Here is a 144,179-nt window from a genome sequence, read left to right on the forward strand (position 1 = left end):
TTTAACTTGAGGTTTTGGTTTCTGGGAAGACGATAAAAGAAAACTGTACATAATAGCTTATAATGGAGGAAACTGCAGGTGAAAGCACAAAAGAACCAAGCCCACAGAAGCCACAAGAACGACATTGTGGCATGAACGGAATGTGAGTCATTGTCATGGTAATGAGTGGGAGAGACTTGCCTGTTTATTCTACCTACACATGCTGGTGGAGGTTCCAGGTAAGTAAAGAGGAGACATGTTTCTTTGTCATATACAGTGTAAACGTTATAGAACATGGATCAGTTTATGGTCTGAGATATATATATATATACATATATATATATATATATATGTAATTTTTTTTTTTTTTTGCATCAGTACTTAAAAAAACAGGAATGAAAACTACAGCAATAAAACTTAGGGGCCTAAAGTTTGGGGTGGCGGGGGCGAGAAAGCATGTGCTCCTTATTTTTTTTCCTCCAATTTCCATTTTCATAGTTTATTAAGAGCTGTTACCTGAGAAACAAAAACTAGCTTATATTGACCATATTATGTGAAATCAGTTGTTGAAGAAAGAGGTCATGCTTGGATCAGTTTGGGTGGTTTTACACTTACTGTATTTTTGCCGGCCGATTTTGCTGCCCCAATAGCTTTCTATGGGGCTGCAAAATCGGCCTGCAAAAATTCAATGGTGTGCAGTGTCCCGTACGGCCTGAAAAAATATCGAGCTTTCACGATATTTTTCACGGCGCCCATTTAAATCAATAGGGCCGCAAAAACAAACCAGAAGTTTGTTTTTGCTGCACGCCGTCACTTCTGGTTTTGCGGAATGCCGTTTTTTTCTCCAATACTATTTCCATAGTATTGGGGGAAAAAACAGCCATCCGCAAACATTTTTTGCTGCCTGTTATTGCGGTACATCACAAAAAATGCGGCGATACGGCCCGCAATAACGGACCGCAAAGAATGCGGTAAGTGTAAAACCACCCTTAGCTGCAGAAGAAGACGATGGTCAAGAACTCGTTGGATCGACAATCAAGAGCTGTTAGGCGTCGGGTTCCTGTCGTTGCACAGCAGGAATCCCGAGCCTTGCATTTGGTAGTCTCCCATTCCTCTCCGGCCGCAGAGGAGGTTGCACAGCAGACTCGTCAATCCCGGTGCTCTGCTCAGACCAGCTCTGTGGGTTTGGTTGCTGCTGCCACCTCTGGTCCAGCTGTAGCAACGCATGCTGGTCAGCAGCGAGTTTCTCCAGGGACTAAGTCCTCCTTTCGGTCCACTGAGCATGCCCATGGGACGATCTTTCATTGGAGATCGGAGGCCACATGCTCAGGTCCTTATCCAGCTCAGATTGGACCATCAGGAGGGTCAGGAAGGTCCCGGAAGGACGGTGTTATAAAAGGTTCGCATGGCCGCACGGCCATGCGCTAGTATAGACTGCATTACCAGACTATGAGGAGTGAGTGTTGTATGCATGTATGAATGTCTCTGGTGAATGACTCATTAAGAAACCCCTACCCTTGGTACGCATGTGTTGTGCAGCCTAGCCTGTTAAGCGCTCAGGTGTAGGTAGAGGCAGAGTCTGAGACTGGCATCAGTGTCCACCGGTGGCTCTGCACGCCACGGTGCACGTGCTCCACACTCCACCATAGTCAGCGTCTATAGTGGCGTCCGCAGGTGCGACGCCGCGCGCGCAGAAGGTCTAGAGGGACTCTGACCCCGTGTCCTTGGGGCAGAGTTCTGTGCCCACATTCTGTGCGCTCTGTTGCCGAGCTCTGTGAGCTAAACAGGCTCCGGCATTTATGTTCTGCGGTAGTGAGGCTCTATGAGGTAACAGAGTTCGCCCTGTTCACACTGGGTGACGTTAACCCACGTGTGACCTGTATACCGCTTTATACTTCCGCCATTACTAAGCAGCTTACCACCCCTGCACGTTGGACCCCGGGCTGCTAACGCACCTTACTATTATTTGGTGCGTTCCGCCAACCCTAACAGAGCGACATGGTAATGACAATTGGTGAACTTAAAAAGGCAACGCAGGATAGAATTACCTGGCGAGCCATGATAGTGTCACGATCCCTCCGCTGACACGGGTATGTCAGCGGACGGAGGGATTCGACACACTGCCGACACACGGCTACCGCAGGCACAGTGGGGGGATTATCTTAGTTATCCCACCACTGGCACCATGTGACAAAAACCACAGCAAGCTAGTCTTGCCCTAACAATTTATCGCAGGGGGGTTATTTTGGATGCCCCACCACTGCTAACAACCTTCCAAGAAATGCGGGGATTTATGGATATCCCACTTTTCAGTTCCACTTTGGAACTCGCCGCTCTCGGGCACCCCCCTTACCCTCAGGTCAGTCAGGGAACTACACCTGGGATAATTGGTCACCGGCCAGCTGCTTCAATGAGGTCTGGCCACCCGGTACGCTGCAGCGAGGGAATTATAAACTCTCTGGCCGCAGCCACCCAATTAGCTTATAAAGTCCCTTTCCATCACAGCCAGCAGTACCCGGGGTCCAAATCACACTTCGCTGCCACCAGCTACGATTCATTTAATCATTGAGTTAATTAAGAGGGTCCGTAGCCAACCCCCAAATTAGTAGCAATTATCTTAAGGGCGCATAAGTTTGTTTCTTAGAGCATGGAGACAGAGCTAATAAGTTTATGATTTATTCCCCAAAGTCGGGCAGTGATTACATAGATGAAAAGTTGTTACAAAGTTGAGACATCAGATATGTATATTGCAAATATAAAATAACATGGATGAAAAGCAGAAATTAAAACTTACAGTTGCTCAATTGTCTTTAGGCAAGCCATGTGACAGGGGGGATGGGCAGCAGCCATACATCCCCATACATCTGGTGAGTCCTTCCAGCATGGACTCTGCAGCTTGAACTAACTGGTTTGCTCACTGGAATGCCTTATGGCCTCTGCTGTGTGACATCACAGAAGGGGCCGGCTGGAGAGGGTCTGCCCCTTACTTTTGAAGTTATGATTTAGCTACAAAGCTTATCATGACTATATCTAGCCGGGGGGACCTTGCATAAACACGTATATGGTATCATTTGCTGTAGTTCGTTGAAAACAAAACGAAACCAAACATGCAGTAGTTAGGACACTCCATTTGGGAGTAATCCATATCTCAGTTTCAGGGGGCGTTAGAATTTCACAAGAGCCACCGCAGCGAAGCCGGGTCCACGCAGATCACAGAAATGTCCGTTTCATTTTTCTGTCGCGACCGGAGCCCGCGCTAGGCTTATTTTAATATCTCTCATTTCTATGCTTGCCCCGCATGGTTCAAACACAGCCATTCTTTCATTTAGCTAATCAACATTCCTTAGTTACCCAGGAAATGGCTGGTGTCCTATTACCAATGCAGACACAGAGCTGTAGGCAGAGAGGACACACACACAGCTGCTAAGGAGGGGGGAGGCAAGGGGGGATGCTGCAGCTATGAAAGGCGGATTTTCTCATCAGTAGAGTAGCAATGGGAGATTCTAAAATGTTTGAGCAAAATCATACTTTACAGACATATCTTACGATTGACTAAGGGCTCATACTCGTTTGCGAGAAAAACAGACGAGTGCAATCCGAGAAAAAAATCGGATTGCACTCTGACCAATGTTATTCAATGGGTTACATCTCATCTGTGATTTTTTTTTTTCTCAGCTGATATCAGTCCAAGAAAAAAATCTAAGCATGCTGCGATTTGATGTGTATCTCTTCACTTGCACTGGATGCGAGAAAAAAAAAAATCACACAACACTCGGACCGTGCATATGCCATTTGTTTTTTACAGATACCTTACCATTCTGTGGCATAGAACACTGTAAATGATTGTAGAATAATCGTTCCAGGGAAAAAATGTATTGCATACGGATTGCATACACATGTTCCGTTTGAAAAATTGCATGCCACTCGCATTGTACTCGTATGACACTTGTCCGTTTTTTTCAGTCCTGATATCGGAACTTTTTTTCAGACTATGGGTATGAGCCCTTAGAGCCGTACTTTACCTGATACTTCAGTTAGCATGTAGCCTGGATTTGAGCTGTTTTTCAGTGTGAATGTTGGAGATTGCATTTACAGTAGGGTCTTAAAAAGAAAACATTTAATTTGCTCCAAAAGTAGTAAGAGAATTAGTTTATTGGACATTATTTTCATCCAGTACTCGGCTGTAAAGAAATATAAATCTTTGGTTTGTTGGAGGCATTTTAATCCCCCCTCATCTTTTTGATGAAATTTCTTATCTGTAGCCAAAACTGGCAACTGTGAAGTCCCTTCTTCACAATGTATTTGGCCCCATCCTTTCCCTGCTAAACTCTGATACACTTTTAATAAAGTTGGTGGAGGCGGTGTGAAACCGCTAAAATTTTGCAACATTCTGGGCAGTGTCTGTGTGTCTAAAATCCAATCTTGTAATATAGCTAAAGGAACAGAAAAAGCGCAATAGGGTCTTATCCGGGTTATTGCAGAAAAAGTAAATTAGAATTTACTCACCCTTTTTAGGAGAGATTAAAGCATGTAGGATCAGTAATCTGCTTGCTGCACGTCCAAAGGTCAACTCTGCGACCGCTTCAACATCTGATTTCGGAATAAATTCTTGGACTTTTGTGCGCTACCAGATAAAATCACTAATCCAGTATTTAGGAGAAAGATTAATCCATTTATTTCCCAACGCGTTTCGAAATGTATACCATTTCTTCTTCAGGGGATGACATATATCTATGTCATCCCCTGAAGAAGAAATGGTATACATTTCGAAACGCGTTGGGAAATAAATGGATTAATCTTTCTCCTAAATACTGGATTAGTGATTTTATCTGGTAGCGCACAAAAGTCCAAGAATTTATTCCGAAATCAGATAAAATCCAATCTTGGACATTTCTCAAGCAAGCAGCCAAGTTGTATCTGGATGACTGCTATCCCCCTTTCCTAGTTTACTATATGGAGATGTGGGGGTCTCTTCCCCGCCATAAAAAAAGTAATAAACGCAATCTCTGGGTGTCTCTGCATCACAAGAACAGAGCAAAGCAAACATTTTCGGTGCAGCTTGAGAATGTATGTTGCCTAGTAGTGATGGGCGAGTAGCATTGTTGCTCAGGTGTCCTCCGAGTATTTTGGCGTGCTCGGAGATTTAGTTTTCCTCGTCTCGGCTGCATGATTTGCAGTTGCTGGACAGGCTGAATACATGTGGGAATTCCCTAGCAAACAGGCATTCCTCACATGTATTCAGCCTGTTTAGCAGTCGCAAATCATGCAGCTGAGACGAAAACTAAATCTCCCAGCATGCCAAAATACTCGGAGACCACCCGAGCATCAATGCTATTCACTCATCACTATTGCCTAGCTACAATTCCCTGCTCATTATCACTTTTTCTTACAACTTACCTGCCACAAACTCCACCCCTTTAACAATTTATCTAAAGAAGTAGTGCGTCTTCTGACACCACATGTGTTGTAGTAAAAATTATTGCAGTTGGTCGGTCATGAAAAAAATTATTTTTTTCCCCGATATGCTGTATTTTTAGCTCAAAATGTGGAATATAGCCCAACCTTTATTATGTCAAATATTTTTATCTACCAAGGAAAAGTGGTCATAAACTACTGTTTTTGCAGATGTCAACTCCACATTAAGTGATCCTATCCTGGAAACTTAACCATTCAAGGTATATTAAGGGACATACTGAGAATTCTGACCCCACATCAAAGTATAAGTATTTTTTTTACCCCAGTGAGATGACATATCAGTGCCCAATATGTTGTGTTTAGCTTGTTCCACTGTTGTGTTTAGCTTGTTCCACTGTTTCTAATTTTATTATTATGCATTTATATAGCGCCATTTATTCCATGGCGCTTTAGATGTGAAAAGGGGAAATATAGACAAGTATAGTAAACATGTGTAAGACAAGGGACACACAAGTACATAAGGAGAGGGGACCCTGCCGCAAGGGCTCACAGTCTACAGGGATGGGTGAGGATACAGTAGGAGAGGGTAGAGCAGGTCGTGCAGTGGTACAGTAGACCGAGGATCATTGCAGGCTGTAGCCTTGTCGGAACAGGTGGGTCTTCAGGTTCTTGAAGGTTTCTGTTGATGGTGAGAGTCTGATGTGTTGCGGCAGAGAGTTTCAGAGTATGGGGGAAGCACAGGAGAAGTCTTGTATGCGGTTGTGGGAAGAAGAGATAAGGGGGGAGTAGAGAAGGAGATCTTGAGATGATCGAAGGTTGCGTGCGGGTAGGTACCTAGAGACCATGTCACAGATGTATGGAGGAGACAGGTTGTTGATGACTTTGTATGTCATGGTTAGGGTTTTGAATTGGAGCCTCTGGGCAATAGGAAGCCAGTGAAGGGCCTGGCATAGGGGGGAGGCTGGGGACTCATAGCTTCATTACATAGCTTTAGACTTACGCTACATGTGTCCGTAATTTTAAGGATTTAAAGCCCACAAGTTTTAATTAGCATGCATTGAATGTATCAAAATGAACAAATGGGTTGTAGCTGCTGACACTAGGAGGTAAATTCTAACGTCCCGTCATTGTCTTTGCGCTTTTCTTTATTGCACCCATTTATTTTATTTGCGCCTTTTTATATGTGCTCGTCTTACTTTTTTCCCTTGCTATGTGGGTGAAGTTTAGCACATTCCGATCATTCCACCTAATTCATCAACTGTGACTTTTTAAAAAGTCACAAAATTTGGTACAACGCCACTCTATTCTCCCCTAGTGTATTTTAGAGTACACCATTTTTTTGAGCCAGTTTGTGAAATGCGTGACTTGGCGCTAAAATGTTACAGAAAGAGTTCAAGACAAAAAAAAAGTTTTGACTTTGCACCAAATTCATCAATTGTGCACCAATTTAAATTATTGGGTGCAGTAGGAACTATTTAGGCGAGTGTAATCCATACATAATTATCATTATTAAATTGAAAAAAAAAAAATGGGGAGAATTGTAATTTATTTATTTTCAGTCTACTTCATTTCATTTTGTTTTAGGGAAAAAAAAAATGCAATGAAATCACTGTGGTAACCGGAGTCCCCCCCCCCCCCAAAAGGGAGTATTTGACTTACCAGTAATTCCGCTCAACTACTACGGGAGCTCAGCAACACTGCAGCTATCATTCTCCCGTTATACTCTGGCTCCTTCTCTTGTCCCGGTCTGAAGCCACTTGCCACTCTCCAAACATAAAGCTGGTTAATTCCTAACAGTGCTCCTGATCACGCTGGGCCACGTTCTTCGGTACAATGCCCGTTTTTAGTGCCCATAACTGACTATGGGACAGACAGTATCAGGACAAGATACACATGTTCCTGTTGAAAACCAGACTTTTTTCAATTCCCAACTGACAAAACTCACATATTTGTACATAGGTGCGTCTATTTCTGAGTGGGATTACACTATTATCGTTTCTTGCCCCCAGTTTTCTTTGTGTGAGGAGCAGGGTTTGTTGCAGTAGGGCTGAATCTTCAGGGGAAGTCCCGCTACTCCTGCTGAATCCCACTGTTCTCATTGGCCCAGAGCTCACTTGAAACATTCACTTCTCTCCTGACATTGTCGTTTTCCCTGAGTGGGTAAGCTTTGTCTTTGGTAGTTCTATGTCTCACCACACTCACTCACCCTCCCTGCAATCCAACTACGTATGTTAGTCGGTTTTCTTCACACACCACTCAGTCCTTACAGTGTGAACAGGTGTATCAGACCCCATTGTGGACATGCTACTCACTTAGCCCCAAAGGCATTGCCAGATCGCTATAATGTTGAAGCAACCGTTTCAGAAAGATCTCTTGATACATCCTCAAAACATCTTAGGTCTGACGCTCCAGCCAACCTTTACCATCCACTGCCTGTTTGTCCACTCCTATCATGGCGGCACAGTGGTCAGATACTTCAAAGTGGAAGACCTCACTGAAGAAGTGATTCCTGTCAGACTAATGCTGTATTTACACTGTAAGTTAATAATGAATGAATGTTCTTAAAACAAGTCAATTACTTGTTAGTGTGAAGTACAGTATTCAGATGTATGGGACATCTTGTTCTCAAGGACTCCATCTTTGTGCTTGCGACGCCATTTTGTTGTTTACGAGTTAAATTTTGTAACTTAACTAGGGGAAAGTTCACGGTTGTTATGAAACCAGACTGTTCCAGTTTGAACAAGATATGAGACTCTGAAGAATGTGCTATTGTTCTATTCTCTATGCTACGTAGATATGGACATATGTGTAGTTTCCTGTTTTCTTGCAATACTATTGGCTTATAAAGTAAATGTGTCACGGCGATGTTATTGGTAGCTATGTACTTTGCATAATTAAGCAAAATACTATAAAAAAAGGTGACATAATAAACGGGGTTAGCGATCTCCTTTGATCCTCCCATACAGAGACACATCTCCGTCTGGTCATTCCAGTTGCTAGCAATGCCCTGTGAATTAATTTGGAAATCACTTGGTCAACCGTGAAGAGTTAATTTAGCCCTCCCTCAATAGCTACCTCGTCAGCTGGCGCCCAACGTGGGGCCCTCGAATAGGGACGCCTCTGCCCCCGGAGGACAACAAGACAAAGGATCCTCGGACCAGACACAGGCGCTGGAAAATTGGGACTGATCATTCCCCACGACAACCACGGTAAGTTGGCAGTTATACTGTTCAGACTGACAGTTTGGTGTGGGTTTTTCCTGTGCTTGTTACTGCAAAGAGGATCTGAGGTTTGTCCTTGATGGAGGGGTGATTCTTGGGTGGAATCATATAGAGGTGCAGTCCCGTTGGGGGCCCAGTGTTCGAACCGTACCTCATAAGGGACGGACACCCCGGATTGACCAGTGATTGTGACTCTTTATAGTCAAAATATCCTGAAATCCTGATCACTGTTAGTATCAGGCGTGGTGATGTAATCGAAGATTGGGTAGGATATGTAACTCAGATATATATATATAACCAGAGGTGTCCGGAGGGATAGTCTGAGACGCCCTCCTCCTTTCACTGAGTACCGCGTTGAATTTTGGGCATTCCAGAGGGGGATAGACCCTGTGGAACAGACTGTAATGGCCGCTCCAGTACTGTGCACAACTGAAGTAAGGATATTTAGCTCTAAAGGAGAGAATTATGTTTCCGTGGAAGAAAAAGAAGAGTTTGGAATTGTGTGAAGGATCGGATACGGTTAGTCTTATGATTCAAAGACGAGGAAAGAAATCTGTCAGGAATGCAGAAAAAATATTTTTGATTCTGGGATTTCCTAAGGGCCGGAGGCTACAGCCTACGCTATGGGACGAAGGTGTTAAGAAGAACAAAGGGAGGTTGATTGATGATGGTTTGCTTAAAGATGCTGACGAATTCCGTGGCTTGGCACATGAAGTGTGTGATGAAAATTATGTGGAAGTTGAAGAGAAAGTGAATTCTTATTGTTTCTGTTATTGCTATGTGGAAAAAGGAAAATTGTCCACCACTGTGACAAAGACTGGATGTTTTGTGGTGCAGGAAAGAATTGAGAAAGTGATTGAAGAAGAAGGAACTGAGATTGAGACTAATGTGTCAGGCAGAAAAACAGTTAAAAATGATGATCTGAAACAAGAGGTCTCCCTGCTAGATGATAAGGTCCCTCCCCAGGAAATCAAGCCTCTCCTCCCGACTGTAAGCTCTGTGCTTAACCCCAGGGCACCAATATATCCTGGACTGCCAAAACTCAGTGAGCCCCCACCCTATGATCCTGCCGGGTGGATTTGTGCCGTATGCGGAGTTACTAATCCTCAGTGGAGAGAGGTCTGTTACAATTGTGGAGCAAGGAGACCCGGAGTCGCAGCCCCCACCTTTCCCTTGATAAACGCTGACGGTATCTATTATCAGCCACCGCCGCCAGCCTCAGTCCCTGCTATGCCTAATATTGCTAGTGGTTATGAGTATCCACCCCCTCCTACTTTAGTCACTCTGTCAGAGACAGGATACACAGAGGAGTTAGAAGATTTCCATGAAATGTATTCCAATATTATTCCTGGACCCCACCGTCATGATGTGCTCTTTAGGATAGGGACAGGGGATCTCATGAAGCAGCACGTTGGGGCCATAGTAAATGCCGCGAATAATCAACTCCGCCATGCTGGAGGACTGGCCGCAAAAATTTCACAGAAAGGTGGACCCATGATACAGGAAGAATCTGATTTGTATATACAAACGTATGGCCAGCTATCCAAAAACTAGAAAGCAGTCAAACAGTCCCATAAAAAATTCTTTTTATTAGTACAAAAAAGTTAAAAGCAATTAGAATGGGAGCAAAAATATTGTGCACAGCAAGTGGTCACACACTAAAGGGCATATAGGCCAGAACCTCCACATCCACATAAGAAATAGTCAAACCCACGAACTTAGGTATAGGTGAGTATTTACGAGATAAATAAAGTGTCAGTGTGCACACAACACATGGGAATATATATGTGAGTATACTGTTTGTAAACAATTAAAGAGCAAGTGCCCATATATAATATTCAAGAAATTATTATACATAAACTTAAACTCACATAAATACCCACACCTTTTTCACAGCTAATGATCATCAGCCCATACAGATATATAAAGCACCATCATTGATATGGTGCATAGATCATTATACAGTGTGTACTGCAGTGGCTAAAGACTAAATTCAATGTTGCACCACATAAATGTATGTGGCGCAGGAAGCATCCACAATGGCACAGGCTCACTAGAGTGCCAGAGCTATATCAAAATAAATTCAGCACCATATACCAAATTCAACATTACCTTAATTACAGGAGATGTGGGAGGAACCAGACCCTCCGCCTTCTCCGACGCGCGTTTCGGAGCTACAGACTCCTTCCTCAGGGGGCGTGAAGAGGGGAAGAAAGCGCCGTCTCTAAATATCATCCTAACCGGAAATGGCCATGTACCGCCTCACCGCCCACTCTGAGTGAAGGCGCTACACCTCATCCAGACGCTGGCACAGGACACACGTGGGGCCCCACGTGACCTGATGTCAGACGGCCGGAGGAGTGACGTCACACCAGGCAGGAGAGAAGCGGCACCTGCGCAGTATAACAAAAATCAAGTGCAGCCATTACAGCTATGGGCAAAGATAAGGGCAGCAAAAAGCCCCACAAGGCAAATAAAGGAGGACAAAGATCGTAACGGACTTGCAAATGAGGGTATACAGCACATATCAATAGCTCAGGAAATTAAAACAAAGAACAAGTTCCGTAACACTAATCAAGCACAGCCATTACAGCTATGGGCAAAGATAAGGGCAGTAAAAAGCCCCACAAGGCAAATAAAGGAGGACAAAGATCGTAACGACTTACAAATGAGGACATACAGCCACTATCAATCTCTCAAAAAATTAAGACAAATAATGAACAAGTTCCATACATATAGAAATATTTCCATGTATAGTGCAGACGATCTAGACTAGATATATAAATACATTTCAACTCACAACGAGAGACTACTGTGTAAACAGTGCCAAACATATATACACATATATATATATATATATATATATATGGCACTTCATATTTCGTATTAAGACTCACAAAGAGGAGATCCTATATCGATAATACCATAACATTACAGACAAATTGCGGTGACATACATATACAAAGGCATACAAGATGCATAAATAAGTTGCCTGGCATGTTTAAGTATATACACTATATAAATATTGCCAATGGTCTCTCTTGTTTTCAGGAATACTGCTGGATGCGGGAAATCTTGCTGTCCGGTAGGAGATAAAGTTATCTTGCATATTTCAGCTTGAATCTTCCACGACACTCTGCGCTCATACTCCAAATCCCAATGACAGACTCCATCACGCAAAAAATGGTAATCTGCCAAACTAAAAACAAGATTAAAAACATATAAGTGCAAACACAATGATGCCCACAATACCTCAGCAGACAGGAATCAGAGAAAGGGAACAAAGGACATGTTCTCATTAGGCCGTCTGGATGGATCGTCTTAAGTGTCCATATCCATCTTGTTTCCAGTTGGGCCAGGCGTCTGGACAGCCCACCCCCCTAATATTAATGTTAAGGGTGTCGATCCCCCGTACTCTAAGTAACGAGCCATTACATTGATGAAACTCCCTAAAATGGCGCGGCAGGGTCTTGAGGGTGGAGGTGTCCGAGCAAGCAGAGGCCGCCTGAATCCCCAACACATGCTCTCTGATACGTAGTTTTAACTGTCTCGTTGTTAGGCCCACAATTAGTCCACACGAGCATGTAGCATAATATATTACGTATCTCGAGACGCATGTAATTCGTTGTTTAATTGGATATGATCTAGACCCATCAGAATTTTAAAAGGTCGTACTCCGTTCAATGTTGGGGCAGGCGACACATCTGCCGCACGGTACACAATCACCCCTGCCGGGAATCTCATCAAGGAAAGTAGGCATAGGATGGCAAACATAATGACTTTGGGTGAGCTGATCCCGCAGATTCCTGGCCCGTCTGAAAGTGATGGATGGACTATCTGGTAGAAACTTTTGAATAACAGGATCCACCTTCAATATCGGCCATGCCCTATAAATTGCCGATCGCATTTTTCCATGTTGTAGGTGGTATGATGCAATGAATCTTACCACATTACTATCCTTAGATTTCGGGTTCGAATTTTTATATAAAAGATTGTCCCGAAAGATTGTCCCGTCTGACATCAGGTTATGTGGGGCCCCACGTGTGTCCTGTGCCAGCGTCTGGATGAGGTGTAGCGCCTTCACTCAGAGTGGGCGGTACATGGCCATTTCTGGTTAGGATATTTAGAGATGGCGCTTTCTTCCCCTCTTCACGCCCCCTGAGGAAGGAGTCTGTGGCTTCGAAACGCTCGTCGGGGAAGGCTGAGGGTCCGGTTCCTCCCACATGTCCTGTAATTGAGGTAATGTTGAATTTGGTATATGGTGCTGAATTTATTTTGATATAGCTCTGGCACTCTAGTGAGCCTGTGCCTGTGTCATTGTGGATGCTTCCTGTGCCACATACATCTATGTGGTGCAACATTGAATTTAGTCTTTAGCCACTGCAGTACACACTGTATAATGATCTATGCACCATATCAATGATGTTGCTTTATATATCTGTATGGGCTGATGATCATTGGCTGTGAAAAAGGTATGGGTATTTATGTGAGTTTAAGTTTATGTATAATAATTTCTTGAATATTATATATGGGCACTTGCTCTTTAATTGTTAACAAACAGTATACTCGCATATATATTCCCATGTGCTGTGTGCACACTGACACTTTATCTCGTAAATACTCACCTAAGTTCGTGGGTTTGACTATTTCTTATGTGGATGTGGAGGTTCTGGCCTATATGCCCTTTAGTGTGTGACCACTTCCTGTGCACAATATTTTTGTTCCAATTCTAATTGCTTTTAACTTTTTTGTACTAATAAAAATAATTTTTTATGGGACTGTTTGACTGCTTTCTAGTTTTTGTATAGCTGGCCATACGTTTGTATATATGAATCAGATTCTTCCTGCAGTTGTGTCCGGTGACTGTCCTCTTATGATACACATGGTGAATAGATATTTGGCATCTGCCCTATTATTGTTATAATTATTCTCTATCCACATGTGTTATGCTTACTACTATTTTTTCAAACGTTTGGCCAGGTAGAAACAGGACAGGTCGCAGCAACCAGAGCAGGACAGCTGCCGTGTCAATATGTAATACATGCAGTGGGACCACGATATGACCCTACCAATATTACTAGGTCACAACAATTGCTTACTGAGGCTGTTCAGAACGCAATCCTGTATGCCTCTTCTGTCCCCCCCGGTACGATGCCTCAACGTACAGTGGCCATACCATTAATCTCTGCCGGTAACTTTCAATATTCCAGGAAGAATGCCGCCATGGTCATAGTATCAGCAATATAGCGGTGTATACAGGAAAACCCCATAAAATTGGAGGAGGTCCGATTTGTCCTTGACAGCCGCCTAACGGCCCATCAGGCAATACAATCTCTAACTGTAACAGAGCCTCCGGCCCCGCTTCCGCAGCAGATGCCTCTTGTGCCCGTACTACCGCCACCTCCACCTGCCCCCGAGTCAGGAATATCCGAATTTGAAGAGAATAATGTGGCAACCACTCCTGACAGGCCAAAGTATACTCCCTTTACCCCATCCCAAATAGACACCCTTTGCAATCAATTATCCGATCCAGAGACTTCCCCCATGGCTTTCTACAGGCAAATGGCAGCAAATCGAGAGATTTATTCCACTCCCCGAAGAGATCTATTACACATACTTCGAGTAAAAGCTGGGGAGGGGTATTTTCCAATTATTGAGGGTGGCATAATGTATAATGTGAATCTGGATGGGGGAACCTATGAGAGTGGTGCTGATTTCTGCAATGCTTTAAAGGTTTGGGCACTAGATAGACTAGCGGACCAAGCTACCTCTCACAGATGTCACACAGGACAAGGGGGAGACTGCCGAGAAGTTCTATGGGCGTCTTATGGCAATATTTAAAGATCTGGGATTCTCACTGTATAATAAAGCCCATACACACCTTTTTGTGGCAGCTTTGATGTCCGGCCTTAAACCCGAATTGCAAGAGGCGATAACGTCTGTTAGACCTGACGTTGAGAGTTCCACTCCAGACGATGCATTAAAAGTAGTTAAAAGTTTTCAGAAGAATCTAGCTCGCTCTGCATCAGCAGGGAAACCGATACCTGTCATAACCTGAAGCCTGGTGATTTGGTAGTCGTGAAAAGCCATGTCAAAGCACGGACTAGAACCCTTGTATGACGGTCCCTATCAAGTCCTCCTCATCACCCCTACATCAGTGAAACTAGAAGGAAGACCAACTTGGATCCACGCATCGCACTGCAAGCTGGTTAAACAAACCAATAGCAAATGTTTGTTTTTTTTTTGCATTTTCCATATTATTATTGGTTGATGTTGAAGTTAAAGTTAGAAGACATTCAAAGACTCAGAGATCAATATCATAAAGACAATGATTGTAATAAGGACAGTTGGTGGTCAGACACCTCCTTTCTCAATCCAGCCAATTGGTTTAAGGGAATTGGGGGCTGGATAGCTGGGATCTTGCAAAGTTTGTTACATATTGCTGCCTGTATCCTTGTTGTATATGTGATACTAAAACTTGTTCTTTGGTGCATTTCTGTATGTATTAGGAAATTCTGCACTAGGACAGCTAACGATACCAAAGGCGTCGTTGCCCCTGCTCTTCTCTACACCGATCTCAAAAGGCTACTTGATGATGTTGAAGCCAAGCGCATGGCTACCTTCAAAAGATCACCACTGTCATCAAAAATTGTTATTTGTAAATTGTAGCATACAGGGGGGGGATGGGTGCACCGCAACAGCCATGACTGATAACACGGCATCAGTCATGTGAAGACCAGTACTCCTCGAGCTTATGGCTCGGGATAACACCTCTGATGCTGCATATTAATTACCAAAATTTATCTAGGGGGGATTGTGAAGTACAGTATTCAGATGTACGGGACATCTTATTCTCAAAGACTCCATTTTTGTGCTTGCAACGCCATTTTGTTGTTTACGAGTTAAATTTTGTAACTTAACTAGGGGAAAGTTCACGGTTGTTATGAAACCAGACTGTTCCAGTTTGAACAAGATATGAGTTATGAGACTCTGAAGAATGTGCTATTGTTCTATTGTCTATGCTATGTAGATATGGACATATATGTAGTTTCTGGTTTTCTTGCAATACTATTGGCTTATAAAGTAAATGTGTCACGACGATGTTATTGGTAGCTATGTACTTTGCACAATTAAGCAAAATACTATAAAAAAGGTGACATAATAAACGGGGTTAGCGATCTCATTTGATCCTCCCATACAGAGACACATCTCCATCTGGTCATTCCAGTTGCTAGCAACGCCCTGTGGATTAATTTGGAAATCACTTGGTCAACTGTGAAGGGTTAATTTAGCCCTCCCTCAATAGCTACCTCGTCAATAGAATCATAGAATGTTAGAGTTGGCTGTGACATGACCCATGGGTCATCGTGTCCAAACCCCTGCTCAATGCAAGATTCACTAATCCATCTCAGACAGATATCTGTCCAGCCTCTGTTTGAAGACTTCCATTGAAAGAGAACTCACCACTGCTCGTCGCAGCCTGTTCCACTCATTGATCACCCTCACTGTCAAAAAGATTTTTCTGATATCTAAAATACTCCCTTTCAGTTTCATCCCATTGCTTCTTGTGTTTCCATGTGCAAGTGAGAATAAGGATGATTCCTCTACATTGTGACATCCCTTCAGATATTTGTAGACCGCTATTAAGTCTGTGCTTAGCCTTTTTGCAAGCAAAACATTCCCGGATCCTTTAATCATTCCTTATAGCACATAGTTTGCAGTCCACACACCATCCTTGTAGCTCTTCTATGAACTTGCTGAAATTGAACTTGTTCATTGAGTGAAATCTTTTGTGAAGCGCAAAAATAGGGATTTTTGTGTACTCACCGTAAAATCCTTTTCTCCAAGCCAATCATTGGGGGACACAGACAGTGGGGTGTTATGCTACTTGCCACTAGGAGGACACTAAGTAAACACAGAAAAAAGTTAACTCCTCCCCTGCAGCATACACCCTCTTGCTGGCTGGGAATTCCCCAGTTCGCTGAAAAAAGCAGTAGGAGCATTAAACGAACAACAATAATCATAACTGTCAAAACCTAAAAATGCTACAGTGAGCCAATAGGCCAAACAGGGTGGGTGCTGTGTTCCCCAATGATTGACTCGGAGAAAAGGATTTTACGGTGAGTACACAAAAATCGCTATTACTCCTACGCCTCATTGGGAGACACAGACAGTGGGACGTCCTAAAGCAGTCCCTGGGTGGGGAACGTACAATTGCTAATACCCCATACTCAACACTGTCGTACTGCCGATTGCAGGATACGTCTGCCAAGAGCTGCATCCGCAAAGGCCTGGGAATGAATTTGGTAATGTTTTGTAAAGGTATGCAGGATGGACTAAGTCACAGCGTTGAAGACCTGTTCAGCCGACGCCTGGTGCCGAATGGCCCAAGAGGTACCAACTGAGCCGATAGAATGCGCCTTAATCCCTGCTGGGACAGGTGTGTCCCAGACACTTTAGAATTCCTGAATAGCCAAGCAAATCCACCTGGCTAGCATGTTTTTTTATGCGGCTAGACCCTTCTTATGCCCTTGTGGAAGTATGAACAGGGCATCTGACTTGTGGAAGGGAGCCGTCCGCGAGATGTACCATCTCAGAGCCATGACCACATCCAGGGTGTGGAAGGCCCTCTCAATGCAATGGAGTGGAGCCGGACAGAAGGAAGGCCAAACAATTTCTTCATTGAGATGAAAAGAAGACCTGACTTTGGGCAGGAAAGGCAGGGACATCCTGAGAGCTGCCTGGTCCTGATGAAAATTCAGGAACGGAGGACAGCAGGTCAGGGCTGCCAATTCAGAATCTTGTGTAATTGCCGCTAGAAAGGCCACCTTCCAAGAAAGAATAGCTAGTGGTACATCCTGCAGTAGTTTGAAAAGAGCCTCCTATAAGGCTCCGAGAACCAAGTTAAAGTCCCATGATTCTAATGGCCCTTAATATATAGAGGCATCACCTGGGAGACTCTCTGAATGAATGTCATCATCTGAAGTTCGGTGGCAATTTTGCATTGGAATAGCACTGACAAGGCTGAAATCTGGCCCTTGAGCAAGCTAAGTGTGAGACCTGACGTTAATCTGGATTGTAGGAATTCCAATATGGAAAGAATAGAAAACAACAGTGGGGATCGACCATGGTCCTTGCACGAGAAGAAGGTTCTCCAGGTGCGGTGATCAATGCGCATGGACACGGGCTTCCTAACATTAATCATGGTGGAGATCACATCGAGAGAAAAAACAGCCTGTGCTAAAAACCATGATTCAATGGCCACGCAGTCAAAGACAGGGCCCCGAAGTTCTGGTGGTAAATCGGGCGCTGTGAGAGTAGATCCATGCGATCTGGAAGTCGCCAGGGAACGTCGGCAACTAGTTGTACTAGTTCTGCGTACCATGGCCGGCTCGACCAATCTGGCGCGACTAGGATCACTGGTATTCCCTCTGCCCTAATTTTCTTGATGACCCTCGGGAGCGAGGGAAGAATGCACGGTAACCATAACCGGTGCCATGGCAGAACTAGGGTGTCCACTCGGATGGCGCATGGATCGCGCGATCAGGTAATGAATCGAGGAAACCTGTTTAGTCTTTAGGCCATATGATCCACATCCGGAGTCCCCCAGCGATGGCAGATCTGCTGAAAAAAAGTTACGGACCACTCATGAGGCAATGCTTTGGCGACTGAGAAAAACCACTGCCCAATTGTCCACACCCGGGGTGTAGATTGCTGAGATAAGCGAATGGTTGGTCTCGGCCCAATGGAGGATGTGACTTCATGCATGGCCATCCTGCTTCGGGAATCCCCCTGACGGTTGATATACGCCACAGCTGTGGCGTTGTCAGATTGGATCCTGATGGGGTGACCTGCGAGGAGATGGTGGAAACTCAGTAGAGCTAAATTGATCGCTCGAATGTCCAAGATGTTGATGGGGAGACGTGACTCTCGAATTAACCAATGACCCTGTGCCGTGCGGTGACGAAGAAAAAACCGCACACCAGCATAGGAGACTGGCATCGATGGTCACCACAGACCATCGTACTGGGAGAAAGAACTTCCCTTAACTCAGGGAGAATTTCAGTGTCCCCCGCTTGGGGGCTCGTCTGACCCGCAGGGACAGAAGGAACCGGCGGTCCAGGGAGAACGGGTTTTTGTTCCAAGTTAACAGCAATGCATGTTGTAAAGGGCGGAAATGGAACTGTGCGAATGGGAACGCTCCCATCGCTGCCACCAAGTTTCTGAGAACTATCATGCTGAAAATGTATGGAGAAACCAGTTGGGAAAGAGTCCGCGCTGCCTGTTGTAAGGCTCGGGCCTTTTCTGGAGTGAGAATGACCAACCCGCGGGAAGAGTCCAAGATCAATTCCAAAAAGGAAATCTGCTGGACCGGTGTTGGGGAAGACTTTTCAAAGTTTATCTTCCGACCCAGGCGAGAAAGTATATTTACTGTGATATCCACGGATTTCTCGCAGGCTGGAAGGGATGGACCATTAATCAGCAGGTAGTCAAGATACGGCAGTACCACCATTCCCCGAGCGTGGGGAATGGCCATGACAGCCGCCATGGCATTGGTATAGACCCTGGGGGCAGTGGCGAGACCGAAGAGCAAGGCAACGAGCTAGAAGTGTTCTTGAATTGCAAAACACAGGAACTGCTGGATGATAGGGACTCTCCCCTTTGCATGGAGGCGACACCAATCGGAGGAATTCCATTCGGAATCGCCGTACTTTGACAAACTGATTTAACAGCTTGAGGTCCAGTATGGACTGCATCGTTCCTTCCTTCTTTGGAACCACAAAGAAAGGTTTGAATAAAAAAACGCTGAACCATTCGTCTTGAGGGACCGGAAGGATGACTCCAACCCTTTGCGGTGCATGAATGACCTGAAGGAAGGCTGTGACTGAATGACAGCAGACGGCCGCCTACTTTATTGGTGTCTGCCGGATACCACAACAAGTCATTGAGTAGAGGATCTATGGGATCTGCTTCCTTAGATCCAGATGCTGTCGGCCTGGGTTTCCAAGAGCGATTAGGTCTGTGAGAGACCTGGGAAACTCTGTCTCCACACGGGGACCGACCTGATCTGGAAGAGAAGGTTGTGGAGGACCAGCTGGAGCTGTTGTGAAAAAAGTCGAAAAGCGAGTCGGCTGTTGATTCCGAAAATGGCCGGGCAGCCCCTTGTTGGGGAAGAAACTTACTCTTCCCCCCCGGAAGTGTCAGAAATGAGCTGGTCTAGTTTCTTGTCCAAACAGGCGACCAGTTTGATATGGCAGAGAAGTTGGAATCTGCCCGCCAGTCGCGTAGCCATAGGGCTCTTCTGATGGAGACTGCATTAGCGGTTGCCTTAGCAGCGCAATTAGTGGCATCTAAAGAGGCATCTACTGCAAAATCTCCTGCGTGAATTATCTGCTTGGTGACACTGGTTGTCTCTAGAGGAGGATTGCTACCTTGGAAGGCAGTAATTAAGACTTCTGCCCAAGTGGCCATTGCCTTAGCAACTCAAGTCGCTGCGAAAGATGGGAAAAATGCCGCTCCTCAAGCTCCAAAAACTGAACTGGCGAGATAACCAATTTGACGATCGGAGGGGTTTCTGACTGAAGATCCATCAGAAACTGATTGAAGCGTTTTAGGAGGCACAATACAGGAGGATCCACCGAGGGGGGCTGTAACCAATCCTTCATTAGATTTGGAGTAAAGGGTATTTAGCCTCGATAGGCTTTTGCCCTGTGAACGGCTTATGTGGTCAGTTCCTACGCTTCTAGACAGTGTCCTTCAACTCCGGATGGCTGGCAAATACCCCGCGTACACGTTTAGCCTTCTTAAAGGAGATAACGTGTTCCAGAGCATGAATATTCTCCTCGTCAAACGTCAGAAACTTGTTGACTGACTCTGTCAGAGAATCAAGCGATTCATGGATATTTGGGGAATTCTGAGGGACTGGCGTGTCAGACTCAAATTCAGAGACATGTTCTCTGCGAACATTAGGAGAGGGAGAGCCAGAGACAGAACTCGCCGATGCTGAATCGTGAGCATGACTAGGGGACGCGTCATGGGTCCGCTTTCTAGAGACCTGAGGATCCCTTGAACGAGCACGGCCCCTGCTGGCGGACGGTTCCTGGCCGTTGCCAAAGCCCTCCTCGGGCGGTAAAGACACGTTCTGACTTAAAGAGGATTCTCTAGGCTTGGTCAGTGGCTTCACAGTCCGTGGCAAGGACGTGGCCCACAGGTGGACTAAACGCAGGGAGCACCTTGAAGCGGCGGCGGATGGCGTTTTAGCACAAGCCAGGTCACAATCCGTGCATAGCGGATTACTCTGGGTACTGGGCAAGGCAGTCTTGCAAGAGGTACCAGCGGTAAAGAACGCAGTGCGCTTCTTATTAGCCCCCTTTTTGCTTCCTTAGACTGAGACATAGTGCCCATGAAAGGGTTACAAGCAGAGCCTGGGCTGCAGCTGTAGGGAATGTGCAGCGAAGGGGTTAAGCTTTTCTCTGAGTGCAGATGCAGCTTACCCGCGGTGCTGATGCTGTGTCCCTGGGAGGAATATCGGTGGCCCTGTAGCATCACCAGGTGTTGTCCATCCATGCACGCACCCCCGCAGCCATCACAGAGCCCGAGGAGCAGAGAAGGGGTTAAGGACATGGCCCCCGAGACTAGCAGGGCGCCTCTCATACAGAGCGAGAGGCGCCAAAGACGTGGGCGGCGCAATGTAGATTGCGGCCTAGTAGGCCGAAAAGCTGGGTACTAAATTTTTGGGCCTACCCACGGCAAGCGCCGGGTGAATAGGGGAGCAATGGGGCGCCGGTATGCCGCCGCTGAGACTCGGTCAGCGCTTCTCCCAGGGACAAGGACCCGACTCCATACCTCCAATCCGGTGCTCGCGCTGTCCAAGAGCCTGTAGGTTTCATCCCATCTCAGATCCCGAGGTAAAAAACAGCACCCAGGCGATGTAGCAGAGCCAGAGAGGTTGTTACAGGGGTATTGCTCAATCGATCCACCCTTTGGGCAGGGGGACGGAGAGCTATGGGGCTGATTCAGGGCATCCGAAAGCGCTGGTCAAGTCTTCTCCATGCGTTCGCCCTCGTATCCGTGTGGGGTACCGGGACCGTAAAGGAACAATCACCAGAAGAATCAGCCCCAGTCGTCGCAGGAAAGTGTATGGGGAGGTACACTCCGCGTGCTTGTCTGTTGGTTCGGGGAGAGCAGGCCGTAGAAATAAACAGTCGCCCCCTTCACTCCGTTAATTAAAAAATAAAAATGTACAGAAAATTCAAAAATAAAATAACGGTGGGGTCTGAAGCCAGACCCAAGTGCCTCCTACAGACACTACGCAAGAACTGGGGAACTCCCAGCCAGCGAGAGGGTGTATACTGCAGGGGAGGTGTTAACTTTTTTCTGTGTTTACTTAGTGTCCTCCTAGTGGCAAGCAGCATAACACCCCACTGTCTGTGTCCCCCAATGAGGCGTAGGAGAAATAAAAATTTCCAGCAGTGCAATGTTTTGAGTAAACAGAACTTACACCACCATGAACCACGACAGCCAATGTACACTTACTGATCTATAACAGATCCCTTAGTGGACATCATTTGCTTTGGTCTGCCTGTGGAATCATGCATTTAAATAACTATCAACTCGTAAAGGAGAACTGCTAGGTAGGGACGAGTGACCGTGTTCAGGTGCTAACCGAGTGAGTTTGGAGCACTCGAATATGTTGAGTCCCTGCACCTGTATGTCTTGCGGCTGTACGACAGCTGCAACACATGCAGTGATTGCCTAACAAACAGTTAATCCCTGTATGAATTGCGGCTGTCAAACAGCTGCGAGCCATACAGCCATGGGAACTCGAACATATTTTTCGAACACGCCAAAGTCACTCAATTAGCACCCGAGCATGCTCTGATAACACCTTATCACTACTGATCTGCAATTGTATGATGTGGCCGGTAACAGATAAGGAGAAGGCTTTCAAGTTGCCCCCCATGTTCGACAGAATTATACTGGTGATAAATGAGACCTTGAACAGAGCTCCACAAATTTTTACCTTCCATCCAGAATTTGACAGGAATTTACTAGGAATAACTTCTTAGAAAGACATTATGTATCCATTTCTACAAGAGATGCTTGAAAGACTCTTGCCTTCACAAATAGCGGACCTCCCAGTATTCTGCTCAAACACACATTACACAAGGCAGATTGGCATCTTAAGTTTTTCACAAAATACTCTGCCGTCACCAGTTCAGCACTCACATGCAGCTGAACTCTCCGATCCGAGTGACGGAGGCAATGCTGGGTATTGACGTGCCAAACTCATCCGAGTTTCTCACATGTGAGTATGAGCCCTAACATTTGCCATGCGCTGCATTGATAAGTTATTTAACCCAGCCAGCGGTGATCTTAAGGATGACTGTTTCCAAAGAATTGGTAGAGATCTCTTAAGTATTCAAAGTGGCAGTATATATCTGCAGAGTAACTCTTGATAAGTCTAGGCATTTCGGCCACTCCCTACTGAGTAAAAAGCTGATGTAGCATCAAAGAAAGCTTTTGCAATTTACCCATTATAGGTTCCCCTCATTTTAGTAAATGACTGGATGAAATCTCATAAGCAACAGACAGAAAGAGTACCCATATGCCTCAGAACCTTCTTCTCTCACTTCCTCAAACTCAGTGTGGACAAAGCTGAACTCCTCATCTTTCCTCCATCGCACAGATCTTCCGTACCTGACCTATCACAATTAACGACATCACGCTTTCCCCCTACCGGAAGGCCGCTGCCTCGGAGTAACCTTTGACTCTGCCCTGTCCTTCAAACCACACATCCAAGTGCTTTCCACCTCCAGCTCAAAAATATTTCCAGAATCTGTCCTTTCCTCAACCCTTAATGTGCATGCCCTCATCTCCTGCCTGGACTACTGCAACATCCTTTTCTGTGGCCTCCCTGCTTAACATACTCATACCTCTCCAGTCCATCCTTAACTTTGATGCCGACTAGTTCATCTCTCCTTGCTACTCCTCCACTTCTTCCCTCTGCAAATCTCTTCAGTGGCTCCCATTTCCTCAGCGTATCCAGTTCAAATTACTAATACAGACCTACAAGGCCATCTTGTAGGGGAGAGAGGACCCTGCCCTTTCGGGCTTACATTCTACAGGAAGGTGGGGAAGGAGACAGTAGGTTGGGGGGTTGCAGCAGCTCCAGTGATAGTGAGGCGGTAGCTCCAGTAGTGGTGAGGAGGCAGCAGGGGATCATTGCAGGCTGTAAGCTTTCCTGAAGAGATGTGTTTTCAGGTTCCGTCTAAAGGATCTGAGTGTGGTTGATAGTGGGACGTGTTGAGGCAAAGAATTCCAGAGGATGGGGGCTATTCGGGAGAAGTCTTGGAGGCGGTTGGGTGAGGAGCGAATAAGTGTGGACGAGAGAAGGAGGTCTTGAGGACCGGAGATTACGTGAGGGAAGGTATCGGGAGATTAGTTCAGAGACATATGGGGGAGACAGGTTATAGATGGCCTTGTAGGTCAGTATTAGTAATTTGAATTGGATACGCTGAGGGAATGGGAGCCAGTGAAGATATTTGCAGAGGTTAGAAGCGGAGGAGTAGCGAGGAGAGAGATGAATTAGTCGGGCAGCAGAGTTAAGGATGGACTGGAGAGGTGCGAGGGTGTTAAGCAGGGAGGCCACAGAAAAGGATGTTGCAATAGTCGAGGCGGGAGATGATGAGGGCATGTACAAGCATTTTAGTAGAATGAGGGTTGAGGAAGGGACGGATTCTGGAAATATTTTTGAGCTGAGGCGACAGGAGGTGGAGAGAGCTTGGATGTGCAGTTTGAAGGACAGGGCAGAGTCAAGGGTTACTCCGAGGCAGCGGACCTCCGGTACGAGGGAAAGCGTGATGTCGTCAATTGTTATAGCTAAGTCGGGTAAGGAAGATCTGTGAGATGGCGGAAGGATGATCAGTTCAGATTTGTCTACATTGAGCTTGAGGAAGCGAGAGGACAAGAAGGAGGATACGGCTGATAGACACTCTGGGATTCTGGACAGCAGAGAGGTGACGTCTGGGCCAGAGAGGTAGATCTGAGTATCATCAGCATAAAGGTGGTACTGGAGTTCATGGGACTTTGAGTTGCCCCAGGCCAAGTGTATAGATTGAGAAGAGTAGGGGTCTTAGGACAGAGCCTTGGGGGACTCCAACAGAGAGAGGGTGGGATGAGGAGGTAGTGTGGGAGTGGGAGACGCTGAATGTGTGGTTGGAAAGGCATGAGGCGATCCAGGATAGGGAGAGGTCTTTGATGCCAAAGGAGGAGAGGATCTGTAGTAGGAGGCAGTGGTCAAATGTGTCGAAAGCAGAGGACAGGTCTAGAAGGAGGAGAATAGAGTATTGTCCGTTAGCTTTGGCTGTAAGTAGGTCATTAGTAATTTTGGTCAGGGCTGTCTCAATGGAATGATGAGGGCGGAAACCAGATTGTAGATTGTCAAAGAGCAAGTTAGATGAGAGGTGGGAGGAAAGGTCACTGTGGACATGCTGTTCCAGGAGTTTAGAAGCGAATGGGAGCAGCGATATTGGGCGATAGCTGGACATGGCTGTTGGGTCAAGAGTTGGCTTTTTAAGGAAAGGCGTGATTGTGGCATGTTTGAAAGCAGAAGGGAATTGTTAGTTTACTGTAAGTGATATCTGTAATTTGTATGCAACCCCTTCTCATGTACAGCACCATGGAATCAATGGTGCTATATAAATAACTACCACATCCTTTTGGTGCTTCTACAGCCTACAGCATGGTGTATAAAAAAAACAAAACAACTCAGAGCCAGAAAAAAAGATCCTCCTTCAAATCATGCCCCTACTCGAATCTCAACCAACTGACCTTAATGTCTTTATCAGGAATGTTCATCTCAGCATGAACTACAGCCTCTACAAGGGCAGCATGTGGGGGGAGGAAATTCTGTCAAAGATGTTTGGCAAACCCAGGTACAATATTGCTGGACGTGGGACGTGGTTTCCACGGATTACAAGACCAAATTCTTTTCCATATCGCCAAAATGTCATACCCCGACAAAGGATTTTATCAAAAACGCGCGTCGGGGAGTGTTCACGCCACACCGCCATCTTCATCCAGGTATATTTATCTATTTAGCATTGTCTTATTTCATTAAGTATATGCAGTCCAGCATTTTCAGCTTAGCATATCTAGCGCTGTATTTGCCTCCCCTGATGGGCCATATGTGGCTTGGAGCTAGCTATATATTAGCTTTATTTTGAATACATTATTGTCTCCCTGTATGAGCCACATGGGCTCAGCGCGTTAGTATAGTATTACCTATAATTATTTTGCTATTTATATTTTATGGACACATTTTCACATCTTTGGGCCACATTTGAATATTTACCTGGTGTCTTTTATTCTCTTCATTTTTATTTCATATATAATTATGTTTTTGTGCCACTATAGACATATTTATATTTAGTTGGTGTTGTTCATTCACCCTTTTTGTGGCACTGTACATGAGATATATTTATACATTTTTGATCAGCGGTTTTGTAGTTGTTTTTAATCATTATATATTAACTTTGTGTGATTTATTTATCTATATATGCATTTTTTGTGACACGTACACCTTTTGCCATATTTAATAAAGGTATTTTTATTGCACTTCTTAGGGTTACATTTTTTTACTTGACCTTCCATCGATTCTCCCTCCATACCTATTGGATTTTCTTTGTTTTATCCGGATGGATTGCCATTCAATTTTTCAAGGGGTGTATATGTAATATATAATATTCAATAAATAATAACTAACAAAATAGGGATTTGTGTGTACTCACCGTAAAATCCTTTTCTCCGAGCCAATCATTGGGGGACACAGGACCATGGGTGTTATGCTGCTTGCCACTAGGAGGACACTAAGTGAACACAGAAAAAAAAAAAAAAATTAACTCCTCTGCAGTATACACCCTCTCGCTGGCTGAGATTTCCCCAGTTTGGTGAAAAAGCAGTAGGAGTATTAAACAAAGAACAATAAACTATGTCAGATCCTAAGAACGGGACAACAAGCCAATGGGCTAACAGGGTGGGTTCTGTGTCCCCCAACGATTGGCTCAGAGAAAAGGATTTTACGGTGAGTACACACAAAAATCCCTATTTCTCCTACGCCTCATTGGGGGAACACAGGAGCATGGGACGTCCTAAAGCAGTCCCTGTGTGGGAAGCAATCACAACTGCTAATACTTAATGTACCACTGGCTTACCACCGCTGTGGTACTGCCGATTGCAAAATGCGCCTGCCAAAAGCTGCATCTGCAGAGGGCTGAGTGAATTTGGTAGTGTTTTGTAAAAGTATGCAAGCTGGTCCAAGTCGCAGCCTTTCAAACCTGTTCTGCTGACGCCTGGTGCCAAATGGCCCAAAAGGCGCCCACTGATCGAGTAGAATGCACCTTAATCTCTGCTGGGACAGGTGTGCCCCTGACACGGTAGGATTCCTGAATAGCTGATTCTACTTGGCTAGTGTGGCCTTTGAGGCGGCTAGACCCTTCCTATGCTCCTCTGGAGGCACGAACAGGACATCTGACTTGCGGAAGGGAGCCATCCGCGAGATGTACTGTCTAAGAGCCCTAACCACATCCAGAGTGTGGAGGGCCTTCTCGATAAGATGGACTGGTGCCAGACAGAATGAAGGCAAATCAATCTCCTCATTGAGATGAAAAGACACGACTTTGGGCAGAAAAGATGGGGATGTCATCAAAACTGCCTTGTCCTGATAAATTCAGTAACGGAGTAGAGCAGGACAGGGCCGCCAACTCCAAAACTCGTCTGATTGATATAATCGCCACTAGGAAAACCACCTTCCAAGAAAGAAAGGTTAGTGATACGCCCTGCAGTGATTCGAAAGGAGCTTCCTGTAAGGCTCCGAGGACCAAGTTAAGATCCCATGAGTCCAACAGCCTTTTTCAGGGAGGCGCCACATGGGAAACTCCCTGAACTTCACCTGTAATCTGGTGGCAATTTTGCGTTGGAATAGAACTGACAAAGCTGAAATTTGTCCTTTGAGCGAGCTAAGCGCGAGACCTGACTCTAATCCGGATTGCAGGAATTCCAATATAGAAGGAATGGAGAACACCAGAGGGGATCGTCCATGGTCCTTGCACCACAAAAAGGTTTTCCAGGTGTGGTGATAAATGCGCATGGACACGTGCTTCCATGGTGGAGATCACCATGTGAGAGAAACCAGCTTGTGCTAAAGTTCGGGATTCAACAGCCACACAGTCAATGACAGGGCCCCGGAGTTCTGGAGGTGAATCATGCCCTGTAAGAGTAGATCCATGCGATCTGGAAGCCGCCAGGGAACGTCGGCGACAAGGTGGACTAGTTCTGTGTACCATGCCCGGCGCGGCCAATCCGGCGCGACTAGGATCACTGGTACCCCCTCTGCTCTGATTTTCTTTATGACCCTTGGAAGAGGGGAAAAAAATGTACCGGCGTCCAAACTGGTGCCACGGCAGAACTAGGGCATCTGCTCCAATGGTGCATGGATCTCACGATCGGGCAATGAACCGGGGAGCCTTATTGATTAGTCTTGAAGCCATGAGATCCACATCCGGAGTCCCCCAGTGACGGCAAATCTGCTGAAAGACATCTGATGAAGAGACCACTCTCCTGGGACGAGGCCCTGGCGCCTGAGAAAATCCGCCGCCCAATTTTCTACCCCCAGGATGTGGATCGCCGAGATGGGCGAATGGTTGGTCTCAGCCCAACGGAGGATGTGACTCACTTCGTGCATGGCCATCCTGCTGCGTGTACCCCCCTGACGGTTGACATACGCCACAGCCATGGCGTTGTCGGATTGGATCCTGATGGGGTGACCTGCGAGATGGTGGAAACTCAGTAGGGCTAGTCTGATCGCTCGTATCTCCAAGATGTTAATGGGGAGACACGACTCTCGAATGGATCAACGACCTTGTGCCATGTGGTGGCGGAAAATCGCACCCCAGCCAAGACTGGCGTCGGTGGTCACCACCAACCAACGTATTAGGAGAAAGGACTTTCTTTGATTCAGGGAGGATTTCTGTGTCCACCACTTGAGGGTCTGTCTGACCCGCAGGGACAGAAGGAACAGACGGTCTAGGGAGAACGGGTTCCTGTCCCAAACCAACAGCAGCACATGTTGCAAAGGGCACAGATGGAACTGTGCGCATGGGACAGCTTCTATCACTGCTACCATCTTACCGAGAATCCCGATGCTGAAACGTAAGGAGTGAGGAACTGGTCGGGAAAGACTTCGTGATCCCTTTTGTAAGGCTTGGGCCTTTTCTGGAGGGAGAATGACCAACCTGCGGGAGGTGTCCAAGATCATTCCCAAAAGGAAATCCTGGAGAAGACTTTTCGAAGTTTATCTTCCAACCCAGGCGAGAAAGTGTATTCCAAATTTTTCATTTTCACAAGGGTAACAAGAAAATGGACCGCACAATTTGTTGTGTAATTTGTCCTGAGTAGGATGATACTCCATACAACTCTGGCAAAAATTAAGAGACCACTGCAGTTTTATAAAAATCAGCTTCTCTACATGTCTGACAGCCATTCCATTCCAGTGTCAGTTGAATTCCAACCAGAGTGCACCGCATTCTACTTAATGTGCTTCTGATTAGGTGATCACCTGGACCAAATCTTATTTAACGAAAAGTATAAAAAAAAACCTGCTGTGGTGTTCACAATCCTCTTGCAATAGGACAAGCTGGATGGCAAAACAAGTGCTAGTAATATCCCAAAAGTAATAGAAATGAAAATAGGGATTTTTGTGTATTCACCGTAAAATCCTTTTCTCCGAGCCAATCATTGGAGGACACAGAGACAGTGGGTGTTATGCTGCTGCCACTAGGAGGACAGTAAGTAAACCAGAAAAAAAAAAAAAGTTAGCTCCTCCCCTGCAGTATACACCCTCTCGCTGGCTGGGATTTCTTCAGTTTGGTGAAAAAAGCAGTAGGAGCATAAACAGTCAACAATAACCATAACTTTGTCAAAACCTAAGAATCCTACAGTGAGCCAATAAGCTAAACAGGGTGGGTGCTGTGTCCCCCAATGATTGGCTTGGAGTAAAGAATTTTACGTTGAGTACACAAAAATCCCTATTTCTCCTGCGCCTCATTGGGGGACACAGACAGTGGGATGTCCTAAAGCAGTCCCTGGGTGGGGAGCATACATCTGCTAATACCCCCATGTACCACTGAGGTACTGCCGATTCCCAGCTGCGTCTGCCGAGAGCTGCATCCGCAGAGGCCTGAGAATGAATTAGGCAATGTTTGTAAATGTATGCAGGCTGGACCTAGTCACAGCCTTGTGAACAGGCCTGAGAATGAATTTGGTAATGTTTTGTAAAAAGTATGCAGACTGGACCAAGTCGCAGCCTTGCAGACCTGTTCTGTCGAGGCTTGATGCCGAAAGGCCGAAGAGGCGCCCACTGACCGGGTAGAGAGCACCTTAATCCTCGCTGGGACAGGCGCGTTCCTGACATAGTAGGATTCATGAATCGCCAAGCAAATCCACTTGGCTAGCGTGCTTTTGACGCGGCTAGACCCTTCCTATGCCCCTCTGGAAGCATGAACATGGCATCTGACTTATGGAAGGGAACTGTCCGCGAGATATACCGTCTCAGCGCCCTAACCACATCCAGTGTGTGGAGGGCCTTCTGAATGTGATGGGCTGGTGCCGAACAAAAAGGAAGGCAAAACAATTTCCTCGTCGAGATGGAAAGAGATGACCTTGGGCAGGAAGGACGGGGACGTCCTGAGAACTACCTTTTCCTGATGAAAATTCGGGAACGGAGAACGGCAGGACAGGGCTGCCCATTCCGAAACTTGCTTGATTGACGTAATTGCCAGTAGAAGACCTTCCAAGAGAGGACAGACAATGACACATCCTGCAGCGGTTCGAAAGGAGCCTCCTGTAAGGCCCCAAGAACCAGGTTAAGGACCCATGATCCCAATGGCCTTCTATAAGGAGGCACCACATGGGAAACTCCCAGAATGAACATCTTGACCTGAAGTTTGGTGGCAATTATGCGTTGGAAAAGTACTGACAAGGCCGAAATTTGCCCCTTGAGCGAGCTAAGCACGAAGCTTGATTTTAATTCAGACTGAAGGAATTCCAATATGGCTGGAATGAAAAAACACCAGATCAGACCATGATCCTTGCACCGCGAAAAGAAGGTTTTGCCAGGCGCGGTGATAGATGCGCATGGACACAGGCTTCCTAGCACTAATCATGGTGGAAATCACGTCATGAGAGACTTGAGCCTGTGGTAAAAAACCAGGATTCAACGGCCATGCCGTCAAAGACAGGACCCCGGAGTTCTGGTGGAAACTCGGGCCCTGCGAAAGTAGATCCATGCAATCTGGAAGTCGCCAGGAGACATCGGCGACCAGTTGTATTAGTTCTGCATACCATGCTCGGCGTGGCCACTCTGGCACGACTAGGATCACTTTTTTACTCCCTCCGCTCTGATCTTCTTGATGACCCTCGGAAGCAAGGAAAGAGATGTACGGAAACAGGAACCGGTGCCATGGCAGAACTAGGTCGTCCGCTCCGATGGCGCATGGATCGCGCGATCGGGCAATGAACAGAGGAACCTTGTTGTTTAGCCTTGAGGCCATGAAATCCACATCCGTCCCTCAACAATGGCAAATCTGCTGAAAGACTTCCGAATGAAGAGACCACTCTCCTGAGGCGAAGCCTTGGCGACTGAGAAAATCTGCGGTCCAATTTTTTTACTCGGCCCAATGGAGGATGTGACTCACTTCATGCATGGCCATCCTGCTACGGATACCTTCCTGGCGGTTAATATACGCTACAGCCGTGGCGTTGTTGGATTGGATCCTGATGGGGTGATCTGGGAGGAGATGGTGGAAATTCCGTAGAGCTAATCTGATTGCTCGTTTTTCCAAAATATTGATGGGGAGACGTGACTCTCAGGTCAACGAGCGACCCTTGTGCCGTGTGAGACAAAAGACCGCACCCCAGTTGAGAAGATTTGCGTCGGTGGTTACTACCAACCATTTTACTGGGAGAAAAGACTTCCCGTGATTCAGGGAGAACCTCCATGTCCACCACCTGAGGGCTTGCCTGACCCGCAGGGACAGAAGGATCCGACGATCCAGGGAGAACGGGTTCTTGTTCCAAGCTAACAGCAACGCATGTTGTAAGGAACAGAGGTGGAACTGTGCAAATGGAACTGCATCCATCGCTGCCACCATCTTTCCGAGAACTCCCATGCTGAAATGAACACAGTGAAAAACCGGTGGATAGAGAGTCCGCGCTGCCTGTAGTAAGGCTTGGGGCCTTTCTGGAGGGAGAATGACCAACTCGCAGGAAGTGTCCAAGATCATTCCTAAAAAAGGACATCTGCTGAGCCGGTTTTGGGAAAGACTTTTCGAAATTTATGTTCCAGCCCAGGCGAGAAAGTATTACTGATAAGTCCACTGATTCCTCGCAGGCTGGAAGGGACGCCCCTGATGAGCAGGTCGTCCGGATACGGTAACACCGCCACTCCCTGCTAGTGGAGAATGACCATGATAGCCGCCATGACCTTAGTAAAGACCCTGGGGACGTTGGCGAGTCCGACGGGCAAGGCACCGAACTGGAAGCGTTGCTCGTGAATTGCAAAAAAATGCAGGAACTGCTGGTGAGGCGGGCAGATCCGGAATGTGAAAGTAAGCGTCCTTGAAGTCGAAGGATGCTAGGAACTTTTCCTTTTTCCATGGAAGAGACAACTGACCGGAGGGATTCTATTCGGAGTCGCCATACTTTGACAAACTGATTTAACAGTTTGGGATCCAGAATGAGTTGGATCATCCCGTCCTTTTTGGGAACCACAAAAAAAGGTTTGAATAAAAACCTATGAACCTCTCGTGATGAGGGCCCGGAATGATGTCTCCGTCCCTTATCATAGCCTGAACAGCCCGAAGGAAGGCTCGTCTTTTCCTTGGGGGATAGGAAAGGAAAAAAACGAGTTGGGGGGGAGAAAATTCTATCTTGTATCCGGAGGACACCAGCTACCTGACCCACTTGTCGTGGGCAACTGTGAGGTAAGTGTGGCTGAAGGAAAGTAGGCGGCCGCCAACTTTGTCGGTGTCTACCGAAAACCGCAACAAGTCATTGGGTAGATCTATGAGATCTGGCTCCCCTAAATCCAGAAGCCCTAGACCTGGGTTTCCAAGAGCGGTTAGGTCTATATGAGACCTGGGAGCCCCTATCTCTTCACGGAGACCGACCTGATCTGGAAGAGAAGGTAGAGGAGGACCAACCAGAACTGTTGCGAGAAGATCGAAGACGCGTCTGCTGTTGGTTGCGAAACGGCCGAACAGCCCTTGTGTTGAGGAAGGATTTTACTTTTCCGTCCGGTAGTATCAGAAAAGAGCTGGTTCAGTTTCTCTCCAAAAGGACGACCCGTTTGAAAGGGGAGAAAAGACAATACTCTTTTAGATGTGGCATCTGCCCGCCAGCCGCGGAGCCATAGGGCTCCTCTGTAATGGAGGTCGCATTAGCGGCAGTTTGAACCGCGCAGTTCAGAAGCGTCTACTACAAAGTCTGCTGCGTGAATTATCTGCCTGGCGACAGTGGTCACCTCCAGAGGAAGAATGGTGCCCTGGAGGGAAGTAATTAAGGCTTCTGCCCAAGCAGCCATTGCCTTAGAGACCCAAATTGCCACGAAAGAAGGCAAGATAGTCAATTTGACGATCGGAGGGGTTTCTGACTGAGGAACCCTCAAACAGATGAGCATTTTAAAAGCAAGACGCTATACAGGCGGGTCCACCGGAGGGGACTGTAACCAATCCCTTCATTAGGTCTGTATCAATAGGGTATTTAGTCTGAGTAGACTGTTGCCCTGAGAACCATTTATGTGGCCGGTCCCTATGTTTCTGGATGGCTGGTAAACAACCTATGCGCACACACTTGGTTTTTGTTAAATGAGATAGCGTGTGCTGGAGCAGGAATATTTTCCTCATCCAACTTCAGAATCCTGTTGACTGAATCTATAAGAGAATTAAGCGACTCCTGATCAGATGTGGGATTCTGAGGGGCTGACGAATCAGATTCAAATTCAGAGTCGTGCTCGCTGTGAACCTCAGAAAAAGGCAAGAGACAGGAGGCGCGAACGTGACTGGACGCGTCATGGGTCAGCTTTCCAGAGACCTGACCCTCCCTTGAAAGATGGCCCTTGCTGGTGGTTCTGACTTAGAGTCCTCACAGAGGGAGAATATAGTCTGGGTCAGACTTCACCGACTCTGAGAGGGACGCGGCCCCCTCAGGGGTACTAAGCGCAGGAGGCCCGTCAGCAGCGCGGCGAGGCGTTGGAGCGCAGGCCAGGTCAGTCTGTGTATAACGGATTAGTCTGTCCACTGGGTAATGCAGACTTGCAAATGGTACACAGTATAAAAAGGCAGTGTGCTTAATTACCGCCTGTTTAGCCTCCTTAGATTGAGGCATAGCGCTCCTGAAAGGGTTAACAGCAGAGTGTCTGCAGCAGCAGAGAATGTGCCGGGAAGGGGTTAAGCTTTAATCTGAGAGCAGATGCAGCTTACCCACGGTCCTGTGTCCCCCGGGAGGAATAGCGGTGGTCCTGTGGTGTCACCCGGTATCCGGCTGTCCAGAGCAGGCCTAGCGCTCCTGAAGGGGTTAACGGCCGCTGATGGAAAAGGACATGGCCCCCGAGATTAGAATTGCGTGTCTCGTAAGAGGTGAGGCGCACCAAGAGGGGGCGGCGACATTAGCGCAGGCACTGCTAGTCAAATTGCGGCCTAGTAGGCCGGGGACTAAATTGTTGGCCTACCCTTGGTAGGCGTCGGGGGCGGGGAGAGGGCGGCGCTAGTGGGCAGTGCCAAATTGCGGCCTAGCAGGCCGGAAAAGCCGGGGGCTAAATTTCTGGCCTACCCGAGCGCCGAGAGTGGGGGGGGGGGACCTCGATGGGGCACCGCTGACGCCAAGTCAGCGCTTCTCCCGGGGGCAAGGACCTGACCCCATACCTCGATTCCTGAGCTCAGGTAGGTCGTGCTCCACGTTCTTCCAGCTGCAGGGTCTCATCCTCCGGGCGATGCAGCAGAGCTGGAGGTCTTAAAGGGGTACTGCTCAATCAATCCACCCTGTGGTAGGGGGATGGAGAGCTGTGGGGCTGATTCAGGGCGTCGGAAAGCGCTGCTCAAGTCCTCCATGCACTCCTGTGCTTCGTTCCTTTTGAGCTAGCCCTCGTATCCGTGGAGTACCGTAAGGGCACCATCGTCAGAGGAATCACCCCCATTCGTCGCAGGAAAGTGTACGTGAAGGGTTACTCCACGTGCTTGCCTGTTGGTGGTTCGGGGGAGAGCGGGCCGTAGAAAGTAAGTCGCCCCCTTCACTCAGTTAATTAAAAAAAAATAAAAATTTACAGAATATTCAAAAATAAGCTAAAAACCAGACCGAGGTGCCACCTACAGACACTAAGCAAAGAACTGGAAAAATCCAAGCCAGCTAGAGGGTGTATACTGCAGGGGAGGAGCTAACTTTTTTTTCTGGTTTACTTAGTGTCCTCCTAGTGGCAGCAGCATAACACCCACTGTCTGTGTCCCCCAATGAGGCGTAGGAGAAAAATAACTTTAACCATGTTAAAGGAGTTGAAAAGAAAAGTCTTGAGTGAGGAAAAGAAGGGCTCAATTCTGGCTTTACTAGCAGAGGGACAGTGAGCGTCATGTTGCCTCCATCCTTAAATTTTCTAAGACGTCAGTCCATTACAACAAGGTCAAGCACAAGACATTAGGGACAACAAAGCTACAGACCGGCAGAGGGCGAAAACTACCCTTCACTGACTGGGATGACCGTCATCTTATTCAAATATCACTCAGCAACTGCAAGATGACATCAAGTGACCTACAAAAGGAATGGCAAATGGCAGCTGGGGTGAATTGCACGGCCAGAACAGTTCATAATAGGCTCCTACAGGCAGGGCTCAAGTCATGTAAAGCTGGAAAAAAGCCCATCAATGAGAATCAAAGGAGAGCCAGGCTGAAGCTTGCCAAAGACCATAAGGACTGGACTATAGAGGACTGGAGTAAGGTAATCTTCTCTGATGAGTCTAATTTTCAGCTTTGCCCAACACCTGGTCGTCTAATGGTTAGCCAGAGACCTGGAGAGACGTTCAAGCCCCAGTGTCTTGCACCCACTGTGAAATTTGGTGGAGGATCAATGATGATCTGGGGATGCTCCAGCAAGGCTGGAATTGGGCAGGTTAATCTTTGTGAAGGACGTGTGAATCAAGCAACATCCAAGGTTATCCTGGAAAAACAGTTGATTTGGATCAGGTAATGTTCCCCAACTCTGAGGACTGGTTTTTCCAGCAGGACAATGCGCCATGCCACACAGCTAGGTCAATCAATGTGTAGATGAAGGATCACCACATCAAATCCGTCGTGGCCAGCCCAATCTCCAGACCTGAACCCCATTGAAAACCTCTGGAATGTAATCAAGAGGAAGATGGATAGTCACAGGCCATCAAACAAAAAAAGAACTGCTTAAATTGTTGTACCAGGATTGGCATAAGGTCACTCAAAAGAAGTGTGAAAGACTGGTGGCAAGCATGCCAAGACACATGAAAACTGTGATTAAAAATCATGGTTATTCCACAAAATATTGACTTCTGAACTCTTCCTGAGTTAAAACATTAGTATTGTTGTTTCTAAATGATTATGAACTTGTTTTCTTAGCATTATTTGAGGTCTGCAAGCACTGCATTTTTTGTTCTTTTGAACATTTCTCATTATCTGATAATACAAAATTTAGTGCCTGGAAATTTAAAGACATGTCAGTAGTTTATAGAATAAAAGAGCAACTTACATTTTACACAAAAATATACCTATAAAAGAGAAAAATCAGACAAACTGAAAATTTTGCAGTGGTGTCTTAATTTTTGCCAGAGCTGTATATGATCAGCAACTACAGTTTTAAATTTTGGAGGGCACTTTTGACTGGAATAGATTGCGGTCGCCAGGTCACATCTGTAGAGCCCCTAATGTTCCAAAATAGGAGAAACCCCCACCATTGACTACATTTTGGAAATTACACCCCTCAAAGAATGTGTGGGGAACATCTAAGACCCACAGGTTATTTACAGAACTTTATAAACACAGACATGAAAATTTAATTATAGCACTGGATGGTGAAGAAAACAGGATTTTTTGTTGCTTACCGTAAAATCTGTTTCTCTGAGCCTTCATTGGGGGACACAGAAACCATGGGTGTATGCTGCTGCCACTAGGAGGCTGACACTATGCAAATAAAAAAGTTAGCTCCTCCTCCGCAGTGTACACCCCACTGACAGGAAGTAGGATGCTCAGTTAGTGAGAAAGCAGTAGGAGAAGCAATCTGTAACGAGATAAAAACAGAAAACACAAATCCATACTGTAACAATATTATACAGTAAACGGTGCTGTTCAACTTGGGAGGGTGCTGTGTCCCCCAATGAAGGCTCAGAGAAACAGATTTTACGGTAAGCAACAAAAAATACTGTTTTCTCTATCGCCTTATTGGGGGACACAGAAACCATGGGACGTCCCAAAGCAGTCCTCAAGGGGAGGGAACAGCAAGTAACCCTATCAGGACGAGGGAGTCACCCTCGTCACCTGCAAGGTCACCTGCGAGGTCTTCTTTACCCCGACCGGCACTTGCCGAAGCTAGGCATGGGTTGTGAGAAACCTTATGGACCTGTGGAGGACCAATGATCGTACTGCAGAGGAGCCAGACGAAGGCCCAAAAAGTACCGCCAGGAGGACACGCACTGCCCGGGTAGTGTGCGTCGTACTGAAAAGAACGCAGTCCCTCCTGGGCCGGCAACCCTACTAATGTCGACCAGAATCCGCGAGCAGACGCTGACCTGAAGGACAGAGGACCTCTATACCTCAAGCCCGAGCTTGATAAGTACCGTTGCTGTGGCCAGGTAGCCTGATGAGAGCACGCCACGAAGGGAAAATTCGAGGCGGATGAAAGAGAGAGAATTTAGAGAGATGTAGAGTGGACCCTTGACCTACAGGAAGTGTACCACAGCTGCTATAGAGTCTGAGGCGCCCTAGGAGTGGTGGAGAGCCTGAAAGGGAAGGCTACCAACTGAAAAGGAAAATGAACCCGTACGTTGCAAAAGCAGATATCTCCAAAGCCCTGAAGAAATCAGGACCTGGATAAGAGCTTCATGGAAAAATCATGCGATTTGCAGGAGGCAAATGCTGAACGAAGAAAAATTTCCACCTGAGAAAAAGGATGGTCTCCATCCTAGATCCCGGAAAGGCACGCTGAGGAAAAAGCGCTGAAGTACAACGAGGTTCAGCCTGAGGAAGGAAAGCGCTTGTCCTTCCGGTGACCTCCCCAATAATTAAGCGATTGGAGCTACCCGGAAGAAACGGGAAGCTGGTGAGGGACTTGTTTGGAGATAATTTCGCTCGTGAGATCGAAAGCCAAATGAACCCCTAGAAGGGAACGATGAGGCGAAAACCCATGTTTCCATGCAAGTGGAATTTTTTGGACAGTGAGGACGATCAAATCTTCTGACTGGTCCCCAGCAAGAATGCTCTGATGAGCAAGCTAGGCCACGTGTCTATAGAACTTTGCTACACGAGTGGAGACTAAGACAGGACACTATAAAGCGGCGGATGGTTTCAAGGTTGACCTTGCCAACTACTGTGTGAATTTGCCGTGGAATCTCTGAGGGATGCACTTCTGGGACAGGAAGGACCGTAGTAGTGGGAGACTTGGAACCGTAGGGTTCGTAGTCGCAGAAGTAGAGATATACTAAGGCGCCCCTCTTGCTTGGAAACGGCTGAAGGCCGTTCTGTGAGAAAATGACGAGGCCTGAGAACAGGCCACTGAGAACCTGCGAAAGAGCCAAACACTGAAAACGTACTGAATAGAACCAGGGGATAATCTGGATCTCATCGCCGCGATGTAGGCTCAGGATGGCTATAAAGAGACAACTGATTGCTCCACTAAGGAGGTAGAACGGAGACTACTGGATGACGGAGATGCAAAGGGAGATAAATCCAGCACCCCGGGATGAGTGTGGATATGGACAAAAATAGTGTAGTTGGACTTAGAAAAGTGATTAGTCGAGTAAGGAAAGTTCAAGCAAAACATGGAGTATGATAATTGTAAGAAAAGTTGGCTCTAGGTAGATCAAATAGACACCAGAAGACAACTAGGCTGACGAAAGGCAGGTCAATTTGTATGACGATGTAAACGACCGAAACCATCCTGGACCCTCTGGAGCAGGGAGGGGATTACGGTGTGTAGACCTGCTAGCCTAAGTCTAAGACAAAACGCGCCTGAGGATAACAGTGAAAAGATACAATACTAGCCGAAGGAAGAAACGCGTTATCACCAGACTCATTCTTGGATCCAGGACTGGAACAGCTTTTTACCCCGGTCGATGCTTGCGCAGAGTTAGATCCCACTCCTGTGAGGTGGGATACTTTTTCCCGGTCACGGTCAGAAGACCCATGTCTGAGCTGCTGAAGGCTTTACTCGGCGTCTGTAAGAAAGAATAGGTAAGTTTCGACAGATAAGGAGCGTATGGTAGTTTTGTTGCTCGAAGTCCCCTAAAGCAGGCTAGAACTTATAAACTACTATTTGCCAAACATTAAAGATAGGCGGACTACACCGGCAGTAAAGATAGCTTCTGGCAAAAACTCCTGTGGTGCAACTCACACTTAGGGTACAGAACATGCCGCAGTAAAACTGCGACCATCAGTACCTGACCCGAGAAAGTCTGACCCACCTGAAGGTGGAGTATCCAGATATGTTGCTACCAAGATCCGCACTGTGGGACAGAGATCCGTTCTGTTTGGACATGGTAGTGGTTACGTTCAACTGTTAAACCACAGATGTTATTGACAATGAACTATGTAGCCGAGAGGTGTCTTTGACTCACCTGAAAGCGACTTGTAACCGCGGCTGTAGCCTGCTATGAGCAATAAATGCCGGCACCTCACCTCAAGTGGCTTTTAGACGGGAGCTTAGGTAAAGGCTGCAAAAGACCGTGAGGAACGTGAGAGAGGACGCTTCTGACTCACCAGAAAACGGGACAGTATAGCCGGATCGGTATAGTTGATGGCCTCGGGTACGTTTGAGTTACCAGAGAGACGGCGTGTATTGACTAAACATGTCTGATAGAGGACTATTCACGTGCTCAATAAGGGATAGAGTACTGCTGCAATAGAACACGAAGAACCTGAAGGCGAGAGTGTCTGACTCACCTGAATACGGTACAGAACACCAGTACCACTGAAGCAGTCAACCCCAGACGCGTCTCCACAGTAATACAACCGTTTGAACTACTGTACCTGGTAGGTGATGCCGCCGCGGGATCTCGGCTCCTGCTTACTCACGCCCGCCGCGTCTGAAGCCTGGATAGCGGATATAGCCTATCTGCCGGGGCAGTCTAGGCCTAGCTACCTGACGACATTAGGCAGAATAAAGGCTTATGTGTTGCGGTCTAGGCCGGAATACCTGATGGCATTAGGCCGAATAACTGCTTCTGGCTGCGGTCTAGGTCTGAAAACCTGGCGGCATTAGGCAGAATAACGGCTTCTGTGATGCGGTCTAGGTCTGGGTACCTGACGGCATTAGGCAGAATAACGGCTTCTGTGATTCAGTCTAGGTCTGGGTACCTGACGGCATAAGGCAGAATAATGGCTTCTGTATTGCGGTATAGGACTGGGTACCTGACGACATTAGGCAGAGTAACGGCTTCTGTGTTGCGGTCTAGGTCTGGATACCTGACGACATTAGGCAGAATAATGGCTTCACGCGTAGTAAGCCGTGCCACGAAGTCTGTAGTAAAGTAGATTCTGACCAGTCAATTCTTATGACTGTAGAACAGTAGGTCTGGGATCAGAAAGAGACTAAACACTACTCTCTGTTGTGCGCCACGGTTCCAACTTCTGGAACAGCGAGTTGTGGTCAGCTTCTCTATCCACTGAGCCACAGCAGACAATTGCCGGATAACACGGACTTCTATTCAGCTAGAAGTCCGGCCCAAATACTGGAGACGTGAAGAGAAAGAAGCAGCACCCTGTTCTGCTTATAGCAGTATGAATCCAGCGTCCGAAGGGGGCTGCAGAAAATTGAAGGGAGAGTGCCCGTGAGCCGTAGATATGGAGTTGCTATGACAGGACCCCAACGTCTTTATGTGAAGCAATGGCTGAGACTTGCTCTGCTGAAAATCAGGGCACCAATCCGTAATGGCCGAAAAACACAACAACCGTGTGACAAAATCAGATCTCCGACATACTGATGCACTAGAAACTGCGTGGCAGAAGATTACAATTATGCCAGTAATTTGAGTACTATTACGTCAGTGACTGTACAGCTCTAGAGTACAGTTACTTCAGAGACCGTACGGCTCCAGAAAAACCTTCAAGTTAGTGACTGTACGGCTCCAGAGACTGTACGACCGGGTCAACTGGGGGCTCCTGGACGGTGGGAGAGGACCACAGTGGAGGAATAGGAGGAGAACGAAGTGGCCTAGAGTTAGACATGAGAACAATCCCACTAAGCGCTGCCAGAAGGTTAGGGGACAGGAGAGCAGAGGAGGGGGGGGGGGGGGAATCAGTCTGCAGTGCAGCTACTTACAGCAGATGTCCTGTATGAGACTTCATGGCTGGAGAGAGAGACAGGCAGGTCCCATAGCTGGATGCGGCTCCACTGTACCACAGCCGGAAAATGGCGTCTGCCAGAATACGCAGGGCAAAACGTGCGCGCTGTGACGGCGGCCAGAGACCGGGAAGCCCACTCTCAGCTAAACGCGGGGCCCGGAGGAGCAATATGGCGGCGGCTCCAGTCCACAGTCTGAGGATAGTGGGCGGAGCCTGACGCCACACAGGAAGAAGCGAGAGCAGAAACGGGTGGGAAAAGGCCCGCCCGAAGCCGAGAGGAAGGGGGGGCGGAGTCAGCGCTTCCACTAGGCCCAAAATGAAGCCGGGACCTAGATTACAGCCGGCGGCCGCCGGAGCGGGAGACCGCGGAGGACATACAATAGTGCCAAACGGGTCCCCACAGTGGCGCCAGGGTGCTAAAAGTGGCAGAAACAAAGTGCCATGACGCCGCTTAGACAGGCTGTACGGGGCACAAAGAACAGGAAGCCTCTGTGTGCCTAAACCCCCTCTCTTCCCCAAAGGATCTGCAAGGCAGTGCTGAGGCCCCTGAAACCAGTCGGAAGGGTATGAACTGCGCCAGCCGCCCAAACTACTATCTCTTTGAATAAAGGGTTGGTTTTTATTTTTTTTTTTTCTTCTTTCTTTCTCCTTCTTATCCCGTTTTCTTCACCTCTTCAGTGACTGGGGAGAAAAGAGGGAAAGTACCTCCTCAATCACGAAAATCGGACGTCCAGAATCCATGTTGCGGGACGTCCGTGTCTCCTCGACCGACAGGCTCTGGTGGGCGAGTGGGTGGGAGACGTAGGCAGGACCAGGTATTCTCTCTCTTGTGGGATCACCTAAACACGCGCCTGTGTTAGGGATTTTGGGGTCCTGCCGTCCAGACATATGAGGATACGGGGTGGCAGTACACGCCGTACTCATAGTCTCTGTGTGGGAGTACAGTAGTGACTGTTCACACTGTATCCCTCCGGGAACCTGAAAGAAAATGACGCACATTGAGGTAGATAAGGGTCTAGTAAAAGACCCGTGTCCACCTCCTACTGACACTAAGCTAAACTGAGCATCCTACTTCCTGTCGGTGGGGTGTACACTGCGGAGGAGGAGCTAACTTTTTTATTTGCATAGTGTCAGCCTCCTAGTGGCAGCAGCATACACCCATGGTTTCTGTGTCCCCCAATAAGGCGATAGAGAAAAAAATAATTACGGTACATTCTTACCACTAAAATGTAGTTTTAGCCACAGATTTTACATTTTCACAAAAGGGAAATAGTTTGCTGACTCCATATACAGATCCCCAAAGTGCCAGAACAAAAGAATCCTCCCTCAAGTGTCCCCATTTTGGAAATTACACCCCTCTGGGAATTCATCTACAGGTGTAGTGATTTTAACTCAATGGGCAATTTCCAGAAACTGGGAATGTGGCAGAGGGGAAATTGCAAATATGCTACAGTATATATAAATTGTAATGCAAATACATTGTGCCCAGCTTGTGCTTCTGGAGACATTCATCTGTGAAGTGAGCTTTCCATGCTACAGTACTGAAACATGTGGACACTAACTGCGGTTTAGGCACAGTGGAGTTCAGAAGGGGGGGGGGGGAGGAGGCATTTGGAAGCAAAGACTTCACTATATTTCTATCGAGGTGGGAGCCATGGTGCTTCTGGTAACACATGAAAACTCCCTCTATTTCTCGTAACAGATGGTGGACATGAGTGGGGTTTTTTTCTTGTTGATTGTATTGCTTTTTATTGAGAACATTTTTGTTCACGTTTATGATGTGCTCTACCCTGAGCACTTACATTGGGGTTTCAATGTAGATACATTGGATGCTGCCTGGCTTCAGTTCAGTGATCTTTTTAGAGGCGCACAAAATTGGACAATCATGCTGTTTATGTGCTCTTAAAAAGGACACCCCCAAATCACAGGCCACAGTCTCTAAAGTGACTCCATCAGCCTCATAGCCCCATCAGGAATTGTCCAAATCACGTATTTCCGAGGCTTGCATGTAAACTCCAATATAAGAGCTCCGTGTAGAGTGCAGGATAAACTTTACTGTGAGCTTTGGGATGAACAAGTCAACAGCAGGTCAAAAAACGGAACTTTTTTTTTTTTTCACATTTTTTGTGCTGTGTGAGAAGACCAATTTATTCCTTGGTTCTGTACGATTACAGCAATTCCAGATTTCAATTTTTACAAACAAACTTTGTTTTAATTAACAGAAATGTTGGTTGCATCACCATATTTTGAGAAATACAATTTTTCTGCTGACAGTCACAAAAGGGCTTGTTTTTTTTGCAGGTTGAGTTGAAGTTTTTATCGGTACTCTTGAAATTTTTTTGATCGTTTTCCATTTCATGTCAAGTTTTGGTAGGCAGAATCAATTTTTTTAATGCCATTCAGTATGGTAAAAGCGATATGGGTTTATTCTTCTAGTCAGTACGATTACAGCAATACCACACATTCGTTTGTTTACCTCTTACACAAACAATTTTATAGAAAAATGCTTTTGCATTGACATTCTGACAGCTGTATATTTTTCTGCTGAAAGCAGAGTTGGGGCTTTTATTTTTATAGGACGAGATGACATTTTCAGTGATCATTTTTTACATTCGACTTTTTGATCACATTTTATTCTTTTTTTTGGTGGTTTGATGAAAGCATAGGTAGATTTTTTTTTTTAATGATATGCACTGAAGGCATTAAAGGGAACCAGTCAGCAGTTTTTTGGGCTACCAGGTAAAAATTATTAAAATTTAGTGTTACCTATGCATTACACAAGTACTTTTGATACCCCTTGACTTCCAACGTATTAAACCGTTTTTATTCCTCCCGCAATGTATGTATGTAAATATGCTCGGTCCGATCCGATGGGCGTTGCTTATTGTCCGTCTCTCCCCCCCTCCTGGCTTGCTCTACGCATTCCTTTCGGGGAATTTCTGCGTTCGTAGAGTTTTGGCGCCTGCGCATTCAGATGGCCTCGTGTGTGCAGTATGCTTTGTCCAGCAGTGGGCAAAACAATATTAGGCACGCACCAGCATATGTCATTGCTTTCTATGGCCTGGAGCATATTTACATACAACGCGGGAGGAATAAAAATGGCATTTTTGGAACATACGTGGGGAGTCAAGGACAGTTTTATAGATTGGGTCATTCTGGAGTCAACACTAACAAATATTTAATTGCAAAAATATGCATTTACCGGCATCATTTTTTTTGTTATTTCTTTTGTGTGGGGGTTTTTGTATTTATCCAAATTTTTACTTACTATAGCTTATTAGTCCGATTACTGCTCTAATGCATTAGACATGTCAGTGTTACACTGAACGACTTTTAAATCCTGCTCCTGGCATGGTCTAACAGGCCATCTTAGCTGAAGACCAGGTTGTCATTATTTGACCTCCAGCTGCCATAACCATCATGTGAACATGATCACCTCATGGTGTTCTTGAACAGGTGAGAGGGGGATGACTCCCCCTCTCAACCTTCCAAATGCTGCGATCACTATTGATATGCCAGACTTAATGAATCAGTTCCTGAGAATAAAGATTTTGAACTGGAAGTCTAGCAAATATCCATCCCCCATGCTCAGATAGCAAGTTTGTAAACCAAGGTGTTTTCCAATAAATGCCTTGAGAAAATGATTTTGAAAAGGCAGAAACAGACAATTTTTCCTCATGTATGGAAATAGCATTTACGTGTTATGTATACAACATAAGGAAATGACCATACTTTTGAGCACAGAGTGAACATGCTACTTTCCTTTGGGGTTTGATATGTATTTTATTTAGAATGTGAGGCCTTATACAAGCTGTGCAAGTTATTTCTGGGTATAATTATTGGTGTAAATGAACTAAAAATAGGACACCGGCCTGTTGTAGCACTGATAAATCAAAATGTGCCTAATATTCATGAGTAAAAATGCAGAACGCACTAGAAACGGGTCGATGTTCTATGGACTACAGTCATGTAAAGAGGTTTTAATGATGCGTTAAGGAGGTTAAAACTTCACCTGCCGAGCTGGATTCCTCTCACCATTCATGTTTATTACTGGTCGGCTTTGAAAGTGATGCCTGTTCAGAGCTCCGGCATTATAAAGCAGGTACGACAAGCTGGCTTTTTCACACTAAGGACATAAATTATCTTTCTTCAAGAAAAAAAAAAACTCGTAAAAATAAGGCAGACTGTGGGCCTTTAATAAAGCCCCAGCTGCCGTCATCACCAGAATCCGGAAATCGCAGCGTAGTGGAGCGAGTTCAGCTCCTGTGCCTGCTCCATGCAGATGTGATGTACATGTGGGGAAGGGTTTAAGAGTTTAATGCTGTGCTAAATCACAATATTTTCCCAGTAACTCCTGGAAGGCATTTTGGTGGTTAAATCCTGGAGCCAGCAGGCAAATTCCTGTAGTATAGCATATGGTTAACTCGTGAACACGCATGAAATCAAGAAAGTAACCTGGTTGTGCCAAGACAACAGCGAGCCGTGGGCAGCTGCGTTGTGCCAGGACACGACTTGTAAAAGGCTTTGCCTGGTCTCTGGAAGAAAATTTAGTAGACATCCTATAATAACAGCACCTTTATTTTATAGAACCTCTTTTATAGACATTTCCAAACAAAACAATCGTGCAAAAAAAAAAAAGAAAAAAAAAAGTGATTAACCACTGAACACTTCATGCTCAGCAAAAAAAAAAAAGCAAAAAAAAAAAATCTTTCCGGTATGTGTTGATGGGGAGAATAAATCACACCCATGGAATGATAAGCACACAAGGCGGCAAGAATAAATGCTTGGTGCTACTACGGCCTGGCAATGGTAGAGCGGTCAGCGGAGATTGGCTATTCTTCAGGGCAACCCCCTAAATCATCCATTTTGAATAATAAAATGTTTAATCCATTAAAAAAGCTTTAGCACAAACAACAACTTGAAGGTCAGTTGTACTGAACTTATCAAACAAGAAATCATCTTTAACAGGATGTCGGCATAAACTGAATACTGGCTGAATTTTCTGCCATTCTAGAGGAAAGACGACACTGTACAACCACATGTAGGCGAATCCAAAGTTCATGTCATCTGCACAAAACTGTAGGAAGAATTAGCAATTGTTCTCTGACAAGAGCTGACCGATGTGTTGTCTCCGGTAATCCACTTCTCCAAGATGCCTGACAGGAGCCAACAAGTCTGTATGAACCATTGCTCTCATCTGGTTTACCAGGCCTTTGGTTAAATGGATATGGAGTATTTATCATCCATACAAGTCATGTTTTCTGTAAAGCGCATCCTTTTCTTACTTCAAAAAGAAGTATTGCAGTTCTCGGCAACATTTTGTTTCCAGAATCCTCTCCAATCCGCTGTACTGTGGTTATATAAAAGGATTTCACTTGAAGTGTCAAGCAAGTAGCGTGCAAGTTGACAGCTATAACCTTCATTGCAGATTTATGCAAGAAAGACACTAGCAAAATAAAAAATGCAAAATGTGTCATGAAACACTTTCAATATGCAAAACAAAAAAAAAAAACAAAAAAAAAACCACACAACCACTTTTCCGATCAAGACATATGCTTCACGGATGGCAAGCCTCTATCGGGCAGTCAAGCAGGACAGTACATAAAGACGAGACGAACAAGTCGATATCTGAAGAACTGCAAGCAGCATTAGGAAACTGGGCCCATTTCTGTGTAACTTTGTATTCTTTAGGCACACATTCATAACGCGTGGATGAAGGCGAGACCATCAGCTGACGTTCTGATGTCTTCGACCATCACTGCCGCACAACTACCCCAAGCCTAAAGGCAAGGGATAAGACATGGGTGTTCAGAATCCCTTGAAAATCCATAAGATCGCCCAAAAGTTCAGGTGCACATTTTTCTCAGTCACTTGCACAATGTAACACTCAAGTATGATCTGGTCAGAAAGCCTTGGACACTCCGAGGGATAGCTAAACCGCCTTTCTGTGGTATTCAGGTGGTGCAACCTCATAGTCGCTGGCACTGAAGAGCATGGAAGAATTTTTTGCCAAATATCTAGAAAGTGAAAATAAATTTTTTTTACAAAGCCATTTATACAATAGCAGTCAAAGTAAAAATCAAGAAAACACCCAAGGCTAAAGGATGAGCGAATTAACCAAAATAGAACGCAAGACATGATTTTCAATAAGTTTAGTCAATGCAATCGACTGTATTTTTCGAATTATAAGACTCTTAACCAGAAAATGCACCTAGGAAAAAATAGAAAAAAAAAAAGTAACAAAATGTGGTCAATTCTGTACTAATATATCCCATGCTGATAAGATAGACAGAAATGATCTATCTCCCCAATCCAGGTATAGATGGCCCCCATCAGAAAAACATTAAAAACAAAAACATCACACGATTCTACTTACCTTCACTGCGCTCCCTCGCAGTGCCCTGTTCTGATGCCAGCAGCTGATTTCAGATTGTAAGTGCTGCTGGAATACTCACTGCTCCCCACCCCCAGGATTATAGGAGAGAAGAGCAGTGAATATTCATTTCAAATTTAATAGCGGGCACAACAGCCGCTAGCTTCCTGCAGCTGGGCGATCATGTTTGCCTGCTACTAAAGGGAGTGAATATTCACTGTTCTCCACTCCCATGGGCGTGGGGACCAATGAATATTCATTCTCTTTAACAGCAAGCACAAGTGATCGCCCAGCCACTGCAGGAACTGGAGGCTGTGCCTAACACTGCCCGCTATTAAAGACTGAATATTCAATGCTTTACATACCCATGGGAGTAGAGAATACCACCATGGTTACTTACCGGTAGCCGGTTTTTCCGGAACCCATGACAGCACCACATGAGAGAGGGATCCGCCCCGCCAGGACAGGAACCTACTGAGACATAAGGGGCGGCACCTCTCCCCCGCTTCAGTTGGGTTACAGAGCATTGAGAGGACTTCCCGGTTAGTTACATGTTTATCCAACACCACAACACTCAAAACACCCTACTAATTGTGCACACCATACAGTGAAAAAGGGGGGGGGATGTACGGGTGCTGTCATGGGTTCCGGAAAAACCGGCTACCGGTAAGTAACCATGGTGGTTTTCCCTTCACCCATGACAGCACCACATGAGAGATTTTTGGAGACTTCGAAACACCTTAGGGAGGGACCACCGCTTGCAGCACCCTTCTACCAAAGGTTAAGTCAGCAGAGGAGGATAGATTTAATCTATAGTGCTTAAAGAAGGTTGAAGGTGAGGCCCAGGTAGCGGCCTTACAAATTTGTTCGATTGATACCTCTGCCTTTTCAGCCCAGGAGGTCGCCACGGCTCTGGTGGAATGAGCCTTGATGCCGTCAGGAATCGGGATACCACTAGCTGAATAGGCTACACTAATGGCTTCCCTGATCCATCTAGCAATAGTCCCTTTTGAAACCCCATAGCCTTTCCTGGCACCCTGAAAAGCTACGAATAGGGACTGTGACCTCCTCCACTGGCTAGTGGCAGATATATATTCTACAAGAGCTCTTTTAACATCCAGACTATGGAATTTTTCCTCCCCCAGATTTTTTGGATTTTCGCAAAAGGATGGAAGAACAATTTCCTGACCCCGATGGAAATCTGACACTACCTTGGGCAGATAACTGGGGTCTGTTCTTAACACTACCCTATCCTGAAAGACTTGCGTATAAGGAGGATTTACTGAGAGAGCCTGTAAGTCGCTTATCCTGCGGGCTGATGTGAGGGCTACTAACAGGATCGTTTTTAGGGTCAAAAACTTTAGGGGTAGCTGATGTAATGGCTCATACGGTTCTTTTGTAAGGGCTTCTAACACCAGGTTTAAATCCCAGGGGGCTATTCTAGGTATTGGAATAGGTCTAGCTCTATGGCAGGATTTAATAAATCTGGCTATCCACCTATCTGATGCCAGTTTGCAATTGTAGAGCGCCCCTAGTGCCGACACCTGAACCTTAAGTGTGTTTACTGCTAACCCCATCTGCAACCCAGATTGTAAGAACTCTAGGATGTCACTAATCGGAGGTTCTTTCCCTAACGGCTTACCCAAGAACTGTAGGAACTTATCCCATGTTCTGCCGTAGATGTTAGTAGTCACCGGTTTCCTGCTTTTTTGCAGAGTGGCCACCAGCCCAGGGGAGAACCCCCTATCTATTAAAAGCGACCTTTCAAATTCCACGCCGTCAGATGGAATCCTTTGACCTGAGCGTGTAATATTGGACCCTGAACTAGTAGGTCCGGGATTTCTGGCAGAACCCAAGGATCGGAGAGGGACATCTTCCGTAGCAGAGCGAACCAGGGCCTTTTTGGCCAAAATGGAGCTATTAGAATCACCCTGGCTTGATCGTTTCTGATTTTTCTTACCACAGTCGGGATCAGAGCTACTGGGGGGAACGCGTAAGCCAGTCTGAAGTTCCACTGGATGTGCAATGAGTCCACTGCCCATGGGTTTTCCCTTGGGTTTAGAGAGCAGAACCTTTCTGTTTGCCTGTTGTGCTTGTTTGCAAAGAGGTCTATCACCGGTTCCCCCCAAAGCTGAATTAACTTTTGAAAAATGGATCGGTTTAGTGCCCATTCTCCTTGCCTCAGGGTATTGCGACTCAGGAAATCTGCCTCTATGTTTTCTGCCCCTTTTATGTGTAGGGCTGTCACGGAGTGTAGGTGATCCTCTGCCCTGCTCAGAATGTTTGTTGCTGCTTCCATTAAGGAGTGTGATCTTGTCCCTCCTTGGTGGTTGATGTATGCCACTGCTACCTTGTTGTCTGACATGATGCGTACATCTTGACCCTGGAGTAGCGGAATGAAGTGGTTTAGGGCCTTGCCCACTGCCCACAGTTCTCTCAGGTTGGAGGATGCCTTCCTTTCTTGAGGTGTCCAGGAACCCTGACCTATGAGGCCCCTTAGGTGTGCCCCCCACCCCGAGGAGCTTGCATCTGTTAAAATTATATCTGTCGCCTGTCTGTCCCATGGTATTCCTAAGGTCAGATTTGTCTCGTTCAACCACCAGTTGAGAGAGTCTCTGGTTTTTAAGGAAAGCTCCAGCTTTCCTTCCAAACGCCCTCTTAGCGATCTTTGTGCTCTTAGTATCTCCCCCTGGAGTTGCCGGGTGTGAAACTGAGCCCACCTGACCGCCGGAATACAGGATGTTAGGGTACCTAGCAGGGACATTGCTTTTCTTAATGTCATACATGGTTGGTTTCGGCCCGCCAAGGCCAGATTTTGCACCTTCTCTATCTTGGACTCTGGGAGCAGACACTCTTGCCTTTCTGAGTCCAGTATAAATCCCAGGAAGGTCTGTTTCTTTAGGGGTTGTAATTTTGATTTTTTGAAATTGACTATCCACCCTAACTCTTGCAAGGTGTTGATCACCTGAGTCAGCTGTGCTGTACAGTGGTCCTCTGAACTGCCCACTATAAGAAAATCGTCCAGGTATGGTATTATGACCGTATCGTGAATCCGGAGAAAGGCTGTCACTTCCGCTATGACCTTGGTGAAGACCCTCGGGGCTATGGATATGCCAAACGGAAGAGCCCTGAACTGAAAGTGCCTTAGTGTGCCCTGAATATAAAGCGCTACCCTCAGGTATTTCTGGTAATCTGGATGGATAGGGATGTGGTAATACGCATCCTTTAAATCGACTACGGCCATGAAGCAATCTTGATGTAGCAGCTTCACTGCCGTAGTTACTGATTCCATCTTGAAGGTCGGGTTCTTTATCCATAGATTGAGGCGTCTGAGATTTATGATTGTCCTGAATGACTGATCCGGTTTTTTTATTAGGAAAAGGGGCGAATAAAACCCCTTTCCTTCCTGTAAGCGTGGCACCTCGGACAGTACCCGCTTGTCTATCAGGCTCAGGATTTCTGTTTCTAAGGCCAGTTGTTCTTCGGTCATCTTCCTGATAGGTGTGATGACGACCACGGATTTTGGCTGACGAATAAAGGGGATTTTCAGGCCTTCTTTTAGGATGCTCAGAATCCAGGTGTTGGAGGAGATCTTTTCCCAGGCCTGGAAAAAGAGTGCCAATCTCGCTCCTACTGGAATACTGGCGTCACTGTGGTGACTTTTTGGAGGTGGAGGTGCCTCCACCAAACATAAACCCTGATTCTTTCTTCTTTTTATCCTCCCATCTTCTCCTGTCAGCGGGAGGACGTCCTCTATTGAATCTTCCCCTCCGAAAGGGCTGTCTCCTCTGATCCATAGGGAATCTGGGGAAGCCTTTTTTCTTATCGCCTGCTTTCTCCAGAATATCGTCCAAGTTTTTGCCGAACAGGAATCGGCCATCGCAGGGGAGAGAGCACAATTTGGCCTTGGACTGAAGGTCACCCGGACAGCCTTTAAGACATAACGCGCGTCTAGCAGCATTTGATAGTGACGCTGCTCTGGCTGTTAATCGCATAGAGTCCGCCGAGGTATCTGCCAGAAAAGCCGCTGCCCCGTGCAAGAGATACATGTCTGATAAGATCTTCTCTCTTGGGACCCTTGACGCCAGCTTCTCTTCTAACTGCTGCAGCCAGATCATGAGGGAGCGTGCCGTGCAGGTGCCCGCTATCGCCGGCTTAAGACCTCCTGCTGTCGCTTCCCATGCGTGCCTCAAATATGAGTCCGCTTTTTTGTCTAGCGGGTCTCTAAGAACCCCTGCATCTTCCAAGGGCAGGGCCGACCTTTTGGAAGACCTGGACACCGCTGCATCTATTTTTGGGACTTTGTCCCATATTTCCGTATCCTTGTATTCAAAGGGGTATCGCCTCTTAGAAGCGGATGGAAGGGCCCCCGATTTTTCAGGCTTTTTCCACTCCTTCTCAATAAGCGCCTGGATTTTCGCGTTTACTGGAAAGGTTCGTTTTTTCCTCTCCTGAAGCCCCCCAAACATGACGTCCTCTAGGGTTTTAGCCGCCCTTTCTTCCTGTAGGCCCATTGTGGTTCTAATGGCCTTTAGGAGGGCATCTGTATCTTCTACAGGGAAACATGGCTTACCCCCTGTGTCACTATCTGAGGAGTCTGAGGAGGATGATTTTTCCGCCTGAGATGATACTGATGCGGAATCTGAGGGGGAACTAGGGAAATCCTTCCTGCTTTTTTTCCCTTTTTTCAATAAGGACTTAATTGAGCCTTCCATTTCTGACCTGAGGGCAGATATTAGATTGGCTGCGAAACTAGGCGCTTCCTCCGCCATAGTTCGCTGAATGCACGAAGCACAGAGATCTTTTTGCCAGTCTCTTGCTAGGGGAGATTTACATATAGCACAATCCCTATTGTTCTTCTTGCTTCCTGCTTTTCTGGGCCTTTCCTACAGGGTGAAGCATACAATAGAAAAACCCCCTATTAATATACTGCTGACATTCACGAAGATCACTCACCACCCGTAATCAAGGGTACCGGATTTGGAGGCTGCGTCGGAGCACCTGACCCGCGCTCTTTGGACCTTGAGGAGTGCCCCGACCTGCGGCTGGGGCGACTGCTGCTTGAATGGCTTCCATGCTTTCTGCCAGAGGGCTGTGAGGGAGGCAGGGACGCTGAACGTTCCTGCTCGGACTCCATCTTGCACCGCCGATCTACCGCTGTCTTCCCCTTTTAATTTGCATGCCTCCGCCTGGTGAGCGTCTTCCACCCCTCCCCCCTGCGACCGCCGGCCCAGCGCTTCAGAAAGCCGGCCGGCGTCGCACCCGGCGCCATTACACCGTCGCCTTCTGCTGACGTCAGCCGGCGCACCCAGCATTCCAAGCGCCGCTGACGTCAGCGGCCGGAAGACGCCAGCGTCTCTCCCCTGCCACGGGGATCGAGATGCAGCGTGCGCGAGGGGAGGGCGGCGCGGTGGGGGCTTCCCGGAGCCACCGGGATCCCATCCACGCCCGCACGAACCCGGAGCCCCAGGGACCCCGGGGACTGCGCTTCCAGGACCCGACGGCCGGCGCTACAGGTAAGCTACCTGTTCTTCCCGCGCCGGGACGGGCCTGGGTCTTCTCTCTTCGCCCATGACAGGCACCGCCACAGTGGGATTCCTTCCAGGACAGGAACCCAACTGAAGCGGGGGAGAGGTGCCGCCCCTTATGTCTCAGTAGGTTCCTGTCCTGGCGGGGCGGATCCCTCTCTCATGTGGTGCTGTCATGGGTGAAGGGAAAAGTCAATATTCTTTCCCTTTAGCAGCAGGAACACGAGATCTCCCAGCCTCAAGAAGCTGGCAGCTGCTGTGCACGCTATTAAAGTGAAATGAATATTCACTGCTCTCAACGCAGATAGTCCCTCCCCCTATCAGCACTGGTTTCAGTGCATAGAAGTGGGAAAGACCATGGGCCTGGGGAGCAGTGAATATGGAGCTAGCTGCGGCGGCCGGCCGCCGGAGCTAGCTGCGGCGGCCGGCCACCGGAGCTGCCTACAAGACACAAACACCCACATTTTTCTCCAAATTATAAGATTAAAAAAAAGTGTCTCTTATAGTCATAAAAATACGGTAAATACACATTATGCTTAGCGGTGTCTCTAGACCCCAAAATATAAATTTAACAAATTGTATACTCATCATGCAGGTCCTGTCTTCTGTGGCATAATTTGCACCACAGTTGCTGAGCAGCCCCTGCATATTTTGATAACAAGTGAGGCCTTCACAGGTGACACCTCAATGTCACACAATACTTATTGCGAACAGGGCCATGGGGTCGGTAAGCCTAACATCCGACTCCACAGCACTGCCTCACTACTGAGCAAGTACATAAAGTGCACATAACATTCATCTCAACTAAATGCCGAGATCCTTAGATCAGGAATAGAACACATATTTCATAACTTTCCCAAATTCTTATGAAGACATTTACAGCGCATCGTGCATAGCACTGCTGTACCCAATTTATTATATATTTTAGGAGTTAGACTCAGTCCATTTTATACTGAATCTACCAAAATGGACATGGGTTCCACAGCCCTGATAGCCAGACCTAGTCAAAGATGCCACTGAAGATAGGACCAAAGACAATGAACTAAAGCCATGGAGCAGGACAGCTGAGGGGCAGTTGAGTATAATTACAGTGCCAAGATCCTATCCCAATATGTAGTAGGTGTAATAATATCAGCAAATATCTCCAATTAGAAATGTAGTATAGCTCAATTAATTCGCTATGTGGCTTACCCCATATGTGCAGGGCATTGCAGTAGTTTAGTGGTTGTAACCATGGATAAAAAAGCTACTGCAATGCCCTGCACAATGAGTAAGCGACTCAAAAGTACTATATTACATTTCGAATTGGAGGCATTTGCCATTATCTTGGACATGGAACTAACCCTTTATAATTTGTTTGTTGTTTTTGTGTTTCTAAATCTAACCTGAAGACCATTGTAAAAGAACATGATACGGTGTACCTACCTCATTCCCAGTCGCATTTAAAGAGAACCGGTCAGCACAATTTTTTCATGTAAAGACAGTTGTAATGGACCTTTAACAGATTAAAATTGATACCTTTAAAGACCAAAGCAGATTTCTTCACCAACCACCATTTGGAAATTTTCTGCCAATTAGCTTTCACTGCACAGTGGCCAGACTGTGCAGCAGCTCTCCTCCCTAATTCCCCAGCTTGAAATCTCAGCAGAGATCTGTCATTTAAAGACCGGAGGCAGGAGGAGGGGACGGGATATCAGACAGGGAGAACCTGATTGCTAGACCTAGTCAAAGATGCCACTGAATTGCCCCTGTGCACTGACATCTAATTAACAGAAAACTTCAATTTGTTTCGAACAGTAAAGCGTATTTCTATACCAAAGGTAGCAATGTTATCAGTATTACAGTTCCACTACAGCCATGTATTGTCTTTACATTACAAAATTGTGCTGACCAGATCTCTTTAAGACAAAAAACAAAACAATGATCAGTGGGTGGCAAAGGTACTAGAAACACATGTGCTGCTCAAGAAGTAGGAGCTCGCAGACAGTGGGGTACGAGCTCACAGGCTTTCAATTAAAGGGAACCTGTCAGCAGCATTGTGCACAGTAACCTACAGACAGCGTCAGATCGGCGCCATTATACTGATTACAATGATATCTGGGTTATGAAATCCATAGTGTTTAATCTTTATTTTCAGTTCTCAGTTTTGGATATGCTCGTGCTCCAGGGCGGCCTGTGGCGGGTCTTCATGTGGTGCACTGATTAGGTATTCTTCTGACAGGTTACTGATCCCTCACTGACCTGCCCCCTAGTTTACATAAGGATTATTATATATCTTGGGGAAAAAAAAAAAACTTCTGCAGGCAGGTGGCAGCTGTGCTGCAGCATGATAGCATTTGTAATATTTATAACAAAACTTCTTTCCCGTTTTCCTGATATTCCTAAAAAACAAAAAACCGTTTGAAAACGGAACTGGACGCGCTTGCGCATTAGCAACTATCAGTGATCCAATAGTTGCTACTGCACAGGCAGCACCGACTTGCAAAAAAAAAAAAAAAAAAAGTTCTCCAAGATGCTACAGCCGGCACATGTGCAGCAGCAGCCATCAGCGATCGCTGCTACTGCACAGGAGGCGCCATTTTCAAACTTTTTCTTCTCTAGGAATATCAGGAGAACAGCAAAGAAATTATAAACACACATTAAAGGGGTTGTCCGGGCTTTTCACATAATCTCAGTGCATATCTGGGCTGCAGAATGCTGACAATAAGTAATTTACCTTCTGTGGCCAGTTTGCAGGGTTTGCTAGATATCATCTCTTGCTTGTAAGAAAAACGTCCAGGGGGTGTGTGTTCTGGCATTGAAATGAGAACAGGTCATTTCCTCCTCACTAGTTTCACTTTCCATAGATCACTGTTCAGCGTGTGTCTGGGGGAGGAGCAGCTGGGTGGTTCTGCTCTCTGCACTGAGGCTGCTAGAGGGGGAGGATTTATTACTGTGTGAGGAGGGCTAGGCTTGCTCATGTTGTTGTGGAGGGCCTGTTGCAATGGAGGGTGGGGTTGTTGCTACAGACGGCATGTTTTTAGTAGAGTAGGAGGAAACGACCAGTTCTCATTTCAATGCCAGAACACCCCCCCACCCCCGGACGTTTTTCTTACAAGCAAGAGATAACTAGCAAACCCTGCAAACTGGCCACAGAAGGTAAATTACTTATTGTCAGCATTCTGCAGTCCAGATATGCACTGAGATTATGTGAAAAGCCCAGACAACCCCTTTAAGCTTGCAATCATATATATATATTTCGTTTTGTAAACTAGGGGGCAGGCCAGTGAGGGATCAGTGACTTGTCAGAAGCCATACAGATGCATATACAAGCAGAGAACCAAATGAAGACCCCCCCCCACCTCCACGGCAACTGGAGCACGAGCATATCAATAACTTAAAACGGAAAATAAACATCAACCAACAACCACGGGACAGATTTCAAAGTATCATTGTAATCAATACAATGGCGCCAACTGACCTGACAGTGTCTGTAGGTTACTATGCACAATCCTGCTGACCGGTTCCCTTTAAGTCAATACATCACTGTGTGCACGCTCCTGTACACAGAGCTGTGCATGAGTGCCAAGTGTTGAGCAATCGGTAGAGGGTCTGAAAAAAAAAAAAAATGACACCCACGAATCTAAGCATATACACAAATCAAAGTTAAATCTTGGACTGACTACACTAGAAGTTTATGGCATATTGCACGAAATAAAAAAGGTCAGTACTGAAAGACCCCCAGCACCCTCAGTCTAAAGACTGCAGAGCCCAGCATCTCTAACCCCATCATTCATAAAGTAATTGCATATATCTCAGGACAAATCTCCTTAATGAAGTAAAAACTACAAATCCATGGAATACAGCCCATATGGCTCTTGAGTGCTAATATGCTATGTGGAATACACTAGTAGCTACAGAGAAGAACTTACTTTAGAAAGTCATGTAAATAGTTCAGAAGCAGAGCCAGACTTTTCTCATCCAGGGGAGTGTAGGATAGCATGGCTCCAATGCGAACTGAAATACATAAACCACCACATTTACTGGTAAAAGCGCCAAATTTTAATCCGCTAAATATATTCAGAATGACACCTACATATACGGTATGTCTGGTTAACATCAGAACACAGCTAAAGAGGTTGTTTTTGTGCTTTGAAGCACACTGCAGTCAACTATTTCACTTATGCTTCTTTTACACTTCCCGTGTTTTTTGCGGCCGCAATAAACCTTCTCGGATCGCAGTTTTTCCCCGTTTTAACAAATTGGTGGGAAAAAAATTTCAGAGTTCCGCAAATACGATGTACCGCAAAAACAAGCTACCACTGAAGTCTATTGCGGCAGTGTCCGTAAGCCGTGAAAAATATCAAGCAAACTCGATATTTTTTCACGGCCATACATACAGCCCTCACGGCAAATCTATTGGGGCCGCAAAAACACAGCAAGTGTAAAAGAACCCTTAAAGGAAAACTGTCAGCAGGTTCAGGCTGCCTCAGTGGGGTTGTCCAGCCTAAATTGATAATGCCACAGTGCATTGCGAGGATTCACCGGTTTCTAAGCCAGGAACAGCAGTGATGTATGCGGTAAGCTCACTCACAGGCAGAGCCAGTCCAGTGGGCTCAGCTTTGTGCTATATAATTGTATGGAGCGAGGTCTCTCCCTGTCTAGTGATGCGGCCATCCAGTGGGCACCGCCTTGCTCTATACAAGTGCATGGAGAGTGGCTGTGCCCATTATACTGGCTCAGGTCAGGAGTCTGCATACCGCATACATCGCCGCTGTTCCCGGAGAATCCTCGCAGATCGCAGTACGTGTGCTTGGGGGATTCATAAGTCTGCAGTGACACTGAGCAATTGCAGACTTTCATTTTAGACCAGACAACCAGTTTAACCACAAGGAGCATGACAGTGTCATGTTCATCGATTACACTGTTCCATGTGTTACTCTGAAAGTCACCTATTCTAATCATTAGTATCCATTTAATAGTAAAACCAGGTACAAGAGCAGAAGATAAAGAACTTACCAAACAAACGCAACAAATGAGGGGCACCGTATACTTGGGACATGGGGGCATCAGGATGGTCCGCTAAGATGTCTGCATATTGAGGACGCTCAAACTTGTACAGAAGCTGCGTGCCCAGCATAACGTTAAAATACTCCTTAATGCCAGCTACCACTTCATTCACAGCATATTCCCTGCAAAATACACTCCAGTTACACGAGCACAGAACGATCATCACAAATGAAATTGTAAAAACAGCTTATTATTCCCCCCCCCCCTTATTTATAAAGGGTTGTCCAGGTGCAAACATCGCTCACATTTGTCTGCTGCAGGACCAGATATCAGCCGATCTGTGGGGTGATGTGGATAGGCCGTTTCATCCTGGACAACCCCATAAAGTCATTTTAGTTAAGTGTTTTGAGAGCAAATCACCAGGATTCTTAGTCAGAAACAGATCACCATCTAAAACGTGCTGTATTCCCATGTAATGTGCTTCATGATGTTTAATGCAAGCTCATTGCTACATCAGGTCTTAGGACTTACTTATTGTCAGTGTTCCCTCGGGACTTTTTATATGTAGCATATTCTTCCAGGATGGTCTCCACATTCTTTTTTGCAGGAAGATTAAAAAGCTAGAAAATAAGAATGAAACTACAGCCGTTGATTCAGAAGCAGACCAAGACTGTCTAACGAATGTTCAATAAATCCACTAATAAAGAACACAGGGGGACAGTGTTGCAAGAGGGCCAAACTCAAGCTAAGATTGCTGCAGTTATCCACTTAAATGCCGCTCTCGATCTGTCAGCGGCATTTAAATAAAAAAACGGCTGCCATCAGCCCCCCACAATGCAACTGTAGTGCAACATGGGTTATCATTGCAGCCTGCTGAAGGCTCCCATCTCTGTCATCCTGGTACTGGGAAGCTCAGTTTTGGGCTGAGCTCTATTAGAGAGATCAACATAATATACTGCAATACTTGACACTACTCTGTAAAAGTGAACGAATGATCGCAGGCTCAAGCCCCCTAAGGGAACAAGAAATAAATAGTAACAAAAGTTTAAAATGAGGCAGAATTTGCAATCTTTTAGGAACCTCTCCTCTCCCTCAAAATCAAACAAATAAACACGGTCAAAACAATGCATGTACTGCAAACATTAATAAACCGCTCAGCCGGTCACTGCAAAAAAAAAAAAAAAAAACCACAACACCCTTCACACAACTTAATATTGGTAAAATAAAAAAATGTCATAGGTCTTGAGACAAAAATATAGTAATGACTCCTCCCAATAGGTCACAAAAGACCCCAGATCATCAAGAGAACTGCAGAATTCCAAGACGTAAACCACTGATGAACAATAAGAACATAAAGGCTTGTATTAGTTTTTCCAGAAAACATCTTGATTATCCTAAAGACCTTTGGGTATTGGAATACTCTGTGGACTGACAAGTCAATGTCCCATTACATCTGGCGTAGAAGTAACTGCATGTCAGAAAAGGAACATCATACAGCAGCTGTTTTGCTGCTTCAGGACCTGGAAGACTTGCTGTGATAAATGAATCCATGAATTCTACTGACTACCAAAATGTTCTGAAGAATATGTTTGTGACTAGGGATGAGCGAATACCTTCAGATAACTCCTTATTTGAATAGCTGCATTGGGAACCCAGAAACCGGGAGCGCTCCTGATGATTAGCTGTTCGGAGCCGCAGCTGCATTGCGTTGCGGCTGTGCGACAGTCAACACATGAATGAAGAGCCCAACAAACAGGCTCTCCATGCATGTGTTGTGACGGTCACACAGCCGTGAAACATGCAGCTGCGGCGCCGAACAGCTAAAAAATGTTCCTTTGCCGAGAATCTTATAAGTGTGCCCCTGCTGTGTAATGGCTGTGTCTGACCGTACAGGGACATGGTCTGTACATACCACATCTCCTGGGCAAGGGAAATGGCAAAAATAGGGATTTTTGTGTACTCACCGTAAAATCCTTTTCTCCGAGAATCATTGGGGGGACACAGACAGTGGGTGTTATGCTGCTGCCACTAGGAGGACACTAGGTAAACCAGAAAAAAGTTAGCTCCTCCCCTGCAGTATACACCCTCTCGCTGGCTGGGAATTCCCCAGTTAGGTAAAAAAAGCAGTAGGAGCATTAAACGAATGACAATAATCATAACTATCAAAACCTAAAAATGCTACAGTGAGCCAATAGGCCAAACAGGGTGGGTGCTGTGTCCCCCTAATGATTGGCTCGGAGAAATGGATTTTACGGCGAGTACCCAAAAATCCCTATTTCTCCTACGCCTCATTTGGGGACACAGACAGTGTGACGTCCTAACGCAGTACCTGGGTGGGGAGCATACAACTGCTAATACCCCATGTACCACTGGCTTAACACTGTTGTACTGCTGATTGCAGGATGCACCTGCCAAGAGCTGCAGCCGCAGAGGCCCGAGCATGAATTTGGTAATGTTTTGTAAAGGTATGCAGGCTGGACTAAGTCGCAGCGTTGAAGACCTGTTCTGCCGACGCCTTGTGCCAAATGGCCCAAGAGGCATGCACTGAGCGGATAGAATGCGCCTGAATCCCTGCTGGGACAGGTGTCCAGGACACGTAGGATTCCTGAATAGCCAAGCAAATCCACCTGGCTAGCGTGGTTTTTGAAGCGGCTAGACCCTTCCTATGCTCCTGTGGAAGTACAAACAGGGCATCTGACTTGTGGAAGGGAGCCGTCCGCGAGATGTATTGTCTCAGAGCCCTGACCACATCGAGGGTGAGGATGGCCCTCTCAATGCAATGGACTGGAGCCGGACAGAAGGAAGGCCAAACAATTTCTTCATTGAAATGAAAAGACGACTCAACTTTGGGCAGGAAAGACGGGGACATCCTGAGAGCTGCCTCGTCCTGATGAAAATTCAGGAACGAAGGACGGCAGAACAGGGCTGCCAATTCAGAATCTTGTGTAATTGACGTAATTGCCACTAAAAAGACCACCTTCCTAGAGAGAACAGATAGTGGTATGTCCTTCAGTGGTTCGAAAAGAGCCTCCTGTAAGGCTCCGAGAACTAAGTTAAAGTCCCATGATTCCAATGGCCCTTAATATAGAGGCGCCACCTGGGAGACTCTCTGAATGAATGTCTTCATTTGAAATCCGGTGGCAATTTTGCATTGGAATAGCACTGACAAGGCCGAAATCTGGCACTTGAGCGAGCTAAGCGCGAGACCTGACGTTAATCCGGATTGTGGGAATTCCAATATGGAAAGAACAATAAACACCAGTGGGGATCGACCATGGTCCTTGTACCACGAGAAGAAGGTTCTCCAGGTGCGGTGATAAGTGAGCATGGACACAGACTTCCTAACATTAATCATGGTGGAGATCACATCGGGAGAAAAAACAGCCTGTGCTAAACCAGGATTCAACGGCCACGCCGTCAAAGACAGGGCCCCGGAGTTCTGGTGGTAAATCTGGCCCTGTGAGAGTAGATCCATGCGATCTGGAAGTCACCAGGGAACGCCAGCGACTAATTGTACTAGTTCTGCATACCATGGACGGAGCAACCAATCTGGCACGACTAGGATCACTGGTATTCCCTCTGCTCTAATCTTCTTGACAACCCTCGGCAGCAAGGGAAGAATGCATGGGAGCCGGAATCTGTGCCACGGCAGAACTGGGGTGTCCGCTCGGATGGCGCGATTGGGTAATGAATCAAGCAACCCTGTTTAGTCTTTAGGCCATATGATCCACATCCGGAGTCCCCCATTGATGGCAGACCCGCTGAAAAAATTCTGGATGAAGAGACCACTCTCCTGAGGCAAGGCCTTGGCGAATGAGAGAAAAAACACCGCCCAATTGTCCACACCCGGGGTGTGGATTGCTGAGATAGCGAATGGTTGGTCTCGGCCCAATGGAGGATGTGACTCACTTCGTGCATGTCCATCCTGCTACGAGTATCCCCCTGATGGTTGATATACTCCACAGCCGTGGCGTTGTCGGATTGGATCCTGATGAGGTGACCTGCAAGGACATGGTGGAAACTCACAGCTAAATTGATCGCTCGAATGTCCAAGATGTTGATGGGGAGACGTGACTCGAATTAACTAACGACTCTGTGCCGTGTGGTGACGAAGAAAAAACTGCACACCAGCCTAGGAGACTGGCATCGATGTTCACCACCGACCATCGTACTGGGAGAAAGAACTTCCCTTAACTCAGGGAGGATTTCAGCGTCCCCCGCTTGGGGGCTCGTCTAACCCGCAGGGACAGAAGGAACCAGCGGTCAAGGGAGAACGGGTTCTTGTTCCAAGTTAACAACAACGCATGTTGTAAAGGACGGAAATGGAACTGTGCGAATGGGAACGCTCCCATCGCTGCCACCAAACCAAGTTTCTGAGAACTATCACACTGAAAACGTATGGAGTGAGAAATCGGTCGGGAAAGAAAGAGTCCGCCCTGCCTATTGTAAGGCTCGGGCCTTTTCTGGAGCGAGAATGATCAACCCGCGGGAAGAGTCCAAGATCAATTCCAAAAAGGAAATCTGCTGGACAGGAGTTGGGGAAAGACTCGAAGTTTATCTTCTGACCCAGGCGAGAAAGTGTATTTACTGTGATATCCACAGATTTCTCACAGGCTGGATGGGATGGACCCTTAATCAGCAGGTCGTCCAGATACGGCAGTACCACTTCTCCCCGAACGTGGAGAATGGACATGACAGCCACCATGGCATTGGTATAGACCATGGGTCCTCAAACTACGGCCCGCGGGCCACATGCGGCCCGCGAAGGACTTTTGTCCGGCCCCTGGCCAGGCCGACATTAAACTGCTCTGATTACAGGGCCGACGGGCCCTGTAATCGCGGGCAGGACGAGGCGCCGAGGAAAGGTGTTGCGCAGCCCTGAGTATGCATCAGAGACCACACAGGCGACGTGATTATCATCACGCCGCCTGATGACGTCACGCCACCTATGCCTGTGCTGGAAGAAGACGGAGATAAGCAGGCACCTCTTCAGAGCAGCAGGGGACATAGGCGAGTACTTTTTTTCTTTTTAACTCCGGGTCCTATTGGGGACCTGTGCTGCCTAATGGGAACCTGTGCTGCCTAATGGGAACCTGTGCTGCCTAATGGGAACCTGTGCTGCCTAATGGGAACCTGTGCTGCCTAATGGGAACCTGTGCTGCCTAATGGGAACCTGTGCTGCCTAATGGGAACCTGTGCTGCCTAATGGGAACCTGTGCTGCCTAATGGGAACCTGTGCTGCCTAATGGGAACCTGTGCTGCCTAATGGGAACCTGTGCTGCCTAATGGGAACCTGTGCTGCCTAATGGGAACCTGTGCTGCCTAATGGGAACCTGTGCTGCCTAATGGGAACCTGTGCTGCCTAATGGGAACCTGTTACAACACGTATTGGGGACATGTTCCTGCCTATTTGGGACCTGTGCTACCTTTTGGGGACCTGTGCTACGTATTGGGGACATGTTCCTGCCTATTTGGGACCTGTGCTACCTTTTGGGGACCTGTTACAACACGTATTGGGGACATGTTCCTGCCTATTTGGGACCTGTGCTACCTTTTGGGGACCTGTGCTACGTATTGGGGACATGTTCCTGCCTATTTGGGACCTGTGCTAACTCTTGGGGACCTGTGCTACGTATTGGGGACCTGTGCTGCCTACTGGGGACCTGTGCTATGTATTGGGGACCTGTGCTACCTACTGGGGACATTTACCTGCCTATTGGGGACATTTACCTGCCTATTAGGGACCTGTGCTACCTATTGGGCACCTGTACCTGCCTATTGGGCACCTGTACCTGCCTATTGGGCACCTGTGCTGCCTATTGGGGACCTGTGCTGCCTATTGGGGACCTGTGCTGCCTATTGGGGACCTGTGCTGCCTATTGGGGACCTGTGCTGCCTATTGGGGACCTGTGCTGCCTATTGGGGACCTGTGCTGCCTATTGGGGACCTGTGCTGCCTATTGGGGACCTGTGCTGCCTATTGGGGACCTGTGCTGCCTATTGGGGACCTGTGCTGCCTATTGGGGACCTGTGCTGCCTATTGGGGACCTGTGCTGCCTATTGGGGACCTGTGCTGCCTATTGGGGACCTGTGCTGCCTATTGGGGACCTGTGCTGCCTATTGGGGACCTGTGCTGCCTATTGAGCACATTTTCCTGCCTATTGGGGACCTGTGCTGCCTATTGGGGACCTGTGCTACCTATTGGGGACATTTACCTGCCTATTAGGGACCTGTGCTGCCTATTGAGGATCTGTGCTGCATATTGAGCACATTTTCCTGCCTATTGGGGACATTTTCCTGCCTATTGGGGACATTTACCTGCCTTTTAGGGATTCTTGCACCACACTAGTCTGAGCCTGTGGTAAAAGTGGAGTTCCACCAATATGGGCACTGGTGAGGCTGCATTGATGTGCACTGATCAGGCCGCATCGATGGGCACTGATCAGGTCGCATTGATGGGCCTATTTTGTTTTATTATTTCTAAATAAGATATGTGCAGTGTGCATATAAATTTGGTCCTAATTTTTTTTAAACTATATTCCGGCCCTCCAGTGGTCCGAGGGACCGTGATCTGGCCCCCTGTTTAAAAAGTTTGAGGACCCCTGGTATAGACTCTGGGGGCGGTGGCGGGACAGAAGGGCAAGGCAACAAACTAGAAGTGTTCTTCTCGAATTGCAAAACGCAGGAACTGCTGGATGATAGGGACTCTCCCTTTTGCATGGAGGAGACACCGATCGGAGGAATTCCATTCGGAATCGCCGTACTTTGACAAACTGATTTAACAGCTTGAGGTCCAGTATGGACCGCATCGCTCCTTCCTTCTTTGGAACCACAAAGAAAGGTTTAAATAAAAAAAAAAACGCACAACTGTTCGTCTTGAGGGACCAGAAGGATGACTCAGTCCCTTTGCGGTGAATGAATGACCCAAAGGAAGGGTGTGACTGAATGACAGCAGACGGTCGCCTACTTTGTTGGTGTCTGCTGGATACCACAAGTCATTGAGTAGACGATCTATGGGATCTGCTTCCTTAGATCCAGATGCTGTCAGCCTGGGTTTCCAAGAGCGGTTAGGTCTGTGAGACCTGTGAACCTCTGTCTCCACACGGGGACCGACCTGATCCGGAAGAGAAGGTTGTGGAGGACCAGCTGGAGCGGTTGCGAAAAAGGTTAAAAAACGAGTCGGCTGATAATTCCGAAAACGGCCAGGCAGCCCCTTGTTGGGGAAGAAAATCGTAGTTACTTACCGATAACGGTATTTCTCTGATCCCATGACGGCACCACGGAGAGAGAGGGATCCGCCCTCAGGGACAGGAAACCTACAGATGAAAAAGGCGGTACCTCTCTCCCACATCAGTTGGTTTACAGAGCATTACACAGAACTTTCAGCTGCAACTCAAATGGATATAAAAAATCCAAAATTAATGAAATTACTCAACTTAAGCTTAATAGAGGCACCGTGTGGCTAAGTACTAAAGCTAACTAACTCACTCTAATGTGCACACCTGTGTGTGAAGGGGAGGGGATGGTACGGGTGCCGTCATGGGATCAGAGAAATACAGTTATCGGTAAGTAACTACGATTTTCTCTTTTCCCCATGACGGCACCACGGAGAGAATTACAAAGATTGTACATCTAGGGAGGGACCACCACTTCCAGAACCCTTTTCCCAAAGGTGAGATCTGAAGAGGAGGTCAAGTCTAGACGGTAATGTTTGAAAAATGTAGAGGGGGAAGACCAAGTGGCAGCTCTACATATCTGTTCTATTGAAGCGTCGGCTTTCTCCGCCCAAGATGATGCCAGTGCCCTGGTTGAATAGGCCCTTACGTCCTTTGGGATGGCCGCCCCACAGGAGGAGTAGGATAGGGTGATGGCCCCTCTTATCCACCTCGCCAGTGTGGCCTTTGATGCTTTTTGACCCTTTTGAGGACCCTGAAAGCAGACAGACAAACAGAGCCCTATCCTTCCCAAGCTCCCTTGTGGTTGTTAAATACTGGACCAGGCATCTTTTTACATCTAAAGTGTGCCATACCTCCTCTGTTTTGTTTTTGGGATTGGGACAGAAGGAGGGTAGGGAGATTTCCTGGGTCCTATGAAACTGAGGATACCTTGGGGAGATATGCTGGGTCGCTTCTAGGAACTACCCTATCATCCAGAACTTGCGTGAAGGGTGAGTAGGCAGACAAAGCTTGTATATCACTAATGCGGCGGGCGGAAGTTAAGGCTACGAGGAGGCAGGTCTTAAGAGATATTTTTAAGGGAGTCTCCGCCAGGGGTTCAAAGGGAGATCTGGTTAGTGCGTTCAATACTAGGTTTAGATCCCAAGGGGGGGGGGGGGGGGTTCGTAGGGGGATCGGCCTAGATCTACTTGCGGCCCTCATGAACCTCCTAACCCACCAATTCCCGGCTAAGTCACGATTATACAAAGCCCCTAAGGCCGCCACCTGTACTTTCAGGGTGCTTTTAGCTAGTCCCTCTTCCAACCCCTTCTGTAGGAATTCCAGAATTTTCCCTATTGGGATCTCCCCCGTTTGGGTCAGAATCTGATATTGATATGATTTTTTTTCCATACTTTCCCATATGCCATAGTGGTTACTGGTTTTCTACTTTGCAGTAACGTGGTTACCAAGTTTGATGAGAAGCCCCTATTGCTTAGGAGTTCCCACTCAAAAGCCAAGCTGTCATGTGTAGGTTTTTTATGTGTGGGTGATACACTGGTCCCTGGGATAGCAGGTCTGGAGATTCTGGCAGAACCCAGGGGTCTGTTACGGACATTCTTCTCAGCCAGGGGAACCATATTCTCCGGGGCCAGAAGGGTGCTATTACTACTACCATCGCTTTGTCCCCCCATATTTTCCTCAGTACTAAGGGAATAAGAGATATTGGAGGGAAAGCGTAAGCCAGATGATAATCCCAGGGAATCGTGAAGGCATCTAGAGCTACTGGGCCCCCCCCGGGGATCTATTGAGCAGAAGGCTTCCAATTTCCGGTTCTGACTGTTTGCAAATAAGTCTCTCTGGTCGGCTCCAGAGGTTCACAATCTGGTTGAAGACTGACTGACTTAGTTCCCACTCCCTCTGCTTTAGGTGTGTTCTGCTCAAGAAGCCTGCTGTTCGGTTTTCCGACCCTTTTATGTGGAGGGCTGTCAGGGATTCCAGATTGTGTTCCGCTAGGTGAAAGATGGACTTTGTTACTTCCATCAGTGCTCGAGACCTGGTGCCCCCCTGGTGGTTTAGATATGCTACCACTACCCGGTTGTCTGAGAAGACCCTCGTCTGTTGGGAGCGAAGTGAGTCTAGAAAATGAACGAAGCTAGTTTCACTGCCAGCAGCTCCTTCATGTTTGAGAAAACTGACTCTTTTTGGAGCCCAGGGCCCTTGCGCTACCTGGCTGTCTAGATGTGCACCCCACCACCAGGGGCTTGCATCTGTAGTTAGGATTTTTGTTGTTGGTAACGCCCTAGGGACCCCCTTGGTTAGATTGGCTGGGTCTGTCCACCACGCTAAGGAGTGTATTCTGTTTGGTGAGATGTTTAACCGCTTGTCTAAAGTCCCGTGTAGGGAAACGTCTGCGTCTAATATTTCCCACTGCAAGACTCGCGTGTGGCTTTGTGCCCACTGTACTGCTGGTATGCAGGCTGTCATTGACCCCAACAGACAAAGCTTCCCCAGTAACTACCCTGAGAAAGGCAATCACTTGTGACACCATCTGTGTCATCTTTTGAGTCTTCGCCTGTGAAAGATAACATTTTTGTTCGGTTGAGTCCAGTATTATTCCCAAGTATTCCTGTACCTGACTTGGTACGAGTCTGGATTTGGGCAAATTTAGCATCCATCCTAGATTCACTAGAGATCCCATGACCATGTCAAACTGTTTGCAGTGGTGAAAGGTGACGCCTACTACTAAGAGATCGTCCAGGTATGGGACTATCAGGATGTTTCGCTCTCTTATGTGGGCCATTACTTCCGACATTATCTTTGTAAATACTCTTGGGGCAATAGCTAGCCCGAAGGGGAGAGCTCTGAACTGATAATGTTTTATCTCCCCCTGGATTGTCACCGCCACCCTGAGGTATTTCCTGTGGTCTCTGTGAATAGGTACATGGTAGTATGCGTCTCTCACGTCTAATACAGCCATGAAGCATGATGGGGGAAGCAATTTTACACAAGATTTATTGTTTCCATCTTGAAACGTTGAATTTCCAGGAACTTGTTCAGTCTCTTTAGATTTATTATGGCCCTGTATGTTCCGTCTGGCTTTCTGCAGAGAAAGAGAGGGGAGTAGAAGGCTTTGCCCCTGTCCTGGTAGGGGACTTCTTGTAGTACCCACTTTTCCCTTAGGTTCGCGACCTCTTGTTGCAGAGCCAGCTGCTCGTGTGATGTCCTTTGGGGCGTTATCACAAAGAAATGGTTGGGGAGGGTATTGAATTTTTAGTCTGTCCTTTTATTATGTTCAGAATCCACGGGCTCGTGGATATTTTTTCCCAGGCCCGTAAGAAGTAGGACAATCTTCCCCCGACCCGGGGAGCACCTTCATTGTGGCTTTTTGTTATTGGGGGGCTTGTTGAACATAAAGCCTTTGTTCTTATTTCTTTTATCCTCCCAACCTTCTCTGTTCCCTTTTGGGGGTCTTCGCCGCATAAATCTCCTGTTCCGAAAAGGCCATTTGTATGCCTGATTAGAAAAACCGGGAAAGGATTTTTTCTTGTCCCCCGCTTTCTCGAAGATGTCGTCTAACGTTGGGCCAAATAAGAACTCTCCCTCACATGGGATTGCACACAATTTGGTTTTAGTATGCAGATCCCCCGGCCAGCATTTTAGCCATAAGGCGCGTCTCGCGGCATTTGAGAAGGAGGCTGCTCTGGCCGCCAACCTAGTTGAGTCTACTGACGCATCTGCCAGGAAAGCTGCTGCTCCCTTCATTACGGAAACTGACCTTAGTATTGTTTCCCTTGGGACTTTTTCTTTTATTTGGGAATCTAGGTGGTCTAACCAAACCATTAAGGCACGTGCCGTGCATGTGGCTGCTATGGCTGGCTTTAGTCCCTCTCCTGCCGCTTCCCAAGCGTTTTTCAAAAAGTTTTCTGCCTTTTTATCCATTGGGTCCTTTAGGCTACCCATATCTTCGAATGGCAGTGCAAATTTTTTAGAAGCCTTTGCAACCGCCACATCCAGTTTAGGTGCTTTACTCCATAGGGAGCAGGCCGGATCATCAAAGGGGTATTTCCTCTTTGGTGTTAGGAGGGCTTTGTCTGTTTTTTTCCATTCTCGAGTGGATTTTTTCCATTCACCGGGAAAACTCTCCTTTTTTTTTGTTCCAGTCCACTGAACATTAACCCTTCCGCTGTTTTTTTTAGGGCGTTCATCTACCAGCCCCATAGTTGTCCTTACGGCTTACCAGTGCGTCCATCTCCTCAATAGGGAAGCAGCTGCGTCCCTCTTCTGAGGATGATGATGATGACTGGGAGGATGATGAATAACTCGAGTTAGATGATTCACTCCCTGATTCACTAACGCTGGACTCTGGAGATCTATGCCTGGGATCCACGTTTTTTCTTAGTGGTTCTAACGCCCTTGAGGGCGTCCTCTACCTGGGTCCTTATCAATGTTTTGAGGTCTGAAGCAAACCTCGGAGATTCCTCCTGTATAGTCTGCTCTATGCACGCTGCGCAGAGCTTTTTCTGCCATGTAGGGGCCAGCTCCTCCGTGCATATAGCACATACCATGGTGCTTGGATTTTGCTGTACATTTGCGCCCCTGAGAAGAAAAAAAAAAAATTAATAATGACACATTAGCAAGCGGCTTTCACGGAGATCACTCACCCCCTTGGGGAACGAGAGGTACCGTCTCGGGCGTAGGGATTATTTCCACCACTGAATCCACTTCTGGCTGTGCTGCCATGGTGGAGCTTTGGCTGCGCCGCGATCCTGTATGACCGCTGCTGCCGAGAGGAGTCGCGCTGGCGTTCTCGTGGCTGCCGCCCCTGCTTCGGGGATCGCTGCCGCGTCTCCTTCTGAGGCTTTCCACTCAGTGACCGCCTCTCCTCTTTTAGTGGGTCTTTAGTATATATATTTTTTTTTTTAGAATTTGGCACCTCCTCCCCGCTGTGAGCCCTCGCCGGAAGTGACGCCCGCACACTGCGGGATCTCCCAGCAGTGCATTGCGACTCATTAAGAAAGCTGCTGCTCGCGCGTCTGGTACCGGCGTTCAGCAGCCCGCGGTGACCGCCGACGCCCCCCATCGCTGCAAGCCCTGCAGGCATATACCTTGCGGCTCCTGGTTACCGCCACCACCCCCTCCGGGCCACTTCCAGGTTCTGCCCCGACCCCTGTACCTTTTGCGGTCCCGGTGGCCGCCGCCATCCTCCGCAGGCTGCTCTGGGTCTGGCACTCGGCAGGAGGGCTCTCCTTGAGTGACCGCCATCACTCTTTTAAAGGAGACAGCAACCCCCCCTTTTTTTTTCCCCTCCTTCTGGGATCAGCAGGCTTCGTCCACAGATCTTCACTGCCTCTCCCCCACTCATCCTCAAGGCCCGTCGACCTCGGTGGTGGTGCTACGGGGGGAGCCTGCGTATGGCCTCGACCCAGCCGAGGCAGGGAGCCCCGCTGCCTATCACCGGACTGGCTCGGTCCCCGGCATCCCACGTCGACTGCAGGTACGTGCTGTAGGTTCCCCGTCAGGGACAGGAAACCAACTGGTGTGGGAGAGAGGTACCGCCTTTTTCATCTGTAGGTTTCCTGTCCCTGAGGGCGGATCCCTCTCTCTCTCCGTGGTGCCGTCATGGAGGAAAGAGAAAACTACTGTTCCCCCTGGAAGTGTCAGAAATTAGCTGGTCTAGTTTCTTGTCCAAACAGGCGACCAGTTTGATATAGCAGAGAAGTCTCTGGAGGTGGAATCTGCCCGCCAGTCGTGTAGCTATAGGGCTCTTCTGATGGAGACTGCATTAGCGGTTGCCTTAGCACAATTAGCGGCATCTAAAGAAGCATCTACTGGAAAATCCCCTGCGTGAATTATCTGCTTGGCGACACTGGTTGTCTTCGGAGGATTGCTACCTTGGAAAGCAGTAAAAAAAGACTTCTGCCCAAGTGGCCATTGCCTTAGCCACTCAAGTCGCCGCGAAAGGGAAAAGAGCCGCTCCTGAAGCTCCAAAAACTGAACAGGCGAGGTAGCCAATTTAACGATCAAGGGGGTTTTTGAGTGAAGAGCCCTAAAAAACGGATCGAAGCGTATTACGAGCAAGACAATATAGGAGGATCCACCGAGGGGGACTGTAACCAATCCTTCATTAGATCTGGAGTAAAGGGGTATTTAGCCTCGATAGGCTTTTGCCCTGTGAACCGCTTATGTGGTCGGTTCCTACGTTTCTAGATAATGTCCTTCAACTCCGGATGTCTGGCAAATACCCTGCGCACACGTTTAGTCTTAAAGGAGATAACGTGTTCCAGAGCAGGAATATTCTCCTCGTCCAACGTCAGAAACTTGTTGACTGACTGTCAGAGAATCAAGCGATTCATGGACATTTGGGGAATTCTGAGGGACTGACATGTCAGACTCAAATTCAGAGACATGTTCTCTGCGAACATTAGGAGAGGGAGAGCGAGAGACAGAACTCGCAGATGCTGAATCACAAGCATGACTAGGGGACGCTTTCTAGAGACTTGAGGATCCCTTGAACGAGCACGGCACCTGCTGGCAGACGGTTCCCGGCCGTCGCCAAAGCCCTCTTTGGGCGGTAAAAGACGCGCTCTGACTTAAAAAGAGGATTCCCAGAGGAGTCTATAGCCTTGGTCAGTGACTCCACAGACCGTGACAAGGACACAGCCCACTCAGGGGGACTAAACGCAGGGAGCACCTTGCTGCGGATGGCGTTTTAGCACAGGTCGGGTTGCAATCCGTGCATAGCAGATTAGTCTGGGTACTGGGCAAGGCTGTCTTGCAATAGGTACCAGCAGTAAAGAACGCAGTGCGCTTATTAGCCCCCTTTTCTGCCCCCTTTTTTGCTTCCTTAGACTGAGACATAGTGCCCTTGAAAGGGTTACAAGCAGCGTCTGGGCTGCAGCTGCAGGTAATGTGCAGCGAAGGGGTTAAGCTTTTCTCTGAGAGCAGATGCAGCTTACCCGCGGTCCTGACGCTGTGTCCCTGGGAGGAATATCTGTGGCCCTGTAGCGTCACCAGGTGTCCATCCGTGCGCACACCTCTGCAGCCGTCAGAGCCAGCGGAGCAGAGAAGAGGTTAAGGACATGGCCATTCGAGACTAGCAGGGCGCCTCTTGAGGCGCCAAAGACGTGGGTGGCAGCGCCAACAGTGGGCGGCGCTATGTAAACTGCGGCCTAGTAGGCCGAAAATCCGGGGACTGAATTCTTGGGCCTGCCCGCGGCAAGCGCCGGGGCGCAAGTATGCCGCCGCCGAGACTTGGTCAGCGCTTCTCCCAGGGACCAGGACCCGACCCCATACCTCCAATCCGGTGCTCGCTCTGTCTAGGAGTCTTGCAGGTTTCATCTCATCTCAAATCCTGAGGTAAAAAAAGCTCCTGGGCGATGTAGCAGAGTCGGAGAGGTTGTTACAGGGGTATTGCTCAATCGATCCACCCTATGGGCAGGGGGACGGAGAGCTATGGGGCTGATTCAGGGCATCCAAAAGTGCTGGTCAAATCATCTCCGTGCGTTCGCCCTGGTATCCGTGAGGGGTACCGGGACCGTAAAGGAACCATCGCCAGAAGAATCAGCCTCAGTCGTCGCAGGAAAGTGTACGGGGAGGTATACTCCACGTGCTTGCCTGTTGGTTCGGGGAAGAGTGGGCCGTAGAAAGGAACAGTTACCCCCTTCACTCCATTAGATAAATAAAAATTAACAGAAAATTCAAAAATAAAATAAAAACGGTGGGGTCTGAAGCCAGACCCAAGTGCCTCCTGCAGACACTAAGCAAAGAACTGGAGAAATCTCAGCCAGCAAGAGGGTGTATACTGCAGGGGAGGAGCTAACTTTTTTCTGTGTTTACGTAATGTCCTCCTAGTGGCAAGCAGCATAACACCCCACTGTCTGTGTCCCCCAATGAGGCGTAGGAGAAAGGGAGTATACAGACATTACAGCATGGAATTGCAAATAATTCTCTTTGAGGTAATTTTTTTTTTTTTTTTTTTTTTAAATAGGCAGGGAAATGTTTTACCTAACAAAAATAATCTGTAATCCCATGCTGTAAAGTCTGTATACTTTTTTGCTTCCCTCTGCCCAGGAGCTGTGGTATGAGCAGACCATGTCCCTGTACGGTCAGACACAGCCATTACACAATACACAGCAGGGGCACATTGATAAGATTTTCTCAGCACAGGAACATTTTATTTACACACATCCAATGGAGGAAATTATTCCAAGATATAGCAATTAAAATAAAACTTTCAAATTAACTTTGTGGGAAAAGCCCTTTAAGTCCATGTAGCCATGTTACCACATCACACTGCTGTCACATCAAAAGAGGGTATGGCTGCACTCCTTGTGGGAGGTGGTTAGTAGCTGGACTCTAAAGCAAAGGCTGACAGATTGAATATATTCAATCTATACATTTAAGAGAAGAAAAAAAAAAAAAAAAAAAAAAAGAGAAGACATGGAAACCACTGATGCTGGCAATTTATCATGCTTGAGGCTTTAAGTGCATTGCTAAAACGAGAAGCTCCTTTCACCTTCCAGTGAACTTCCAGTGGTTATTCCCCCCTTTTTAACAAAGACCCAGATCAAGCCTGCTCTGGTACACCACCAACTATCCTTCAGGCAAAACTGAGTGATTTTTTTCTAGCCATAACCATTTTTCCTCCGACACAGGAATGCGAAGGCTTGTTGTTGGTGGGACGAGCTGTAGTACTGAATGAAACCATGCAGCTTAACATTCACTGTAGTGGAAAAGAAACAAAAATAATGTAAATGAAATGAAATAGTGAAAAAAAAAAAACCCCTATGCTTTGTGATGTGAATTTATTTTTCTGGGAGTGTGGTGTGTTCATGCCCTGTGCAAAGGTCAGGGGGGGGGGGGGGGGGAGATGATTATTTGTCCTTCCTGCTGGTCAATTTCTGAGGAGTCATTCCCCTTCCTCACGGGTCTGCCAGGAACGTCAGATGTGACAGATCCCTGTGCATCTGCCTGTGAGCAGCTGCATCTCTTACCCCAATCCAGACATTGGTAAATCGTCTGCATTTAGGAAAAGGGGAATGAAGGCTCTTACCTGCTTCTGTCTCGTTATGAGATCCCAGTCATCAACAAGCCATGGTTTTAGTTCTTCAGGAATCTTTACTTTAACTTCAACTCTGTTCAGAAACGTTTCTTCCTGTGGGTAGATAGCGGCATCTTATATACATTAGGTTTACGCCACCATAGGCGGAGTATTACTAGTACCATTAACCCCCCCCCCCCACACACACAAACACGGCTACCACACTGGCAAACCGAAATAAAAACAGAAAACTTTCTATTAAACCTCTTCCCAACATTGGATTTAATAGTATGTCCAGTGTCAGGACCCCATGAGTGACGCTGGCTGTTAACTTCCTGAAATTTAGCCGTCATTGTGTGAATGCAGCATTTATAGGGGGCAGTCTATGGCAAGGAGGGGAGTCATGGGCTGCCATGCCAATTTTGGGGGTACTGATGCAGTTAATATGGCAGCCAGGAACTTGCTAAAAGCCCCTATAGCCTGAACATTTTGGGTAAGGGAAAACTTTTGTACACAAAAAATTCTCACCGAGATAAAAACAAAGTTTAATGCTGCCATAACCACACTGATATTTAGAAGCAGACTATTAACTCATTCTTACCGCACAATAACCACCATAAGAACAAAGCACCGAAAAATTGCAAAGTGGAGGGGTTTTTTTTTTTTTTGCAATTTCACCACACAATTTTTGTTTAATGGATTTCCAGCGAATTGTTGGTTAAATTGGTGGTGTCAGTCAATACTAAAATCTCTCCTACAAAAAAAAAAAAAAAATAAAAAAAAATAAAAAAAAAGCCACGAAACAAGCTTTTATGTGGCTAGATTGTTTTTTGTCAATGGGGTAGATAGAAAAGAAGTGAAAATGCAAAAAAAAAATAAAAAAAATGAGATGTCAGCTAGGAAGTGAATAAATCCATTTGCCAGAGTTTACTCTTTTTTTTCATGTAAACTAAAGACCTGCAAGCTGCCCCATTTTTTCCAGAGAAGACAAAATGAGGCTGAACGGAGCTGAATTGACCATTTCTGCCACTCGCTGAAAACAGTAGGTAAATGAACTGACAGATTCAGTTCTTCTGCTAGGTAATAAATGTTTAGTGTGAATCCAACCTTACTTGCAAACAGGAGAGAGCCCAGCACTTACACTTTCAACTGTGGGATCGACTCGCGCCCGTTTCTTTCGCGGTGGTTGAGGTGCATCACTGGTACTGCTACCCTCTCCACTTCCAGGGGCTAGAGAAAAACCACATCGTATATGAGCCAAGGTGACAGTGAGGGGGGACAGGGCACAAACTACAGTGTAAATAAAAGAAACATAGAAATTACCCTTTTGTTTGTTCTTTTTTGTTTTCCTAGAAGACACAACCAAAGTTAGAATTAGACGCACATGACATGTTTGAAAGCAAATCCACAGATAACCATTAAAAGGCATATTCCCATCTCCAAAATCCTATCTGAATATGTAGTATGTACAGAAAGGCACAGTAGCACTCTGAATAGTGTCAATGGAAATAAACTTCCAACCTTCCAATACGTAGTAGGTGTAATACCAGTAATATTCGAAAATACCTCCAGATATTTAGTAGCTTTCTTCTGATTCGCTACGTCTCTTTCCTCATGTTCACAACATTGCAGCAGCTTAGGTATCCAGGGCCACCATCAGGGCATTACTGCCCTGAGTGGCGTATGGGGCCCAGTGGGGGCCCGCATCGGGCCCCGACTCATCTGCTCACTGGGCCCTAGCGGCAGTTCAACTCTATTGACGTGCGGGCCCGGACCCACACGTCAATAGTTAACAGCCGCCAGCCAATCGGAGGCAGACAGCTGATGTCTGTGGTAGAGCCTGGGCAGAGTCTCAAGGGGGCCCCTAGTGGCAGCCCTGTAGGTATCCATGGTTATGACCACTTCTATAGTGACAGTTACCTAGTTGCCATGGATATCTAGGCTACTGTAATGCCTGCACATTAGGAAAGACACAGCAAATCAGAAGAACTATATTATATTTCTAATTGGAGGTATTTGCTATTATTACTACACCCACTACATTGGGATAGGGTCTTGGAGATGGGAATACCCCTTTAATTGGAAGCCATCAGCAGAAAGACACCTATTCTTTAAATCTGGTTCTTGTGTTACAGAAATTTTAAAAAACGCACTGTGTATTAAATTCTAGTTATTTAAATAAAATGCAATTTTCACACTGGAGATTGAGCTTGTTAAGACTTAAATTTCTTATTGTTTCTGGAACCATCACAGCGTATGAAGCCGCAATGGACCAGTCCCAATCCTATTTTTTGTATCAAGAATCAAATGAGCGTATGCAGAGGTCATTGTTAAAGGGAACCTGTCAGCAGGATTGTGCACAGTAACCTACAGATACTGATTTACAATGATACCTTGGTTGATGAAATCTGTCTTGTGGTTGTTGTTTAATCTTTGAGTTTTCAGTTAGTGATATGCTGGAGCTCCGGGGCAGCTTGTTAGGTCTTCATGTGGTGCTCTGATCAGCTATTCATAATGCAGTCTGCTGACAGGTCACTGATCCCTCACTGACCTGCCCCTCAGTTTGCATAATGAATATCTGTACATACTGAAGAAAATAAAAAACCCTTCTGCAGGCAGGTGCCAGCAGAGCACAACATGCAGACCCAAACATCCCCCCCTGGCCCCAGAGCACGAGCATATCATTAACTAAAAACTGAAAAATATTAAACCACCAAGGTATCATTGTAATCAGTATAACGGTGCCAACCTGACACTGTAGGTTACTGTGCACAATCCTGCTGACAGGTTCCCTTTAGGGAGGTGACCAGATCATCTGTCACACTGGAGTGATTGGTGGATTCTGTGTCATCCACTGTGTGGATGTTATCGGTCATTGCAATCCCAACTCTAATGTGGAGCTTTATTTTTAGAAAGGACAGAAAGTTCAAGTCTAAAGGCCCCTTTACATTTAGCGATGCACCAGCAACCCTACCACGATATGACCTGGTCAGGATCGCTGGTGCATCGCTAAATGGTCGCTAGTGAGCTGCCAAACAGGCAGATCTCACTAGCGATGCAGCAGCCGCTCTTAGCTTTCAGACGCGGCGAGGGTGACAGTCTTCCGCCTGTGTCCATGGCTCGCACGTCGGCGCCAGCAGGAAGCCAACGACGAGAAATGGACCAGGCCAATCTCGCGCGATCAGCGATAGCCAGCGGGGAGCCGGGTCGGAGGTAAGTATCACGTAGCGATATCACTAGCGATATCGCTGCTGCGTCAAAATCAGTGACGCTTTAGCAATATCGCTATGTGTAAGGGGCCCTTTAAACAAAAAAACACACACTGCGACATTCACTTACAGTTCTACATTCTTCTGTTGAAGTGCAGCAGTCTTCTTTCCTGGAGCGGCTGCTCTCATCTTCCCCTCTACATACTGATCCCTGCAGAAGGGGTCACATGTTAGAAAAAAAAAAAACGAAACATTTCAAGGCTGGGTTGTTAGAAGCTTTGCAAATACCAGTCTATGGAGCTTTCTCCATGGATAAATTCTCAAAGGCAAAACTCACATGCAATTTTTAATAGTTTGAGCCAACTGTAGATGGATTAAACAAAAAAAACAAAAAAAACCCAACAACGCCAAGTATCAGTTATTCATTTCTAAATTTCATCCTTTTTTTGGATCCACTTTTTGCCTTTGCTTAAAAACCACCATTTATAACATATCTTTTCTAAATTTGGCAAGTCCTGATGGTAAATTAAGCAATACGCAGTAAATAACATCCATATGCCATAATAGCCATAAACAGGCAGCCAAGGCTGGATTCACATGTATTAGAGGAGAGAAGTTGAATTCTTGCAATTTACAAAAGATCATACTGTAATCTCCAGAAAATGGCCTCATTCAGAGGTCAGAATTGTTAAGTACAAGTAATCAGTGATCTCAACTTTTTTTTTTTTTTTAAAGAAAAAGTTTCTCCACCTTTTGTCATCAGCCAGTGAAAAACAGAACACATAGGCGACATCCAAGTACTGTCTAATTTATTTACAAACCCATGGACTTTCATTATCAGGTTTCATTTAATACTCTTATCAATACTGGACAGGTTCCCCACGAATTTGCCCATACCACTGTTTGCAAAGTACTCACAGTCATGAGTGCTGAAGGGGGGACATTCACACAATAAAACACAGTACTTGTATGTGAAAAAAATGATTTGTAAATGAGCCTTAAAGAGGTATTTTATAACTTGCTCTGTGCACATTCAGAAAAAGCAGGAGCATGTCATGAAGGCCATTAACAGGTATAAAAAAAAAAAAAAAAAAAAAAAAAAAACACACAACGCCGATTGTCTGTCTCACAGCAGGGTCCTAACACGTCTCATTTCACCTTTCCACCATAAGGTGCATCGTCTACAGACTGCCTAAATGTAGGCTGAGATGTCTGGCATCGACTAGGCCTCTGATGTCACAGTGTCATGTAGCGCACATTGCCCGAGTGCAAGGCAGTGCATTGGCAATTCACGATATGAGCTACGACGGCACGGCGCAGTGAGATCAGAGGCCTAGTACACTGGAAGCACCGACATATTTAACCCCTTAATGACCGGCGCTTTTTCCGGTTTCGCGTTTTTGGCTCCCCTTCTTCCCAGAGTCATAACTTTATTCTTCCATCAATATGGCCATGTGAGAGCTTATTTTTGCGGGACTAGTTGTACTTTTGAACGGCACCATTGGTTTTACCATGTTGTATAACAGAAAATGGGGAAAAAATGCCAAGTGGTGAAATTTAAAAAAAAAAAAAAAAAAAAAAAAAAAAAAAAAAAATTCAATCCCACACTTGTTTTTTGTTTGGCTTTTTTTTGCCAAAACTGACCTGCCATTATGATTCTCCAGGTCATTACGAGTTCATAGACACCAAACATGTCCAGGTTCTTTTTTATTTAAGTGGTGAAAAAAATTCCAAAGTTTACACAAAAAAAAAAAAAAGATTTGCGTCATTTTCCCGAGACCCATAGAGTCTCTATTCTTCGTCATCTTGGGTTGGGTGAGGGCTTATTTTTTGCGCAACAAGCTGACGTTAACGATACCACATTTGTGCAGATACGTTCTTGATTGCCCGTTATTGCATTTAACCCCTTAACGACCACCGATACGCCTTTTAACGGCGGTAATTAAGGGTACTAAAACCACAACGCCGTTAATTCACTGCGCTGTGATTTAAGTGAATAGCGCCCCCCAGTGTCAGATTTTCTCCAGGGTCTCGGCTGCCAGGAGTAGCCGAGACCCCAGAGAACATGAATCGGTCGGTTTTTACCGACCCCCGCTTTTGCGATCGCCGTTATTAACCCTATAACGGCGACAGCAAAAAAAAAAAAAAAAAAAAAAAAAAAAAGCCGCGATTTTACATTTAATTTCTCTCTCCTCTGATGTGATCGCACATCAGAGGAGAGAGAAATAGGGTCCCCGATCCCCCCCCGGTACCTCTCCGTGGCCCTCCGTCCCCTCCCGGTGGTCCCACGTCCCGCCGGCATCCTCCGATGGGCGCCGCCATCTTGAAAATGGCGGGCACATGCGCAGTGCGCCCGCCGGGAATCTGCCGGCTCCGGCTGGCAGATTCCATTCATTATTTTGATCACTATGATAAACGATCATAGTGATCAAAATAAAAAAAAAATAGTACATAACCCCCCCAGTTTATCACTCCCTTATATAGGCGGCTAGGGTTGGGGTGAACTAGAATTAGGGTTAGAATTAGGATTAGGGATTAGGGTTGGGATTAGGGTTAGGGGTGTGTTGGGGTTAGGGTTGGAGCAAGAATTGAGGGGTTTCCACCATTTGCCAACTTTGGGGGTCTAAAAAAATCACTTTTGTGGAAATAAAAAAAGACTTTATTTTCACGGCTCTGCGTTTATAAACTTTTGTGAATCACTTGAAGGTTCAAAGTGCTCACCACACATCTAGATAAGTTCCTTAATGGGTCTACTTTCCAAAATGGGGTCACTTGTTGGAGATTTCCACTGTTTAGGCACATTAAGGGCTCTCCGAACGCAACATGGCATCCGATCTCAATTCCAGCCAATTCTGCATTGAAAAAGTCAAACTGCGCTCCATCCCTTGCGAGCTCTGCCGTGTGCTGAAAAAGTGGTTTACCCCCCACATATAGGGTATCAGCGTATTCAGGAGAAATTGTACAAATTGTGTGGTTGATTTTCTCTTTTGACACTTGTGAAAATAAAAAAAAAATTGGTTCTGAAGTAAATTTTTTGCAAAAAAAGTTAAATGTTAATTTTTTCCTTCCACATTGCTTTAGTTCCTGTGAAGCACTTAAAGGGTTAATAAACTTCTTGAATGTGGTTTTGAGCACCTTGAGGGGTCTAGTGTTTAGAATGGTGCCACTTTTGGGTATTTTCTGTCATGTACACCCCTCAAAATGACTTTAAAATATGTGGTCCCTAAAAAAAATGGTTTTGTAAATTTTGTTGTAAAAATGAGAAATCGCTGGTCAACTTTTAACCCTTATAACTTCCTAACAAAAAAAATTGTGGTGATGTAAAGTAGACATGTGGGAAATGTTATTTATTAAGAAATTTGTGTGACATCTCTCTGATTTGAGGGCATAAAAATTTAAAGTTTTAAAATTGCAAAATATTCGCCATATTTCCGTTTTTTTCATAAATAAACAAGACTTATCGAAGAAATTTTAGCACTAACATGAAGTACAATATGTCACGAAAAAAAATCTTAGAATCAGCGGGATCCATTAAAGCGTTCCAGAGTTATAACCTCATAAAGGGACAATGGTCAGAATTGTAAAAATTGGCCTGGCCATTAAGCTGCAAACTGGCTCTGTCGCTAAGGGGTTAATGCAATGTTGCGGTGACCAAAAAAAAACACGTAATTCTGTCATTTTGATTTTTTTTTCCCTCGCTACACCGTTTAGCGATCAGGTTAATCTTTTTTTATTGCTAGATCGGGTGATTCTGACCGCAGCGATGCCAAATGTGTGTGGGTTTGAAATTTTTTTATTGTTTTATTTTCATTGGGGAGAAAGAGGGGTGATTTGAACTTATTTTCTTATATATGTTTAAACACTTATTTTTGGCATGCTGCAATAGTCTCCATGAGAGGCTAGAAGCATCCACTACTTGATTGGCTCTGCTACATAGAGGTGATGCACAGATCACCTCTATGTAGCTGAATTACAGTATTGCTATGAGCGCCTACCACAGGGTGGCGCTCATAGCAATCCGTCAACAACCATAGAGGTCTCCAGGAGACCTCTGGTTGTGATGGCAACACATCGCTGAACCCCAGTCACGTTGACGGGGGGTCAACGATGCGCGTATTTCTAGCCCGTCGGCCGGAAGCGCTTGTTAAATGCCACTGTCAGCGTTTGACAGAGGTGTTTAACTTAATAGGCGTGGGCGGATAACAGTTCCACTCGCGCCTATTGCAGGCACATGTCAGCTGTTGGAGGACCGGACAGTGGCTGTGTGACAGGGTAGCAGAGAGGAAAGTTCATGTCTTTTATATTATAAATGGATTGTGCTCTCAGGTCCAAAGAGACCAGAGTATAAAGAATGATTTTAATTAAAATTCAATTTCTGTCAAAAATCACATGATTTACTGAATTCTAATCTTTGCAGCTTCAATCATCTAATTATTGACTGCACAAATCATAGGTCTGCTGCAGACTATAAGGCCACCTTCACATGCTCAGTATTTCTAAGCCAAAAGTTAGGAGCGCAAAAACCAAAGGAAAAGTAACAGCTAACATTATGTCCTATATTTATAATTCAGGTCAAAAGCAATTATGGGGAATGGTTTTTAAGATTATCTTATGAAATATTTAGGTATCCTTAAAGTGGATAACAGTCATAGGTCTCAGAGAACTGGTTATATCCAGAAACTCCATTTATCTGCATATATAGAGTTAATCTGCATGCAATTAGCATTAAAATGTCTGCATGCCTTACTTGAGCAGCGGCTACATTTAGAAAATGAACTTTGGCCCCGTCACACACAGCGACTCACCAGCGATCCCGGCAACAATATCAACATGTCAGGATCGCTGGTGAGTCGCTACATGATCGCTGGTGAGCTGTCAGACAGTTGCACCAGCGACGCCAAGCACGCAGCGTCACTGTGTACGTTAGTTACCAGCACGCTGATGCAGGGAGCTGGTAACTAAGGTACACATTGGGTTTCTAAGGGGCGTGTGTCACACGAAGTGTACCTTGGTTACCAGCTCCCTGCATCAGCGCGCTGGTAACTAAGGTATACATCGGGTTTCTAAGCACCACCCGGTGCTTAGAAACCCTGCGTTTACCTTAGTTACCAGCACGCTGATCGCTGGTCTCCCGCCTGTCACACGCAGCGATGCGTGCTGGCCAGCGGGAGACAAGCGATAAAAAAAAATGTCCTGGCTATTCCAGGACGATCAGCAATAACCAGCAGGAGGGCCAGGTCACTGGTCAGTGTCACACACACACAGCGATCTCGCTGGTGAGATCGCTGTTGTGTCACAAAGCTTGTGACTCAGCAGCAATCTCGCTAGCGAGATCGCTATGTGTGACGGGGGCTTTACACTCCTACCTTCCCTACACCTCCCTGATGACTGGAAGCGAGCAGCTACAGTGAGGATATACGTAAAGTTTCTCCCTATAACTAAACTTCCAATAAGGTATTCATGATTAATGCTACTTGCCTATATATCTGCAGGTAAATCATGCTTCTGAACATGACAGGTTCCCTTTTAGTAAGCAGGGAGTTATCAGGTGAACAACTGGCTACGTCGATGGTGCCGTCAGCAACGATTTGGATTTCTGGATCACGGAGTGAACTACTTATACGATGGACTACTTGCTAGAGATGGGGTGCACCTTACGAAGACTGGAAAGCATGTATTTGGAAGTCGCCTTGCTACACTTGTAAGGAGAGCTTTAAACTAGAACAACATCGGAAGGGAAGCAAAAGACCAGAAAAAGCCATACACCTGACAAATGCTATTGAGAACTCTGCTATTAGAAGTGGAAAGGAAGAACAAAGACAAAAGAATCTAATTAATAAAAATATTGGAGAAAGAGAAACCAATCACAAACTAAAATGTTTCTATACTAATGCACAAAGCATGGGCAGCAAACAAGGAGAATTGGAACTACTAACACAGGAAAAGAAATATGATGTCATTGGAATCACTGAAACTTGGTGGGACAATACACATGATTGGAATACAAGACTAGAAGGATACAACTTATTTGCAAGAAACAGACTTGATAAACGAGGAGGGGGTGTCGCATTGTATGTTAGAAACGCGTATATCTGCACAGAGATTGAAGCTTCAGAGACTGGGAGTTCTGTGGAAACTGTTTGGGTAAGAATACAAGGACAGAACAATGGAAAGGACACCATTGTAGGCATTTACTACAGGCCGCCTGTGCAAGCTGAAGATATGGATGAACTCTTTATGCATCAAATGGCCAAGTTCTCCAAAAAATATGACATAGTTGTCATGGGAGATTTCAACTATCCAGACATTTGTTGGGAATCTCTCTCAGGCAAAACTAACAGGTCAAGGAAATTCTTATCCTCTCTTGCTGACAACTTTATCTTCCAAAAGGTAGGAGAGAAAACAAGGGGAATTGCTACCTTGGATCTAATCCTTATAAACAGGGAGGAAATGGTTGATGAGGTAAAAGTGGCTGGGACCCTAGGAGGTAGCGACCATGCTATTTTAGAATTTTGGATAACTAGAGGCGGAAGACCTGTGAAGACTCAGACGTCAAGGTTAGATTTCAGAAAGGCAGATTTTAAGGGATTCAGAAAGAGAATTGGAGGGATCCAATGGCTGGATATCCTTAAAGGCAAAAATGTCCAGGAAGGATGGGAAATTTTGAAAAATGAAATTCTCAAAGCACAGCTGTTAACAATTCCAAAAAGAGGGAAGAATAGGAAGCATTTAAGGAAACCAGGATGGATGAACACAGAACTTAAGCACATGCTAAAAAGGAAGAAAAAAAATGTTTATAAAATGGAAAGAGGGAGGCATATCTAAAGAAGAATATAATGCTGTCTGCAGAACCTGCAGGGCACAAATCAGATTATATAAAGCTGAAAATGAATTGAGGCTTGCAAGAGATGTCAAAAGCAATATTAAAGGATTTTGGGGATATGTCAAAAGTAAAAGAAAAGTCAAAGATGCCATAGGATTTTTACAGGATGAAAATGATGAAATGGTAAGACAGGATGTTGAGAAGGCTGAACTTTTAAATTCCTATTTTGCATCTGTTTTCTCTCAGAAAGGAAATGTAACATCAACTGTTATTCACTGTCCTATTAAGGGAATAGAAGAATCCAGGATATCTATAAACAGAAAGATAGTGAGGAAACACTTAGCTAACCTAAATGAATTCAAGTCTCCAGGTCCAGATGAATTACACCCAAGAGTACTGAAGGAGATAGCAGAAGAAATTTTTGAACCCCTCTCCATAATCTTTGAAAATTCTTGGAGAACAGGAGAAGTGCCAGAAGACTGGAGAAGAGCAAATGTTGTTCCTATCTTCAAAAAGGGGAAGAAGGTGGACCCAGGCAACTATAGGCCGGTGAGTCTGACTTCTATACCAGGAAAGATCTTTGAACAAATTATTAAACAACATGTATGTCAATACCTGGATAAGAATGAAGTGATTAAACAGAGTCAGCATGGGTTTGTAACTAATAAGTCATGTCAGACTAACTTAATTTCCTTCTATGATGGTATCACTGATTGGGTGGATCAAGGAAATGCTGTAGATATAGTATATCTTGACTTCAGCAAAGCATTTGACAAAGTCTCTCATACAATCCTTATTGAAAAAATGACTAAGTATGGAATGGACAAGGCAACTGTTAGGTGGATTCATAACTGGCTTAGTGATCGGACCCAAAGAGTGGTCGTAAATGGCTGCACATCCAGTTGGAAGAATGTCTCAAGTGGGGTACCACAGGGCTCTGTCCTGGGCCCTGTATTGTTCAACATCTTTATCAACGATTTAGATGAAGGAATTGAGGGTAAACTGATTAAATTTGCTGATGACACAAAGCTAGGAGGGATAGCTAATACTAGAGAAGAGAGAGAGAGAGAGGATTCAAAAAGATTTAAATAAACTGGAGAAGTGGGCAGCAACTAACAGAATGGTTTTTAACAGGGAGAAATGCAAAGTACTACATCTGGGCAATAAAAATGAAAAAAGCAGATATAGAATGGGAGGAATAGGGCTAAGTGACAGCACATGTGAAAAAGACTTGGGTATACTAATAGATCACAGACTGAATATGAGTCAACAGTGTGATGCAGCAGCAAAAAAGGCAAATGCAATTCTAGGATGTATTAACAGAAGCATACAGTCTAGATCACGTAAAGTCATTATTTCCCTCTACTCCTCTTTGGTCAGACCTCATCTGGAATATTGTGTCCAGTTTTGGGCACCACATTTTAAAAAAGACATCAACAAACTGGAGCAAGTTCAGAAAAGAGCGACCAGAATGGTGACCGGTCTGCAAACCCTGTCTTATGAGGAAAGGTTGCAGGATTTGGGAATGTTTAGTTTGCAAAAGAGAAGACTGAGAGGAGACTTAATAGCTGTCTACAAATATCTAAAGGGCTGTCACATTTTAGAAGGATCAACTTTATTCTCATTTGCACGAGGAAAGACTAGAAGCAATGGGATGAAACTGAATGGGAGGAGACACAGATTAGATATTAGAAAAAACTTTTTGACAGTTAGAGTGATCAATGAGTGGAACAGGCTGCCACGAGAAGTGGTGAGTTCTCCTTCAATGGAAGTCTTCAAACAGAGGCTGGACAGACATCTGACTGGGATGATTTAGCGAATCCTGCTTTGAGCAGGGGGTTGGACCAGATGGCCCAGGAGGTCCCTTCCAACTCTACGATTCTATGATTCTATGAGAGAGTGCCTGGATCTGATTGGTCCGTGTGGAAAGGTCCCGGCCGACATGCTGGAAGAAGTGCTGCCTTCCTGAAGAGCACGTGCGGAGGCCGCTGACCAGGTGAGGCCTGTGTGTTATCGCCTGTATGTGTGTGACAGTTCCCAGGAGGGAATGGACGCCCAGAGTGAGAAGCAACTAAGAGGTAACCCCAGACAGGGGGAAATAACTGAGGCTATAGAGCCTGATTGCTGGACATTGCACAACCTGTGTGACCACAGGTCTCAGAGAGCAGAGCTCTATCATGAACTTTCTGTTGCTGGATATAAGCCTGTTGCAGTATATGGTTTATGCTGATTAATAAACAGCCTGGACTGTATGTTGAAAAACCCGTGCCGGACCTGGTTAACCCCTTCACGACCTATGACGCCTACGTAGGCGTCATGAAAAGCAGTGCCCAAACGACCTATGACGCCTACGTAGGCGTCATGCTATAAATAGCCCCCCTGCGGGTCGGGTGACCGGGGTCACTGAAAGGTCACCCGACCCGCACACAAAGGACCCTTCAGAGTTAACACCTGGGGGTGTGGCTTAGCCCCCACGTGCCTACGATCGCTCTGATTGGCTGTTAAAAGTGAAACTGCCAATCAGAGCGATTGTAATATTTCATCAATGAAAATTGGTGAAATATTACAATCCAGCCATGGCCGATGCTGAAATAGCATCGGACATGGCTGGACACCGAGACCCGACCCCCCCCCACACCGACTGACGGCACCGATCGGCTGCCGCCACCTTCTGACGGCACCGATCGGCAGCCGCCGTCATGATCTGCCCCCCCCCCCGCCTTCTCTCCGCCCCCCCAGCCCTCCGATCATCCCCTCTCACCCTCTGATCACCCCCTCACCCTCCTTTGTGCCTCCGATCTCCCGCTATCCGTCCTGGTGTCCTGCCGTCCAGCGTCATGGGAGCCGCCATCTTGCAAGATGGCGGGCGCATGCGCAGTGCGCCGAATCGAATCTGCAACGCTGCAGATTCATTCATTTATTTTGATCACTATGATAAACTTTCATAGTTATCAAAATAAATAAAAAGTAAATCACCGCCCCCTTTATCACCCCCATAGGTAGGGACAAATAAAATATTTTTTTTTTTTTTTTTTTTTTCCCATTAGGGTTAGGTCCGGGGTTAGGGTTGGACTAAGGGTTAGGGTTGGACTAAGGGTTAGGGTTGGACTAAGGGTTAGGGTTGGACTAAGGGTTAGGGTTGGACTAAGGGTTAGGGTTGGACTAAGGGTTAGGGTTGGACTAAGGGTTAGGGTTGGACTAAGGGTTAGGGTTGGACTAAGGGTTAGGGTTGGACTAAGGGTTAGGGTTGGACTAAGGGTTAGGGTTGGACTAAGGGTTAGGGTTGGACTAAGGGTTAGGGTTGGACTAAGGGTTAGGGTTAGGCTTGTGGTTAGGGTTAGAGTTGGGATTTCGTTAGGGGTGTGTTGGGATTAGGGTTGTGGTTAGGGTTATGATTAGGGTTGGGATTAGGGGTGTGTTGGCGTTAGGGTTGGAGATAGAATTGAGGGGTTTCCACTGTTTAGGCACATCAGGGGCTCTCCAAACGCGACATGGAGCCACCATTTATTCCAGCCAATTTTGCGTTCAAAAAGTCAAACGGTGCTCCCTCCATTTCGAGCCCCGACGTGTGCCCAAACAGTGGTGTACCCCCACTTATGGGGTATCAGGGTACTCAGGAAAAATTGCACAACAACTTTAGTTATAAACTTCTGTGAAGCACTTGGGGGTTCAACGTGCTCACCACACATCTAGATAAGTTCCTTGGGGGGTCTAGTTTCCAAAATGGGGTCACTTGTGGGGGGTTTCCACTGTTTAGGTACATCAGGGGCTCTGCAAACGTAACATGACGCCCACAGACCATTCCATCAAGTCGGCATTTCAAAACGTCACTACTTCCATTCCGAGCCCCAACGTGTCCCCGAACAGTGGTCCCCCCCCCATATATGGGGTACCAGCGTACTCAGGACCCACTGGACAACAACTTTTGGGGTCCAATTTATCCTGTTACCCTTGTGAAAATAAAAAATAGTGGACTAAAAGTAACTTTTTGAGGAAAAAAAATTTTTTTTATTTTCACGGCTCTGCGTTATAAACTTCTGTGAAGCACTTGGGGGTTCAACGTGCTCACCACACATCTATATTAGTTTCTTGGGTGATCTAGTTTCCAAAATGGGGTCATTTGTGGGGGGTTTCCACTGTTTAGGTACATCAGGGGCTCTGCAAACATAACATGACGCCCACAGACCATTCCATCAAGTCGGCATTTCAAAACGTCACTACTTCCCTTCTGAGCCCCAACGTGTGCCCAAACAGTGGTCCCCCCCACATATGTGGTACCAGCGTACTCAGGACAAGCTGGACAACAACTTTTGGGGTCCAATTTATCCTGTTACCTTTGTGAAAATAAAAAATATAACAGGCTAAAAATTTATTTTTTGAGGGAAAAAAATTTTTATTTTAACGGCTCTGCGTTATAAACTTCTGTGTAGCACCTGGGGGTTCAAAGTGCTCACTATGCATCTAGATAAGTTCCTTAGGGGGTCTAGTTTCCAAAATGGGGTCATTTGTGGGGGAGCTCCAAAGTTTACGCACACAGGGGCTCTGCAAACACAACATGGTGTCCGCTAACGATTGGAGCTAATTTTCCATTCAAAAAGTCAAATGACGCTCCTTCTCTTCCGAGTCATGCTGTGCGCTCAAACAGTGGTTTTCCCCCACATATGGGGTACCAGTGTACTCAGGACAAACTGGACAACAACTTTTGGGGTCCAATTTATCCTGTTACCCTTGGGAAAATAAAAAATAGCGGGCTAAAAAATCATTTTTGAGGAAAAAAAATTATTTTTTTATTTTCACTGCTCTGCGTTATAAACTTCTGTGAAGCACTTGGGGGTTCAAAGTGCTCACCACACATCTAGATAAGTTCCTTCGGGGGTCTAGTTTCCAAAATGGGGTCACTTGTGTGGGAGCTCCAATGTTTAGGCACACAGGGGCTCTCCAAATGCGACATGGTGTCCGCTAACGATTGGAGCTAATTTTCCAATCAAAAAGTCACATGGCGCTCCTTCCCTTCCGGGCCTTGCGGTGCGCCCAAACAGTGGTTTATGACCACATATGAGATATTGATGTACTCAGGAGAAATTGCCCAACAAATTTTAGGATCCATTTTATCCTGTTGCCCATGTGAAAATGAAAAAACTGAGGCCAAATAAAATTTTTGTGAAAAAAAAAGTACTTTTTTTTTACAGATCAATTTGTGAAGCACCTGGGGGTTCAAAGTGCATACTATGCATCTAGATAAGTTCTTTGGAGGGTCTAGTTTCCAAAATGGGCTCACTTGTGGGGGAGCTCCAATGTTTAGGCACACAGGTACTCTTAAAACAAGACATGGCAACCGCTAAACATTCAAGCATATTTTACATTCAAAAAGTAAAATGGCGCTCCTTGCCTTCTGAGCCCTGCCATGCGCCCAAACAGTGGTTTATGACCACATATGAGGTATCAGTGTACTCAGGAGAAATTGCCCAACAAATTTTAGGATACATTTTATCCTGTTACCCATGTGAAAATGAAAAAACTGATGCTAAAATAAAATTTTGGTTGGAAAAATTAAAATGTCCATTTTTTCATTTCATGTTGCTTTAGTTCCTGTGAAGCACCTGAAGGGTTAATAATCTTCTTGAATATAGTTTTGAGTAGCTTGAGGGGTGCAGTTTTTAGAATGGTGACACTTTTGGGTATTTTCTGCCATATAGACCCCTCAAAGTGACTTCAAATGTGAGGTGGTCCCTAAAAAAAATGGTTTTGTAAATTTTGTTGTAAAAATGAGAAATTGCTGGTCAACTTTTAACCCTTATAACTTCCTAACGAAAAAAATGTTGTTTCCAAAATTGTGCTGATGTAAAGTAGACATGTGGGAAATGTTATTTATTAACTATTTTGTGTCACATAACTCTCTGGTTTAACAGAATAAAAATTCAAAATTTTCAAAATTTTTGCCAAATTTCCATTTTTTTCACAAATAAACGCAAAAATTATTGACCTAAATATACCACTATCATGAAGCCCAATATGTCACGAAAAAACAATCTCGGAATCGCTAGGATGCGTTGAAGCGTTCCTGAGTTATTACCTCATAAAGGGACATTGGTCAGAATTGCAAAAAATGGCCAGGTCATTAAGGTCAAAATAGGCTGGGTCATGAAGGGGTTAAATCGGCTGCCCAGCGAGTGTGCCCAGCGAGTGTCCCCAACATGAACAACAAGCGCTACCATACCCCTTCTATAGGCTAAAAAGGGCACGCGATTCAAAATCGTAGTGGTGAGTGACCAGAGGAAGCTGGAAGGAGGCGTGGCCAGGAAGGAGGGGGGGGGGGGGGAGAGTGGGCCACTGAGTGAGAGGTTGGCCAGGGTAAAATGGCCACTGCAATGCAGGGCTATAGGGATAAAATCTGTCCTGCCCTTTAACAGTGAAGCTATGGCCGCCACTAAGCAGGGCCTTACAGAATTAAAGCCGCCCCGCGGCTTGGACCTGTTGCGCTACGGGGACGGGAATCATAGCGGCAAAGAGAGCCCCGGGGTCCTTTGCAGATGAGGAGGTCATCAGGACCCCCAGGTGGATGGGGGTCACTGGAATAGTAAATCCTCCTTCCCGCACCGTCTCCAGACGGTGCCGAAGATGGCGTCAACCCCTCTACAAGAAGGGGGAAGGCCACTGCTGGTGACCTTGGTCTTCCTCTCAGCCCTCGCCGAGGAGAGGTGGCGAAAAGTCAAAGGACTGGCCACTGGGAATCACCCTGAAGCACCCCTAAGGGTGACAGGGGATTAGGTTCTGCCTTGCGGGCAAGAGAGTGGGCGATGTGGATGACATCACACTGCTCTCTCGGTTGCATGAATGTGGGATAACAGGGTGAGAAATTATCCCGTTATCCTGAATATGAAGAACCTGAAAAACAAAGGAAAGATTAATTCAACACAACAGGTGACCTGAAATGGAAAACTGCTGATTTGGGATCAGATCCAGGTCCGCCTCCTACAGACACCAAGCTTAAACTGAGGTGCCTGTCGGTGGGGGTATACGGCTGAGGAGCCATTTTCTTTTTTTGCATCGTGTCAGCCTCCTTGCGACAGCAGCATACACCCAGTGGTTACCTGTGTCCCTTAATGAAGCAACAAAGAAAATAACTTTGCAATAAGTTACTGTACTAGGCTCCTACTCTTGTACTTCAGGCACTAATATTCCTGAGCATGTACCCGACTAGCAGCTGGCAGATCTCCACAGTGGTGCATTTATACCCTTCATTGTGGACATCTGTTGAGTTGGTTAAACAATGCCAACCTTCCAAAAAGGTAGCAAAAGGAACTTCCTGATGCGTTATTTAAAATACTAAGCCATAAAATAGTCCACTACTCTGGCACCATAACGCCCCCTCCCACAAGCCTGTTTTCATCTATGACCAGGCCAAATCTTGCTATTCTGACCAGTGTCACTTTATGTGGTAATAACGCTTCAATGTATCCCAGCGATTGAGATGGTTTTCTCGTGACGTTGTACTTCATGACAGTAGTAAAGTTTGTTTGACATGCGTAAAAAAAAAAAAAAAAAATACTGAGCTCCCGCAACTGACACTAATCCAGATTATATTTAGTAAAAAGAAAAAAAAAAAAAAAAAACTGTAGTAGTTGACGACTACAACAGCATATTTTTACTGTCCCAAATCTAGTCCTATCAAGTGATCTACAACTTAAATTTTTTCCCACAAAAAAAAAAAAAAAAAAACGCAACACAAAACCACTGGAGACCAAGCAGTGATGTTTCGCTGATCAGCACTCGACAGCTGTAGGAAGCAAGCAACGAATGTGATTTTTTTCAGCGCTGACCAGCCCTTTTTACATATGTCCATAATCTTATCCTATCAACTAGTTAAATTATTTTTTATTCAATTCTTCAAAAAACAGAGGCCAGTCAGTTATGTTCATCACCGACCAGCACTCAACAGCTTTAGGACGCATGCATGGATGTGCAAAAAAGGGGAGAAAAAAAAAAAAAAAAATACAGGGAAAAAAAAGTCCTTGCCATAGGTGAGAGTGGCTGCCAATCAGTGATGTGAATCTGATCAGCGGCTCAGAGGCTGTAGGACGCACACACGGAGGTAGTGCAAGGGAGGGAGACAGACGGGGACAAAAAAAAAAAAAAAGGGCCGGTCAGTGATTTGCATCACTGATCAGCACTTGGGGCTGGAGGATGAACGAAAAAGAAAAAGAACTAGCAAAAATCAAACTATCAAATACTAACCAGCACTTGTCAGCGGAAGGGGGATGGGGAGGGGGTTAGGGAGAGGGAATAAAAACGTGGATTTGGGTGGATTAGGAAAGATCAGGAACATCTGTACAACAATAGCAGCAGCAGCACCAGCAGAAGTGATGGCAGAGGCTTCAAAGTGTGGCACCACAAGACCAAGCACAGCTCGACATAGTGACAGTTTGACCGCCCTGCACACATCCAAAGCTTGAATGAGGAAGTGCAGGGTGATCATTCTGAGGTCAGATCTCTGTGCAATGATTGGTGCCATTGACGTCATCACCTGATTGCACCAGAGCTGGCCCTGGTGACGCCGGCGTTGCTAGGCTCCATCGTATATCCCTACTTCCAAGTTCGTTAAGTACCCATCAACCTGGAGGTACGCATATGTCCAAGGTCATGAAGGGGTTAAAATGCAAGTTGCCAAGTGTTCCTTGTTTTATAGGTTCTCACACTACAGGAAACAAGGCGGCTGCTGACAGCTATCCAGAAGCTGCAAAATAATGCCCCTTTTTTCACATCAATTCCCGGTCTACAGCCGTCAGCTGAACATGGAGGAAGGGAGCAGGATGCTTGTGAGGCACAGCTTAAGCCAACAATCACCTTTTATATTTGATGCAGGATAAAATTTGACAGTTTATGTGAAGGAATTAAAGCTACAATCCACTTTGGCATAAAAAAAATAAGTATTTTTTTTCAAAACCTTGCAGACATACTGTCATATGGTGATTCAGCAGTCTCACATGCCAAGAAAACATGAGATGGTAAAGATCACAGGCGCGTAGGTCAGACTCCACTTACTGATTGGCTTTCTGAAGTTCTTTTTGCTTTTGCAGATTAGTGTCCACGTATTTGAGTACTCTACTCTCTGGTACCCACTCATCCCAGCTGCAAAAAAGAAAGAAGAACCATCACCATCATGTCTATTTGCTTCTTGTTCAGCAATTTACCCCATACATGTATCTTCACATCACTGCGCTTTTTTCACCATTACCCATGCAAACCAATAGTTTTATTGCATAAAGGTGCGTGAGGCATGGTCACAACCACGAATATCATATCCCGACTGAAAGTCTGCCCTAAGCAGAGACTATGGCACCTACAGGAGGACAGATCTCAGCCTGTTAAGGAGAGTTGCTCGGAGCTCATTCACTATGCTGGTTGCACAGAAACATTGTTAATATTCAATCCCCATACAGCATCATGTCCTCAACAGCGCACCACCTGTTTACACCTGTCGATAACCAATGTTTACATTGCCACAAACAATATTATCGCCCGAGCAATAATTGTTTTACTTGTTCGTTGGGTGATTGTCAGCTGGTTTATAGGAGCAGATAATTTGGAACAAGTGTTTGCTGATTATTGCCTGGTCTAACTACAAACCTAGGCACACAATACCTCCTAGAAATAAAAGTTCATGATGAGCAGTGTTCAGGTTTGCCACACAACATGATGATTTATTATCAAAAGGCTGCATAAGTGAAGAGACCAGAGTATCAGACCACCTCTTGATTCGTAAACAGCTAACCACTATGGCAAGGGTTTGTTTAACTATAGGGGATTTTTTTTATTTTTCATCAATATGGCCATGTGAGGGTTGTTTTTTGCAGGACACGTTGTACTTTTTGAATTACACCATTGGTTTAACCATGTCGTGTACTAGAAAATGGGGAAAAAATTCCATGTGCGGTGAAATTGCAAAAAGAAGTGCTTTCCCACACTTTTTTGCTTGGCTTTTTTTTTTTTTTTTTTTACTATTTTCACTAAATGCAAAAACTGGCCTGCCATTATGAATCTCCAGGTCATTATGAGTTCATAGTCACCAAACATGTCTAGGTTCTTTATGTATATGTTGAAAAAAAAAAATTTCCAAACTTCGCTTTAAAAAAAAAAAAAGCGCAATTTTCCATTACCCGCAGCGTCTCCATTTTGCATGATCTTGGGTTGGGTGAGGGCTTATTTTTTTGTGAGCCGAGCTGATGTTTTTAATGATACCATTTTGGTGCAGCTACGATCTTTTGATCACCAGTTATTGCATTTTAATGCAATGTTGTGGAGAAAAAAAACAAAAAAAACAACTCTGGCATTTTGATTTTTTTCTCGCTACGCCATTTAGCGATCAGGTTAATCTCTATTGATCAGGCAATTCGGAACGTGGCGATAAAAAAAAATATCAAACCTACATATTTGTTAATTTATATGGGGTGATTGGGGTGTGATTTGAACTTATTTTTTTTCATATTTTTAATAATTTTTTTTTTTTTTTTTTTTACTTTTGGCGTGCTTCAATAGTCTCCATGGGAGGCTAGAAGCTGCCACATCTTGATCACCTCTGCTACATAGAGGCAATGCTCAGATCGCCTCTATGTAGCCGATTTACTGCATTACTATGAGCGCCGACCACAGAGTGGATCTCACAGCAATCCGGCATCAACAACCATAGACGTCTCAAGGAGACAATTGTCATGCCGATGAACGGATGACCCCCGATCACATGACGAGGGAGGTCACCGGTGAGCGCATTTCCGGCCAGATGGCCGGGAGCGCTTGTTAAGTGCCGCTGTCAGCGTTTGACAGTGGCATTTAACAGGTTAATAGACGCGGGTGGATCGCGATTCCACTCGCGGCTATTGCGGGCACGTCAGCTGTTCAAAACAGCCGATATGTGAAGGGAAAGAGGTGGGCTCACAAAAGGGCGTGAGTACGACATTGGCGTAATTGTACGCCAGATGTCCGAAAGGGGTTAAAGGTGTTGGTGTTTTTGTTTATTTTATTTTATTTATTTTTTTTTTGGGGGGGGGGGGGGGGGGGGGTTACAAAAGCTGTCCCAGAAAACAGATTATTAGATAGACTAACAGGACCTGATGGGTTATAAAATGTATAGTACATATGGCTTCACTTGGAAGTCTGATTTTTCATGTATATACAGTTAGGTCCATATATGTTTGGACATACATTTTTCTAATTTTGGTTCTAGACGTTACCACAATGAATTTTAAACAAAAACAATTCAGATGCAGTTGAAGTTCAGACTTTCAGCTTTCATTTGAGGGTATCCACATTAATATTGGATGAAGGGTTTAGGAGTTTCAACTCCATAAAGGGAAGGTGCCATCCCAAACATTTTTTTTTCAGCAATTGAAAAAATGTGAAGAATGTTTACATTTTCTTAAAACATATTATCATTTGTTTTTAATTTTGTAAAATATGAAAAATAATTTTAAAAGGTCTGGCATTTCCACTTGTTAACACTAGGGGGAGCAGCTACTGAAATTTGGCACAAAAACCTAGTGTACAACTAGCTCACATTACTGCCCTGCAGTAATTATGGGCGGAATCTGCTGACATGGGTGTGATGTCACTCCTCTCCTCCCCTTCTGGGTGTTTGCCAAGGGAAAAAGAGGATGAGATTTAGGAACACAGTGAGCAGCCATTTTGATGGGACCTGCACAGTTACCCACTGTCTTTGCATGCAAAGTCTGGATCAGAACAGGTCAACAATCAGCAGAAATGTTTCCTGGATTTCTGTGGAGCAGACAGTCCATCCATGTGTATAAAACACAGCGCTCTATGTACAATCCCTGGCACCGAACAGGGTGCCCCCCATAGACCAGCACACTGCTCTCGTGAAATACTCTGTGCTGCTGTTGCCCTGCTCCTTCCACCATATATCAGGCCCCTGTCGCCTCGCTTTCACACCGCCAGGACAGGATCTGAGGTGAGGAATGGGGTCTTCGGTCACCGAGGATGGCAGGCAGCAAGGATTCCGGGAGCAGGATGACAGCAGCACTGAGTATTTCAGGAGAGCAGTGTACTGGTCTATGGGGGCACAGAGGGAGATATATGGTGGAGGAGCAGGGAGACAGCAGCACAGAGTATTTCAGGAGAGCAGTATCACACGGGATAGGATTAGATACACGGCTCAGAAGTATCACACAGGAGAGGATTAGATACAAGGCTCAGCAGTATCACACGGGATAGGATTGGATACACGGCTCAGCAGTCAGTATCACACGGGAGAGGATTAGATACACGGCTCAGCAGAAGTATCACACAGGAGAGGATTAGATACACGGCTCAGTAGTCAGTATCACAGGAGAGGATTAGATGTCCAGCAGATTGCCAAGTGTTTTGAAACAGCAGGGAGCAGCTCCTTCTATGTTTTGCAAGAGCAGGGGCAGCAGCTGGTCAGGTGTTTTGGAAATAGCAGCTCGGTCTGCAGGAGCTCGTCCTGTATCCTCTCCTGCAGCTGGTATGTGCAGAGTGAACATCCAAGCCCTGTTATGGTGGAACAGTACAGCATCAGTGATAACAGGGCTTGCAATAGAGTGTAAATGGAGCTAAAAGGAAAGCACTGGGCTCTAATAAGATGGCGCCTGGCCACACCTACAGCTGTGAGTTGAGCTGCCCACAGAGGCGTGCCAAGTTCACTCCTGATGCAGCTGCAACGAAAGATAGGGTCGGGAGCCGACTTATGCCTTATTTATGCCCAGGGACTGCCGTAAATGAGCATGGAAAGTGTCGTTCAGCAGCCAGAAAGGTAAGATTGCAGCCCCCAGTGGCTGCATTAATACAGTTAAAAAAAAAAAAAAAATCATACACACCACTGAGTCATGCTTAGGGGACAATATCTTTTTATACCATTTTCTTTTTTACATTAAATTATGAAAAAACACGGCACCTTCCCTTTAACATGTGCCAACCTGTTTTTAAAGGGACCAAAAGTAATTGGACAGATTAAATAATTGTAAATAAAATGTTCATTTCTAGTACTTGGTTGAAAACCCTTTGTTGGCAATGACTGCCTGAAGTCTTGAACTCATGGACATCACCCGACGCTGTGTTTCCTCCTTTTTGATGCTCTGCCAGGCCTTCACTGCGGTGGTTTTCAGTTGCTGTTTGTTTGTGGGCCTGTCTGAGGTTTAGTCTTAACAAGTGAAATGCATGCTCAATTGGGTTGAGATCAGGTGACTGACTTGGCCATTCAAGAATATTCCACTTCTTTGCATTAATAAACTCCTGGGTTGCTTTGGCTTTATGTTTTGGGTTATTGTCCATCTGTAGTATGAAACGACGACCAATCAGTTTGGCTGCATTTGGCTGGATCTGAGCACACATTATGGCTCTGAATACCTCAGAATTCATTCTGCTGCTTCTGTCCTGTGTCACATCAATAAACACTAGTGACCCAGTGCCACTGGCAGCCATGCACACCCAAGCCATCACACTGCCTCCACCATGTTTTACAGATGATATGGTATGCTTTGGATCATGAGCTGTACCACGCCTTCGCCATACTTTTCTCTTTCCATCATTGAGGTTGATCTTGGTTTCTTCTGTCAAAAGAATGTTCTTCCAGAACTGTGCTGGCTATTTTTTTTTTTAGATGTTTTTTAGCCAAGTCCAGTCTAGCCTTCTTATTCTTGAGGCTTATGAGTGGCTTGCACCGTGCAGTGAACCCTCTGTATTTACTTTCATGCAGTCTTCTCTTTATGGTAGATTTGGATAATGATACGCCTACCTCCTGGAGAGTGTTGTTCACTTGGTTGGCTGTTGTGAAGGGGTTTCTCTTCACCATGGAGATTATTCTGCGATCATTCATCACTGTTGTCTTCCGTGGGCGCCCAGGTCTTTTTGCATTGTTGATTTCACCAGTGCTTTATTTCTCTCTCAAGATGTACCAAACTGTAGATTTTGCCACTCCTAATGTTGTAGCAATTTTTCAGATGGGTTTTTTCTGTTTTTGCAGCTTAAGGATGGCTTGTTTCACCTGCATGGAGAGCTCCTTTGACCGCATGTTTCCTTCACAGCAAAACCTTCCAAATGAAAGCACCACACCTCAAATCAACTCCTGGCCTTTTATCTGCTTAATTGAGAATGACATAACAAAGGGATTGCCAACACCTGTCCATGAAATAGAATTGGAGTCAATTGTCCAATTACTTTTGGTCCCTTTAAATACAGGGTGGCACATGTTAAGGAGCTGAAACTCCTAAACCCTTCGTCCAATTTTAATGTGGATACCCTCAAATGAGAGCTGAAAGTCTGAACTTCAACTGCATCTGAATTGTTTTGTTTAAAATTCATTGTGGTAATATCTAGAACCAAAATTAGAAAAATTTTGTCTGTCCAAATATATATGGACATAACAGACTTGTTCATCTGCGTTTTGGATCAGAGTTTCATCGTTGAGTTTCACCTTTTAAAAAAAGTTAAAAAATAAAATAAAAAACCCATAGACTTACATGGGTAATTTTGATCTGTGACTTGAATCAAAACAGGTCCAAGATTTTTTTGGCAGACCACTTGGTCCTGAAAATATTAGAAACATGTGAACAGTCCCATAGTGGGTGTGTGTTCTACCACTGAAAAGCGCCGACTCAAACATGACTCATGGACGTCTGAATGAGGTCCTAGATTGTAATTTTTCTTCATATTCTCACATGCGTAGTAACTTACTTCTTATTCCATCCACTGTAGTGAATGAAGTACTTCACCTGCTTGTCCTTAATGGAGACTTTCACACACTGCAGAAGAAAAGCCAGGGTTAAAATCAAGATTCATGGAATACAATACAAGGACTGCAGTTCATTAATGTGCCAAACTTAGATTTAGAAGCATGAATATTCAGCTGCAATAAGTAAACAATGGCCTATGAAAAATCTTTAAACTATTAATGCTTATAACACTCTTGCTTTCAACATAAAGGGGTATTCAGAGAAATACACTTATAAAGATACAGCACACCCAAAAAATAAGTCATAAACGTATGATCTGTGGGGGATGACCATGGGGCCCCACAGACCACAGGACGAATAGGGGAGAGAACAGTCCTCCTTTGCTCATACACTATGGTAAAGGGAGGTGCTGTGCAGACTGTCCCGGCCTCTTTTTTTCCTGACTTCAGTTGCTGCGATTTGCTTACATTATGCAGCGGCATAGTGCCATCTTTGGTCAGTGTCGCCGAGTAGCCCCAACCTTAGACACCTCCTGTGGCAGTGTATAAGTATGTTTTGCTGAAATACCCCTTAAGTTAATCGACAACCCATTAAAGCCAGCCTAAGTAATATCCTGAGGTCTAAGGTGCATGAATGCCTTTATATTATTCTTCCATCCCTGTTCAAAGGGGAATTGAAAATAAAATTAATACTTAAATTATATAAGAGACAACTATGCATACCTGAAAGATTAATGGGTAGTAAATACTGACTTATATCGGTTCTGCTATCTCAACTTTTGCTGACTGGGGCCTTCTATGATTATCTCTGAAAGGAGCCAGTATCGAGCTGCATATACCAAGAGCAAAGAAAGAAAAAACTATGAAGACAGAACACATCACTAACATTGACAACTTTACAAAGTTTCAGCAAAGAAAGAAAGCTGGGACTTCATACATGGTCCCTCTAGGCAGCAGGTAAATGCAAACGACAGCTGCTTATTTTAGTCGCCTGACCCTTGAAAGGTGAAAAATACGTTGTAGGTTCTCATTTAAACAATTGCTGTAATTACACTAGATTTTCTCTAGTGGAAGTCACTCGACTTGAAGGCGAAATCGCTGGCCATTAATAATAAGCAGACAATTTGCAAGCAATTTATAAGAAAAAGCTGAAAGTCACTGACTTTCGTGAAGTGGCCACATTGCAGCCTTACCTTGGACTGTGCATTGACCTCAGCTCTCAGAGAAAGCAAGAGATGCCCGACGGCCACCATCACCACTAGGCACTAATGACAGGCGGAATCAATCTCATTGTAAGCAAGCAAGACTGCTGGCCTCCTGCTAACTGACCTGTTTCCTACACCTGCAACTTTACCAATCCATTATGTAGTAGGTCTAGGCAGGAACTGAAAACCATTAACAAGTGTGGACATTTAAAGGTGGTGTTCTGGCGTTTGCGATTAAATGGGTTGCACCAAGTTTGGAAGTATCCCCTTAACCAAAAATAAGGAATACCTTCCCAATAGTTGGGGGTGCAAACTCTGGGACTCCCACCAATCTCGAGAACCAGGTCTAGTTTATGTTCACATCCACAGTGTGCAGATAACCAGCTGTAAGCCGCGCTCTTACCTCCAGCAGTCACAGAGAATGAATGGGGCACAGGTGTGTAAGATAGACCACTGGTACATTCACAGCTCCCCAGTTCTCAGGGGGTCCCAGTGGTCAGACCCCCCCAGCCATTGGGAAGGTACCCTCCAGTTTATGGATGGGTGATAACTTTCAAACTTGATACAGCCCTTTTTAGGTGCCCTGAATGGAAATATCACTGCCGAGGACAGCGATTGCCTGCAGTAGTCACATGAATACTGCATGGGACATTCCTAACAACTAAAAAACAAAACAAAAAAAAAACACGATTGGTCAACATTTCTATAAGCACTTCATCACATACGCAAGAGCAGTCTGACAGACAATCCTATTCATATGGGAGCCAATGTGGCAAGGCAGCTCCCAACAACCACAACATACAGTGGATTTTCTCGGAAAAGAGACCAGCTAGGCCACATTCAGTTCATATTTCAGCCACACGCAAGTGACGCCGTTGGGGGGTTCCATCTGAACCCACGTGAAAAGCAGAATTCAGACATCCCCCATCCCGACAGAGCTGTAGATTTCAGTTATTAAATCTTGCCACTATGAAGCATGGGATACAATAAAGAAAAATAAAATGGAGGACCAAAGATAGTTAGACGAAGTAGTGTGCCCTCACTGTAATAACCTTTAGGATAATGTAGAACAAAAATACCCACAAAATTGGCCTTTAACCCTTTAGTATTGAGAAAATGCACTGTATTTTTTAATATTCAATATTTAACCAAGAATTACTGTAAGAAAAAAGGTAGCACAAGTGACATACCTTAGCTTCGTATAGAAGAGGCCCGTGAAAGCACAAGACACGCTCACCTGTAACATGAATATGTGTATAGTCAGGAGCAAAAGAAACCTCAGACTCGTGTAACAGCACATAAAACACACACGACAGACTCCAATAAGAGGGAACAGGTTATGGAAGATTGGGATAGAAAGTACTACCGTAGGTCTCCATATAGGTCATGCTAGTATTCAGTATAGATTACATTGCAGGTTGGACTGTTATTAAACACCCAAGGAATTACTATGTACACGGTCAAGTATGAAAGTTGTGGTGTTCTCATGTAGAATCTGAACTATTTCATTATACTACATGGCAGCTCATAAAAGATTAGCCTTATCTCACCTTTGTAACTGCAAAAACTCTGTCACCCTTATTCATTCTTGTCTGGACTACTGCAACTTTCTACTAAATCGGTCTCCCTCTAACAAACTTTCTCCTCCAATCCATCCTGAATGTAGCAACCAGGGTCATATTTCTGTCCAGTCACTACACTGATGCCTCCACCTTGTGCCACAGTCATTGTACTGGCTGCCCATCAGCTACAGAATACAATCTTATATTTCTCACCCACAAAGGTCTCCACAGTTCTGCAACCCCTATCTCCTCACTCATCTCTATCGCCTTACTCTTGGATTGACTGCAGAATGGATAACATCCTCAATAATCCAAACCTCCCATCTCTAAAGGCCCCGTCACACTAAGCGATATCGCTAGCAATATCACTAAAGCGTCACAGATTTTGTGACGCAGCAGCGATATTGCTAGCGATATCGCTGTGTGTGATACTTACCTCCGACCGGCTCCCCCGCTGGTTATCACTGATCGCGCGAGAACGTCCTGGGCAGTTTCTCGTCGGCGCCAGCAGGAAGCGGCCGACGAGAAACGGCCCAGGACACGTGGAAGCGGGCGGGCGGATGTCTTCATCGCCGAGTCTGACAGGTAAGTAACAACCGCTGATGCGTTGCTACATCGCTGGTGAGATCTGCCTGTTTGGCAGCTCACTAGCGACCACTTAGCGATGCACCAGCGATCCTGACCGGTCATATCATTGTCGGGATCGCTGGTGCATCGCTTAGTGTGACGGGGCCTTATGGGTGAGTGCACACGCTGCGGATTTTTCAGCGCGGATTTGCAGGTAAAGTAACCTGCGGATTTGCCAGCGGTTTTCCCCTGCGGATTGACACCTGGACAATTGAACAGGTGCCAAACCGCTGTGAAATCTGCAGAAAGAATTAACATGTTGCAGTTTTAAAACCGCAGCAGAATTGGCAGCATGTGCACAAACCCTATGTGTACGACCCCAGATGATCCGATTAATACGCAGCAGCCACATTTTTAGGCTATATGCACACGCTGCAGATTCACCAGCGGATTTTTCCGTGCAGATCCGCAGGTAAAGTGACCTGCGGTTTTCCTGTGGATTGGCCTGTGGTTTTCCCCTGCGGTTTGACATCTGGACAATGGAATAGGCGTCAAACCGCAGTAGAACCCGCAGAAAGAATTGACATGTCAATTCTTTCTGCGGATTTAAAACCGCAGCTTTTCCGCAGTGAAAAAAACGGCTGTAATTACAGCAAGGATCTCATTGTTTTGGCATACTCAAGTGAGTAATACAAGTTTAGCACTTTTTTCTGCAGATATACAAACAGGCTTATCCTTATTTAACCCTATATTATCTAGCAGCCTTTTGCCTTCAAACGTGATGCAACATACATCTGTGACCGTGTGAAAAATCTTGGATATCGCCATAAATCCCCTACCACGAGATCCTTCACACATCGAGTAAAGGGATTTTTTCATTTCCCAGTATAGCACGGTGTTTTTCTTTATCAGCTCAAGTTTTAATATTTGTTAGTTTGGAAAACCTTAAACAAGATATCTTTTCTTCACCTGCCTGTAGGCCATTACTAAAGCTAATCCATCAACAGAGGTAACTCAAGATCAAGGGTGAAGCACTAAATGTCTTATGGAGAGAGATCACAGCAGCAACACGCTTTGCTCCCCAACAACAGACGAGAGCAGAAGTAGAGGGCATTATATACCAGCAACGTCAAATACAACTGGGCTTTACCACATTCATTTGTGACTGGAAAACATGGAAGATGAAAGGACAAGATTCTCTGACAGCATTTACACAGAGGCCAAAGAGCATTTTGTAAACAAACATTACAGATGTCGTCATCGATCAGATCTCGGATACTGACTTGTACAATAGTATACAACAAGTGAAGACATAAGCATTCCTAGGCCCCCTACATTCTGGACAAACCCTGCAGCTGTCAGTTCTGGGGGGTATTACAGTAGTCGGGCCGAGCATCTGATGTATTGTCTCTCCACGTTGCTCTTTTCTGCCTAATGTTATACATTTACACTGGGATCGAACAGTAACATTGTAGGCATATGAGGTAAACCTGCTCTCCAGGACTAACACTGAAACAGGTTGCCCTCTAGTCAGACAGCCCCTTCTCAATCACCAGGTTCCCTCTTCCAAAATAATATCAGCTATAATCCACTCTGGCGTGGGCTCTTTTCATGCACTGACTCTCCCAGAGCTTGCTTGACAAAGTTATGTCACCCAAGCTCTTCAGCAAATCAACTGTTACTTCCCGCTGATCTCCTTCCTGAAGGCATCAGGAGGAAGTGAAAAAGCAGCTGCAGCTCTGACTTCTGGATGTCAGTTACATAAGAAGGCAGGGAAAGTGAAGTGGCCACTGATTAGCTGCAGAGATTGTATGACAGTGTCAGGAGAGCCCTGGGAGAGCCAGTCCTGGCACTACTGGAACAGCACCTGCAGGAGAAGAGAGTATAGCTGTTATTTTATAAGGGGAGAACAGTGATTGAGAAGAGGTTGTACATGTAGTGGAAAACCCTTTTAAGTCTGACCTCCTAAAAAGGCCTCCCAGTCCCACCTCTGAGCTGAACAAAGCAGGTGCTGGAGTCCTGTTTACAAAAACACATTGACTCAGTCTGACCATGCAGCTAATCCTATTTAAGGACTACATAAATTAGAAATGATAGGTATTACCTAATATCTCCTGCAGATAACTGCCAGCCTGGGTCCTGAGACACCCAGCAATCAAGCTGCTCCTGCTTTACCTAGCTTACAAAGTGATTTATGGGAGCAATAGAAAGTCTATGAACCTGTATAGAGTGAATACTAAGACCAGCTCACTTATGCAAGTATTGTCACAAGCAAGTGCTGTGTGAGTGTAGAGTGTATAGTGAGTGGACGCTGCAATGAGAGAATACATTACTTTGGTTGGCCCCATTCAATGTCATGGGTCTGAAAAACAGAATGCACGCCAACACAAATCAGATTCAACTTGTATAGAAGATAACACTGGTGACACAGACTAGTATTACCTTATCTGAATACAGCCTACACATCTTGAAAACATGTGCAGACCTAAAATTGTAATAGGGTAAACTAATCGCCATACACAAGAGATCCAGTATGGCAGTGAACAAAAACCTTTTAAAAAGGCGTTGTCTAGTAAAACAAGTTATCACCCATCAACTGTATGGGTGACAACTTGATCAGTGGGCGTCTGATGCCGATCAGCAGAACAAAGCCCTTTAATCCCAGTAAGAATGAAGTACATGCTCAATCGCCACTTCGTTCATTTCCTTTGGAGTTGCAGAGCACTGTGATTGGCTTTTTCTGGCAGCCCAATAGAGGATTAATAGAGCGGTGGTTAAGTGTACGACCGGCTGCACTGTTCTGTAATGTGGATAAAAGCTACCTCGTTATGCAGATTAGTGCAGGACCCAGAGGTTGGACACCCTCTGATCAGCAAGTTATCACTAGTGAGCATCAGGGAGTGCTCCTATATTATGTTGTAGCCAAGTCCCTGTGGCTGTATGATTTGCTGCTGTTAGGATATCCCCACATGTGCTCAGGCTGTCTAAAGGTACTGTCACACTTAGACTAAGTGCACACGTTGCAGAAAATTTCTGCACAAAAACCCGAATCCCTTCCCAGAAACTCCATCTATTTTTCCGCGGCGTTTTTTGCGTTTTTGATGCGTTTTTTACCGCAGCGGTTTCTAAACGCATGGAAGAAGCCAAAACCGCGGAAAAATCCGCAAAATTAATGTGCATGCTGTGTTTTTTACCGCGATGCGGTTTTTTCGCGGTAAAAAACGCATCAATGTGCACAAAAAGTGAAAAATGCATAGAAAAGACTGTGCAGCTTATTTTTAGCGGTTTTATAGTGAAAACCACGGTAAAAACCGCTAAAAAACGCTGTGTGTGAACACAGCCTTAGCGAGGTACCAGCGATCCCGACCAGCAATATGACGCGGTCAGGATCGCTGGTACATCGCTAAGTGGTCGCTAGTGAGCTGCCACACAGGCAGATCTCACCAGCGACATCGCTGGGGACGAGGGTCGCTACTTACCTGTCACACCAGGCGATCCTGCGTCCTCCCGCCCGGCTCCACAGGAAGCTGGTGACGAGAAACAGTCCTGGACGTTCTCGCGCGATCAGCGATAACCAGCGGGGGAGCGGGTCGTAGGTATCAGACACAGCGATGTCGCTAGCAATATCGCTATAACGTCACAAGTTATAGCGATATTGCTAGCGATATCGCTTAGTGTGACAGTACCTTAAGAAACATAATATAGGAGCCCTAGTACAAGATACTCAGATAACACCCGGGCATGCTCAGATAAGACGTTATCCGAGCACATTTTCTCATCACTAGTTCTCACCAATCCTAATCCCTTAAAAAGGGTTGTCCACTACTAGGACAACCCATTCTTGATCAAAATGTTTGGCCCCCCATAAAAAAAAAAAAAAAAAGCTCAAGCTCCCCATCTATGCCAGCGCCATTCCCGAGGTGTCGGCACTCGTTCTACCGGGGCTCCCGTGTGGTTGTTGTGACACCGGCGCCCAATCAGAGCTGACGTCACTGTCCCCGCTTTCAGACAAATTGGGCCGCAGCTGATCTCGTACTTCCTCTTCAAGCTCAATTCAACTAGAGGCAGGGACAACGACGCCAGCGTCATGACTCAACCGCACAGGAGAGCGAGTGCTGACAGCGTGGGAACAGCACCACACAAGAGGGGAGTATTAGTGTTATTCTTTTTTGGGGGCCAAGTGTGGGGTATGACAAGAAGTTGTCCAAGTAGTCCTATTGTGGCGCTATGCCTACCAGCAGAAGTCCACTGCTCCCACTATACATTTATACAAGTTTCAATGGAACATCTAAAAATGACGTACAAGCAGACTGCTAGTTACCGTTTACAAGATACAAGATTTTTTGAAGGTACATGGAGGTTTATGTGTCATTTTTATAGCCCAAGGGTTTGTTCATACTTTGCGCTTTTGCCGCAAGAAACAAAAAGGGGAAAAAAGCGTTTTACAGTACTAGTAAAGTGAATAAGAGTTCTGAAATCTCATTCACATGGTGCTTATTTTTTCCTTGCAATGTTAGAGATTTTGCAGCATTTTTCGCATATAAATGTGCATATTTAGGCGGCATTTTAACTTGGTAACCCCCTTATTCTTCCACCAGTGTTTGAAACTATAATGTGTGCACAAACCCAAAGTTAGAAATGGAAAGGCATGCAAGGAAGAGGCTCATTTATATGAATCCATTATTGGCTTCTAAAACCTAAATGTGGAGCCATACCTTAATGCAGGTGGTTTGTAACCCTACTCATACACGACGCCAACCCATATATGAAGCAGTTGTCCTGCGTGAATTATCTTCCCGGTGATTCCATTTCCATCATACCTATTCTCCCTTCTCTTCCAAGGTGCACATAATAGTATCCACAAGTTGCTCTAGGTGCTTTTATGCTGTAGATGTGGCTGGCCAACAGTCCGCACGGCTACTGACATGTCAGGTTCTCAGGTCAACACATACCTAAACATTACTTCATTATACACACAGCATTATTCGTTGGGAAACTCATTCATATACAGCTTCAAACTCTGGCAAGTCATTTGCCCTGGGGGACTGGTGTGGATGGCACATGTATCATCAGTGAGTGCACAGGTTACACAATTCACAGAGCCTGAAGTCAAGGAGTGGATGCATTTCCCACCTGGTTACAACCTCTAATCATTGATGGACACCACAATTCACCCATCCTACATTTTACCTGAAAATAATTGGCATCTTGAAAGAACTAAAATGGCTGCAAATGTTCATATAATCCACCCCCCCACCCATCAGGCTTCTGTTGCCTCTGAACAGATTACACTAAGCTCACATACGACTCGTTTCAGGACCAGACAAATGGAACGCATGTGACCCTGGGCATGTGTATGCACGTGGAAGCATGGTGGCTTCAATGATTATTGCAGGGTCCATCAGGCTTCTCTTTGGTGTCCATTATCCTGTACAGGAAACAAGTTTTAAATGCAGATTTTTTTCTTCTATTCTAAAGACACCAAACAATGGTCAAACAATGCGGCCACTCTGCTCCATTAGCATAACTAATGCAAAGCGTCACTTGCATACAAATTCCTGAAACTGAGCAAAGAATGTGGGAGTGGACATGTGAACTGCACCTTAATGTAGAAAGCTGTGGTATTGCATCCAGTAAAGAAAAAGGGCAACCAGACAGACCCACAATAAGGGGTCTCTCTTCAGATGAGACAATCACTGTAAAATGGAGGAAATAGGTTTCTGCTTTTTACTGGATAGACTAATAGAGCACACATCAGAAAACTGAGAAAAGAGTTTACACTGCCTTATATTAGCAAACATGACAATAGGCAGCGCAATGCAGAGTAAGAACGGTAGCCATAGACTACACATCTTATCCTTACAAAACTAAGCTCATGGGCACCAAGTCAAAACCTGACAGGGTCCCAACCATCAATGGTCATTAAACGGAATTCTCTTTTTCCCCGTGCGCTATTATGTCCGAGTGTAATTGGTATTGTAACATGCTTACTGGCCGGTACCAGCTCCGCTCCAGCACTCCACATTTGTGACCTGTTGGGAAAAAAAAAAAAAAAAAAGTGGGATTGCTATGAGGAATGGGAATTTATAAGGATGTTCTGTCGTCTTGTCATGAGTCAACTGACTTACATTGCGATTGTAATGGCTGGTTCACAGTGTGATTGGGCAGGTCTGTGGTCACGTGGAGCGGAGCAGATAGTGGGAGAAGACGGTGAGCATGTTACTACAACAATGGCACATGCCCGATAGGCAGCACACAGTAAAGTAAAAAAGTCACCAGATGCCTTCACTACGGTCTTCAGAAGAAGGGACCTTTTGGGGTATCCTATTCTGCAGGGAATAAGTGCAACTGCCACCCTGCACCTAAAAGGACCATCACTACCTAAATGTATTAGGCCGCTCTTCATACCAGATAGCCGGGTTACAAGAATGGGGTGTCCACACTGGAGCGAAATGCTGTGGATTTTGTAAAGATATCAGCGTTTTCAGCAGCAGACAAGGCCATTGGATGGTATCCTATGTAACAAACCTAATCAGCACGCTGGACGCAGACTTGTGGTAAAGATGCTTTAGAAATGACATGTCATTCTTTTCTGTGGATTCTGCTGCGGTTTACCATCTCCTCCATTGTAGAGGTGATAAACCGCAGGCCAATCCACAGGTCATTTTACCTGCGGTTCCGCAGACCAATCCGCAGCGTGTGCACATAGCCTAAAAGCATCAGAAGAATAGTACTCCCCTCAGTAAAGCTATGTGCACATGTATGCAGAAAGTTTCTGCATAAAACAGGACTCCTTCCCAGAAAACGTGCGCTTCTCCGTGCGTTTTTTCTGCGTGTCCCCAGACACAGAAAATAGCAAGAAATGCGGAATTTTCCGCGAAATTAATGAGCATGCTGCGTTTACTGCGAAGTGTTTTTTTCATGGAAAAAACCCATCAATATGCACAAAGTGCAAAATGCATTAAAATGAATGGGAAGCTTCTTTTAAACGTTTAAGTGGATTTTTTGGTAAATCTGCGGAAAACAAAAAAAAACGCAACGTGTGAAGACAGCCTAAGAGTATGCACACAAGGCATCTTCAGGGGGATTTCACCTGGAATCCACCTCAGCAAAAAGTGAACGGGCAGCAATGTAAAAACATGGCCGTGAACATGTTCAGTCTTAATTCTTCTACCTGCTTCAGCGTTCGAATACATTAAAGTGGTTAAAAGTAGCGTGCTCATCCTTCGGGCCGTGTTTGCTAGGAAGCCGCTCGCTACTTATAGTTTAACGCTACGGTCACACGGTTGGTTTTTTCCATCAGTATTTATATGCCAAAACCAGGAGAGGAACAATCAGTAGAAAAGTCTAATAGAAATCCGTCACCACTTCTGGATTTATCACCCACTCCTGGTTTTGGCTACAAATACTGACATAAAATTCTGACCAAATACAGATAGTGTGAACTTGGCCCAAGTTAAAGAAAAAATAAAAGATGCCATATGCTCATACCCCAAGAACACTGAGCAACTGAACTGCAGGCTTCAGAGCAGGGGTGCACAACCTGCGATCCCCAACTATATGGACAGACAAATGCTTGTTACTTATCTGTGAGCAGACAGTGGTGGGTGCAGCTAGGAAAGCCCTAATGGTGCCCTGTGACCACATCTCTTGGTGCCTCATACACCAGGATAACAGTGCTCTATTGTAGAGTCATGAGCATGCAAGACTTCTCCCTCTTCAGGGCCTAGTCACAGTTTTCTTTATGAGGATTTTTGTACCCTGCAGACATTTATACACTTTCAATATGCCATAAGTGTCATTACAGAAGGTAATGCTCTTAATTTTTGGTGCGGCCCTGGATTGTTTCTGTATTACAATGTGGCCCTTGGGCTAAAAAAAAAAAAAAGTTGTGCACCCCTGCTGGAGGGGAAACAGTATGTGTGTATACCGTATACCCCAGCACTGCACCAGCTTAAAGGGCCTTTTACACATAGCGATATCGCTAGTGATATTGCTAAAGCATCACTGATTTTGTGACGCAACAGCGATACCACTAGCTATCTCGCTTTGTGTGACACGTACCTGCGACCGGCTCCACCGCTGGATATCGCTGATCGCGCTCGAATGGCCTGGGACATTTTTTCCTCGTTGGCATCCCGCTGGCGCCGACTAGCGACGCAGGTGGAAGTCATCATCGCTGCAGTGTGACAGGTTAGAGCAACCGCTGACGGATCGCTTATCGTTGCTGCATCACTGTGAGATCTGCCTGTGTGGCAGCTCACTAGCGACAATGTAGAGATGCGCCAGCGAACCTGACCGCGTCATATTGTTGTCGGGATCGCTGGTGCATCGCTAAATGTAACGGGACCCTAAGGCTATGTTCACATGTCCAGTAATCATCCGTGAGAACAGATCCAGCAGACAACCGTTGGCAAAAAAGTGGTGTAGAAAACCATTTTGTTCGCTTAAAAAAAATAAATAAATAAAAACTGATTTCCTCTGCATTTTTTTTTTTTTTTTTTTTTTTTTACCATTGGAGTCTATGTAAAAAGGGAGTCATTATCCAGCCATCTCCCATTTGAAACCAGATCTGTTTTTTTTTGCTTACTGCAGGTGGAAAAATAAACATTTAACATATACCGTACTACTGGACATGTGACGTTAAATTAATCAGATTTAAAAATGATCCAGGAAGCAGAAATCAGATCAGTAGCACATGGGACAGAAACAGATGGCAACTTAACGGAGGCTTTCCCATAGACTTCAATGTAAAATAAAAATGGATCCAGACGAAATCATTTTTTTTAAAAACGAATAAAAAAAAAAAAAAAAAAGTTGACTCTGCACAACTTCTCTGCCAAAGGATTGTTGCTGGAGCCACTAACATAGGATTACTGGACATGTGAACATGGCCTCAGCCATCAGAAACCCCCTGGTGACGCTTCCCGATGGTGGAGCACATACATACACCTAGCAGATCGCGGGGGGGGACCACCAGCCCCCTGACCGGGGGAGACCACCAGCCCCTGCCCGACCTCTGCAGTCAGACCCTCCAGTGTCCTGAGCACAGATACGAGGCCGGCATTACACATCGCTCCAGACCACACAGCGATATGGCCGTAGCACCGACCATTGTGGCCGATGTGCTCCGCACTGGTCGGCTGCGATCAGACCCTACAGCCGGCAGACACACGTCCTTACCTGGATACACCGGCAATCAGATCCCTCACATGCTCCATTACACTGCGACCCCTCCCCGGTCACCATGGAGCCCCTGCTCCAACCTAGAAAACGAGACACATTTTTTGTTTCTTTTGCACCTTCACCTCCACTAGTCACTTACCCTCTTGAAATTTAGGCCTAGGGTCCTGCTTCGGCGCCATTTATAACGTCCGCGGCTCCCGGCAACGGATTCGCCGCATCTACACACCGCGCGGGCCCGCACGTCACGGCACCCGATGCGCATGCGCACCGGCCGCTCGTTCGGTACCACCGCCTTTCTGCGCTTGCCCAGTTTCTCCTAACTCGCGCTAGTGCTAATGGGAGTTGTAGTTCTATAGTATTCCCGCCATCTCAGCCTCCACCCTGTGTTTTTACCTCGAAAACCCTCAGTGAATGTGGGTTATTATGATGTGAAAAAAATGTGTTTGCTGGTTTGCAATGGTCATAGGAGACTTTGGCATAGAAATACTGTTATATGGGAATGCTATGCTTGGTCTAGGGTGCAATGTTACTGAGGTAAATACGTGACTGAGGGAAAAGAAGAAAAATACATCAGATAATCAAATAGGAAAGAAGCACTGAGCATATTTCAAATTATAAAGGAAACAAAAACGTTTCTGACGCTATCCCCTCATAGACTGAAAAAGAAAAAACTACCGCCCAACGTGGGGCTCGAACCCACGACCCTGAGATTAAGAGTCTCATGCTCTACCGACTGAGCTAGCCGGGCGCTGTTGAGAAAGCCGGGAGGAGAGCATTAGCAGGTGATATCAGTCACTACATACCACAGGCTGCATTGGTTTGTCTACATACTGAAAGCTAGATATCTATATACTAACACTGCAACATCTACATACTGACACTGTGACATCTGTATACTGACACTGTGATATCCGTAAACTGTCACTGTGACATCCGTATGCTGACACTGTGACATCTGTATACTGACACTGTGATATCCGTATACTGACACTGTGATATCTGTATACTGACACTGTGACATCTGTATACTGACACTGTGATATCCGTATGCTGACACTGTGATCTCCGTATACTGACACTGTGACATCTGTATACTGACACTGTGATATCCGTATGCTGACACTGTGATCTCCGTATACTGACACTGTGACATCTGTATACTGACACTGTGATATCCGTAAACTGTTACTGTGACATCCGTATGCTGACACTGTGATATCCGTATACTGACACTGTGACATCTGTATACTGACACTGTGATATCCGTAAACTGTCACTGTGACATCCGTATGCTGACACTGTGATATCTGTATACTGACACTGTGACATCTGTATACTGTCACTGTGATATCAGTATGCTGACACTGTGATATCCGTAAACTGTCACTGTGACATCCGTATGCTGACACTGTGATATCCGTATAATGTCACTGTGACATCCGATAATACACTAGCAGCAGGGCAAGCCAGCACCTCCAATGCATGCTGGCTAAGCTCTGGCCATGTATCCAGCTTAGAAACCAAAAACTTAAAGGGGGAAGAGCCGTCTGGGAGAACACTGAGAGGGCAAGACAAGTAGCCTGTCACCATCTGACGGAAACGTTGCCGCCTGCTGACTGGAGCCGTCTGTGATGGTGTAGACATTTGTGGCGGGACACAAAACTTTGCCACATTTTGGCCATACTGGTCTTGCCTTGAGCTGAGGCGCTGCTTCTGCTCGCTCTTTGTTCAGAGCTTCCTCGACGCACTGAGGTGCTTTGTAAAGCACTAGCAGCACTGCTCTCGGGTGGAATGGAGAACATGATGGAATGCACCAGTGTGTCTTGGTACTCCCGCATTTTACGCTCCCGGTTCAACGGTGTTATGAGGCTTTGTAAGTTGTCCCAGTAGCGAGGATCTAGGAGGGTGTACACCCAATAATCAGCCGTGTTGAGAATGTGGGCGATGAGGCGGTCGTTTCTCAGGCACTGCAGCATGAAATCAACCATGTGCTGCAGACTCCCTACTGGCCAAGAAAATCTGTCCCCTGCTTGAGGCGTCATCTCTGCCTCCTCTGCATCACCCCACCCTCGCTCTACATACTGACTACTAGAGCATTGTGTACCTCCCTCCTCTGGACAGATGTCTTCCTCCTCCATTGACTCCGCCTCATCCTCCTCACAAAGTGTCCCCTGCCTAGGCCTTTGTGAGGAAGCACATAGCGCAGACTGTCCAGAAGCAGATGGCATTTGTGACTCCTCATCCTCCACCTCTTCAACAACCTCCTCCCTTAGTGCTTGCAGTGTTTTTTGAAGCAGGCAGATAAGGGGGATAGTCATGCCGACTAGTGCATCATCTGCACTCGCCATCCGCATGGAATCATCGAAGGCACGCAAAACGAGGCAGATGTCCTTCATAGAGGCCCACTCAGTGGTGGTGAAGTGTGAACGGCGCGCAGTGTGACTTGTTTGCGCCTGATGCAGCTGGTACTCTATTACTGCTGCCTGCTGCTCACACAACCGCTCCAACATATGTAACGTTGAATTCCACCTGGTGGGTAGGTCACATATGATGCGATGTTCCGGCAGGCGGAATCGGCGCTGCAGAGCTGCAATGCGCGAACTTGGCATGCTGGAACGCCGCAAGTGAGCACACTCTATGCGGACCTTGTGCAGCAGTGCATCAAGATCCGGATAGTCCCTCAGAAAGCTCTGCACGACCAAGACCAAGATGAGCACATGTGCCAGACATGGGATGTGAGTGAGATTGCTTAGGCCCAGAGCTGCCATGAGATTTCGACCATTGTCACACACTACCATGCCTGACTGGAGATTCGCTGGCACAAACCACACGTCGCTCTCCTGCTTGATGGCATTCCAGAGCTCCTGCGCTGTGTGGCTTCGATTCCCCAAAGAAATTAATTTCAATACGGCCTGTTGACATTTGGCAACGGCTGTGCTCATATCGGTCATAACAGGTAAGCGTTCACGGGTCCATGTGGAGGTAGACTGTGACGGCTCCAGCAGTGCTGATTCAGAGGAACTGAAGTATGAGGAGCAGTCAATGTGTACAGACTGGATTCCTGCAATCCTTGGAGTTGGCAGAGCACTACAACGCCACTCTCAAGATCTGTACCCGGCTCCACAACATTTACCCAATGGGCAGTGAGGGAAAGATATCGTCCCTGTCCATGGTTACTGGTCCACGCATCGGTGGTCAGGTGGACCTTGCTACCGACAGCGTTTAGTAGCGCATGTTTAATTTTTCCCTCCACATGCTTTTGCAGGGCAGGGACGGCTTGCCTGCTGAAATAAAAGCGGCTGGGCACGTTGTATTGTGGGACTGCCAATGCCATGAAGTTACGGAAGGTGTCAGTATCCACCAGCCTGAATGAGAGCATTTCAAGGGACAGTAGTTTTGCAATGCCAGCATTCAGAGCCTGTGCTCGGGGGTGGTTTGCCGAGTATGGGTGCATTTCTCCCATGCCTGTGCTACCGATGGCTGTAGACTGGCCTGGGAGTGTGAGGATGACAGGGAACGTGGTGCTGTGGGTAGAATGACACTGTGTCTCTGTACAACAGTGCCAGAGGTTCTTCCATGGCGATCCTGTGAGGAAGCCGAACCAGCTGTGTGTGAGCTGGAGGAAGAGGCTACCACACAAGCCAAAGAGGTGGTAGGTGGCGCTGTAGGTTGGCCTAGGTCTTCAGTGTGTCTTTGTAACTCCACCACGTGCTTGGTCCGCACAAGTTTCCACATATTTGTGGTAGTGAGGTTGCTAACACGCTTCCCTCTTTTCACTTTCTGATTACACAGCTTGCATTTGACAAAGCAAATGTCATCTGCAACTGTGTCGAAAAAGGACCAGGCACTACAAGTCTTGGGAGCGCCCGTTTTGGGTTTTGGAAGAGGCATACTCCTAATGGGTGCCAAAGTGGAGGCTACAGGCAACCGAGTCTGCCCCCTCCCTCTCCCTCCTTTTTTGGCCGTTCGGGGAATCTCTTCCTCAGAGGTGCTACCACCACCTTCCTGTACCTCACGCCATGATGGGTCAAGGACCTCATCATCTACACTACCCTCTTCAAACGACTGCTTCTCCTGGGTAGTCTCGACAGCACAGTACGCACCAGAAAGTGGCACCTGAGTCTCATCATCAGAGGTGTGCTGACCATAGGCACTGGCCCACCTGCCTCTTCAGATTCAGAGAGACAAAGCTGTTGCGCATCACTGCATACTGTCATGATCCAGTGTTGGATCTGGCGGTATTAAAAGCACAAAGTGAACTTTTTTTACTTTGGTTGAGTTCAAAGGTGTTTTGACTGTCCCCGGTGGTGGTTAGCGGTATCGCACCTTAGGTTTAGGTTAGGTTGCACTTAATTAGGAATCAGGTGTGACTCCCTATAAAGGTGTGCTTAGGGGGTTCACTCACCGCTGGTGATATTTCTTTCTGAGTTGTTGGAGAGCCTGGTGGAAGGATGGAGCTGGATGGGAGTCCTGCGCGGTCAGCCAGAGAGAATGAGTGCCAGCTGGTGGTGTCTGCGGGAGGGACTGGCATGGCTTGGTGGAGTCGCGGTTTGTGGTGTCGGCGGGAGGTGCGGGCATGGCTTGGAGGAGTGGCGACTGGGAGGAGAGTTGCACTCGGCATGCTCTGCTTGGTTGCTGAGAACTGGACTCGAGCATGCTTGGATTCTTGGCAGAGGCTGGACTCATCTTGGGACTCTGTGTGCTGGACTGCTGCAGGTGGTGATGGACTCTGCTCCCAGGCTGCACGATGGTGATGGATCCAGTTATGTGATGGATCGGGGTGGAGGAGAGGATGCGCGCGGGTGGTGGGCTCTGTTGCTGGGAGCGCGCGCGGCAGGGCGGGGATGAGTGGTGTTTCCCCTGTGTTGTCTCTTTCCTCATGTGTGTTATTAGTGCAGTGGTGGGATTAGTTTCCGCACCGACCCATTCCCTAGTGAGGGTTTAGGGTCAGGGCGAGCAAGGGCGTTAAGGTACGCGTGCGGCGACAGGTGCGGAGCCTGTTTAGGGAATGTGAGGAGTGTAGGGACACTGGCTCAGGGGAGTGCAGGAGGTCTCCATTTTCCCATTCCCTATCGCAGGGCCCACCATTGTTAAAGTTACCCAGGTTCCCCCTTATTATTTAAATGCGCCTTACTGGAGGCGGTGTTTCCAGATATATGTATGCATGGCGTGTAATACCTAAATCCGCCAGGTGGAGGCGGCGTATCCACCTGCACGCTTTATTATTTAAATTCGCCCCACTGGAGGCGGTGTATCCAGGGTCACGTGTGTTATGGGTTCGCCTTGCGACATCATCTGCGTCCTGACACACGTGACCATGACATTTACTACCTCTTCTTCAAATTCTCGAATGCTGCTTGGCTGGCCCCCTCTTTCCAAGCTAACAGATTCAGAGAACAGAAGTAGAGATGGCTCCTGTCCAGGGCTCTCTGACTGCCTGGGCAATTTGGCAGGTGGTGAAGAGACAGATGGGTGCTCTTCAGTGCTCTGGACCTGAGAGGATCTGGAACTAATTGAAGTTGATGCGTTAGCTGCCATACATCCGACACCGGCTTCAATTTGTTCGACCAGCAGCATTGGGGTACGGCAAGCTCCTACAAAGCTGTGCATAAAGGACTGTTCCCTGGGAAAACTGGGGGATGCTGAGTCACTGGTGCCCGCAGCAGGCACAGAATTCCCACGTTCTCTCCCTGCAGAAACTCCACGACCACGTGCCTTACTCCCTGCCTTCTTCATCTTGGTAGATTGATAAAGATAGGCAGAAAAGTACTAAGGGCTTAGTATGCTTATTCCTGAACAGCTGCTAACAGGTATAAGAAACACTAATTTTATAAAGTGTGGACTAGACTTTAATTTGAGCTAATGTGGCCTACACAACTGTAAAGTGGAGTGTTTGGTGAACTTTATTAACTTTTTTTTTTCACAAAAAGACACTGGATGTGCCCAAAGATGTAAAACCGATAGTATCACAAACTTTTTGTAGCTATTACAATGCAGGAAGGTAACCTACAATGCAATAGATGAGGCTCCAAAAATTAGGCTAATACTAATCTGGCTGGGGCTGCAGGGCACAAGCCAGCAGAAAGGCTCCTCTAGCTACTCCTATATAGTGTTTGCAAATATTCTAGCTGGATACGGATGAAACCACACTAATAGGAGAAATCTGGAAAAATGAGCAGCACTAATGCAAAAAAGGACAATGTATGAGGTAGTGACGCACGCTGAGCGGACTACAACCGGAGGTGGTGCAGAACACACTACAGCGTGAGCTGCACTCACACACAGAGACCTTGCAGACAGCCATGAACAGCGCTGCAAGGCTGCAGTAAAGCTCCTCTGTCTACTCCTATATAGTGTTTTCAAGCAATCTAGCTGGATACGGATGGAACCACACTAATAGGAGGAATCAGGAAAAATGAGCTGCACTAATGCAAAAAAGGACAATGTATGAGGCAGTGACGCATGCTGAGCGGACTACAACCGGAGGTGGCTGGCTGCGGAACACACTATAGCATGAGCTGCACTCACACACAGAGACCTCGCAGACAGCCGTGAACAGTGCAGAACAGTGCAGAGAACTGTGCACTAGCGCTGCACGGCTGCAGAAAGGCACCTCTATCTACTCCTATATAGTGTTTTCAAGCAATCTAGCTGGATACGGATGGAACCACACTAATAGGAGAAATCAGGAAAAGTGAGCATTACTAATGCAAAAAAGGACTATGTATGAGGCAGTGATGCACGCTGAGTGGACTACAACTGGAGGTGGCTATCTGCAGAACACACTACAGCGTGAGCTGCACTCACAGAGACCTCGCAGACAGCCGTGAACAGCGCTGCAAGGCAAAAGAAAGCTACAGCGGTTGATAAAGTAGCCTGGGTAAAGCACAATATAGCAAATCGCTAGGTCACACTGTCGCTCAGAACAGCAGCATCCTATCCCTAACTGAATTCACAGCAGAGTGAACCTAAAATGGCGGCGGCAGCTTTTATAGTGCATAATGACATCATTTCAGCAGCCAATCACAGCCATGCCAGTAGTTACATGCCTAACATGCTCTATCAGGATGTGCCCATGGGTCGCCCTCCCAGGGCTGAGGGGTACTCAGTACTGGGTCCGATGAGCTTCAGTGGGAGAAGTCACGGCAGCTGGGACCCGGCCCGTGGCCCTGGGCGCCCATTGTAACAAAGGGGAATGTTCAGTGTGCTTATGATGATTAGAATGAATGAGTCATGACGCCACCTGTGGTGTTCGGCAATGAAGATGTTAAGCCCACGCTGCAGACAGATCCTCTGGGACAGATGGTGTGGTGCAGCAATGATGTTATAGCCCTCCACTGGCAGGGCTTTAGTCCCAGGGCAGAGTAGGTGAAGTGACACTTAGATGGTATAGTGTCGGGCACAGGGGATGTAGCAGTGCCGGGCAGGTTGACGCAGGAATAAGTGGAGGACACCAGGGCATGTAGTTCCAAAGCTTTACTCACAGTCTGTTGTGGCACAAGAGCCTGCATCCGTGCCGTGTCCTCCGGGTCAGGAATTCAGCCAACTTCCAGGCAAGATGAAGTACTCCTTTCCAACACTCCGCCAACTTATGTGCCTTTTCTGAACGTCTCCCTCTTAGCGCCTTTAGTGAAGTACTCACAGTACTGAGTTACACTGGAGTTCCTCCTGTCAGATGTTCCTATGAACTCTACTTGTACGGCAGACAGCTGTAGCCTGCTTCGGGATCTCCTTACTACCTAGTCCCGGCTCACTATCGATGCTGTTGTGCCCCCAAGTCTGGTGTGGGAATAAAGTGGTAACAACTTCTATTCCTCCGGTGTCTGCTGCAGGACCATTAGTATCCATACAACCTCGGGGACCGGACCCCGGCCTTGCGCTTAGAACTTGGGAAGGGTTCTCCTCTAACCATAATCCTTAGTTCTCGTCTTCTCCTCACGTTCCGTACTAATCCTTTCCTTCTTATGCAGAGTCAGGCTTTCTATCAAAGTTCCTTTCCTGTACCAGCGGACCCAGGTCATTGAGGTCGGCTGCAGCACTTCCTTCATCCATCCCACTCAAGGGATCTTCTCTCCTCCTCTGACTCTGTCATACTGACTAAATCCTAAACCCTTCCCGCTCTATTAGTGCAGTCTAAACTCCACCCGCCTCCCAGCACGCTTCGTTTTCCAAGCAGGGAGCCACCAAAGGGTGCTTTGCTACACTACTATGTTGTGTGGGATGCAGGTGTTGGAGCATGGTCAGGTGTCTCCACCTTACCTGAATGGTGGGGCACCACACCTCAGGAGGAGGTGCAGTACCTCTGTGGCGACTGAACCCTCAGGGGCGCCACATACCCCCCGTTAAACACAGCACGTCCGCGGGCTGTAAAAGAAGCAAAGATGGACAAATACAGGATCATACAAAATTTTGTAATGCTAAATAAACAGTTCTTAACTAAACTTCCCACTGTGGGAGGCACTAAGTCTTGAATGTTACAAACATTTTATCTAACTAGAAAATTAGGAAGGGGAAAGGGAAATTTGTGCTCACCAAAATAGTCCTGTAAGCCGGTCGTGCCTAGGGATCAAATGGCTGACCACCATGTGTTGCAAACATGAAGAGAGAAGGAAGATCCGGCACTGGAGACTTAATAAAATCCACGATAAGTTTTATTCACATAATTTCATGATAAAACCATAAAGGGGAAAACAGACCCCCCACGCCTGACGCGTTTCGAACCTTACACCAGGTTCTTCCTCAGAGACATGAAACAAAACAGTTCACAAAATGATTATAAACATTCCTAATCAGCAGAGGGACTCCACACATGTGTATAATCAAAGAGGCAGACAACTAAGCCCTCAAATCACTGGTGGAGTCACTCCCTTGCAAGAAGAAAGAAAAAAAAAAAAAGGAAAAGACCTATACAACAATGGACAAGACATAGAATAAATAAAAACATGTGCAATACACACGTATAAATGCATAAATACATAGCAACTATCAAATAACAAGCAACAAAAAAACAAACCCCCCCCCCCCCCCCCAAAAAAAATAAATAAATAAAAAACACCAAAAATCTCAGCACTCAATAGAAATACATAAGATCATTTCTATAATTTAGACCTTGCGGATATCGTGCATCAAGCGTTACTATATCGCAATGAAATTTTATCCATGTTATCTGATATTAATACATATCATCCTCTCAACAATGATCCTACAAGCTGTATTCAGCAGGGTTTATCTGTGATTTTGCAGGAGGGTCTTGCTTTGGGAGTATTGGACAAGCGCATGGCTGATTATTTATATGTGGATAAACCAGTGTGTCCTGTATTTCACGCCTTACCCAAAATTCATAAAGGCGTGTTTCCTCCACCTTTCAGGCCCATAGTGGCCGGTATTGGAGGGGTTAATGAAAAACTCTCCGAGTGGATAGACAGAAAATTACAACCTTTGGTTTTGAAAACACCAGGTCACATTAGAGACACCAAACAGCTTCTGCAGGCACTTCAGGAGGTTGCATGGGGGCCTCACCACACATGGATAACATGTGATGTTGTTGCTCTATATTCATGTATACCTCATGATTTGGCATTATCTGCTGTTTCCACCATTTTGACTGAAGAAAGTAATTTCAGTTCTGATCTTAAAAAATTTATCATTATGGCGTTACAACATCTTTTGAACACCAATTTTTTCAAATTTGACACTAAGTACTATCTTCAGGTGTGTGGCTGCCCGATGGGGTCAAAATTCTCTCCTACTCTGGCCAACTTATATATGTCCTTTTGGGAGAACAAATATATATATACTATGGATAATCCCTATTTAGACAATGTATTGTGGTGGGGGAGATACATTGATGACGTGATCCTTTTGTGGTTTGATCGTTGTGATGTATCTCCCTCTCCTGGCATGCTTAAGTTTTTTGAGTATATTGGGACTAATTCTTTGAATATTAAATTCACCCACGAAATACATGGCATTTGTGCCACATATCTGGATGTTAAAATTATGGGAGATGTCAAAACGGGGAATATATATACTTCCCTATATAGAAAAGATACCAGTGGTAATGCCATTTTGCATGCGGATAGTTGTCACCCGCCACATGTGATACGAAATTTACCGTTGGGTGAATTAATCCGTGCTAAAAGATCATGCTCTAATGACGCTCTTTATGAATCCGAGCGTCGTAAAATTTTCACCAGGCTATCAAAAAGGGGTTATAAGAACTGGATGTTAAATAGGGCTATTAAGAAAGTGGATAACAAAACTAGGAGTAGTTTATTGCAGAATGACATGGTACACACTAATCAAAATAAAAATATTCCCACTTTTTCTACCGCTTTCAGTTCAGATTACAAGGGTGTTATTAAAATCATAAATAAACATCTTCCCTTACTGCATCAAGATCCAGTCTTATCGCAGATATTGGCTGGTGGACATAGGTGTGTTCCAAAGAGAGCTAAAAATTTGAGTCATTTTTTGTCCCCCTCATTGTATTTGTCTGATTGCACTAAACCTACGTGGTTAAATTACTTGGGCAATTATAAGTGTGGTGAAAAATTGTGTGGTTTGTGCCGCTATATGGATATTACAGATAAATTTGTTAATTTTAGTACGCAACAAACCTACAAAATTAAAACCTACATGAATTGTAACACCACACACTTAGTGTATATGGCAGAGTGCACACTGTGCAGTTTATATTACATTGGCTGTACTACACGCAGCCTGAAGAGGAGACTAAGTGAGCACATCACCGCTTCTAATCCAGAGTCTATGTCCAGTCGTAGGAATGTGTCTGGCTTGTCCAAACATTTCCTTGAAATACACAAGGGTAATTTATGCAGTCTTAAAGTTAAGGGAATAGAACGGGTCTTGAAACCCCCAAGAGGGGGTGACTGGGAACATTTACTACACTGTCGGGAAGCCTTCTGGATACTTGCGCTTGATGCACGATATCCGCAAGGTCTAAATTATAGAAATGATCTTATGTATTTCTATTGAGTGCTGAGATTTTTGGTGTTTTTTATTTATTTTTATTTTTTTTTTTTGGGGGGGGGGGTTTTGTTTGTTTTTTTTTTTTTTTGGTTTTTTTTTTTTTTTTATTATTTTTTTTTTGTTGCTTGTTATTTGATAGTTGCTATGTATTTATGCATTTATACGTGTGTATTGCACATGTTTTTATTTATTCTATGTCTTGTCCATTGTTGTATAGGTCTTTTCCTTTTTTTTTTTTCTTTCTTCTTGCAAGGGAGTGACTCCACCAGTGATTTGAGGGCTTAGTTGTCTGCCTCTTTGATTATACACATGTGTGGAGTCCCTCTGCTGATTAGGAATGTTTATAATCATTTTGTGAACTGTTTTGTTTCATGTCTCTGAGGAAGAACCTGGTGTAAGGTTCGAAACGCGTCAGGTGTGGGGGGTCTGTTTTCCCCTTTATGGTTTTATCATGAAATTATGTGAATAAAACTTATCGTGGATTTTATTAAGTCTCCAGTGCCGGATCTTCCTTCTCTCTTCATTTTATCTAACTATCTGTCATGATCTGACAGTTTTAAATTTGACAAAGTGAATTTTTTTTACTTTGTCAAGTGCAAAGTGTGACGTGGTTGCCCCCGGTGGCCATTGGAATTATCACACGTGGTGTCTTTCATTCTAAGTTGCCCGGTGGTGGGGAGTGGTATCGCACCTTAGTGGTAGGTTTAATTTGTAATTATAAATCAGGTGTGAGGCTCTATAAATGAGTCTCAGGGTATTCAATCATTGTTGGTGATAGTTGTTCATTTGCAACCAACCTTGGTGGTGGAAGGAGCTGGAGAGATTGCTCAGCTCAATCTGAGTCCTGGTGTGGAAGGAGTCACTGAAGGGAGTTCTTTGCAGCGCTTACTGAACTTGGTGGCAGCTATTCAGGAGGAAGGCTGCAGTCGGTTGCTGGACTCTGTGCTGGAGCATTTGCACAGAGAGAGCTAAGTTTTCTGTTTCCCCTGTTTGTGACTTTCCTTATGTGTGATCTAGTGCAGTGGTGGGATTAGTTTCCGCACCGGCCAATGCCCTAGCGAGGGACTAGGTTCAGGGCGAGTCAGGGCATAAGGTTCGCGTGCGGCGACAGGTGCGGAGCCTGTATAGGGAACGTAAGGAGTGCAGGGACGCTTCCTCAGGGGAGCTCAGGAGGTCTCCACGTCCCAATTTCCTATTACAGGGCCCACCACTGTAATTGTTCCTGTGTTTCCCCTTATTATTTAAAATCGCCAGCTGGAGGCGGGGTATCCAGTTTTACGTGTACTTTTTAAATTCGCCAGCTGGAGGCGGTGTATCCGGCTGCACGTCCCGGTATTATTTAAATTCGCCCCGCTGGAGGCGCTGTTTCCAGGGTCACGTGTGTCATAAATTCGCCCTGCTGGAGGCGCTGTGTCCAGCCACACGTTGACCATTACACTATCTATATCTTACTACAGTTCCTAATTCAAAGTGCTATTTCAAGTATTATCATTAACATATTTCTTCATCATCTCCTCTTTCACATTTTCTACTTTCTTTTATTAACCTTAAGTGACAACCGCTGATGCCTGGTTCGTCACCTGCATTTTTCAAATCTTTATCTTTATTCAAATCCTTCATCTCTTTATTAAAACATTCCTAAAAGGTATTGCTATTAACTAGATTCTATATAAAAGCTGTTCTCTAACTATTAAGACTTTCATAAGGCACATTATAAAATACTTCACATCAAAACTTCAATAATTCTTGTAAGTGCTGGACACCGCTCCCAGCCGGGATCTCTGGCAGTGTCCTTTTGGTGGGAGCCATGCTCCAAGTGAGGTAGTCCTTATTCCAAAAAGGGCTATGTAAAACCAAGAGAGGGCACCTAAAGAGGTGCAACTATATACATTAAAGTTCTGGATCATTCAGTGTACGTGATCTCCACAGTTCAGTAAGAAAAACGCTGCCAATAAAACTGGGCAACAAACTGGAATCAACAGGGAAACAGCATGATAACAAAAATAGAAAAAACAGACACAATGGTGCAAATACCCTCCTGGGTAACAAAGTTAGTTAGTTATCTTTAGTGTTAGTGGTCGCTCCTGGGGTACTGGAAGCTGAGGACTTGGGCTGCTTCCAGGGAAGAACTTGTGAGCATCCTCTTCCTGCTGACTGGCCACAAATTGCAGATACTCCTTTTCTCCTGGAGTGATATTGGCATCTGCCTGTATAGGTAGCACATCAACTGCTGCTGGTGATATCTCTGCTGCCTGTACTTCTGCAGAAGTTGCAGCTGGTACCAATGGATGTGGTTCAGGCGGTACTGCAGTTAGCGGCACTACTATCTTGGTTTTTGGCCTGACATCTGGTGGTACCGGTGTCTGTGGGCACTTATAGGGTGAAATGCGGGGGTTCGGAATCTGTGGCAAAGGAAACCCATGATGTACGGTGACACCCATCAGCTGTTCAGCCTCTTCTGCTGAGATCAGAAGATGTCGAATGGGACGCGCTTGTTCCAGCCTGACCCTTTTCAGCAGGGACTTCTTCCACTTCCCCATCTCAGTAAGTTCAGTGCTTCGGAATTGAGAGTACAGCTCATCTTATTGTCCCATGTGGAGTTCAAGCATGCCAGCCTCAGTACCCAAAAACTCAAGGGGTAACCCGTTGGGAGGGGTGGCGGTCATACCTGGAGCCTCCCGGCGGTGCACAACGTTCACCGGCGCTGTTGGACCCAAAGTCGGGGACGAAGGTGGTGCCGATGGTGGCTCCGGGTCCGCAGGGGGCTCCGGTGGAACCTGTGCAGCCGCGTCAGGTTTAGGTTGGGGCTCAGCTTCCTCCGCTCCGGCTCCCAGGTCCTCCAAGAGCTACCCCCGACAGGCCGCACTCTGCGGTGATGGCAGCGTGCAGGTGGAGACAGGCACTGCCAATGGCAGAGCAGTGGCCACAGGCTTCACAGGTGCTGCCGGCGAGAAGTCTTGTGCAGCGGCGGCAGGTACCGTGGGTGAAGGTACCAGCGTGACAGCAGCGATAGCAGGTACCAATGGTGAGGGTGCCGGTCATGGAGGTACCGATGGTGTAGGCCCCTCCCGGGCGTGCTGCCAGTTTATTATCCAGAGCACCTCCTGCCTCAGCTGTAGACGGTGTGTCAGCTGGGCTATCTCGGCCTCCAGCTGCTGGCGGCCCATTGTGGAAGTCGGATCGGAGCCTTCTGCCAATGCGCTGGGGAGGTTCAGCTCAACCTCCTTGCGCTCTTCGGGCCTCCCTCCTTCTTCCATCATGGCGTTCTCTCTTCCTTCTTCTTCCTGTCTGGACTCTTTTCCGGCCACCGGCCTTCGATCCTCCTTCTGAGGGCGGCGTCTTCTTCCTACTCCTCCATACTAGGCCAGTATATGAACCCCTCGGGGGTGGGCCATGTTGCAGTTGCATAGAAGTTCAGGCAGGGGAGGCCCAGGACAGTTCGCGGTCTTTTCTTAGGACCACCCATACTGTCACGCCCTTCTTCTCCGCGCCGGCGGCCATTTTTAGAGTCCATTTTACAGTCTATGAATTTGGTTATTCTGCACATTTTCAGCAATGTTTAAGTCCAATAAATCTTAGGCACACAGAACCCGGTGGCACCGGGCTTTGTCATCCTGTTCGTGACGCCAAGTTGGGTCGCCGTCCCAGAGCCGTGGGGTACTTGGTACTGGGCCCGATGAGCTTCAATGGGAGATGTCACGGCACCTGGGACCCGGCCCGTGGCCCTGGGCACCCATTGTAACAAAGGGGAATGTTCAGTGTGCTTATGATGATTAGAATGAATGAGTTGTGACGCCACCTGTGGTGTTCAGCAATGAAGGTGTTAAGCCGACGCTGCAGACAGATCCTCTGGGACAGATGGTGTGGTGCAGAAATGATGTTATAGCCCTCCACTGGCAAGGCTTTAGTCCCAGGGCAGAGTAGGTGAAGTGACACTTAGATGGTATAGTGTCGGGCGCAGGGGATGTAGCAGTGCCGGGCAGGTTGACGCAGGAATAAGTGGAGGACACCAGGGCATGTAGTTCCAAAGCTTTACTCACAGTCTGTTGTGGCACAAGAGCCTGCATCCGTGCCGTGTCCTCCGGGTCAGGAGCTCAGCCAACTTCCAGGCAAGATGAAGTACTCCTTTCCAACACTCCGCCAACTTATGTGCCTTTTCTGAACGTCTCCCTCTTAGCGCCTTTAGTGAAGTACTCACAGTACTGAGTTACACTGGAGTTCCTCCTGTCAGATGTTCCTATGAACTCTACTTGTACAGCAGACAGCTGTAGCCTGCTTCGGTGACTCCTTACTACCTAGTCCCGGCTCTCTATCGATGCTGTTGTGCCCCCAAGTCTGGTGTGGGAATAAACTGGTGACAACTTCTATTCTTCCGGTGTCTGCTGCAGGACCATTAGTATCCATACAACCTCGGGGACCGGACCCCGGCCTTGCGCTTAGAATTTGGGAAGGATTCTCCTCTAACCCTAATCCTTAGTACTCGTCTTCTCCTCACGTTCCGTACTAATCCTTTCCTTCTTATGGAGAGTCAGGCTTTCTATCAAAGTTCCTTTCCTGTGCCAGCGGACCCAGGTCACTGAGGTCGGCTGCAGCACTTCCTTCATTCATCCCACTCAGGGGATCTTCTCTCCTCCTCTGACTCTGTCAGACTGACTAAATCCTAAACCCTTCCCACTCTTTTAGTGCAGACTAAACTCCACCCGCCTCCCAGCATGCTTCGTGTTCCAAGCAGGGAGCCACCAAAGGGTGCTTTGCTGCACTACTATGTTGTGTGGGATGCAGATGTTGGAGCGTGGTCAGGTGTCTTCACCTTACCTGAATTGTGGGGCAACACACATCAGGAGGAGGTGCAGTACCTCTGTGGCGACTGAACCCTCAGGGGCGCCACACCCACACTTCTTAGGATCCTCATTGGCTGAATAAAATCAAACTGGCTCATTGCATTATGGAAGCTTCCGATTCCGGTATTCTATATACTAAACGTATCGGAACTCAGTATCGGAATTCCGATACCGCGAATATCGGCCGATACCCGATATTGCAGTATCGGAATGCTCAACACACTGTGAATAATTTTAACATTATTTTCTTTCTGTGATACCTCATCTAAGGTATTTACTGTTATTGTTACTGCACATGAATGACTTTATGAGAATTCCTATTTATTAGCATATACAGTGGGGCAAAAAAGTATTTAGTCAGTCAGCAATAGTGCAAGTTCCACCACTTAAAAAGATGAGAGGCGTCTGTAATTTACATCATAGGTAGACCTCAACTATGGGAGACAAACTGAGAAAAAAAAATCCAGAAAATCACATTGTCTGTTTTTTTTTCATTTTATTTGCATATTATGGTGGAAAATAAGTATTTGGTCAGAAACAAGCAATCAAGATTTCTGGCTCTCACAGACCTGTAACTTCTTCTTTAAGAGTCTCCTCTTTCCTCCACTCATTTCCTGTAGTAATGGCACCTGTTTAAACTTGTTATCAGTATAAAAAGACACCTGTGCACACGGTGCAAACACGTTTCCTGCAGCGGTGCTCCAGGTGCGCCGAACGTCTGTGGAGAAAATCCAATCTACCCGAAGATTTCATCCATTTTAAGTTTATGCTTAGAACATACAACACTGCCCTTCACCTCTCCAAACAAACCTATTTCAACACCCTCATCACCTCACTGTCCAATAACCCGAAAGGTCTCTTTGACACTTTTCATTCTCTACTCAATCCAAGAGTACAGGCCCCAACCACTGAGCTCCGAGCTGACGATCTGGCCAATTACTTCAAAGAAAAAATTGACCAGATCCGACAGGAAATTATCTCCCAATCACCTCATACCATGCACCGTCCTCCCTCCCCCACTGCATCTAACTCACTCTCTGATTTTGAACCAGTCACAGAAGAAGAAGTAAGCAGGCTCCTTGCATCTTCTCACCCAACTACTTGCACCAGTGACCCATTTCCGTCACAGCTCCTTCAGTCCCTTTCCCCTGCTGTCACCCCTCACCTAACTAAAATATTTAACCTCTCTCTCTCTTCTGGTATTTTTCCCTTCTCATTTAAGCATGCCATCATACATCCACTACTTAAAAAACCATCCCTCGACCAAAACTGTGCCGCTAACTATAGACCTGTCTCTAATCTTCCCTTCATCTCTAAACTCCTGGAACGCCTGGTCCACTCCCGTCTTATCCGCTATCTCTCAGAAAACTCTCTTCTCGACCCTCTCCAATCCGGTTTCCGCTCTTTACACTCCACTGAAACTGCCCTCACTAAAGTCTCTAATGATCTGCTAACAGCTAAATCAAATGGTCATTACTCCATGCTAATTCTCTTGGATCTCTCTGCAGCATTCGACACTGTGGATCATCAGCTCCTCCTCACTATGCTCCGTTCCATTGGCCTCAAGGATACCGTTCTCTCCTGGTTCTCCTCCTATCTCTCCGACCGCTCCTTTACTGTATCTTTTGCCGGTTCCTCCTCCTCTCATCTTCCCCTTACTGTTGGGGTCCCCCAAGGATCGGTTCTAGGTCCCCTCCTCTTCTCCTTGTACACTGCCCCTATTGGTCAAACAATCAGTAGATTTGGTTTCCAGTACCATCTCTATGCTGATGACACCCAATTATACGCTTCTTCTCCTGACATCACGCCAGCCTTTCTAGAAAACACCGGCGATTGTCTAAACGCTGTGTCTAATATCATGTCCTCACTATATCTGAAACTGAACCTGTCAAAGACTGAACTCCTGGTGTTTCCTCCCTCTACTAATGTACCTATACCCGACATTGCCATTTCTGTGTGTGGTTCCACTATTACTCCCCAGCAACAGGCCCGCTGTCTTGGGGTCATACTTGATTCCGAGCTTTCCTTTGCCCCCCACATTCGATCACTGGCTCGCTCTTGTCATCTGCACCTCAAAAACATTTCTAGAATTCGACCTTTTCTTACCTTTGACTCTGCAAAAACTCTTACTGTTTCTCTTATTCATTCTCGTCTCGACTATTGTAACTCTCTTCTAATCGGTCTCCCTCTTACCAAACTCTCCCCCCTCCAATCTGTCTTGAATGCTGCAGCCAGGATCATATTCCTCACCAATCGTTACACTGATGCCTCTACCTTGTGCCAGTCATTACACTGGCTACCCATCCACTCCAGAATTCAGTATAAACTTATTACCCTCACTCACAAAGCCCTCCATGGCTCAGCACCACCCTACATCTCCTCCCTTGTTTCAGTATACCACCCTACCCGCGCCCTCCGTTCTGCTGATGACCTGAGATTAGCATCCTCAATAGTCAGAACCTCCCACTCCCGTCTCCAAGACTTTACACGTGCCGCACCAATTCTTTGGAATGCACTTCCCAGGTCAATACGATTAGTCCCCAATCCCCACAATTTTAAGCGTGTCCTGAAAACGCATTTATTCAGACTGGCCTACCACCCCAACACATTAACCTAATCTATCCCTGTGTGGCAGAGCCAAAAGTTTTACCATAACCAGGTTCCCCGCATCATGTTCCCACATGCTTTATGCCTCCATTAGCCCTCTGTGTCTGTACTGTTACACACTTAAAATTATGACTGGTCCATACAATCAGGGTAACTGTTACCACCCACCTTTCGTGTCTCCCTCTTTCCTCATAGACTGTAAGCTTGCGAGCAGGGCCCTCTTTCCTCTTGGTATGTGTTATAATCTACTGTATGTGATTATTGTTATGCTGTAATGTCTATTGTCTGTACAAATCCCCTCTGAAATGTAAAGTGCTGCGGAATATGTCGGCGCTATAAAAATAAAATTTATTATTATTATTATATTACCTGTGCACACCCTCAAACAGTCTGACTCCAAACTCCACTATGGTGAAGACCAAAGAGCTGTCAAAGGACACCAGAAACAAAATTGTAGCCCTGCACCAGGCTGGGAAGACTGAATCTGCAATAGCCAACCAGCTTGGAGTGAAGAAATCAACTGTGGGAGCAATAATTAGAAAATGGAAGACATACAAGACCACTGATAATCTCCCTCGATCTGGTGCTCCACGCAAAATCCCACCCCGTGGGGTCAGAATGATCACAAGAACGGTGAGCAAAAATCCCAGAACCACGCGGGGGGACCTAGTGAATGAACTGCAGAGAGCTGGGACCAATGTAACAAGGCCTACAATAAGTAACACACTACGCCACCATGGACTCAGATCCTGCAGTGCCAGACGTGTCCCACTGCTTAAGCCTGTACATGTCCGGGCCCGTCTGAAGTTTGCTAGAGAGCATTTGGATGATCCAGAGGAGTTTTGGGAGAATGTCCTATTGTCTGATGAAACCAAACTGGAACTGTTTGGTAGAAACACAACTTGTCGTGTTTGGAGGAAAAAGAATACTGAGTTGCATCCATCAAACACCATACCTACTGTAAAGCATGGTGGTGGAAACATCATGCTTTGGGGCTGTTTCTCTGCAAAGGGGCCAGGACGACTGATCCGGGTACATGAAAGAATGAATGGGGCCATGTATCGTGATATTTTGAGTGCAAACCTCCTTCCATCAGCAAGGGCATTGAAGATGAAACGTGGCTGGGTCTTTCAACATGACAATGATCCAAAGCACACCGCCAGGGCAACGAAGGAGTGGCTTCGTAAGAAGCATTTCAAGGTCCTGGAGTGGCCTAGCCAGTCTCCAGATCTCAACCCTATAGAAAACCTTTGGAGGGAGTTGAAAGTCCGTGTTGCCAAGCGAGAAGCCAAAAACATCACTGCTCTAGAGGAGATCTGCATGGAGGAATGGGCCAACATACCAACAACAGTGTGTGGCAACCTTGTGAAGACTTACAGAAATCGTTTGACCTCTGTCATTGCCAACAAAGGATATATCACAAAGTATTGAGATGAAATTTTGTTTCTGACCAAATACTTATTTTCCACCATAATATGCAAATAAAATGAAAAAAAAACAGACAATGTGATTTTCTGGATTTTTTTTTCTCAGTTTGTCTCCCATAGTTGAGGTCTACCTATGATGTAAATTACAGACGCCTCTCATCTTTTTAAGTGGTGGAACTTGCACTATTGCTGACTGACTAAATACTTTTTTGCCCCACTGTACCTACTATTTTGGCTATCTGGTGCAGTTTGCTGTTGGGGTTTTATTGTTCTTTATATATTATTCTCTTGGAGTATTAAGAATTGTTATTGCAGAGTTATAGGAAACTTAAAGCTTATATTTAACCCCTAAAGTACACAATTGAATAGATCAGTTCTGGACTAATACAGTAATTCTTATTAGCTGATCTATTATAACAGTCTATTTTATTTCACATTTATAACAGTTACAAATACCTGGAAAATGTCTAACAATAAAAGCTCATCCTCATCAAAAACACAAAACAATAACAGAAGCAATCGACTTAGTCATATTTCGTTACAAAACATCCCCTATCTGTGGGAGCCCAAGAAAATCAAGATCTCCAATTAAAAAAAGACAGACAACAACCTTTGATGGAGACTCCTAGCTCTAAATTGGAGGTCCACAACAAATTTTCTGTGCTTCAGACCACCGATCCTGAAGACATGGATTCAGCATCTTCATCAAAAAGGAAAGGCTTGAAAGAGTGGGGTAATGATCGTTCCTCTGCAACTAATTCATCAGACGAATTACCTACTCTCCAAATCCTAGCCCCAAAAAATGTCGCTTAAGTTTGATGGGATCAAGTGCGGTATTTCCTGAATCTTTTGACAGTCACTCCATGGAGGCATTTATGACCAGTCTTGCCGATAAAATTAGTGCTAGACTTAAATTAGATCCTGACAAACAAACCAAAATTTTCCAGGAAACCTTGGATGTATTCAGTAATAAATTGGAAAACCAGGAAAAAAGACTATCAGATATGGAAAAAAAAATGAAATTACTTCAAAGGAGAAACAAGATACAGAGGTAGAGCTTCAGAAACTAAAGCTTAAATTGGCTGACATAGAAGATAAGTCAAGACGAAATAACATCAAAATTAGGGGTATTTCGGAGGATGTTACCCCTAATAGACTTCCTGATTATATTAAATCTGTCTTCAAACACATGCTGCCAAATTTATCTGATTCTGATTTAATAGTGGACCGTATCCATAGGCTGCCAAAACCATCTAATTGTCATGATCCAGTGTTGGATCTGGCGGTATTAAAAGCACAAAGTGAACTTTTTTTTACTTTGGAAAGTTCCAAGGTGTCTTGACTGTCCCCGGTGGTGGTGAGTGGTATTGCACTTTAGGGTTTTTTGCACTTAATTATGGATCAGGTGTGACACCCTATAAAGGTGTGCTCAGGGGGTTCACTCACTGCCTGTGATATTGTGAGTTTGTGTTCACTCTGTTTTTGGAGAGCCTGGAGGAAGGATGGAGCTGGTGAGGAGTCCTGCGCAGCTTAGCCAGGGGGGATGTGTTTCTGCTATGGTGTCTGGACGAAGGGCTGGCATGGCGTGGTGGAGTCGCAGTGATGGTGTCAGCGGGAAGTGTCTGCATGGGCTGGTGGAGTGGCGACTATGGAGAGTGGCACTCACCATGTGGGACTTGGCTGCTGAACTGGACTCAAGCATGCTCGACTTCGGGGTCAGAAGCTGAACTCATCCTTGGGACTCTGGTTCTAAGCAGCTGCAACTGGTGGTGGACTCTGCGCCGAGGCTGCACTAAGGTGAAGGATCCTGTTATGGTATTGGATCCGGGTGGAGGAGAAGATGCACTCAGGTGGAGGGCTCTGTTGCTAGGAGCGCACGCAACAGAGCAAAGCTAAGTGGTGTTTCCCCTGTATTGTCTCTTTCCTCATGTGTGTTTGTTAGTGCAGTGGTGGGATTAGTCTCCGCACCGACCCATTCCCTAGTGAGGGTTTAGGTCAGGGCGAGCAAGGGCGTTAAGGTACGCGTGCGGCGACAGGTGCGGAGCCTGTTTAGGGAATGTGAGGAGTGTAGGGACACTGGCTCAGGGGAGTGCAGGAGGTCTCCATTTCCCCATTCCCTATCGCAGGGCCCACCATTGTTAAAGTTACCCAGGTTCCCCCCTTTATTATTTAAATGCGCCTTACTGGAGGCGGTGTTTCCAGATATTGTATGTATAACGTGTAATACCTAAATTCGCCAGGTGGAGGCGGCGTATCCACCTGCACGCTTTATTATTTAAATTCGCCCCACTGGAGGCGGTGTATCCAGGGTCACGTGTGTTATGGGTTCGCCTTGCGACATCATCTGCGTCCTGACACACGTGATCATGACATTATCACAGGCCCTACAGTTTTTTTTTTCTGGTGAGCCTTGGCCATGTGGAGACCTATGGTATTTGCTGCCGGGCCTCACTGAGGTGTGGGGAGCGGCAAGGTGTGTTAGTGCCGCTGCAGCAGCAGTTATCAGGGTCTGGGGCTTCTGCTCAGCTAACCAGAAAATCAAAAAAAAAAAAAAAATGGCGGCTGCGGTCTGGCTAAAAGCCCCTAGAGTCGCTGCTGGGGAGCGGGACTGGTTCATGCATGCGGGCGCACCCAGGCAGGTGGGAGGAATGGTGCCCCACGGAGCTGCCTGGTATTCCCCGAGGTGAAGGGGTACGCCCCTGTGGTGAGCTGACTGGTGTGATAGTCCGCGGGGTTTACGCCAAATCTTCTATACCATCGAAGAAGCCGCCCCTCCTGGTCGTATGGAGGCGACCAGCAAGTGTATATTTCCTCCATTTCCCATCCCCTTCTCCTCCTGGTGTGTGCAGCAGGTGTGCTGCGGGGGAGAAGGGACAAATCTCTACCCTCGCCATTAACCAACCCTGGGAGGCGCAGACCTCATGGTGAAGAGGGTTGGAGGGTGGTGATCCCTTGGTGAATAGCGGGGGTGTGTGTGTGGTGACACAGGGGGACGCCTCTGTGATCAGGTCCTGAATGAGTTCACCAATTTTTTGACAAACGAATGTGTGTAATAAACGTTCAGGTCCGGACCTGTGTGTGAACGAGCGTGTATGTGTGCCACCAAATAACATCTTGTGGAAGTGTGTTGTGGAGCCTGATCAGCTCATAACAAACAAACATACACATACATAAACTCGTTCCCCAGGTCGGCGCTGTGGAGATGAGTGGTGCCTCCAAAATGAACTTTATTGCCAATACCAGCGGTGCGTTTGTCATAAACCTGAAGTGTCAGGGAATGGTGGGGTGAACTCAGGGTCTGGGCGTCCCCGCTGTAGGTGTTTTCCTAATGAGGGGTGGTCTTGAGGGTCCAGAGGCCCCTCATTAAGGAGGGGGTACTGTCATGATCCAGTGTTGGATCTGGCAGTATTAAAAGCACAAAGTGAACTTTTTTTGCTTTGGAAAGTTCCAAGGTGTCTTGACTGTCCCCGGTGGTGGTGAGTGGTATTGCACTTTAGGGTTTTTTTGCACTTAATTATGGATCAGGTGTGACACCCTATAAAGGTGTGCTCAGGGGGTTCACTCACTGCCTGTGATATTGTGAGTTTGTGTTCACTCTGTTTTTGGAGAGCCTGGAGGAAGGATGGAGCTGGTGAGGAGTCCTGCGCAGCTTAGCCAGGGGGGATGTGTTTCTGCTATGGTGTCTGGACGAAGGGCTGGCATGGCGTGGTGGAGTCGCAGTGATGGTGTCAGCGGGAAGTGTCTGCATGGGCTGGTGGAGTGGCGACTATGGAGAGTGGCACTCACCATGTGGGACTTGGCTGCTGAACTGGACTCAAGCATGCTCGACTTCGGGTCAGAAGCTGAACTCATCCTTGGGACTCTGGTTCTAAGCAGCTGCAACTGGTGGTGGACTCTGCTCCGAGGCTGCACTAAGGTGAAGGATCCTGTTATGGTGATGGATCCGGGTGGAGGAGAAGATGCACTCAGGTGGAGGGCTCTGTTGCTAGGAGCGCACGCAACAGAGCAAAGCTAAGTGGTGTTTCCCCTGTATTGTCTCTTTCCTCATGTGTGTTTGTTAGTGCAGTGGTGGGATTAGTCTCCGCACCGACCTATTCCCTAGTGAGGGTTTAGGCTCAGGGCGAGCAAGGGCGTTAAGGTACGCGTGCGGCGACAGGTGCGGAGCCTGTTTAGGGAATGTGAGGAGTGTAGGGACACTGGCTCAGGGGAGTGCAGGAGGTCTCCATTTCCCCATTCCCTATCGCAGGGCCCACCATTGTTAAAGTTACCCAGGTTCCCCCCTTTATTATTTAAATGCGCCCCACTGGAGGCGGTGTATCCAGGGTCACGTGTGTTATGGGTCCGCCTTGCGGTAACATCTGCGTCCTGACACACGTGATCATGACACTAATATCCCAAGAGAATTACCAAGAGACACTATAATGCGGATTCACTTTTACCATATCAAGGAAAGGATCCAGAACTATGTCTAGGTAAAAAAGGGCTTCCCAGAACCTTATGGTAATTTTAAGTTATTCTCTGACCTCTCCAAAGAGACCATCGAGGGAAGAAAGCTTTTTAGACCCATTACACCAGTCTTAAGAGACAAAGAAATCCCGTATAAGTGGGGTTTCCCTCTGAAACTATTGATCAATTTTAAAGGAAAGACATCTGTCGTATTTTCACCGAAAGATGGGTATGAATTCCTGAAGATGAATGGCTTTGCGCTTCATTCGGGCAAATATGGTTCTCCAGGCTCCAGACATGTTACTTGAGATCTAAAATGTATATTCTGATCTAAAATTTTATGCTGCCTGAATTGATTATTGTTTAATATTTCATGATGCTTTAAGTGTTTCACTTTTCAGTGGTGCGCTAAGTTTAGATTGGGCCAATTATTCTTACATTAGAGGCTGTTTCCTCGGATTGTGCACCACGCGGACATATCCCCCACACCAGAAGGAGAATCCGTGGTGTAGGTTTCCTTCTAGAGATTTGTATTTTGTGTTTATTTGTTTCATAGTTTGTAGTTTATTTTTATACAAAAGCCCTTAGCTTTCTGTGTAATTAACCAACGGTCCATTGTTTAGTAATATTACTATTAAGTTGTGTTCTTATAATGTAAGGGGACTTAATAGTCCTAATAAACGCTTTACCATCCAGAGAGAAATTTTCAAATCTTTAGCAGATATAGTTTGTTTACAAAAGTCAAAGTTTAAACTAAATAATCACCCAGAATTTTCTGTACGAAATTACCCTATTAGTTTTGAGTCGTCAAGTTCCTCAAAGAAGGCGGGAGTCATCACTATGATAAGGAATTCTTTATCTTTTGAATTGTTAGAAGAGGTTTCTGATATTAAGGGCCCATCACACTAAGCAATATCGCTAGCAATATCACTATAACATCACTGGTTTTGTGACGTTATAGCGATATTGCTAGCGATATCGCTATGTCTGATACTTACCTCCGACCGGCTCCTCCGCTGGTTATCGCTGATCGCACGAGAATGTCCTGAGCCATTTCTCGTCGGCCACTTCCTGCTGGGCTTCCTGCTGTGGCGACGAGCGATGTGTGGATGCGGGCAGGAGGACGTCAGGATCGCCTCGTCTGACAGGTAAGAAACGACCCCCGACCACTGCTATGTCGCTGGTGAGATCTGCCTGTGTGGCAGCTCACTAGCGACCACTTAGCGATGCACCAGCGATCCTGACCATATCGCTGGTCGGGATCACTGGTGCATCGCTAACTGTGACAGAACTTTTAATGGACACTACCATATCTTGGTTTGTAATCTAAACTCTCAAATGTACACAATGGTTAATCTATACGTCCCAAATAAGGGTCAAATTAAATTTTTAAATAAAATAATTAAAAAAGTTGATCAAATTAAAAGGAGTATTTTACTGATGTTAGGGGACTATAATATTGTACCAGATAACAGTCTTGATTCATCCTCTACTAATAGATGCAAATCTCCCTCACTAAATTGTTGGATTTGTAAGAATGAATTATTTGACTCATTTAGATGTCTTAATTCCACATCGAAGGAATATTCCTATTTCTCTGACACTCATTTATCTGCTTCAAGGATAGATCTTATCCTGACAGATATATTTTCCCTCCCTAGATTCAAATCCACTTCAATAGGTAGTAAGACTATTTCTGACCATGCCCCATTGTTTGCTGAATTTGAAGAAGGCCATACAATTAACAATCAATTTTTATGGAAGTGTAATTCCTCAATATTTCAAAATTCCAAATATCATAAAGAAATTTTACTGGCCATAACTAATTATTTTAGAGAAAACCCTTTTGATTCTACGAAGCCCTTTTTACAGTGGAATGCTCATAAAGCGGTCATTAGAGGTACCTTAATACAAATCTCATCTAAAATAAAAAAAATTCAACAGAAATAAAATCAAGGAATTACAGTCCATGATTAAAGATAAGGAATTGACTCTGACTAATACTTCTTCCCCTTGTCCCAAAATAAAATCGGATCTATTAAAATTAAGAAATGAATTGAAATCCACTATATTCTCTTTTTACGACTCAGCAGTCAAAAACTCCAAATTTAAATATTACATGTCTTTAAACAAGCCATCTAAATTTATGTTCAATAGAATCAAAAAGCAAAGTATTCGAAACAGGATTGATAAGATTACTACCCCCAAAGGAATTACACTTCTACATCCACAAAAAATTGTTAATTAATTTGCAGAGTTCTATAAAAAAATTAATTTAAATGAGAATCCCTCCCATCCTACTCCCAATGAGAAAGCAATTAAAGATTTTTTATCCTCAATAAATCTTCCTAAGATTACTATGGATGATTTGGAGTTTCTATCCTCTCCTTTTAATGACGAAGAAACATGAAATATTATAAAACAACTTCACTCCCATAAAGCGCCTGGTCCTAATGGATATAGTAATAACTATTATAAATCTTTCAGCAAGTTTCTGGTACCGCATTTAACGCAGATTTTTAATGCTGCTGCATCTACAGGTGCATTCCCGAAAGAAAATCTTGAAGCTAATATAATTCTTATTCCTAAACCAAACTTAAACCCAGACCAAATAATAAATGATAGGCCCATTTCCCTCATTAATACGGATTTAAAATTTTATTCCAAGATCATTGCTAATAGACTAAATTGTATTCTGCCCAGTTTAATTTCAAACGATCAAATTGGTTTTATAAAACACAGACCATCTGTTGAAGGTACCAGACGATTAATAAACATAATTAAATTAATACATTCCCAAAAACTTTGTTCTGCTGTGATTTCCTTAGATGCTGAAAAGGCATTTGATCGCTTGAATTGGAATTATTTAAATTGTACTCTACAAAAATTCGGTTTTAATATACCCTGTATTACAAAAATTATGGCCTTTTATTCCAATCCACAAGCAAGAATTTATGTTAATAATCATCTTTCTACCCCTTTTAAAATTACTAATGGAACTAGACAGGGCTGCCCACTTTCTCCTTTATTATTTGCTTTAGCAGTAGAGCCCCTTGCTCAATTAATTATGGATGACCTAGATATGAAAGGAATTAGTTCTAACTCCAGAGACTATAAAATTAGTTTATATGCTGATTATATTTTATTAACCCTGACAGAACCATCTAAATCCATTAATAAAATTCAAAATTTACTCAAGAAATTCTCGTTATCTCATATTTTAAAATAAATGTAACCAAATCTAAAATTCTACATTTTAATTTAAACTCTTCTCAAATTCAAGAAGTTAAAAACATATCCCCATAGAGCTGGGCAGAAAAAGACTTTGTATATCTAGGTTTAAAGTTTTCTAGGGATATTAACTCTTTGATCTCTACTAATCTCAATGATCTTATTAATTCTATTATTAAGGATTTCAATTTTTACAATGATACAGGACTTTCATGGTTGGGGAAAAATTTAATTGTCAAATCCATTATTTTGCCCAAAATATTATAGGTTTTTCGATCTCTCCCGTTATCTGTTTCGACCTCATTTTTAACCAGCCTACAATCTCATATTATTTTTTTTGTGTGGGGTAAGAAAAGGGCTACGATTGCTACTAATCAATTATTTAAAAGCAGACCACATGGTGGAATGGGTCTGCCCAACATTACAGCATGTTATTATGCTAATCTCATAAAGCAGTCTATTTGGTGGTGGCCTAGCCTATATAAACCATCTTGGATTGACTTAGAATTATTTTTCAATAAAGATACCCCACTAAACAGAATTATTTTCAATATGCTTCTCAAAAAAGGGACTTTCCCTATTAATCATCCTATTTTCTTAGCGATCTCGGAAGCTTGGATGAAATTATTCAGTCTTAGAAGACAAAGTCCTAAATCAGAAATTATTAAAGTACTCCCTCTTTCTTTGGTTGAGGTTATTGCAGAGTTTAATCTAGATCCACTCTGGGCTACTTGTGGTGTTACCAAAATTCCAGACATGTACAATGGTAAATTTTTCTACCTATTTACACAAATCAAGGCCACATTTGGGATTCCCTCCTCTGCCTTTTTTCAATTCTTAATCTTGAAGAACCAAATGGAGCTTTTTCTGCAGACCAAACCATATCTCTCTGAACCTTCTGTCCTTACGTTAAAAAATTTAGGTCATAATATTTTTTGGAGCATTCAATAACCTTATAAATGGTTTAACTTGGATCAAACCTTTTGTAAATCACCTTACATGATTAAGTGGGAAGAGGACCTCCACCTTTCAGTACAGATAGACGATTGGGAAAAGGCGATTATAACAACGTACTCTTCCACTATTTCAATGACTCGCCAAGAGTCATTTTATAAACTATTATCACGATGGTAGTATACTCCCTCTAGATTAGCCAAGATCAACTCAGACAACTCCCCAAATTGTTGGAGAGAATGTGGACAGATTGGTTCTCTATTTCACATATACTGGTCATGTCCAAAGATTAGACCATTATGGATAGAGGTTGAGTCCTTGGTTGGTCAAATTTTAAATATTAATGATTTTATTTTAACCCCTCAGTTGGCCTTACTCTCTATGGGCATTGATCAGTTCAATCCATTCTTAAGACAACTTATTCTTCACTTTTTTTTAGTTACCAAAAATAATATTGCTTTTTTGGAAGTCCCCTAATATTTCCTCATTACAAGATTTAATTAATAAAACTTCTTTACATAAATCTTATGAAAATAAAATTGCTATTTCAAATAACTGCTTTAACAAATTTGCTTGTAAATGGAACCGTTGGATAGAACTATTTCTATAAGGGCATTGTTTTTTATTTCTAGTTTATATTTGTGTAAAATATTTTGACTATGTTTTTGATCAGACAAATATCTATCTGTTCTATGTATTTTATGGATTGATTGCATGACAATGCATTATTTCCCTTTCCCCCTACACTTTCCCGGTTATTATAAATTTTAATAAAATTTATTGGAAAAACAACTACAAGTACTTCAGTTTAAGCGCTAGTGAGGAGACGTTCAGGAAAGGCATATGTTGGAGGAATGCTGGAAAGGTCTACTCAATCTTGCCTGGGAGTTGGCTTAGCCCCTGACCTGGAGGACATGGCACCGAAGCGGGCATCTGTGTGCACCAGACTGTGAGTAAAGCCTTGGAACTACATTCCACTATGTCCTCCACTTATTTCTGCACCACATTCCCCGTACTGCTGCATCCATCGCTCTACACTACCTCACCATCTACCAACTTTCTTCATCTGCCCTGGGACTACAGCTCTACCTGTGGAGAGCTTCAACATCATTGCTGCACCACACCATCTGTCCCGGAGAGGCAACCCTGCAGCGCTGGTCAAACTGACGAGGAACCACAGGCGACGTCACGAATCATCTCAACAACTTTATCCCCATCACTCTACCCCTTTTACATTGACCGCCTGAGGCCATGGACCGGGTCACTGCCACTGTGACATCTCCCATTGAAGTCAACGGGCCCGGCACCGAGTACACCACGGCCTCTGGTGGCGAGTCAACTTTGGCGTCACGAACAAGATGATGAAGTCCGGTACCACCGGTGTTATGAGCTCATTTTCTGCTCCACCAGTTGAGAGTTCTCCTTCCGTTCTCCCTCTGGTGGTGACAGGAGGTAGTGAGGTTGGTTTAATTGGTAGTGATCTGCCACCTGATGAGGAAGATAATGATTGGATCTCTGGAGTATCAGACTGGATATAAGACAGCCGACGCCCTATCCTGTTGCTGATGATTCAGTCTGCTTCTCAGGTCTTGGACTCAGCTCTGTTCCAGTCTTCTCAAGTTAAGTTTGTTTTTGCTAATGTTCACACTTGCTCTTGTTGGTCAATTCAGTTTTTTGTGTGGTCGGCCAGCCCTGCTGGGCTGTGCTGAATTTCCACTCTTGTCTGTATTTGCCAATTTGCCTTGTTTTGTCCCTTATTAGATTGGCCTCTTTTTGCTCTGTCTCAGAATATTTCAGAGTGCTGATATAGTGGGAGAAGTCTAGTGACTTCAGGGTTAATTTTGCTATCAGTTATGTTGGACATTATTTTTGGTAGGGTTTTTGGCAGATTGCAGACAGTGGCTTTCCTTTCCTGTCCTTTCTAGTTAGTTGGGCCCCATCATTTGCTCAGCCTATTTTCCTGCCTTTGTGTGTGTTTTCATCTTGTTTCACCGTCAATACATGTGGGGGGCTGTCTTTCCTTTGGGGTCTGCTCTGGGGCTGTTAGTTTTCCTCTTTTCCTGCTTTAGGCTTTTGTAACTCTCCGGTTGTGATGAGGCATCTAGGACCAACGTAGGAATGCTCCACGACTGCTGCTAGTTGTTGTGGTTAGAATCAGGGATCTGCAGTCTGCATAGTTAACAACTTCTCTGGTTTTCTGAGACTTAGCTTGTTTTGCTTTTTTCTCCTCAGTGACCCATTCATAACACACCGGGTCCTGTGTGCTGAAGATTTAATACATTGGATATTGCTGAAAATGTGCAAAACAACCAAAATGATAGACTGTAAATGGACTCTCAAAATGGCCACCGGCGCAGTGAAGAAGGGCGTGACAACATGGGTGGCCCTAAGAAAAGAGCGTGAACTGTCCCGGGCCTCCCCTGCCTGAACTTCTATGCAACAGCAACATGGCCCACCCCCAGAGGGGTTCGTATACTGGCTTGGTATGGAGGAAGAGGAAGAAGGCACTGCCCCAGGAAGGAGGAGCAAAGCCCTGTGGTGGGAAGGGAGCCCAGAGAGAAGCTAGAACGCCAGGACACCATGATGGAAGAAGGGCGGAGGCCTGAAGAGTGCGAGGAAAAGGAGCCTGCCTTCCTCGGCGCAGTAGTTGAAGGCTCTGGCCCTGCTTCTGTGAAATCGCCATGCTGAACCTCAGTCTGCGGCTGAAGCAGGAAGCGCTGCAGACCTTCAACTGGCAGCGCACCCAGGAGGGGCCTGAAGAAACGGTACCTCCACCACCGGTCCCCGCTGCCGCTGCACCAGTTCTCCCCCAGGTAGCACCTGTGAAACCCGCGGCCGCTGCTATGCCATCGGTAGCGCCTGTCACCACCACCCCGCTGCTGCCACGGCTGGGCGCTGCCTGCCAGGAGGAGTTACCTGAGGACCTGGGAGCTGAATGTGAAGCAGGGACCATGTTCCTGCCTGGACCTGGCGCGGCCGCGCAGGTCCTATCAGAGGCCTCAGCAGACCCTGAACCAGCACCTGCTCCACTCCAGTCGCCGCCAGCTGACCAGGCAGCTCCAGCAACCACTGCTGCCACCGGCTGCCGTCCAGTGCCTGCACTGGAGCCAAAACAACAACGTCAGGAAACGTCAGGTACGACCGCCGCTCCTGCAACCGGGTTGACCCCTGAGTTTCCGTCCACCGCGTGCAACAGGCCGGTACTTTGCATGGAACAAATGGAGAAGTTGTGTTCTCAATTCCAAGAAGCTAAGCTGACTGCGATGGAGAAGTCGAAGAAGTCCCTGCTGAAAAGAGCAAAGCTGGAGCAGACGCGTCCCGTTCGGTTGCTTCTGAACTCGGCGGAGGAGCCTGAACAGCTGATGGGTGTTACCATGCCTCACGGATTTCCCCTACCAGAGATTCGCTATCTTCGCATTTCAACATGCAAGCGACAAAACCCCCTAAGTACTCTAACTAACTGAACTGTTACCCAGGAGGGTATGGGCACCGTTGTGCTCTCATTTTCTGTGTTTTTTCCCAGTTCGCCCAGCTGGCACCCATTTTATTGAACTGAACAATCATGAACTTGGAGTGATCCACAAACTTTGCTGTAAATAGTTTGCGCCTCTTAAGGTGCTCTTTCTTGGCTTTACATGAACAGACCCGAGTTCTACTTCAGCTAGAGACACTGCAAGAAATCCTGGCTGGGAGCGGTGTCCAGCCCTTGCAAGAATTACTGTTGTCTTACTGTGAAGTATTTTATAATGTGCCTTTTGAAAATGTTGGTAGCAATGTTTAGCTGCAGTATTAGAAATGGATATTTTGCAGAAAGTAGTTTAGAAGTAATCTTTAATAAAAATGTGAAGCTTTGAATAAAAATTTTGAACCAGGTGACGAACCAGGAGTCAGCAGTTGTCACCTATGGGTCTAGAAGAAACAGCAGAATGTGAAAATGTGAATGATAAAGGAAAATATGTTGAAGCGGGGATAGTAGGCCCTGAAATGGTAGTGAACTTTTTGGTAACGGTTACTGCCAATAGCACTTTGAATTAGGTAAAATGTTAAATTATAGGTAGTCTGTTAACTTTTTCTGCAACGTTTAAGAATCAGTGCCTCCCATA

The 144,179-nt window shown here is 45.8% G+C and overlaps 1 protein-coding gene and 1 non-coding gene across 6 annotated transcripts; both read right to left on the minus strand.

Moving 5' to 3' along the window:
* Positions 1-10,186: 10,186 nt before the first annotated feature.
* On the minus strand, positions 10,187-111,875 carry MORF4L1 (mortality factor 4 like 1). Of its 5 annotated transcripts, none has more exons than XM_073568976.1 (12): positions 111,718-111,875; positions 101,454-101,500; positions 99,061-99,128; positions 93,400-93,486; positions 77,665-77,745; positions 75,649-75,674; positions 75,467-75,555; positions 74,338-74,439; positions 58,661-58,749; positions 58,139-58,311; positions 57,052-57,136; positions 10,187-11,814 (listed from the first exon to the last, which is right to left on the minus strand). In XM_073568976.1, the coding sequence occupies exons 1-12, from the start codon at positions 111,755-111,757 to the stop codon at positions 11,547-11,549; spliced, it is 1,155 nt and encodes a 384-aa protein (XP_073425077.1). In that variant the 5' UTR covers positions 111,758-111,875; the 3' UTR covers positions 10,187-11,546. The 5 variants fall into 5 exon arrangements, with proteins under 5 accessions (XP_073425077.1, XP_073425080.1, XP_073425078.1 ...); XM_073568979.1 differs by lacking the exon at positions 111,718-111,875 and adding an exon at positions 111,576-111,660; XM_073568977.1 differs by lacking the exon at positions 10,187-11,814 and adding an exon at positions 45,799-47,256 and having other exon boundaries at positions 111,718-111,874.
* A 378-nt stretch (positions 111,876-112,253) lies between these two features.
* TRNAK-CUU (transfer RNA lysine (anticodon CUU)) lies at positions 112,254-112,326 on the minus strand. The gene has a single exon. It is a non-coding gene; the product is annotated as a tRNA-Lys (tRNA).
* Positions 112,327-144,179: the final 31,853 nt, after the last annotated feature.

This window comes from Dendrobates tinctorius, unplaced genomic scaffold (genome assembly GCF_039654945.1).
Source record: "Dendrobates tinctorius isolate UK_male_01 unplaced genomic scaffold, ASM3965494v1 ptg000022l, whole genome shotgun sequence".
NCBI classification, from domain to species: domain Eukaryota; kingdom Metazoa; phylum Chordata; class Amphibia; order Anura; family Dendrobatidae; genus Dendrobates; species Dendrobates tinctorius.

Excerpts from the sequence above, each read along its gene's own strand:
- MORF4L1 (XM_073568976.1), bottom strand. The coding sequence starts at position 111,757 with ATGGCGCCGAAGCAGGACCCTAGGCCTAAATTTCAAGAGG. Across the intron at positions 75,675-77,664 it reads CAACAGAAGAATGTAGAACT|GAAAACAAAAAAGAACAAAC; the intron begins GTAAGTGAATGT and ends TGTGTCTTCTAG. Across the intron at positions 11,815-57,051 it reads TATTTACATGACTTTCTAAA|TTTGGCAGATTACCATTTTT; the intron begins GTAAGTTCTTCT and ends TCTTGTTTTTAG.